Source organism: Lissotriton helveticus, chromosome 1_2 (genome assembly GCF_964261635.1).
Source record: "Lissotriton helveticus chromosome 1_2, aLisHel1.1, whole genome shotgun sequence".
Classification (NCBI taxonomy): Eukaryota; Metazoa; Chordata; class Amphibia; order Caudata; family Salamandridae; genus Lissotriton; species Lissotriton helveticus.
In genome coordinates this window covers 394,267,103-394,411,281 of record NC_136058.1, presented here as the reverse complement: position 1 = coordinate 394,411,281, position 144,179 = coordinate 394,267,103, and the positions used below count along the sequence as shown (strand labels likewise).

Below are 144,179 nucleotides of genomic sequence, written 5' to 3'. Positions count from 1 at the left end.
GAGGGAGCCCCCTTAAAAACAGTTAGGGACCTCCCCCAGATGGATTCTGTTGGGCACAGCCAAACCTGGGACCCAAAGGGCCCAAACCTGAACTGTCCCTCCAGCAAGCCAAACAGAGGGACCCAGCCTCCAGCTTTAGGTAGCCAGAGGTTGACCCTGAGAGCACAGTGCAACTCAGTTAAAGAAAGAAAGGCACACATGGTGGAAGATAATTGGAGGAAGCTAAGCCCTAAATTAGTAGAGCCTCACTTCAATACTCCATATCCAAACCAGCCTTTAACTTTGCATAAACACACCCAAGGTAGTGATTCCCTATGGTGGAGACCCTCTAATACCCAAAGGGTGAGGGACTGCTTAGTGGACCATGAGACAGGGGGTACCCATGCTAGTGCAGGTACTTCCTTATATGGCCACTCAGGCAATATAGGCTTACCTGGCCAAGGATAGCCTTATCTCCTTTCGTTTGGGGGGGGGTTATGTAGGAAGGTGGCTACCTGACTATGGTTACCCCAGATTTTTTGCCTGTGTTTAGCTGGTTTTTTGACTTAGTTGACCTGGTTCCCTGCTAATCAGGGCCCCAGGCCATCTGCTCTCTCTGTAAAATGGATTCCATGTACCCTAGGTACATACCAATTGGAAATGGACTCCTTGTCAGCCCCTGTAGAATGCACTATAGGTGCACAGGGCACAGGAGCCACTAAGGCCTACCAGGGGCTGCAGCATATCTTTTGCCACCCCTGGCTGGTTCTTAAATTGACACAACTGGCTGATCACTCAGCTGGGGTAAGGTGGTGTACACACCCCTTGCTTAGATATAGTATACCTATGTCTAAACCTATATCTGGACACATGTAAACCTGTGAGCCACTCCTATAGACAGGCCTCACCAATCCTGGAGGCTGGGTGCATGGTTTTTATGTGAGATGGAGCTCTAGCATGAGCTGAGCCTGTCTGCAGCCGTCGGGAACAAATCCCTAAGCTGTTTCAGGATAATGCCATACCATATACTATTAAGTGCCTTATAATCCTCGCGGTTATTTAGCAACTCTGGTTTGGCTTTATCAAAACATGTCGTGTAAGGTGTCATACGCTTTGGAATACCATCCCCTCGCCAGTTCTGGCGACGGGGATGGCATTCCACCCCTCTAGAGGGGTAAGACATGTTACTTCACTTTAATGCGGTTGATTTCTCCAAAGGCCTTAAGATCCACAAAATGGATGCCTCTGCCACAGACAAATGTCTGGACCCCTGGAGCTGACCGAAACCCAGTCAAGGGGGTCCTGGACAAAGGGTTTCCTGTCACAGGAGGGTGTCACCGCCCTCCAGACAGGAGATAGTGTATTGTAGCAGGGAGGTTTGAAAGAAACCAGACACTGCCTGGGGCGCACAAGGCTGCCCCTTGCATAATCCGGCCAAACCGGTTCTGGGGCACTCCAGCCCTCGTGCCAGGGCGGCCTGGATCAAAGGAAGGGGGTGTATCCACCCACTTCCTGGGTCCCACCCATAGGAGGGGACCTAGCAGGTAATCACGCCCACCAGATTCGAATAAGAGTGGGAGCAGTGCCAATGCACATCAGATTTCCTGGAAGAAACATTTGAAACGATATTCTGGACCCTTCGCCCTCCATCTCAACGTGGAAGCCCGAAGAATCTCCCTTGTGGTCAAGGAGTGACCACCCTGCAGCAGCAGGCACCATCCAGCCCTCGACGTCTACTTGGTTGCAGTTCCCGCCGGAACTCGAGCGACTGAGATCGACGAGATCAAGCCTGCCCAGCTTCTAACAGCCCGATCCACAGTCCCTGCAAAGCTGAGACCCGTGGAGGCGACCGGAAGCGTGGGGCACGCCATCTTGAAGTGACCACGAGACGCTGACCGTGCAGCCCACGAGTGACCCTCGAAGCTGTACACCGGGGTTTGAGAAGCCCCCACCCTGAGCTACTCCTGAGCCGAAGTTCAGCCCTCCACACTCGACGAGTGCTGCGTGGGGCCCTTTGGCACGATTTGGCTCAACGCGTTGGCCCGGTCACTTGCCAGCTGGCTTGTGGTCCCTGTGCCGACGAACTACAAAAGAAGACTCGTGATTCTGGTTGCTCCAGATCCACACCAGCTCCCCTGAAAGGGAGCCCCGACTCTGACCTTCCTGGTCCGAGTAAGACGCCATCTTCCAATCCCGCGTGGATTGCTCTTACCAAGGCTTGTTTGCTCCAAACCGGAAGCCGACTGCACCGGCGGTGAGAGCCTGCGTGGGACAGATCGTGACCTGCTCCTGGACGTCGCAGATGCCCCAGAGCCCACGTGACAGCGAAGAGAAGCGCCTCGACGACCACCTGATTGCGCCCGACATTGCCTGGTTCCGTCCTGGTTCCACCCTGGTCACTGCTGAGTGACCCAGACTCTGTCCCCTCTGCTTTCAGGTACTCTACAACTTGAGTCCACCCTTGGACTCCACCGGACACTTCGTCTTCACCCTGCCTGCAGCCCTTTCAGCTTCAAGCACCAAGAGCCTGCGTGTCAAAACCCGACGCCACTTCGACCCTCTGCACCCACTTCCTGTGGGTGAGGTAACCTTGCTCCGCCGGTGTTCCCACACTGGTGCACACCTCTAGGGTCTGTGTGTTAAGTTTTGTTCCTCTAGGTTCAGCGGAAGTGTCCTTAAACTTTAACTATTTGACTTTTACGCACCATTGGTTAACATTGGTGCATGCGTGCGCTTTCCGCACATCTCCCGAATCCCGAGGGCCATTCCCGACTTCAGCATTGCTTGTCCTGACTGCTCCCAGCGATTCCCTAGGCCCTAGGCCTAACCACTGTTCGAGTGGCCTCTCTTATACCACTTGTTTAGTATATGGTTTGAGTGGCCCCCTGCCCTCATCCATAATTGTGCAACTTTGTATGTTTAAACAGTGCTTTTGATTTAACGCTTGTGCCCCTTTATTCATAAAGAATACTGGGGATTGTTTTTAGTAATAAACACATATATTTTTATAATATATACTTGTGTGGTGTCCTTTCATTTGGTATTACAGGATTGTATGTGGTAAAACAGCTCGCTTAACACGACCTCTTAAGTTAAGCCTTTAGGCTGCTTAGTCCATGCTACCACTAGGATAGCTTGTCTAATAAGGTTGACTTACAACCAGACACCATAAGGGGATTGTTTGGTCAGGTAGTAGGTGGTTCCAGAATTGGAAACATCCCCTACCAGGCCAACTTCTCACACGTGGGTCCTGTGCTCACTACGCCAGTGGAGTCAAGCTATCCTGGCTGATGACGGCTGATAGCCAGAAACCGGTCCTAGGAAGCTTGTTTCCGGTCCAGGGAAGACATGGCTTGGCAGTTCGGGCTGGACTGTTACCATGAGGCACAGGGTCAAGACTGATTTGCATATGGCCATGTCTGAACAGGGGTGGCGTGGTGAGCAAAATAACGATGGATTAAACCCAGATCTGTGACTGGGGTGAATGTTTTGCCATTGTGCAACATTCCGTCCATCATCTTGTGTGTTTTGCTGAAGAGACAAGCATGGTGTAACATTATGGACACAAGGGTAGTAGGGTGTATGCTGCCCAGGTACGAGAAGACAAAACTGAAATGTGTCTAAAATTACATATCAAACAAAAGTAGGTAGTAGTGTTCCCTCAGAAAGGAAAAGCATCCGCACATAAAGCTAACAATCTTATGTACACATGTAGTATAAACAATAACTGTCACAGTAAAGCAAACGGGGTGCTTGGTTGCCCCTTCATACACCAACTACCCAAGTGTGCACCTAATAAGCACAATAGAAGGGGTTTGACAGTACACCTCACATTATAATATTAGTATCATATTAAACTCAATGTAGTTTCATTTGAACCAGAACACGAAGACAATCATGATATGGTTGTACATGAAGGAATCCCAGACATGCGATGTTCTTGATATTTTTTTAATTAAAAAAAACTTCTTTAAAAGTTCCCAGCACACAGTTTGCCAACACGTGTTTCGTCTACAAAGACTTTTTCAAGGCTGGAAATATTAAAAACGTATACTCATCAATTACATGATACATAAAACATACATAATATAAAACATTCTATACAAGTACATTCCATAAGTCTAATTTAACAGAGTATTTCCAGTCTACCATGTGCATACACGCATATGGGACTTGATAACAACTCCTTGCTGCACCAGTACATCGTTATCTTATCTTTCACTAACAGTGGGAGAACTATAGTGAAGAAATAAAGAAGATTTGTGTGTAGTCTATAAAGGAAGAGCCATGCTAAAAAATATGGAAGAGATACAAAGATGAAGAAAGAGAAGACCACGTGAGTGAGAAGACAGGAAACCAGATGTAACCCTATACACCGATGTCTGTGAGGGTAAGATGTCAATTAAATGGTTAACCTACCCACGAAAATAACTGTCATACGCGTCAAAGACGGACAATTCATTCTGATGAATCCACACGCTCTCAGGTGTTGAGACAATCTACGATAGAGGTATATGAGGTTAGGACTATAGAATCATAATCACAATCATACTACCCACGAAGGTCCAAATATACGAACATTAATAACAAACACAAATGAGTGTTCCAGATTAGAACGAACACAAAATGATATGCAGAAATCAGCATTCCCAGAAAATGCACCTCCAGTGTTCAAAATATTTCTGAAGTATAATAACCTACATTAGATTATTGTAGGGTATTAAAACACTTTCCTGATAGTGAGAGATGGCCATAAAAAGTGATATGCACAATGAGATTTGAGGGGCAAATACTAACACCCCATCCAAAGGCATAGACCAGGTAATACTGTGTGTTGTCTCTGTCCTAGATTAAACAAACGCGTGGTTGTTTATACAATGAACTCACACTGTGGATTCTTTCTGTAATATCAAAGTGATAGCATATCATTCATGGTATTACAATGCCTGTCCACCCAATAGATAGTACATAGGTTGTAGTTGTAAACACCATATGTTTCACTGATGCATGTAGGCCGATTAGACATGACTGCTCTAAGTAAATTGGCACCCACGGATTATATATCAGTGTAATAGCGCATAAGGCCAGATAATACAAAAGAACGGAAAGTGTAACTGAAGTCTGGCTCACCTTGTAATAAGTTATAGAGGTCCATAAATTAATATAACCTCCGTTATCAACTGGCACAATTAGTAGACTGTAGAGGCCAGTGTTCGTTCAATTCCTATTGGGTGAAATAGAGGTATTGATTTAACATTATGTATAGGCCATATATTCGAACTAAAAAGAGTGACTGATAACAGATAATCACCTATAATATGTCCTCGAATAGGACGCCAGATGCACGTGGTCACCCAAGGTAAGTGTTATACCCCACAGCATATGGAGAGTTGTTGGGGGTACATCATAGACCTGATTATACAATAACGTAAAACCGTTACAAAGCTTAATGCAATTATAAGCATTAATATACATAGGCATTTGTGGTAGCCAATGCTTAACACAAACCTAATATGCCCAGCCAGATAAGTGCTAAATTCCCACATAGGTAATATGATGTATCCCCTGTCAAGTAACTTATAAACGGGTCCCCAAACGTGAGGAGCCACACAGAGTAAAAGAAATGCTCCAAACCGCACGTGAGGTCCTGACCACAGTACGTCTTAACCTATAAGTGCAATGAACCAAAAACGTTACAACCATGAATCTCATATTCAGCGTCGAATTACACGAGGCTTCAGCAAAGTTTACAAACCTTAATTAACATTACGCACTAAGTATAGACAAAGTATGCCATTACCTAGCCTGTTTCCCAACCAAAGACGACTAATAGATATCCGAAAATCCATGGATGCGAACAATGCGAGAGGAAGAGTATTATGCTCCACCCAATATAAAGAATTTCAACCGGCACAAGTCAAACTGCCCGAAGATTAGACGATCCCAAAGACAGTTAACTTACCTAGTGAGCTCGCTCGGAGAAGTGTGATAACCCTCCACACAGCATAGGACGCCGAAATAGTCATGCTGCGGACGCCAATTTAAATAATCCTCTCACTCTTCATGTCAGGTCGAGACAGTGGTAAAAACAAAAGAGGGCGCATTAGAGAGGAGGCGTTCTCCACACAGGAGCGGCCATCGTAACCTTTCCTGATAGTAAGGCACAGAATAATACACTTCCTCTTCCATCAAACGCATTCATGGTTGTAACCTGTGAGTTCAGGGCCTCCATTTGTACAAACCGTGCCGTCTATCACCGCCGGACTTGGGAGGGCGCTGGGCTCAGAGCCCTGCATAGTTGCGTGCCGCTCAGGGGCACACATTCACCGGTGATGGCCCCCACAAGCTATATCAGAGGTCTGCACAAAGCTGTCTTTTGTTTTTTTATACACATTTATACTGCTGACAGGCTGGTCAGAGGTTGGCGTGTACACGGCTGTCTTCTGACATCTGTCAGACCTGTCTCCGCGGGCGTACGGCGGAGGGTTCCAGAGGGGGCGCTGCACTTGTGAGTGATTTATGGCCGGGAAGGTTTGTTTCACGCAGCGTGCGCTGTACTTTCCTCCCTGCCCTAAACCGAGTCAACAGCCACCGGGGAACCGACTTCCCTGGTTTTGTCATATACCAGATTTTCTACATTATGTTATTGTTCTAAATAATGGACCTATACCTCCCTACACACAGTCAGCTCACTGCCTCCTGGTTTAAAGTACATATTAAAGAGCAGAGACTCATGAAACAAGTGGCAGGGAAAGCGTTTGCTTTCACTTCTGCTTGGAAAACAAAGAAGCCCGCGAGTGGTGTGTGCGCGCGCCACTGCGAGACGTGCTTTCAGTTATCGTGGGCACGATAATTGAAACCACATGTCCTATTGGTGTCTATTACACGCACCAAGCGTGTAATAGACACCAATAGGCCATGGGCGGAGTAATGCGCCCGCCTTTGGCCAATTGTGTGCAGTCTTTTATAAAAAAGCAAACGCAAAGGTCAATGGGGTAGCACAAAAGGAATCACACACACACACAAGCGTGTGCGATTCCTAGGTCAGTGCGAAATCCACGATTTTCACCTACAAAATATCTTGCGCTGCGCAGTGCAACGCTAGTCGCGAGACCTAAATAGGTATGACAAATGTACTTTAGTGCAGGAATGTGATGAGATGCACTACAATGTGTTACACTAACCCCTGATGTGTGGCACTTGGCATGGCTGATACTTGAAAATGCCTCCTCCCAGGTGGAACATCATGAAAACTCTTGCACCTAATTCAAAACGAAAGTGAAAAACAAAATCAACAAAGAACATCTTTCACCTAGTCTGAATACAGAAAGGCAGACTCTCTGATCCCTAGCAGATAAGTGGAAGAAGCCATCAGCACCCACTCCCTATAACGTACAACAGCCGAGGAAAACGAAACACCAGTAACATTAAATACAGAAGCTGTTTCCATCAAGACGAAATAAAAGCACCTAAAAGTTATTGAATTCAGCAAATTCCTCTTTTACTCAAGCATGTCCCTAAATTGCAGATTTGTAAAGTGTGACTTATCACCCCTAAGGGTATCCAGGCGCTGGGGCCGTCGGGGAGATTAAGTGAGCTGTTGCCCAGAGTCACATGATGATGAACTGCGGCCAATGCTGGCGTTCGAGCAGTGAGCCCTGTGTGCCGGTCAGCTGCTCTGGCCGCTGCACCACACCTGTCCCTGGAGCCGTGTGCTCCGGAGTCAGCTGCTCTGGCTGCTGCGCCACACCTGTCCCCGGAGCCCTGTGTGCCGGAGTCAGCTGTCCCCGGAGCCCTGTGCTCCAGAGTCAGCTGTCCCCGTAGCCCTGTGCTCCGGAGTCGGCTGCTCTGGCCGCTGCACCACACCTGTCCCCTGAGCCCTGTACGCCGGAGTCAGCTGCTCTGGCTGCTACGCCACACCTGTCCCTGGAGCCCTGTGCTCCGGAGTCAGCTGCTCTGGCCGCTGCGCCACACCTGATACTCAATACTGAGGCTGACTTGGGAAACTGACAGGTTTATTATGTGGGATGGAAAGTTGGATCCTTTCTTACAACTGTGGCTGTCACTCCTCATTTTACATTTATAAATAAACTGACGCTCTTTGGTTTCTCTTTCATATTTACATTTATAAATGGAACTGACACTCTTTACTTTCTCCTGTTCTTTTTCTTGTCTGGGGTGAAATGTTTAAACATTTAATACAAAGATACATTTAAAAGACTCTGCTTTTTTAGTCAGTGGAGCCTGGGACTGGCAGGACTCACTGCTGGTGCTGACGCCACCAATGACCCGGAGACTCTTCACACTCACAGGAAGAGAAGAGCTCCGCAGCCTCCGCTGCTTGTGCTGACTCTGCCTCCAATGACCCGGAGACTCTTCACACTCACAGGAAGAGAAGAGCTCTGCAGCCTTCGCTGCTTGTGCTGTCGCTGCCGTCGCTGACCCGGACGTTATCACCTACAAAGGCCAGGGAGAAGCTGTCTGCTTTTGGTGCTGACTCTGACACAGGTGACCCGGAAGTGAAGCCGGGGAAGCGGAGAAGCAGAGAGGGCGAGACTGAGGGGGGCAGAGGAGGGGGGCAGACGAGGGGGGGCAGAAGAGGGGGGGCAGAAGAGGGGGGGCAGAGGAGGAGGAGGGGGTGGAGAGGAGGGGAGGGCGGAGGGCAGATGAGGGGGGGTGTGGTGTTGTGTGTCATACATGGAATCAGGAACACTGCTGTGCTCCGGATTCCATGGGATGACAGTTACGACCCAGGTTGCCTGATAAGATGTGATTTACTTTACTCTACAATAAATCACTTATTCACAACTTTCCAGTATCCTGAACCATCATTATTTCACTGGCGACGATTGGGCAACGTCCCTAATTCAACCTGGAGTCCCTACCTGCATCAATACACCTCGTCTGATGCGGAGGATCACGAACTGGCAAGTAAACTTCAAGGCGATGTCTGCGCTGTGTTCCCGACTGTATTAGCGTCTGGAAGGTGAAACCGCCGCAATTTGAGGCTTTTCTGGGAGGAAGCTGACGAATTTTGAACTGATTTCTATTTCCCCGGTGAGTCGCGCTGCTCGAGCCTGTGCGCATGCGCATGCGTGTGACAGCGTCTACGCGAGCCTGCATGCATACGAGCCGACGTCTACGCGAGCCTAAGACCAGTTGCTCGAGCTAATGCGCATGCGTGTGACGTCATAACGTCATCTCACGCACGGCGGCCATCTTTTGGGAAGAAATCCCACACAAAGCATTGAGAATCAGCGGACATCGCGCAAATAAGTGATTTTCTCGAGCCAAAACGAATTCATACACCGATCTTCGACATAAACTGAGTTTATGCACCAATCTTTGACAATTATTCAAAGAAATTTTTTTTTTATAATGTCCTTTAATATATAAATTCATTTTAAATTCGTCTAAATTTAAAAAAAACAAAAAAAAAAACAACAACATTTATTTTGAAAGAAGGTGCAGAGGAGGGGGGGCGGAGGGTAGACGAGGGGGGTGCGGGGGGCAGAGGAGGGGGGGCAGAGGGGGGCAGAGGAGGGGCAGAGGAGGGGGGGCAGAGGGGGGCAGAGGATGGGCAGAGGAGGGGGGGCAGAGGAGGGGGGCAGAAGGGGGAGCAGAGGAGGGGAGACCGAGGAGGGGGCAGAGGAGGGGGGCAGGGGAGGGGGCAGAGAAGGGGGACAGAGGAGGGGGCAGAGAAGGGGGACAGAGGAGGGGCAGAGGAGGGGGGGCAGAGGAGGGGGGCAGAAGGGGGAGCAGAGGAGGGGAGGCAGAGGAGGGAGAGCAGAGGAGGGGAGGCAGAGGAGGGGGGCAGAGGAGGGGGGCAGGAGAGGGGGCAGAGAAGGGGGACAGAGGAGGGGAGGCAGAGAAGGGGGACAGAGGAGGGGGGGCAGAGGAGGGGGGCAGAGGAGGGGGCCAGGGGAGGGGGCAGAGGAGGGGGGGTGGAGCAGGAGGAGGAGTGGGTCAGAGGGAGAAGGGCAGAGGAGGGGGGCAGAAGGGGGAGCAGAGGAGGGGGGGCAGAGGGAGGGGGCGAGGAGGGGGGCAGAGGAGGGGGCAGAAGGGGGAGGCAGAGGAGGGGAGGCAGAGGAGGGGGGGTGAGGAGGGGGGGCAGAAGGGGGAGCAGAAGAGGGGTGGCAGAGCAGGGGGGGCAGAGGGAGGGGGCAGAGGAGGGGGGGCTGGGGCAGAGCCGATGCATGGAGATCCCCCTGCCTGGGTGGCAGATTCGAAGTGAGAACGAGAGTGGAAGCAGACGCCAAGCATGGCAAGAGTGGGTGTGGCTCCGTCTCCTGCTGGGGTTAGGTGGATCCAGTGGGGTCGCGGCAGCAGGGAGGGAGGGCCTCGGGCGCAGGACACAAGGACACCGCGGCCCCTGAGGTCTCACCTGTAAGGCCTGCTGGGGGGTGACCCAGAGCTCCTCTGCCTCAGGGAGGGGCAAGGCTAAAGAATAAGAACAGGCTTTGGAGCCCACAAAAGTGAGATTGTTACCGGAGCCAAAATCCGCAGCTAACAGCCTCTGAGCGATACTCAATAGCAATCTTTAAATCTTTATTTTCAGTCTCATAGTCAAGAAAGGCAATTTATACATGAGGCAGTCAGGCATAATCCCCCGTTAATCAACGAATACAGCAAAGGTCAACTGACCCACCAGCGCCAATCCGTCCTATCAGCACTGATATAGAATGGGCAAACCTTGAAGCCGAACCTTTAAATCACCTCCCCCACTCCCCACCCCCTGAGCTTCCATAGCAGGTGAAATATCTTTCATAATCGTTTGATCTTGTTCACAGAGTCCGTCTGAACATGGCAGTCCCCTGTGGGTCATCATCTGCCCCGCTGTAAGAGTTTCTCTCCCCTCCCCTGGGCGTCATTCGCTCACCCCCATTCTTTCCGGCATGCCCCCTCTAGAGAACATGTGTAAGTGAGTAGGCCCTGAGTTGTCTCCTCCCAGGCGGCGAGGGCCTCCTGTGCATTGGGGTCTCTTATCGTCCTTCTCAAGTGGAAATGTAAACCTATGCAAACGCCAGACCCACTCCACTGGATCAACCTCCCAAGCCCCCCTCATCGGAGCCCGGGGACTCATTCAGTGCATTGCAGCTCGCCTCTTAGCTATAAGGAGCCTCGCATAGTGTACTGGCTACTGAGCTTCCTTTTTGGGTTCTATGGAAGAAGGTCCAGCAGACATGCACATATAGTCTGAGGAATATCCCAGCCAATGGCCTCCTGTAATTCAACTAAAACCTCAGCCCAAAAGCCCTGTATCCTTGAGCAGTGCCAAAAGCCCTGTCTCATTGGGCAGTGCCAAAAGCCCTGTATCCTTGGGCAGTGCCAAAAGCCCTGTCTCAATAGGCAGTGCCAAAAACCCTCTATCCTTCGGCAGTGCCAAAAGCCCTGTATCCTTGGGTAGTGTGAAAATGCCCTGTATCCTTGGGCAGTGCCAAAAGCACTGTATCCTTGGGCAGGGCCAAAAGCCCCGTATCATTGGGCACTGCCAAAAGCCCCGTATCATTGGGCACTGCCAAAAGCCCTGTATCATTGGGCAGTGCCAGATCACGTGTACAAAGTCTGCGATCTCTGAGTGGTAGTTCTGGTCTTTAGTGAGCGACCCTTGACCTTGTTAGGTTAGTCGCTCCCCCTCCGCACAGCACCGCCTGTGCGTCCTGTCCCTGCCCCAGCTGCTGCTGCTGAGGTAAGTTCTGTGCCACTTGCTCTGTGCCCCATTTTTCTCTGTGCCACTTGCTCCGTGCCCCGTTTTTCCTCTGTGCCACTTGCTCTGTGCCCCTTTTTTCCTCTGTGCCACTTGCTCTGTGCCCCGTTTTTCCACTGTGCCACTTGCTCTGTGCCCCATTTTCCTCTGTGCCACCAGCTCTGTACCCCTTTTTTCCTGTGCCTCGTTTTGTTCCTCCGTGCCACTTTCTCTGTGCCCCGTTTTACTCTGTGCCCCTTGCTCTGTACCCCGTTTTTCTGGTGCCCCATTTTTTTCTTTGCCCCATTTCTCCCCTGTGCCCCATTTCTCCCCTGTGCCCCGTTTCTCCCCTGTGCCCCCGTGGTTCTGTGTCCCATCCCCCACGCCGTCCACCGCTCCCGTCGCTGCATCCCCTGTGGCCCGCCCCCCTGACTGCCCATTCGCTGCCCCTACCTCCCGCCTCCCAGCTGCTCCTCCCTCCCTCCTCCCCATATATGGTGGTCGCTGCACTGTTTTCACTGAGCTGACCATGTGATGCAACCTCAACTGTGACAAAGCGTCACACACCAATAAGACAACCTAAACAGCGACTACAAAATTCCAAACGAATATGGAGTAATGAGGCTATTGCCTCGGTATCCAAAAACTCACCACTGTCAGAAGGTATCTGACAGGAGAAGACAAGAAACAGGCTGGGAGGTGAGGTGAGCGACCCTTGACCTTGTTAGGTAGGTCGCTCCCCCTCCACACAGCACCGCCTGTGCGTCCTGTCCCTGCCCCAGCTGCTGCTCCGAGGTAAGTTTTGCGCCACTTGTTCTATGCCCCATTTTTCCTGTGCCCCGTTTATTCCTCTGTGCCACTTGTTCTGTGCCCCATTTTTCCTGTGCCTCGTTTTTTCCTCTGTGCCACTTGCTCTGTGCCCCGTTTTTTTCCTGTGCCTCGTTTTTTCCTCTGTGCCACTTGCTCTGTGCCCCGTTTTTTTCCTGTGCCTCGTTTTTTCCTCTGTGCCACTTGCTCTGTGCCCCGTTTTTTTCCTGTGCCTTCTTTTTTTCATCTGTGCCACTTGCTCTGTGCCCCGTTTTTCCTGTGCCTCATTTTTTCCTCTGTGCCACTTGCTCTGTACCCTGTTTTCCTCTGTGCCACTTGCTCTGTGCCTTGTTTTCCTCTGTGCCACTTGCTCTGTACCCTGTTTTCCTCTGTGCCACTGGCTCTGTGCCCTGTTTTCCTCTGTGCCACTTGCTCTGTATCCTGTTTTCCTCTGTGCCACTGGCTTTGTGCCCTGTTTTCCTCTGTGCCACTTGCTCTATGCCCTGTTTTTTCCTGTGCCCCGTTTTCTCCCCTGTGCCCCTGCAATTCTGTGTCCTTGCCCCTGCGCCGTCCACCGCTCCCGCCGCTGCAACCCCTCCGGCCTGCCCCCCCCTGACTGCCCATTCGCTGCCCCTACCTCCCGCCTCCCAGCTGCTCCTCCCTCCCTCCTCCCCATATATGGCGGCCACTGTGCGGCTGCGCCGCAAGCCCATCAGCACCTGTCCACGCCTGGACCGCTCCCAGCGCCAGGACCCCTGGCCCCCGCGAAAGCCACAACGCCCGCCTCTGCTACAACTCCAGCACCCTCCACGCACTCAAAGCCGGACGATCACGCACCAGCTGCCCGGCCACCCCAAAGCGCACCCAAGGACCCTTCTCCTGCCGAAACTGCAGCTTCACCAGCATCTGGCCCGCCAACCCACCTACCAAAGATCTCAACCACCTCAGATGCATCCTTCTCAACATCCGCTCCGCACGCAAACACGCAGTGGAACTCTGGGACCTACTGGACTCCAGCACTTCAGACGGCCCCTTCCTGGCGGAGACCTAACTGAACCCCTCCTCGGCACCCGACATTGCCATAGCCATCCCGGAAGGCTATAAGATCACCAGCAAGGACCGCACCAATGGAGTAGGTGGAGAAATCTCTATCGTCCACAAGAACACCTTCAGGGTCATGACCAGCACCGGCGACACCCTCAGCACTGCCGAACTCCTACACTTTCAGATCCACACCGATCCCAACACCACCCTCAGAGGAACTCTCATCTACAGACCCCGCGGACCACGAGCACAGTTCAGCGGCTCCATTACCGTCCTCGTCGGCACACACGCCCTCGCCTCCATGGACTACATCCTCCTCAGTGACCTGAACTTCCACCTAGAGAACAACAATGACACCAACTCCTCCACCCTGATCGACAACCTCACCAACTTCAGACTCAGACAACTGGTCACTACACCAACCCACTCCGTCGGCCACACGATTGACCCCATCTTCTCCACAAGCTCCCACGTCTCCTTCAACCACACCACCGAGCTCCACTAGACCAATCACCACTGCATCCACTTCACCTTCCGGAAATCCACCACGCACCACCGCACCCAACAAATGATGCACCACTTCTGGAGCAAAATCATCGAAGACCAGCTTTCCTCCTCCCTCGCCCGGAACCCACCCACAGATCCGACCGACCCCGACACCACCACCTACAAACTCAAACAGTGGATCAACGACTGCGCCAACACCCTCGTCCCCCCCCAAGAAGCCCTCCAACACCCACACTAGCAAGAAAGCCAGCTGGTTCACCAACGACCTCCAGGCCTCCAAACGAACATGCTGAAAACAAAAAAAAACCTGGATCCGTGAACGAACATCGGAAAGCTACACCACCCATAAGAATGCCACTCGCAGACACCACCACCTCATCAGATCCGCCAAAAGGACCTCATTCAAAGACCGCCTAGACAACAAAGCACACAACAGAAAGAGCTCTTTAACAGCGTGAAGGAACTCTCCAACCCCAGCTCCAACACCAACGACATCCCACCTTCACATGACCTGTGCGACTCACTGGCCACCTTCTTCCATCGCAAGATCACAGACATTCATGACAGTGCTAACGCCACCACCACCCCGCCAACCACTGAGACCCCCGCTCCCACGACCTCCACCAGCACCAACCGCCTGATCTCCTGGACCAACATCCACGACGACTACACCATCAAGACCATTAACACCGTCCCCTGCCCACACCACATCTTCAACAGCCAGCAGCATCATCACACCCCATCGCTGGAAAACCATCAACATTTCCTTCGAGACAGCGACCTTCCCGGAGAGCTGATAGCACGCAGAGATCAACTCCTTACTCAAGAAACCCAAGGCAGACCCAAGGACCTCAAGAACTTCCGACCCATCTCGCTGCTTCCGTTCCCGGCGAAGATTATCAAAAAGGCCGTCAATAAACAACTGACCAGCTTCCTCGAGGAAAACAGCATCCTGGACCAGTCCCAGTCCGGGTTCCGCAGCAACCACAGCACCAAAACTGCCCTCCTCGCCGCCAACGATGACATCTGGTCCCTGCTAGGCTACGGAAAAACCGCGGCCCTCATCTTCCTGGACCTGTCAGCTGTCTTCGACGCGGTCTGCCACCGCACAATATGAACACGCCTCTACGACGCCGGAATCCAAGAGAAGGCCCTGGACTGGACTACTTCCTTCCTCTCCGGCAGAACACAGAGCGTCCGCAAGCCCCCCCTTCCGCTCCAAACCCACTGAGAACATCTGCGGCGTACCCCAAGACTCATCCCACAGCCCAACGCTGTTCAACATCTACATGGCACCACTCGCCCACGTCGCACGACCTCAACATAATCTCCTACGCTGACAACACCCAGCTGATCCTCTCCCTTACCAAGGACCCCCACACTGCCAAAACCAACCTCCACAAAGGAATGAAGGCCGTCGCCGACTGGATGAGGATCAGCCGACTGAAGCTGAACTCGGACTAGACAGAGGTCCTCATTCTCGGATCCACCCCCTCGGCTTGGGACGACTCCTGGTGGCCGACTCCACTAGGAACACCCCCAACACCCACCGACCACGCATGAAACCTAGGGGTCATTCTCGACTCTACCCTCTCCATGGCAAAGCAGGTCAACGCTGTCTCCTCCTCCTGCTTCAACACCCTCCGCATGCTTCGCAGGATCTTCAAGTGGCTCCACACCGAAACAAGGACGGTCACCCCGGCCCTCGTCAGCAGTAGACTGGACTACGGAAACGCACTCTACGCAGGAGCCCCGGCCAAACTCCTGAAATGGCTTCAAAGCATTCAGAACGCCTCTGCACGCCTGATCCTCGACATCCCTTGCCGCAGCCACATCACACCCCACCTGAGAGACCTACACTGGCTCCCTATCAACAAGAGAATAACCTTCAAACTCCTCACCCACGCACACCAGGCACTCCACAACACCGGACCTATGTAGATCAACAGCCAACTCAGCCTCTACACCCCCACCCTCCAGCTCCGCTCAGCAGACTGCGCCCTCGCCACCGCCCCCCGCATCCGAAGAGTGACCGCTGGCGACAGATCATTCTCTCACGTCGCCGCCAAGACATGGAACACCCTCCCCACCTCGCCGCCAAGACTTGGAACACCCTCCCCATCCGCCTGCTGCAGACGGAAGACCTTTTGACCTTCAGAAGACTTCTCAAGACCTGGCTCTTCGAACAGTAGTAGCTTCCCCCCCCCCCTTCCCCCCAGTGCCTTGATACCCTCACGGGTGTGTAGTGCGCTTTACAAATGCCATGATTGATTGATAGTGGGATATATACTGTGCAGGCGTTTGGGGGAGAGCTAGGTCATGTGTATAATATTTTATTGTTTTAGCTTAAAACGGGCGGACACCACCACCCTTTTTACTCGCGAATGTATCCTGAGCCGCTCCAGCTGAGCCACTGGGTCTTTAATATGCCGCTGCCAAGCCATTTCGATTGGAAGGGGCTTTAGTAATTTATCGGAGCCTAATGCCCAATATAAGTGTGTAAATAGTTTACGACCCCGCCATCAACAACAATGTATAGATTGTTAGTGAGTTCTTGAAACGAGGGCCATAGTTGTCGTGCCATCGCCGCTAGCTTTGCATATTGCAGGAATTGCCCTGTCCCTGGGGCAAACGTTTCCTGGGCTTCTTGCAAAGAGATGAACCTGTCTCCAGGGTAGAGATCAGATAGCAATATACAGCCACCCTCCTGCCGCCGGCTAACCGCCATAGTGTGTGCAGTTTGTGCGAAGGGAACCAGAAGCCTTATATCAGTGTTCGGGGCATAGGGCGCTCTTCTAAGGACACGCCTGAACACTCTTTCCCATATTTTCCCCATGCGGCGGATCACATGGGGGAGTTCCGGGGTATACTAGCCCCTTTCATCAAAAGTTCTCCCAGCTGATACCCAGTATGGGAAACCTCCAGCAATCGATAATCTTAACAACAAACAGCAGTAGGATCTAAATGTATACTTATACTGAAACTACTTAAGAAAATAACGCCACTGCTCCTACTTTCAGCAAGAAAAGCAATAGCGGTGGCCGTAGTTATATCTAGATCGCATTATGCCTACCAAGTAAATGTAAGAATACCCAATATCACATTCATAGATTTCGAGTAATTCACAGCGATGCAGCTTGTTTACTATAGCATTGTTAGAAAGGCGATCCCCGGGGAGGCAGAAGCTGTCTGACTGACCACCCCGAGATCCACCTCCCCTTCTGGAGTTGGCCGAGCGCCGTCGAGAGGCCCCCTTTGGCGAGGCTCCTCTCCTAGAATCGTAACAGTCGAGAAATACCACCACTACAAAGGGACACCACACAAGAGGTTAGATTCTTAGAGTCTTTATCAGCATTAAAGGTAGGTTCTCTCAGCAATATGTACAAACGGATCGAGGGATCCTTAATGTCTCGGTACTGTGGGAAGGGGGTAGCGGGACAGTCTTAGTACCAGTCTGGCACGGGGATACCCGGCGCACAGCTCTCAATCCTCGAGCTGGGGGGGTTCCGCAAGGTCGAGCCGCGACGTCGTCAGCAGGGTTCCGAAGATGGTTCAGCGAGGTCGAGCCGCGACAGCGTCAGCAGGGCTCCGAGGATGGTTCAGCGAGGTCGGGCCGCAACAGCGTCAGCAGGGCTCCGAAGATGGTTCAGCGAGGTCGGGCCACGACAGCGTCAGCAGGGCTCCGAAGATGGTTCAGCGAGGTCGGGCCGCGACAGCGTCAGCAGGGCTCCGAAGATGGTTTAGCGAGGTCTGGCCGCGACAGCGTCAGCAGGGCTCCGAGGATGGCTTCAGCGAGGTCGAGTCGCGACAGCGCCAGCAGGGCTCTGCGGATGGTTCAGCGAGGGCGGGCCGCGACCGCGTCAGCAGGGCTCCGATGTTCTAGGGTTCAAAGTAGCGAGTTCTTCTCAGGATCAGCCGCGATTCAATCAGCAGGGCTCTCGACTCCAAGATACAACTACTGTCCCATTCCAGAGCTGCCCCAGATATAGGTCTGGAGTCCTTGGATGTCCGGACCCTCGCGCCTGGGGGTCAGATGAGAGTGTCCAGACACCCAGCAGGGGAGTGGAGCCAGCGCCCATGGAGGCCGGAGGGCGATCGAAACCAGGCGTCCGGGGGCGGCAGGAGGGCCATCGAAACTCCCCTCCTCCTTGATCCGTCAAGTGGCCACTTTACCACCTGGTCGGATCTTGGTGCCTCGATGTTGGGGCTTCGCTGGGGCTGCGGCCGAGGTCGGGCCGAGGCCACGTGGCCCTGACGTGGAGGGGCCAAGATGGAGTTGGGCCAGAGATGGCAGCCCGGGGTCGGGGTCGGACCCGCAGAGTAGGGCGAGTAGGGGTCGCCGTGTTCCTGAGGGGGAGAGCCGGGGGTCGCCCGGAGTGGCGGCTCTCGTTGAAGTCTGGAGAGGGTAGCTTCAGGGAGGAGATCAGAGGTCGATGCTGTCCAGGGCCCGCCATGCGGGAGGAGTGGGACCACGCCACGAGGCCGGGTCCAACAAGCATCTTCTGAGGTGGGCACACGTCATACCTATATGAAAATAACAAATCCGCTCTAAGACCCTATGCCTCAGAGGTCTAGCCCCTCACTTCATTGCAAACCAGGCAAAGACTCAAACACCCTACAAATCTTACAATCACAATTGAATTTACATGCTATTGCAAAATTATAGAAGATCAGATCAGGTGGACGCAGCTTTGTGGTACAAGCTCCTTTCATTCGGAGCTCTTTCCCGGTTAAATCAATTTTGAATCTAACTTCAAGTGTTGTCTCAGAAATCTAACAGCCCACAAGCCTATTCATTATATAATTACAAGCTTTCGGGCGGTAATGTTCCCCAGATGGAGAAATGTCCGCAAATTCGTTCAATTTCTCTAAGGTATACTATACACGTAAGATAAGTATATTATGAAATTAATTGACCACAAAACAAGGGTGCTCAAGTAGCCCTATTGACACCCACCACGCCAAGGTGTTGCCTAGCACACAAAGTGTGCAACAAATCAATACAAAAAAAGGGCTCGGCCAACACACCAATAGTGGTCTCAAATATACTAATTCTAGACAGTACTAGATCTCCAGGTGACTCAGGATTTCACCTATTAAGTAAGGAGGTAAAGACCAGCTATTACAATGTCCATTCCAACAGTTGCGCTTTATGTAGATATAAAGATCCAATGCAGAGAGTAGTCTTCAAATTCTTTATTCCAAAAGTTCATAATACATAAAAACTTCTCAGCTCACAATGCCGACACGTGGTTCGTCTCAATCCTGAGACTTTTTCAAGGCATATAATGTGTTAGGATTCTTCTGTATATAAGTTGTACAAGATTAGTCAACCTATCCGTTGACACGAGACTGGGCAGGCATGGCCATGGTAATCCTCCCAAGGTAATGGGCTATCTATGACATAGTAGTCACACAAACTGCCTCTTGAGATAAGACCAAGCATAATCCGTCGATTGTATAACGATTGCCAAAACCTAAAACTGCAGTAAATTAAGTATCAAGTAGGCCAAATTCCTCTGTGGTTGTCATTTGTTCAGTTTTCATTAGCCCAACATGACTATGGGTCTTTAACCGTGTAGTAACACGGTGTCGCTATTGATGAACACCTTCTTCTCCTGCAGTCTGGGTAGCTGTCCTCGAGCCTTCAACAGTTTAAATGATTCTGGGTCTATTGCTGTGTAATGACACAGTGTCAATATTTGTGCACACCGTCTCCTCCTGCTGTTGGAGTAGCTGTCCTTCCACCTCTAGCAGTTTCAATTCAAGACCATAGTAAGTCAAAGAGCTTCACGTAACAACACGAGGACGACAACCGTATAGAGAAATTTGGCCTACTTGATACTTAATTTACTGCAGTTTTAGGTGTTGGCAATCGTTATACAATCAACGGATTATGCCTGGTCTTATCTCATGAGGCAGTTTGTGTGACTACTATGTCATAGATAGCCCATTACCTTGGGAGGATTACCATGGCCACACCTGCCCAGTCTCGTGTCAACGGATAGGTTGACTAATCTTGTACAACTTATATACAGAAGAATCCTAACACATTATATGCCTTGAAAAAGTCTCAGGATTGAGACGAAACACATGTCAGCATTGTGAGCTGAGAAGTTTTTATGTATTATGAACTTTTGGAATAAAGAATTTGAAGACTACTCTCTGCATTGGATCTTTATATCTACATAAAGCGCAACTGTTGGAATGGACATTATAATAGCTGGTCTTTACCTCCTTACTTAATAGGTGAAATCCTGAGTCACCTGGAGATCTAGTACTGTCTAGAATTAGTATATTTGAGACCACTATTGGTGTGCTGGCCGAGCCCTTTTCTTGTATTCACAAGCCTACTCATACTAGATCCTTCCCTGGTCTGATTGGTTGTCTCCTATTTTAGGTATTTCTGATTCAGTGCCAAGAAACCACAGGTTGAACATGCTCTCTATATATGCAATGACATAACAGGCATTTTGTAGATCCTGTAGAGGTTTGGTATGTTGGCACGTGCTTCAGTCACTGAACCGAATATTGCAAAAGAGAGCTGTACAGTGCAAGTGAGGATGATAGCGCAGTCTTGTCTGCCAGGGTATTATAAACCTTCGATTGCTGCAGTTCTCTTTTTTTTGGTAGCTCAGTGTGTAATTTGGACAGAGCAAGGAACAGACATAGTGCCTGATTTATATCTTGGAGGTATTCCCTCAGTCACTCCACGGCAGCAGTTTCAAGTACTTCGTTGAGTTGCCGGTATCCCGCCTGCTGTATTTAGATGTGTGCTGGCTGAACCATTTTTCCACACCTACAGACTGTTTTCCGTCGCATAAGCGGCACACCACCCTGACTCGGCGGTCTCCTCTGCTGGCTAACATAACTCTATCTCCATTAGGCCAGCCCTATTGTGCCAAGCCTGTTTAGATATCCCTGTTGTGCTGGGGTTGTCCTAGGTGCAGTTTGCTGACGGAGTGAGTCCCTGGTGGAGTGGAGACTGATAAGTACTACTTATTAATGTGTCCATACACATATGTGTTGTGTGCCTCTAAATACATATGTACGTAGTGTCATGCCCCTTTTTGTTACATAATGCATGCCACACAAACAACATTAACACACTTTTGAATGCACACCCACAGGCACCACAGCCACAATATATTTTTCCAAGTGTCAATACAGATGTATTCATTTGACCTTGTTAAATTGTGAAATGAGCACTACTGCATTACACAGGAGAAAAAAATTGATTGTAAGAGCAATGCAAAAATACGTAAGGCAACAGTAATTGTCCACACATGATTCATAGTAAGACAAATGTAAAAGTAGCTTATCTCAGATCCTGGCGACAACGGAGTCATTTGGCATCGTGGTGCTGTCGAAGCAGCAAAGGTGGAACCTGGATGAAGGGATTAAAGACAGAAGCAGAAGTGGAAAACACAAAAAAGTTACGTTTTCATTCCTCATTTCCTTTGATTCCAACTCAAATTAGGAGGGATTCCAGCCATAGTTGGCTCGACGGAAAGCTACAGCGTGATCAGCTCGCCGATCATCTTGGCTGGAGTGCCTCCAACAGCTGCTTCTGCCTCTTACACCGCCAATTCAGTTGAAAATTCCTGGCAGAGTCGGTGGAACTCTGGCGTTCTTTTGTGTATGGACCCGCCAACATCTAAATAGAGTTATTGGAGCGCCAAGAAGGCATATAGTTAATCAAGTCGAAAAAGTGATGGCTAAATCATACTGCCAAGATCGAAATCAAGCTTATTGTGCTGGAAACACGTTTCAAATCAGTTTCTTTCATAATATATGGACTAGGTTATAGGCATTGTGACATTTTAATGATTGAATTTTTGGGTGGCTTTAGAAATGAGCGATGTTCTCTGATCACACAGGCTTGGTGAGACAGAAAGTAATATTTTGACCTAACTGCCCTGTGATAACGTGTTGTCTTTTCTCTTTTCCTTTCCTCTGCAGACACTTGAGACTTGAAAATAAAAGTACCAGAATGGGCAGAAGACGGGCTCCAGGAAAGAAAGTGACAGTGCGGTGTTCATGTGAATCCGTAAGAGCCACAGTCCCATCTTTACCTCTCCATGACGTCTCAACTTCAAGATCCCGAAATGATGATCAGAGGGACCAGGACCTGGAACCGCTTTCGGAGAACCTGCCCCACATTATCCTTCTATCCATGCTGGAGGAGTTGGAAGCCAAACTGGATAACTTGCTGAATACTGTGGAGGACGTACCTTCTAGAGTCGCTGTGCTGATTAAGAAAATCTGGATAGAAAAGGATCAAGGTTACCTAGATAATTGTACGGTGTCGTTGGAGATGGTCTGTCCGGCGAGCATTAGAGATTGTGCTGTTAGCCGGTCTCCTGTGACACCTCAACTGGACAGGCCAGGGGAACCGAGCTTGTGTCTTCAGACAGTGTGTTATGATGGGCATGCACTAAAGCAGGAGTGTACGCTCTCTTCTCCGACCGATGTTCAAGTGCGTCCAGAGGAGCCAAACCTTTGTCTACAGACAATGTTTCCAGATCGACGTGACCCACGGGAGTACCAGTGCTTGCAACCTGGGTTTCCAGATGTACACGAGTCGAAGCGAGACCAGCGCATGCAGCCTGGGTTTCCAGATGTACACGAGTCGCAGCAGGAAGAGTGCTTGCAGCCTGGGTTTCCAGATGTACACGAGTCGCAGCAGGAAGAGTACTTGCAGCCTGGGTTTCCAGATAGAAATGGAGTACAGCAGGATTGTCCTCTATCCCGGTGCCCTCAGACAGATCCTGCAGGTAGATCACTGGAGGCAAACCTGGGTCTTCCCTCAGAATTGTTGTTGGCCAGGCACCAGCGCAAAACCAGAGCGTACAGTCAGCGTTCGCAGAAGAGAGGGAGCCAGATGAGCCCCTGAAGCAAGAACCATCCCCATTGTCTACTAATAGCTGGGACCAGCAACAGAACCTCTGCCCACACCCGCTATTTCCTGAAGGACACGAACCACAGCAAAACCACCGTATACAACCCCCGCTACCAGATGGGAATGGACCTGATGATCACTTGGAAGAAGAACTGATGTGTTTTCATTTCCAAGATCCCCAGGAGAACCAGTGCCTACAACCCGTGTCACCTGATGGGAAGTTATCAGACGAACACTTAGAGTCTTGGCTATTGTCCTTTGATGAGTTGAGGTCACAACAAACCCAGTGCCTACAGCAACACCTATGCTTGAAGCAGGAATTCCCTAATGCACCATTATTGCTGTTCGAAGCTACCCCAGGTATGTGTTTCACTATAAATGGACTCTCGGAGTGCATACTAACACATGTAACCTCTTCAAAATTCGTATGGGCAGATTTTAGAAAGTCTCTGAGGGGAGAATTATGGTTTGGATGGAACCCACTGAGCGATACTGACCCCCAGAGTACGAGTACACAGGTTGTAGATGTTTCCCTGCAATCTCCTCCTTTGTTTCCACACAGGACTGCATCCTTCCTGTGCAGAAACAGGCCTGGTAATGGGACTGTGCATGAGACAAATAGGCCAGTAGCTCTTGACGTTCCATGATCGTCCTCATTCCAGGCTGAGGAACTGGAAATAGCGCTATTCATGAAAGGAATTACTGGCCAGAATCACAAGTAATAGTCGGACGCAAGTGATTTGGTGTTCATTGAGAATAGCAGACATGCTCAGTCTGGAGAGGGAACTGTGTTTCCAGTTTCACAGTTGCATTGGGTAAGACGCAGCCGTCTCCAGTTCCTGATATAAAAATCCTAGTCTGTATTTGACCTCAACAGCAGGGCTGACCAGGGATGTTGTTGTCACTGCAGGGTTCTCCAGGAGTGCACACCACCTCATGATAGACAGATACACAAAGGTTTTGGAACTCTGAGGTGACTTGCAATAATCTTATTATATGCACCAGGTGGTACTTTATCCCATATAATACATGGTCACACCATCACATATGCAGCAGCTAACATGTTTGCAAACATGAAGAATGAATTTAAAACATCTTGTGCAAAAGTAAACATCAAAACTGTTAGATATTTCTTCCAAAAAGATGTTAGAAACTGTTCAATAAAAGTCCACTGAAAAAAAAAAGCTGCAGTAGCTCGAAACGTGTAGAAACATGCAGAAATATTTCACCCTTCCTTTATCTAAGGAAACTAATAAAGATATTACCTCTGCTTCTCATAGTAAGCTAGTAACATACAGCAGAAGTAATAAAAGCAAAGTTCTGTTTGTTGCTGTAAACAGCTGCTTCAATTATGCTTCGTGACTTGACCTTCTTTTCACATCAGCTGCTGGCGCTGGCAGCAGGCATTGTGCCCTCAGGACTCGACTGTAATAACGTATAAAAGCCGAGTTCTGACGTCTTTTCTTCATAATCACTGACTTGGTACGTCACAAATCACTGATTATAAAGAAATTAGAGACTGCCATTTATACAGGGATTACAGAATCCCATGTAATATAATTATATATATATATACATATAATAACTTAGGTACCGTTCAATGAATCCGCACGAAACTATTTGGGATTGGCATGGCTAGTTTCATATGCAGTGTTTTTTTGTGGTCCTCAAATTAAGCCACTAGTCATTTAAGATAGAGCTAGCGGGACCTTTAGCCCATGAATGGTCCGTGCATCTGGACTCGTGGACCCAAATGTAAAAATCTATTGGATCCAATTGGATGAGAGAGCTTTTTCTCCCGTCATCCATTTCGGATACGTAAACCCAAAGTTGGGTCTGCAGACCTGAAGCTCCCTGATTGGCTGGCTTCATCTTGAACCATTACATGATGAAGAGACTTGTTCCCCGCATCCTGTACAAATACTAAAGAAGCCATAAAGAGCTGTGGTGCCGTCCTGTCTCTCCCTGGCACAGGTGCTGCCTAATGATAAAATGTAGAAAGAAATTGCTGATTTTGAACAGAGGTTGGATTCCACATCATGACCCTTGAGGTCCGCAAACCTTAGGCAGGCGTCTGCGCAGGCACAGTAATTGGCCCTGTACCCTGGTGGACATTTGTGATGTTCGGAGACCTGCTGCTCGGTCTGAAACCCTATCAATGTCCAATAAGGATACCCAAGTTTGCAGGGTCTGGGAACCCCAAGAAAGTATGCGGGAACCCTTAAAAAGAATAAAGAAAAAAACATAAGCCAGGCCCTTCATGGAATTCCCTGCTGTGCCCAGGCACCGTTGAACACCTGTGCCTGCTCGGAGTTGGCTGCAGGGAACTGTTGCGTGTGTATATGATTAAGAAAAAAACAAAACACTGAAAACAAGCATTGGCAAAACAAATAGGTGTCTTCTATCCGAAAGCTATTGGCTTTGGCAACGTGTTTTAGCCATTATGTACCCCAGTGTGACTGCTGTTCGGCATGGCTAAAAGTTAGTGGCATGACGTTGGGTGGGGTAGATAGAAGGGGGATAAGTTGGGGTAGAGTGCAATGGGGTAGATTGGAGTAAAATGGGATAGATTGAATTGAGGTAGATTTGGGTGAAGTGGAGTAGATTGAGGTGGAGTGGAGTGGATTGGAGTGGGATAGATTGGGAAAGAGTGGGGTGGAATGAGGTAGATTGGAGTAGAGTGGGGAAGACTGGAGTGGAGTAGATTAGAGTGCAGTATATTGGGGTAGTTTGGATTGCGGTACATTGGGCTGGAGTAGAATAGAGTGGAGTTATATAGAGTGGTGTAGGGTAGATTGGGTTGGGGTGGGGTAGAGTGTGGTGGAATTGATTGGAGTAGATTTGAGTGGGGTAGATTGGGATAGGTAAGTTTGGCGTGGAGTGGGGTAGGGTAGATTGGAGTAGCGTGGAGTGGATTCGATTCGACTGGAATGAGGTAGGTTTGGGTAGAGTGGGGTGGAGTGGAATTGGATAGATTGGAGTGGAGTGTTGTGGGGTAGATTAGGGTGGAGTGGAATGGGGTAGATTGGGTGGATTGTAGTGGGGTGGATTGGATGGAGTGGGGTGGATTGGATGGAGTGCGGTAGATTGGATGGAGTGGGGTAGATTGGATGAAGTGGGGAGGGATAGATTGGGTGGAGTGGGGTAGATTGGATGAAGTGGGGAGGAATAGATTGGGTGGAGTGGGGTAGATTACAGTGGAGTGTAGTAGATTATGGTAGATTGGAGTGGGGTAGATTGTGGTAGTTTGGTGTGGGTAGATTGTGGTATGAGTGTAGATGAGTTGGATAGATCGCAGTGGGGTAAATTGAAATGGAGTTGGGTAAATTGGACTGAAGTAGAGCGAGGTAGATTGGGGTGAAGTCAGTTAGATTGGAGTAGATTAGAGTTGGGGTAAATTGAAGTGGAGTGGGGTAGACTGGGGTATATTGGAGCAGGGTGGGGTAAATCTGAGTGGAGTGCAGTAGATTGGGGTGGAGTGGGGTAGATTGGAGTGTGGTGGGGTTGATTGGGTTAGATTGAGTGTAGTAGGGTAGATTGGAGTGGGGTAGTTTGGAGTGGGATGGGTTGAAGTGGAGTGAGGTAGACTGGGTTATATTGGAGCAGAGTGGGGTAAATCTGAGATGAGTGTGGTAGATTGGGGTGGACTGGGGTAGTTTGGAGCGGGATGGGGTAGATTGAGTTAGAGTGGGGTAGATTGTAGTGGGTAATTTGGGAATGGATAGATTGGAATAGGGTGAATTGTAGTGGGATGGTTTGGGGTATTTGGAGTGGAGTGGGATAGATTCGAGTGGGGTGGATTGGAGTGGGATAAGTGGTGTGGAGTAGAGGGGTGTGGAGTGTTGTTTCATGGGGTGAGTGGCATAGATTGGAGTGGAGTGGTGCGGAGTTGAGTGGTGTAGTATGAATATACTTAGGGCCAGATGTAGGTAGCCAAATACCGGTCGGTAACGGCCGAATTCGGCTGTTACCGACCGGTATTTGGCTTTTGAGATGTAGGGGGCAGGAAACAGGCCATTTCGGTAATTTTACCGAATCGGTAAATATACCGGTCGGTAAATTTACCGACCGGTATTTTTACAGAATCGGTAAAATCGAGATGTAGGTGGGACTCTTCTGAGTCCCACAAGCCCTACAAATTCGGTATTTTACCATCAAATTCAATTTGATGGTACAATACCGATTCAGGTGTGCATGCACATGTGTGCATGCACACCTATGCCATGTGACAGGCAGACCTGCCCTTAGGGGAGGTATGCCTGCCACATGGCCCCCGAACCTTTTTTGGGGGTGCTAGAGGGTGTCAAAGTGACACCCCCTGCACCCTTGTCAAATTCGGTATTTACCGATTCGGTAAATACCGACCGGTAATGCCCCATTCATTCCTATGGGCTTCAAAGCCCATAGGAATGAATGGGGCATTACCGGTCGGTATTTACCGAATCGGTAAATACCGACTTTTAAAGATTCGGTAAATCCACATCTGGATTTACCTACATCTCGGTACTTCTATTTTACCGATTCATAAATACCGAATCGGTAAAATTCGGTATTTATGAGTCGGTAAAATAGAATTACCTACATCTGGCCCTTAGTGTGGTAGCGCACTGCCATTACAAACAACACATTTTCAATTGAAATGATCATTACATTTACTTCGAAATATGGTTTTACTGCACATAAATGATAATGTTTGCAAATGTCATCCCCTAGTGTATTAATGTGTTTCAATCATATTCAAATATTTTTCTCCACACTTCAGTAATACAAAACAAATGTGCTTCATTTGCACTAATTCTGATATATTCTGAAACATCAGCCCAGTTCTTTTTTTTAGGTCTTGCCGCAACAGCTCTTAACTTTGTAGGCTTACTGCCCACTCATTGCTTTATATTTGTTTCTTCGAATCTCCTTTAAACAGCCTTGCTTCCAAATGGCTAATCTTTCCTACTTGTCCCTCCTTTTCGTAAATTGTTCCCTCCCACGGAGCACCGTCCCGTTACTTGTAACTTTGCAATGATCCCATATTATCAACTGCTTTAGCACTTTTTCTTTTTTCTTTGTCTAAGAGCACTTCATATGAGCACTTTTTTCACTCACTCCAAACTTTTTTGTAAACAACTGTAATTCTTGTTCTTATCTTGTCACATTTGCTGTTCAATCATAGACCGAGATCAAATGTCAAATGCTGTTTCCCCTAAAAAGCCTGTTCTTTCTCTGACTTCAAAGAGAGCCAGTTCCTCACCGTCTCACTCATCGCTGCTTGCCTCTCCTTGCTTGTTATTTATAAAAGTGAATTACTTCATTTTCTTTTCTTCACCACCTCCCCTTCGCATAATGGTAGCAGCCGTTTCAACTAAAGTGCTCATGTCTACTGCTGCCGACCAGAAGCTTCACTGTCGACTGTAAAGTTGGCAGCTAAGGTAATGGAAGGACGGCTTGGGGTGGAGGGGACATTGGCATGTACAGAGGGCCGTGCCATTGAAGCATCTTCTGGCAGCTCTCGCCAGCAGCATCATGACGCGACCCTGCCACATCTGTACGACGTTTCCCGGCCGAAAGCAGTATTGGATAATAGCTATATATTCTGTAACCAAGAATATTGAATAAAGAAGAAACATAAAATGATTTAACAATTTATGGACACTCTTTATTGAAATTTGTATTACTTGGTTTCTGGTGGTGCAATCCACAGTGGGTGGAATTTTCATTGTTTTCTTGAACAAAATTGCCTCTTGGGAGCAACAGGGGCGGTGGTAGTGCACACCACAAGAGCTAATAGCTCTGTATCAATCATACTATTGAGACGGGTGGGCCTAATGCCAGTAGAGAGGTGCGGCACACGCAAAATCCTTTTTGTGTGTTGAGTTGAGTTGTTCAAGAATCGGGTTACTTTCTTTTTATATTCTGTAACCAGTCTGTTTGCTATGTACAATCCACTGTACTAAATGATATGAGGCATTCTTGGTACATGTATTTCTAAAATGTCACATGTTGTAATATTTAGGACACATACTATTGTAATGCAAGTGGATGTATGACGATACATCGTGCACATTATCATCTCGTGCCTTTACCACGCGTCTTTTACCTCGCACAGAACATTACTTCGTCTACCTTTACATCGATGGCTGTTGCAACGCGAATGCGTTGCTTTCTATTGGGTAGAACATCACTCCGCAGAACATGACCTCGCACGCCATAACAACGAGTTTTGTTGGTGTCCTACAACAGTGTTTGCTATCTGTTGCTTGAACCCCTGGCCCCCACTGCCCACCCCACCCCGTACCCCGACGTAAATGCTTCTATTTTTATTATGTGTAATGTTTTTTTTGTGTGTGTAAATTCATTCTGTAAATGTAATAATCGAATTGCCTGTATTTTTCGAATGCTTACCTTGCCATGTTTTAAACAAACAGAGACAGGTGCACAATATATGATGTGTTAAAACCTGCATGACAAATTCACAATTTGTTTTATCGTTTTGAAAGTCAGTTTCAATTTCATGCCCATGGCATATAGCCCTACTTCACCCGTTCAATGAAAGGAAGCTATCGTGTATATTATTTTCTACAATTTATCAATATTAAATTTGGGGATTTGATGAATGAAAACATTGCAGGCGCAAAGGATGGCAACATGTTCAGTTGGCATAAAAAGAGTACAACGTTTTGGATGCGCTTGGAAATCCATCTTTTAAATCGTGTTCTAAGGTCCAATATTTTATGGTTTGATGCTCATTCAGCCTTAGTGTTACCTATAAGTAAATTCTGTAGCACTTCCAGGAAGGACGGCATCTCTGCGCCTTCGGTGGAGTTGCTAGTGTGGCATTTCCAAGACGCTGAACTTTGCAAAGAGGGTCCCACCAGGGGCCCAGATGATGTCAATGGCTGAGTCGCATTGCAGTGCATCTATAATGTCAATAGGCACGTCGTTGCAGTGCACTGGATTCATCCAGGACAGTGCAAAGAGTACTGCCTAATTAATATTTATGGGGTGTGATTCCAGACTGGCCAGGCATTTCCTCAGTTGGCTGTAACTACTGGAGGCCAGGTTGAAGAGCCCAGGGTGGCGACTGGTAGCTGTCACTCTCCCCAAATCACCCAGAATAATTGCTACAGGTACAGGGGACTTCAAGCAAGAGGGAAAGAGTGGGAGAGGCATGGAGAGTCAGAGAACAGAGAGAAAGAAGAGAGAGCGAAAGGGAGTGAGAACGGATGGGTGAAAAGAGATATACAGAGGAAATGAGGGAACAGGGATGGTGTGAGCATTTTGTCAGGGCTCCTTCCCCCCCCCCCCCCCCAGTCCAGCCGTGAACCGTTTTGTGAACTGATTGTTAATGCAGAGGTGGAGGCCTGCAAGGAAGTGCAAACCTCCGTGCTTGCACTTGTTTTCACAAAGTGCTGGCATTGCTACCGCACTGTCAAAACTGTGCCACAGCATGAAATGTACCTTTGAAAGAGCAGCTCCCGATGCTTTATCGTCTTTCCACTCATCCATCATGCATCCATCCGCCCATCCACCCACCCATCCACCCACCCATCCACCCACCCATCCATGCATCCATCCATCCATCCACCCACCCATCCATCCACCAATAACCCATACACCCACCCATCCACGCATCCATCCATCCATCCATCCACCCATCCATCCACCATCCACCCATCCATCCACCCACCCACCCACGCATCCACCCACCCACCCACCCACCCATCCACGCATCCACCCACCCATCCATCCACCAATAACCCACGCACCCACCCACCCATCCACCCACCCATCCGCCCACGAACCCACCCATCCATCCATCCATCCACCCACCCATCCACTCACCCATCCCCGCATCCATCCACCCATGCATCCACCCACCCCCGCATCCATCCACCCATCCACCCGCCCATCCACGCCTCCATCCACCGACCCATCCACAGTAAGTGTTACAAAAACACGTAAAATTTAGTAAGTGTATATTTGGGATTCTCGCACGCAGTTTACCAAAAATGTATATATTGTATGAGTGTTCCCCCAAAAACAAAATATATATGGTGAGCGTTTGTTTTGGGAGACGTGACAGGAGGCTCGAACCTTAGTTCCCAGCACCAAAGTTGGCAGCGTTGGCCTCAGACCACATCGTTTCCCGTTATGTGCTCGTGAATCATTTGTAGTATTTGGGGGCCTCGCACGCATTGTAGAGTTTGTGATTGTTCGTAGTGTCAACAAAGCACATTAAAATTTGTAAGTGTATATATATTTGGGGGCCTCGCACGCAGCTCAATTAAGATATTTTGTGAGCGTTTTTGTTTACATTTCATTTTGTTGAATATTGTATCGTGCATTTTTCCGTGTGGTGAAACATCACTTTTGCACTGGCGATATTACATCACTTTTGCAGTTTCTGGCCCTCGCAGGGTTGAGAGGAATTTTTGTTTACTTTATATTACATCGTTTATCATTGATGCGATGTCATCACTGGTCCCCATCATGATGCGATGTCGATGTAATGGCCCACATCATCGCTCGCGATGTAATGACTAGCGATGCAGAAGCCATTGCGACGTCTTAGCATGCGGCGCGGTAGCATGCGGTGTGCAGCCATCCGCGATGTAATACTCGCGTTGCGATAGCAAAGTGATGCAGTGCTTCCGCTCTAACGGGTGTTTCCCAATGCAAGTTGATCTCTAGTAATCTTTAGGACATGTATTATTTGGAAAGTAGAAATGCTTTCCACTTAAAATTGAATATATGTACTTGGTAGTTTGTTTAAAGGACTGATCAAACCAAATGTCAGAAGTCAATGCTATAAAATTGTGAAGCACTCTGATACCCATTTTGGTCATGTTAGATCTATATAAAACACTGAATTAATAAATGGATAACACACCTGAGTGCGGGGAGACCCCCATACACACACACCTGGTGCCTGCTGAGAAGAAGTTGTGTGAGGGCTGAAAAATTACCTTCATGCCCTGCAAGGCCAGCGCCCTCGATGCTGCCTGCGTGGTGGCCATATTGAAGCAGAAAATCATCAGGACATCTCAGGCATTTACACCCAATACCATAAAAGACGGCAAGCCCGTGGGCGGATTTGGAAATTATTGGGCGCTTTGCTAGTGGTATCTTGAGGAAAATAGGCAAATAAAGTATGACAAAGTGGCCAAGCTACTTTTCAAAAATAACATCCTCACACTGGGGAGAGACGTCTCAGGCTCTGATTGTGGGCTGGGATTCCCTGCAACAGAGAGCAACCATATCTAGTTTCTTATCAGACTAATAGTCCCCTTTCCCTGCATTCAGAAAAAAATTTAATATCAGCATTTTTAGGTGCAGCACCTAAGGAGCTTATTGATGGCACAGTAATAACTCTCTGTTCCCGGCATTCTATTTTCATTAATCATATCCACCACATTTGATTGAAATTCAAAGGGTAGGCCTCAGTAACTACGTGTCAATCTTTGTAACCCCGCAAAATGCAGTAGGATATTTCTTCTTTGAATGATGGTGTGGGACACTGCTAAAAGTCATTTGCAAAGTCGGTAGGTTTGCAAGGCAAGACCAATTGGCTTTGCCTGTGCTTATTTTTTTGTTGTGTGCTAGGAAAACAATCTTACACCTTCTCCTCTTGTATGGATACTCCGCAGAATTGTCACATAAATTCTCTCATTTTGAAAGTCATAGGAAGAAAAGTAAACACCAAGCTCCCTCAAAGACAGAGCTTGACATTTGACCTCTGTCTTTGAATGCACAGCAAATGTAAAAAAAGATTTAAAGGCCTTTTTACAGAAAGCGTGTTTGTGGAAGAATACAGTAAACAAGGTTTGGGCAGCTGGAGGGACAGATGTGAGTTACAAACCACAAATCCAATGGTAAGGAATGGGTGGAATGTATTCCTACTGATGCTTCCTGAATATCCCCACGATGTCTTTAGCGCTGTCTGGCAGTCTTGGATCTAAAGTACAATGGTTACAATGAAGTTATTATTGGGATTGTTTTTAACATCTTAATTTATGTTTAAAAAGTATTTGAAACTCACTTAAACCATAGCCTCTCTCTCTCTCTCTCTCTCTCTCTCTCTCTCTCTCTCTCTGTCTCTGTCTCTGTCTCTCTGTCTCTCTGTCTCTGTCTCTCTCTCTCTCTCTCTCTCTCTCTTTTTCTCTATCTTTTCCTTTCTCTCTTTCTTTCTATGTCTCTCTTTCTCTCTCCTTCTCTTACTCTTTCTATTTCTTACTCTTTCACTCTCTCTCTCTCTCTCTTCTGCTCTTCCTTCCTTCCCTCCCACGTAGTTTGTGGTTATAAGAGTTTCTATTGAAAAGCAATTATTTCTTTGCTGATAACTTTTAAATCTTTTGACAAATCTGCACAAACTTTTCAAAAAGATTTTTTTTCTGGTTTCTCTTTATTATACCAAATGCGTTTATTTTTGTGGTTTTATATAGTACAATCTTGACTGAAGGGCATTGAAGCACTTTTCTAAAGAAGAAAGACCAAAATGCAGATTAGATGTGCCATAAAATAACAGATAAGCAATAGACTAATCCCACAGATCACGTCAGGGGAGAAAGTTCAAACAGTTAATATCTGAATACATTGGAAAAGTAGATGCAGAAAAGTGACCACACATTTATTATTCAGAGCGTCTCTCAAATAGGAGGATTTTGAGTTAATTTTTAATTGTGGCAAGACTTGTGGTTGTTCAAGGTGGTTGTGGGAGGGAGTTCCAGATCCTTGTAGCGCTGGCAGAGAAGTCGAGCTTTATAAGGCGTTCTTGCTTGAATGTCGCTTGTTCCAGCAGGAGGACTTTACGAATTCTCGATCCTTGTTCAAATCCAGGGATTTTGAGTTTTTCTACCAAGTAGGAGGGTGTGGAGTTGTGGAGGGCTTTGTGGGTGATGCATTCAGTGTTACATTGGTCTGTTGCTTCAATTGGAAGCCATTGTAGGATGCGAAGTATAGAAGAAATGTGATTTAAAAACTTTGTGACCTGTCACAAAGTGGATAACTGTATGAAGCATTTCTCCCGGTGATGCTAATTTTCTCGGGGAAGGCCAGACAGGAAAGAGTTCCAATAATCAAGTCTGAAAAGAACCAGCGTATGGACTACTAAGTTCGTCAGGCACTCTTATGCTTTGATGAGACTTGCTTCCGAAGGTAAATGTTTATAAATATAGGTCTGTAATTGTTTTACGGTTGTTCTAGTCGGCGTCTGTGTTGTTTGATGAGGGGGCGACTTGGCCGAGTTTGAGGGAGGTTGGCATGGAGCTGCTCGAAAAGGAGGAGTTGATGATTTTGGTTCATACAGGCGAGATATGATGTGACTGAGATTCTTGACACGCTCAGGAGGGAGTGGATCGGAAATGTGCGAAGTTGGTTTCATGCAAGCGAGTAATTTGAGCACTTCTTCTTAAAGGACATTGTCAAATTCAGTCCAACTGGCATAGGGTGAGTTTGGTGAGATGACTATTAGTTGGAGGTAGGGCCATGGGTAGACACTCTTTGCTAAGGGGGACATCTTTGGTGGAGGACGGAGAGATGGGTGAGTCCAGAGAGATTTCAATGTTAGATATTTTTTCAGAGAAGAATGTTGCAAACTCTTTTATTGAGTGTTGAGGGAAAGAGGAGGTTTGCTGTTTGATGACGTTGAGAAGGTCTTTAGGTCTGTTCCTAGAACGGTCAAGTTGGGCTCAAAAGAAGGGGGATTCTTCTCTGAAAATGTGTGTTTTGTATTTTATGCGTTTAGCTCCCGGTAGCGCAAGATGTGTTAACAAGGGTTGTTGTCTCCAGTTTCTTTCAGCTAATCGGCGTTGTTGCCTCTTTGTTAAGGTCGTTGTTAAACCATGATCTGGAAGGGATACTTCTTGATTTCTTGAGTTTCAAAGTGGCGACTATGTCAAGAAGTTCTCCCATTTTTAGGTCGAGCAGACCTACCCTCAATGCGTGAGCATTGATGGTGTCTGCTTCAGACCTAATGTTACCCATATTTAGGAATGTGGACAGCAATGTGCCACGCGCTTTTCGTTTCCAGTTTTCACCGCGGGAGCGCGCTCCTAGCTACTTGCTGTGTGTGCGTCGTCAGTTTCGCTTTCGAGCCAGTGCCCCTGGGGAGCCTCGTGGGCTCTGGAGCGATGCCGGCACTATCGTTGGGAGTCCCACACTGGGGACTCCAAATACCATGGCCCCCGCAGCCCTCAACATGCCCCGAGTACCTCCTGTCCCCAGAAACGCAAGCACGGAGCCCCACTCACCGGGACTTCTCCTCCGCAGGACTCTTCCCGGGAGACAATGTGCCCAGCCAGGTCCCGCTCCGGGGCTGCTCCCTACGGCGTCAATGAGCACAGGGACACTGGCACTCCGCTCCTTGGCTTCCCGGGCAGACGCCGGCTGCACGCAGGGCTCTCCTCTCTCTGCCCCGGAGCCTTGCGCCAGCCATTGCAGCCTGCCTCCTGGGAAGCTCCGGTCGCGCTCGACTTCCTGCTTCTGGTCAGGCCCCGCCTCTGTCTCGAGGAGGGCTGCCTGACTTCCGCCCAGCCTGTGGGTGAGAGGCTGCAGGGGCGAGCCGAGAGCCCTGGCGAGCGGACCATGGGCACGAAAGTCTCCTAAGAACCAGCCTGCCCAACTTTTCCAATGAGCAGGACGGGGGCTCTGTGCTTTCGCAGGCGGATCGATGCCCTCTTCCTGCCGGTCTGTGCCAGGACGAGATATAATGAAGAGCAGCAACTCGAGCAGTAAAAGCGGCGGAGGCAGCAGCAGCAACCACAAGGAACATGCCCCGCACCACCACCACCAGCAGCGGCACCAGCAGCACGGGGCAGCCAGGAAGGGCTGGCTCTCCGCGGCGTGCCTGCAGTTCTCGCTCCGGGATTATGGCTTCTGCATGGGAACCCTACTGCTCTTCTGCCTGGGCTCGCTTTTCTTCCAGCTCAACGGTGGACCGCCGCAGCTCCTCCTAGACATGCGACGCTATCTGGGTAAGGAGGCGCTAAGCTCCTGTCTTGTACCTTTAAGCAGAAATGTGAAGAGAGAGTGTGTAGAGGAGGAGGGGTGATAGATGGAAAAGAATTGTGGAAGGTTTGTGACGAAAACTTTAAAAAAACGTGCTCTTTGGATAGCACAACTTGTATTTAATGTGCAAAATTGGTGATTTGTTACACATTTGCTCTGCTTTGCTCCGTTATTTGAAACCCTAGTTGCTCAAAGCCTCTGCAAACGGCGAATGCAACAATTATACATTAATTTTGCAAGACACAGATTGTTGGTTTTAATTCTGGCTCCAAAGCCCCATTTGTTGGTGGGATTTGCGTGCAGTGCTGCAGTGTTTTTGGTTGCCCTGTCTGGGCCACGGGTGCCTGACATTTAACTCGTGCTTGCTTTCCTACTTCCGTCGGCCTTCCTGGGCGTGCTCTGCTGTATGAGGGTATTTCAGGCGCTACCCTTGGGGTTAGCCTACATCTGTGCAGTGCCTGGCACATCCACGCTGCCATGCACGCCTTGACGGCTCCTCCCCCCTGTAACTTGTAGACGTGTGAATTTTGTGGGGTTTCACCTTTCTGTGGCTTCGGCATGCTTAAAGGGCTCCGGGGCTGATGTGTAAAGCGGCTGTTTGTGAGTTTGGCACATTCCATAGGAAATTGTTTGGCACGGGTGCGTGCCTTAGGAATTCAAACGGCGAACAGGGCGCATGTAGCGCCGATATGGCCACGTGAAAGCGCAGCTTATTTTCTTTCTTATACCAGAAAGAGAACACCGATAACGTACGTATAGTTCCTGTTTCAGATGAGCTCGTGACAAACATGGCCAACAGGCATATCTCAGCAGTCTTTGTAAAGAACAAGTGATGGGAACAGACAGGCGGAAGCAGGCACACGTGGGCAGCAGCAGCGATACAAACCTGCCCCGGGAAAAACGCGGGTCATGTCTGCTCAAAACAAGACCAGCATTTTATCAACACTCGGGTTGAACAGTACCCACTGTGTGGTGTCTATTTAAAAAAAAAACCAATTCAGAATTAGTAACTACTTCCGTTTTTAAATGCATAGCACGGCAAACCTCCTGCCCCAGCTTTTACGCATTTTTCACCTTTTGTGATTTTTGTATGTGTACTCTGCGCATGCAGTTGTAGTTGTGCAGATATGCTTTTCGAAATATGCTGTGAACTCTTTAAAAATTAGAGAGATGGGATCGCTTGAATGGAATCATGCTTAGCTGTCATCTGTCACTTATCTCGAGAGGAGAAAAGTGCTTTTAATCCTGGTTGAATCTTGGTATGGTATAACTGCTTCCAGGCACAGCAGCGTCCGCTCTGTGGGGTACGCGAGGTCCCGGGGTGCCGGTGCTCTCCCCGAGGGAGGCGGCTTCCGATTAGGCACCACGATGTAGTGCCCCTGGCCTCTCCTCCATTTCACTAGCAGTTCTTGCATTTTACAATGTCCTCTGTGGAACCCGTGCATGAAGAAGAAAGCTTTGAATATGACTCTGAACATGAAGGCAGGGCAGTGCACGGCGATACCCCTGAACAACTGGACTTTGTGGAAGAAGGTAACTTTGTTATTTGTAATATCAATACATCTAAGTCACGTAAATACAACACATATTGCATGAAAAAATCCTAAAGGTGTCACATTTGCGAAAGTTAAAACTATTGGCATTGTAAATGACAAAGCTATTAATTTCGCTATTTTCAAAACCAACACATAAATAAAATATTTGTCATTTACAATACCAATAGCTCAAACTTTCCTAATGCGAGACCTATTGCATTGCAAATGCTTGTTCTGTTGTAGTGGGCGGTGAGATCCTCACCTTGGAATTTGGGAACTGACTGCTTCTAACTCTGCCTGGGAGATTCAATGTATGTTCCTCGGCCAGTGCTTGTGCCGGGTACTTTGGGGGTGGGCCTTTGGTTGGATGGCATTGAGATTGAAAAGAATTAGGTGGTGGTGAGTCCAGTCGGTGGGTAGGATAGAATGGAGGGATAAGGTGTTCTGCTTAGAGATGATTGCATCAAGGGTAGAGCCCTTGGTATGAGTTTGTTTATTGCAGTGTTGGGTGAGATCGTTCGCTTCCAGGAGGGTGGATAGGGCTTGTACTGTTGGATCATCGGCATTGTTCAAGTGCAGGTTCAGGTCTCCTAGTAGAACATCTGCGCTGCCTTTAAGGGAGTTTTGCGTTAATAGGTTTGTTTAGTCCTCAAAGATTTGTCATTTTTCACCAGGAGGGTGATAGGTGACATGAATTTTGATAGAGTTGTGGCCTTATGACAAGAGTTGAACTCCTACATATTCAAAGGTAAGGTGTTTTGTGTTGAGGAATGGAGTAGAGCACATATAGTTTTTGTGTAAAATGGTTAATCCTCCGCCAATACGATCCTAGCGGTCGTACGGATGATTGAGAAGCCCTGTGGGAGGAAATTGATAAAAGAGGATGAGTGGTCATTCAGCCAGGTTTCAGTTGGAAAGCTGAAGTCAATTTTGTGTCCTAGGATGGTTTTAGCTATTTGAATGGCATGCTTGACTGCTGACTGACAGTTTAGTAGCATGCAGGTAGTGATCTTGGACCAGGCTGACAGGGTTGGATGGTTGTTATTTGGGTAGGCCGCCTGGGAGGGCGAGTGGTGTTCAGGGTTCTACTCGTGCCAAGGATGACCGGGATCTTGCGGCGGCAAGGCTTGCTCGGGGCATTGTCATACGTGTTGCTCAGCTTTCAGCTTCCCGTTGAGTGATTTCAGTCGTGGTGCATCTATGATTGAGTTGGTGATGGATATAGGGGATAGTTTGTCTAGGTGTAAAGGATAGGGGATCAGAGTGTATGTTTGTGGCAGGATCAGTGTTCGCTATAGATGCGTGAAGCTGGGGCAGGAAGTAGGTAATCTTTCCGTTCTTACGTAGTGACGAGATTTAATCCAGAATAGTGCTGATTGTGAGTTCAAGCTGGGCTGTTGTAGGGATCAGTTGAGTGGCGGTTGGGTCAGTGGTAGGAAGTGGAGTGTCATGGAGCTCGGCAGAGTTTGGGGCGAAGGCTAATGCAGGAGCGGCCGGTGCAGGTAAAAGCGAAGGGGCCGGGTGGGGGGGGGGATTCAATAGACAACAACAAGGGGGAAATTATTTATTTAATTTTCACTTGTCGTCGTCTGTCGCTTTCCCCGGCCCCCCTCCGCTCTTACCTGCAAAGGCCGCTCCTGGGCTAATGTAGTATCCAGCCTGCTGTGGTTGGAGGACTGAGAGGATTCCGGTGGGATAGATAAGTCAAGCTGGGCAGTGGAAGTGTGCCATGCAGAGGGGGCAAGTCGTTTTGATATCGAAACAGAAGCTTCAGTGCGTCTGGGGATCAGAGAGGCTGTAGGGGAGGTAGAGGGGGGGGGCAGTGCAAGGGGGTTTGGGAGTAGAAGGTTCAGCTAGTAGATGAGGGCATGCATGGGAGAGGGTGGAGGGGTGGTGGTGGGAGAGAATGGCATGGCGGCGCAGAGAGCCGGAGAGTGGAAAATAGATCATTTTGTTCAGTGGCTTGGATTAGGATGTTCCCATTTCTGTATATAGCGATGGACAGATCTCCGCTAAAGTTCTGGGATAGGGATATAGTTTGTTTAGATTCATAAGGGACATTGGTAGCATTAGTTACATGAAGGTGTTGAATGACTTTTTCTCTCCTTTTGGTGGGTTTCGTAGTGTAGAAGATGAAGTCCATTTTAAGACTTCCGTGTGTTGGATTGTAGAAATGTCTGGTATTAGTGTCTCTGGGTGTTCTTTAAGGATTTTGTGTTTGTACTTTTTAGCAGCGTGTTTGGAGAGGTTTTGCAGAAATGAGTTGGGGAGTGTATCTTTCCAGTTGAAGTTATACTCAGAAGTTGTTTCTGGGGATAACCAAAGTTAGACTTCAGGAGAAGCATTCAGAGGTGTGCATAGTGGTCAAGAGGCAGCCTCCAACAGCTAAGATGGCTGCCTGATTGTAACATTGGGCCCTTTCAATGGACGGTTGGTGGGCACTTCTTTGGAAGAGTGGAATGCAAGTGTCAGAGGCGTGTGAAAAAGGTCACCAAGGCGATCTGGTAGGATCCCTTTGAAGAAAAGGGGGCATTGAATGCCGAAAAGCGCCTAGGGCTTGTTGATGTCACTGGGTTCTTAGTGGCCACAGTATCTAGGTGCTAGTGGTTGTGATGGAGTTTATTGGTCAGTCTGCAGAAACGTCCTTTATATTCGACGGCATATATACAAGTTATACACCCACATCATAGGTAGTATATCAATATCAGCATAGACTAGTAGACATCACAAAGGATGGGTCACTGCTATAGGCACATGGTAGGATAGGACGCAGCATCAACTTGAGATGACAGTATATGCACGAGATAATATTTGAATAAGATGGGCAAAACAATCCCCATGTAGGCTTAGAATAACAGTGTCAATATAAAGACACAGTATACTCGCAAGAGAACATCTTGCACTTTAGCATTGTGGAACTTCGTTGAGAGCTCATTTTAATGGTGAGATATGTTCGGAGGGGTCACTAGGTGTCATTGATGTAAATTGTCTGACACTATAATTTTGTGGGACTTTGTTGAGAGTTGTTTTTACTGGCATGAAGTATTAGAAGGGACAGTGGGTGGCACTGGGACTTCATTTATTCTTTTGCGGTCTGGAGTCCAATATTTATACCTGGTGCCCACTAGTAGGAGTTTCTAGAGGCTTCCACCGCCATGACATGTCAGGCATCCCCTTCCTCCTTGCCCTGGGTCCAGTTTGTCTGGAGTCACAAAAGACCAGTGATGACTCCTTTGTGAGAGTGCTCATGCAGAGCCTTTGTGATGTGCAACTGTGATAAGTGACAGCTGCTCCCCCTTGTTAAGTCAAAGAGGCCTATCCTGCCAACACCTCGCTTCCAAATGAGCAGAGGAATATTGAAGCACTCAGCGTAGTCCAATGGCCATGCCTTGTGGCCCGTAAAGAAGTACTGCAAGATCAGAGATGTTTGTTGTGATTTATTGTTTCCACAATTATTCACCTTTCTTGCGTTGGAGACGTAAAATCCATTACAGACAGGCAGCCGTCACGTGTTTCGCCATAGAGACTTTTTCAAGGCTGCAAGAGGATATAGAAAGTATCTTACACAATTTTAACAATGACATAGGGATAAGAAATGCAGCTGTTCAGTCACCACCACCAAATAGAACAAGAAGAACACCGTTGTGATCCTGAAGGATACCCTGTGAAGAGCCAAGTGCATCGGGTGAAATCCTAAAACAGATTGTGCCTGATAATCTGACCATGCTAAATTATTGCAACTTGCTGTAAAATCATACTACTCCCGTGTGAAGAGGAAGTGGACACCAAGGTAGACGGGGAGCACGAACCCGGAAGACGCCGCTGAGTTGGATGAAAAGGATCTACGGGCCGAGAAGAAGCTCCAAAGGACGACGACGGAGGAAGACGTTGACGGGGAGGACGTGGAGTGTTGGTCGGAGGACTGGTGGACGCCACCGGAGGTTGCTGGAAGGCCGCCGTAACTCCGGAGAGTTACGGCAGACGCGGTGAGTGTCTGTGGGAGAAAGGGATGGGAGGGGGAGAGGCACGGGTAGCCTTAGCCTGGGGCACCGTATCGTGTGGTACTTAGCGAATCCCTTTCCTTGCACATCCGTACTCCTGAGCAACCCCGCCCAAAGCCCTTGCCCACAGCACACTCCTACCCTCTAAACTGGATTTTGTTAAAAGCATTTGAGACCGCAAACCCTTGATGTTTTGACACTCCGGGTGTGGTGAAGGTGATACACTTTTCAAACCCTAAAACTGTCCACTGACCGCTCTTTCTTTTTCCTTTGACCCTGAGCCTTCCGGGACGGCGGACTCTATACCAGAACCCAGACCCCAGAAGAAGGAAGCAACAACAGGACCAGACATCTACCGGAACATCCATACATCCATCTGACCAACCGCTATACTCATCACCCATCTTATTCTTTGTACTGTATACCCAATAAATCTCACAATTCAAACCCCAATCCGGCCTCCTAGTTTCCATTTCCGCCCATCCCTCCGACATCCCGATAAAGTCATTGTTAGCCAAAACAACAGTAATCAAATCTATTAGCATTCCCGAATGCTCAAGTAGAATGGCGTCTCCGATTTAAAAAAAATGCTGTATGGCAGCAATCCCCCCAGATTTGGGGATACTAGTATATAATGCACAGAAGTCCAAGGTAACCAGTATGTTGCTGTCAGTCTACTCACATTTTTTTCTTATTGCATCATCAACCCTACCCCCCTTCTGCTGCATACACCAGAAGCAACACTACAAACAACCCCCTCTCCTTTCGCCGCTTCAGCCGTGCCGTTTAAGGTTTATTTCGTAACTTTAGTGCATCACTCGCTCTTCCCTAGACTCCACCCACTTTTCATCTGTGTTGGACTTGGCCCTTTTGGCAGGTTCACCCCTGAACTTTTTGCCTTAAGCTCTGACATGGTGGTATTGATCTTAGACCTATGTGCACTTTAGCACTGTGGCCCAGTGTAGAGTGCTGTGGTGAGATTGGCCTGCCCTCCCACAGGAATGCATGGGGGATATGTGTGTCCATGGTAATTCCTGGTATGAAAGGAGTGCAGGGTCGAGTTTAGTATGTATGTAAATGTAAATGTAAATGTAGTAGTATTTGTATAGCGCACCGAATCGACCCCCGAAGGGGTATCTCAGGCGCTTGTACGCATACCGCTGTGGAATCCTTCCTGGCTTTTCTCTGTGAGGTGCCCACTCCTGGGCACCCCCAAGGTGAAGCCAGGCATCCTAGCGTTGTTGGGGCCGTTGTGGAGTTAAAGCAAGCTATTGCCCAGAGTTGCAGAGTGGGACCCATGATTAGAATCGGCACCGAGGCAAGAATTATCAGGTCCGCGGAAATTGAGCTCAAGACCCGCCGAGGCGAGAATTGAACCCTGGTCCCGGGCTAGACCTCTGCATCAGGGTCTGCCGCTCTAACCATTGAGCCACACTTCTCCACATGAATGAACTCGTAAGAATAAATGCTGCGCGATGGTGTGCACAGATTTATGGTGAGTGGTGGAGAAATGGCTCTTTTAGAAGTTGGCATTGCTGTGTGTCTGCCTGCCTGATGTGAATTGCATTTCTGGCTTGTGAGTGACAGGGGCTGGATGGTGTGAGTGGCTCCAGGAGACAGGGTGATTCAGCCCAGTAATGAATAGAGAGATCTGCATGCAGATGGGAGGGAGGAGTTGCACCTGGGACCTGAATAGGGCTGTGCCTTCCCTCCACAATGCTGGCTCCGCCCCGTGTGGTGTGTCTGATCACTGAACCCCCACCTAACAATAGGGAAGAGGAGCCTGGTAAACCGAGTGCTCCAAAACCAATTGCATCTGGTTTCCCAAGCCCAATCCTGTAACACAAAGGAAATTGTCCTATAAATGTAGGGGCTGTGACCCCATGAAGTGTTACGCTTGTTCTGGGAGGAATCTCTGCCAGGAGGAACCGCCGCTGCGTGCTGGCCTGCCTCGCTGCACTTTGCTGGGGTCTCCTCAACACCAAGGACTCTCTTATTTCTGCCTTTTTGAGGACTTTTGTGGCCTAGCGCCTCGTGAGCGCTGTATTTGTGTTGCCTCAGGGAAGAGGAGCAGGCCCTGCTGCAGTACGAGGCTATGAGGGAATCCCGGCGTGTGGGATTCCCCCCTGAGCCCCTTATTGAAGCAGGAGCCCACCTTGCATTTGTGTGTGCTGCCGGCAGGTGCCCACCCCGCAATCATCTTTATTGAAAGAGTGGGTGCCAACCTCGCACTTCCGCTGTTTCCACGGATTAGTACTATTTAAAAAAACTACGCAGGAGCCCACGCCGCCGGGTCTGGCCCCCCACATGAGGCTGCCGCCAAGAACACAGAGGATCTACAAGAGTGGCCGTGCCAGTGCCCATCTTTTGGGATTTCACAACTGTCCAGCAAGTAGAGGGCAGCTGCCACGTTTAGGCCAGCATTCCTTTGGGGGTATCTCTGATTGAGGTAGCAGTGAGATGCACTCCTCTGCCCAGCGCAATTGCACACTGCGTATTCTGCTGCATTGGCAGCAGCCCTGATATTTGGAACATAGGGCATTAGAGCCCCTGAGAAGGCCAGTTGGCCAGGGGGACTAATAGGTTTGAAGGGCGCCAGGCCCTAAGGTGATTTATGAGTATGCGGTCTATCCTAATGTGTTTATGCCTAAGTAGATAGTGTAATGTGTGTATGCCCAAAGTGATGCAGACATAATATCCCTACCCTTAACCCCACTTCATTAGGTAGGACTGACAGTGGCAGTGTCGGTCGACCCCGCTTGCTCTTTGATGCCAGGTACATACTGCATACTCGCTTACCCTAATGCCCGGCTGGTTGTGTGAATTGTGAACAGCAACTGAGATTTTAAAACGGATTTTAGATCAATTGAAATTCGAATGTAATTATTTTTAAATGTATTATAATTGATAGCTAATTGTAATACACCTTCCTTTGTGCTGCACGCTCACCTACGGCGCTGCCAAAGGCTTCAGGACCCTCAAGAACTCAGTGCTCTGTGGTACAGCCTGCCCGCCCCGGTCCGACTCGGTATCCAATACCGTTGAGCGGAGGGCGGGACAGGTACGAGCCTGAGAGACTCACTTCCTGCTCTACAGTCGAGCGGTTAGCGCTCTAGCATTTTTGCAAGAGGGGCTATTAAGGCGGCGAGGAGGCGAGGCATTTTGCGGTAGGACTGACAGTGGCAGTGTCGGTCGACCCCGCTTGCTCTTTGATGCCAGGTACACACTGCATACTCGCTTACCCTAATGCCCGGCTGGTTGTGTGAATTGTGAACAGCAACTGAGATTTTAAAACGGATTTTAGATCAATTGAAATTCGAATGTAATTATTTTTAAATGTATTATAATTGATAGCTAATTGTAATACACCTTCCTTCGTGCTGCACGCTCACCTACGGCGCTGCCAAGAGCTTCAGGACCCTCAAGAACTCAGTGCTCTGTGGTACAGCCTGCCCGCCCCGGTCCGACTCGGTATCCAATACCGTTGAGCGGAGGGCGGGACAGGTACGAGCCTGAGAGACTCACTTCCTGCTCTACAGTCGAGCGGTTAGCGCTCTAGCATTTTTGCAAGAGGGGCTATTAAGGCGGCGAGGAGGCGAGGCATTTTGCGGTAGGACTGACAGTGGCAGTGTCGGTCGACCCCGCTTGCTCTTTGATGCCAGGTACACACTGCATACTCGCTTACCCTAATGCCCGGCTGGTTGTGTGAATTGTGAACAGCAACTGAGATTTTAAAACGGATTTTAGATCAATTGAAATTCGAATGTAATTATTTTTAAATGTATTATAATTGATAGCTAATTGTAATACACCTTCCTTTGTGCTGCACGCTCACCTACGGCGCTGCCAAGGGCTTCAGGACCCTCAAGAACTCAGTGCTCTGTGGTACAGCCTGCCCGCCCCGGTCCGACTCGGTATCCAATACCGTTGAGCGGAGGGCGGGACAGGTACGAGCCTGAGAGACTCACTTCCTGCTCTACAGTCGAGCGGTTAGCGCTCTAGCATTTTTGCAAGAGGGGCTATTAAGGCGGCGAGGAGGCGAGGCATTTTGCGGTAGGACTGACAGTGGCAGTGTCGGTCGACCCCGCTTGCTCTTTGATGCCAGGTACACACTGCATACTCGCTTACCCTAATGCCCGGCTGGTTGTGTGAATTGTGAACAGCAACTGAGATTTTAAAACGGATTTTAGATCAATTGAAATTCGAATGTAATTATTTTTAAATGTATTATAATTGATAGCTAATTGTAATACACCTTCCTTTGTGCTGCACGCTCACCTACGGCGCTGCCAAGGGCTTCAGGACCCTCAAGAACTCAGTGCTCTGTGGTACAGCCTGCCCGCCCCGGTCCGACTCGGTATCCAATACCGTTGAGCGGAGGGCGGGACAGGTACGAGCCTGAGAGACTCACTTCCTGCTCTACAGTCGAGCGGTTAGCGCTCTAGCATTTTTGCAAGAGGGGCTATTTAGCCACTCGTCGGGACAAGCGCGCAGCGGTTGCGCGCAGGGGGCGCCTCATACACGCCGAAGACCAGCCAAAGACCTGTCCGTCTGCGCCCGTCCGCGACAGGCCGGGGCGTAGGGGCTAGGGCCCTGGGGCATGGCCCACGCAACTGTTGGTACTCACCTTATTTCGTATTCTGCCAGGTCTCTGCGCCAGTGTCAACTTACACGCACCTGTGCTATACGACTATCTGGCGAGCAACTTGAAGGCTGCTTTTCTTGTCAACAATGTCGCTATCAATCAATGGTGCTAACTGGCAGCTCTCATGCCAATGCTCCCACATCCACTTCCCCCACAGAACTTAAGTGTTTTCTCCTTAATGTTCGGTCCCTTCCAAAACACCAACTCCAGATTTGGGATCTGATTTATTCTAAGCAACCTGATATATGTTTCTTCACGGAAACATGGATGAAACCCCATAATATCACTGCTATAACATTAGGGGTTCCAGTGGGTTATAAAATCATACACGTGGATAGGCCTATTAAAACTGGCGGAGGATTAGCTATCATTTTTAAAGACACTGTTAAGATAGCAATTATAGAACAAAGCTTTACCCCTCTTCTGGAAATCATGATATTTAAAATTAATCTGACTAGTAATGTCTCATGGAAGGGCGCACTAGTATATCGCCCACCGGGACAGAATCCAGACCTTGCTCTGTCTCTTCTAGAATTACTGGCCCCCCATGTTAGAGCTAAGGAGGATTTTCTTCTCCTTGGAGATTTTAATATACACGTGGACAATCCTGAAGATCACGAATCCATACAGTTAATAGCAGACCTGTCCAATCTCGGATTAGAGATAAAAAATAGGGGGGCAACTCATACAGCTGGTCATACCCTTGACTGTATTTTCTCCAACTGCACCAAAATAAGGTGCCTCCCTGCTACAGAAATCCTTTGGACCGATCACTTTTTGATTGAGTTCTATCTGGCAAGACCTATTAAACAACAATCTAGAACACCACCTCCTCCTATTTTCCGTCGCCAATGGTATAAAATATCAGCTGAAAATCTGCGCGAACACTGGCAACAACCCCAATTTACCGAAGGTGATTCAGCTGAAGAAGCACTAGAAAAGTATAACGATTCTCTTAAATCAGCTATTGACTCTCTTGCCCCGTTAAAACTTCATAGACAGTTCCCTCCCACCAAACAAGAAAAGTGGTATACTCTTGACCTCAGGAAGGAAAAACAGAAATGTAGGAGGCTAGAAAAAACTTGGAGGAAATCGAAAAATGAGCAAGAAAGGAAAATGTTTTTAGAGACCCAGGCAAAGTATTATAAAAATATAAAGCTTGCAAGAAAAAATAATTTATCCCTACAACTGGAAGAGGCGGGTAATTGCCCAAGGGAATTATTTAAAATCTTGCTAAGTTTTGTAAAACCATCAGCTAGCGAGAGCCCTGATGATGCCTCACAGACATTGTGTGAGGAGATCTCCATGTTCTTTGAGGACAAAATAAACCTGATTTATAATAAAATCTTGGCCTCACAAGGCACAGTAACGGGGACCCCCCCCCCCCATGTGTACCTCCTGCACTGACCAAAAACACCTTTCTTGCTATCCCACCAGTTAGTGACTCAGATCTTCCTCTTCTCATTAACCATATGAAAACTGGCTCCCCAAGTGATCACCTTCCTGCTAAAATGGTGGCCCCTCTAATTTCCATCTTGGGGCCTTCCATTCAGTCAGTTATGAACACCTCGCTGACGAAAGGACAAGTCCCGAGAGAATGGAAGATAGCGGTGGTAAACCCTATCAGGAAGAAGGCGGCCTCCCCTTGGACAGATCTGTCCAACCTTCGGCCCATCTTTCTCCTATGTAAAGCACACAAAAGAGCAGAACAGGTCTGGAAATAGTGTATAACCATACGTGTGACTCTGAAACAGTAGGATGTGTATGTAAGCAAAAGCATGGTGGAGTTAAAGTCACGTGGGAATTACTGTACAATCCATACCTCATCCGACCAAGTAGTGCCGGTGTGGAGAATGGATGTCAGAAATCTAGCCATGATGTTTACCATGAAGTGGACTAGATAATGTGCAGTGCTCAAGTGGTGGTGATAATTAAAATTGACTACACTGATTCTATGAGAGCATACATAGAGGAATCTGTGTGTCAAGAGTAAAAACACGCCGGTAGAGGGACTACCCACTGGCGCTATGTAGAACGGTCGACATGTTTCAGCCAACGGGGATTTGCCCCGGCTTTCTTCAGGACCTTGAGTATAAACTAGCTACTGCAACCATAACTACAGGTAATGTGTGAAAAAAATATTATAAAAATAATAATAAGTTTACTAATAGACAATTATATATCTACCAGGAACTTCAACGCTTTAGACGTCCACTGGCGTGGGAGAAGCTTATCTTCTTCCTATCAACAAATAAAAATTATTGTACAACAACACTAAATTACACAACCACAACCATCTGTATACAGAGAGACTGTGTAGAAAACACCCATGCATGAAAAATTTACATTCTGCATATAAAGAGAAGCATAATAGCTTAAACACCTAGAGGCATTTCCTCCAAGTGATACTCACCCAGCCTTGTGTGGGTGAAGGCCTCACCTCACCCGGCAACCGCTCGGGAGTATGAGGCCCCGCTCTGTGGTGTAGAAAAAGGGACACCGTTAGCACACTGCTCTATAGTGCCCCAGCCAATTGCTCTACCCATCTAACCCAACGAACGTGTGATAGGTGCCCAACTGACACACCAGAGTTCCCACACAACCTACCCTATGACACAATTAATGCGATATATCTCATTTCGCAAGACTTAGTCTAAACCTTTGAGGGTGTCTCTAGGCTGTCTGTTGACAAAACCTTATCTCCTCATTTGGTTATTTAAGCTGGAAGATTAGTCCAAAGACCAGTCACATAACATTAGTAGGAGTAACTGAAAAAAGGCCCGAAAGTGATCAATAGGGCTGCCCACCATTCAAGGCTCCTGCATTATCCCCTTACAGCATCCCACTCTTACAGAGAATAAGGACCAAACCACTGATCTTGTTAGATCAATGAAGACTCTAATCTGCAGGAGATCGCTGAAAAAAAGGGAGAGCCCAATGGGACGCTCACCTGTCCGTCGGTGCCTCCGTCCATAAGTAGAGCGGAAGTGGAGGTGGTTGAGGGGCCGCCCGTCACCCTTAAGTAACCGCCGAATGGTTGATAACAAGGCTTGAAGCCTACGCCCTAACTGTGAATGCAAGCGTGAGGAGAAAACACTAATCCCTCGCGCATGCGCAAATGATTTAAAAGCAAAGGCAATGTTTTTATTTAGCACACATTCGTTCGTTCGTTAGCAAGATTACCATGCCGGTCTCTTATATATCTATAGCGTTATCTGCCTCCTATCTGGGTATTTATTTTGTTTTTGGGTTGACGGCTGACCCTGAATTCTCGCGCAAGAATAAGCCGGGAGACACTGTTCCCTTAGGCATGCGCCTAGCGTGTAGCGCTAGACAAGGATGGAAATATTATGTAGACAGATGCTGCTAGCATATATCTCTCGATTGGAAAACCATCGGTGCACCATGTAACATTCGAACTCACTGGGAACAACCGCCAAGATAAAGGTGATGTATGCTATCACCGTATATAGGGTCCCAGTGAGTACATAGCATGGTGTATGATGGAAAGTGTATATTTACTATACTCTGGGTTTACAGTCTGTCAAGGGCATTGTGTCCGCATGAAGATGTTCACCGAAGGGACAGCACAAAAAAGCGCCATTGGCAATTTACAAAAAGGGGGGGGACAATGGTGGTTTGAAAAGCATGTTTAAACGAGCAGGAATCACTTAATAGCAGTGCAAAACTCTACCCCATAAGGATAGTTATATATACACAGTTAAGTATCCAATAGTGTCTTCGCATGTTGAATAAGGGAAGAAATTGTTGTTATAGTAAACTGCGTCATATGGGAAGGGCCGTGATAGTGACCAGGCGGACAGAAGGGTAACACACACAATTTGGTTGGGTGAGCTTAAGGATGCAAATAAGCGGTGTTCGCATCCGTTTCAAATAGACCCGCAACTGAAAAGTTGCTCTAACTACTAAATACAAAACATGTGTGGGGGGGTCAAGGGGAATATTTTACGACCTGACTGCTCGCTCCCCTATTGTCAATGTAAAGCACACAAAAGAGCAGAACAGGTCTGGAAATAGTGTATAACCATACATGTGACTCTGAAACAGTAGGATGTGTATGTAAGCAAAAGTTGTTGAGAGTTGTAGGTAACCCAAAGCTAGAATGATTCCCATCAGACCACCCTCATGGTGGAGTTAACGTCACGTGGGAATTACTGTACAATCCATACCTCATCCGACCAAGTAGTGCCGGTGTGGAGAATGGATGTCAGAAAACTAGCCATGATGTTTACCATGAAGTGGACTAGATAATGTGCAGTGCTCAATTGGTGGTGATAATTAAAATTGACTACACTGATTCTATGAGAGCATACATAGAGGAATCTGTGTGTCAAGAGTAAAAACACGCCGGTAGAGGGACTACCCACTGGCGCTATGTAGAACGGTCGACATGTTTCAGCCAACGGGGATTTGCCCCGGCTTTCTTCAGGACCTTGAGTATAAACTAGCTACTGCAACCATAACTACAGGTAATGTGTGAAAAAAATATTATAAAAATAATAATAAGTTTACTAATAGACAATTATATATCTACCAGGAACTTCAACGCTTTAGACGTCCACTGGCGTGGGAGAAGCTTATCTTCTTCCTATCAACAAATAAAAATTATTGTACAACAACACTAAATTACACAACCACAACCATCTGTATACAGAGAGACTGTGTAGAAAACACCCATGCATGAAAAATTTACATTCTGCATATAAAGAGAAGCATAATAGCTTAAACACCTAGAGGCATTTCCTCCAAGTGATACTCACCCAGCCTTGTGTGGGTGAAGGCCTCACCTCACCCGGCAACTGCTCGGGAGTATGAGGCCCCGCTCTGTGGTGTAGAAAAAGGGACACCGTTAGCACACTGCTCTATAGTGCCCCAGCCAATTGCTCTACCCATCTAACCCAACGAACGTGTGATAGGTGCCCAACTGACACACCAGAGTTCCCACACAACCTACCCTATGACACAATTAATGCGATATATCTCATTTCGCAAGACTTAGTCTAAACCTTTGAGGGTGTCTCTAGGCTGTCTGTTGACAAAACCTTAACTCCTCATTTGGTTATTTAAGCTGGAAGATTAGTCCAAAGACCAGTCACATAACATTAGTAGGAGTAACTGAAAAAAGGCCCGAAAGTGATCAATAGGGCTGCCCACCATTCAAGGCTCCTGCATTATCCCCTTACAGCATCCCACTCTTACAGAGAATAAGGACCAAACCACTGATCTTGTTAGATCAATGAAGACTCTAATCTGCAGGAGATCGCTGAAAAAAAGGGAGAGCCCAATGGGACGCTCACCTGTCCGTCGGTGCCTCCGTCCATAAGTAGAGCGGAAGTGGAGGTGGTTGAGGGGCCGCCCGTCACCCTTAAGTAACCGCCTACCCTACATCGGAAAGATGACGGAGAAGCACGTAAACATCCACCTATCGAATCATCTTGAAGCAGTAGAAGGCCTGGACCCTTCCCAATCTGGGTTCAGACCAAACCACAGCACCGAATCAGCCCTACTGGAAGTTACCAATAACATCAGGTTGACACTAGATAGTGGGGGCTCCATGATTCTGGTGCTGTTGGATTTGTCTGCTGCTTTCGATACGGTGTCCCATGAAGTGCTTCTCGGTCGTCTGAGGGGTGTAGGGATGGGAGGGACGGCCCTGTCTTGGGTAGAAAGCTTCCTTTCCTGTCGCTCCCAAGAAGTCAGGCTGGGCTCCCACAAATCCATCTCCAGGGAGCTCACCAGGGGTGTGCCACAGGGCTCATGTCTTAGCCCCACATTATTCAATGTGTATGTGGCCCCCCTGGCCGACTTAGTGAGGCCATATGGGTTTACCCCGATATCCTACGCTGATGACACCCAGCTGATGTTCCCCTTTAAAACTTTCTCACCTGCCCTGCAAAAATCCTTTGCTGAAGGCATGAGGGCTGTGTCATGTTGGATGGCTGAGAATTGCCTGCAATGCAATGTGGGCAAAACAGAGGTGTTATTGTTTGGGGAGGCAGCAACACTCTGGTCCGGGGAGTGGTGGCCCACAGAATTAGGACCAGTTCCGGTCCCAAAGCAGACTGTCAAAAACTTGGGGGTGTTATTCGATCAAGCCTTGACTTTCAAACATCATGTCGACCAAGTTGCGGGCACCTGTTTTAGAGCCATTGGACTTTTGAAAAGGGTGTTTCCTTACATACCCGATGGTCACAGGAAAACCCTAGTCCAGGCACTAGTGATTAGTAGATTGGACTACTGTAATGGCCTTCTTTTGTCAACCAATGAAGGCCAATTAAAAAAACTACAAGTAGTCCAAAATACGGCGGCGAGGCTAGTTCTCAATCTTCCATCTAGAACCCCCTCCCGCCCTTTACTAGCTAAACTTCACTGGCTGCCAGTGCGGCAACGCACGAAGTTCAAAATTCTGTGCACCATTCATAGGTCTCTGATAGGAAAGGGTCCTAAATATTTGACCAAAGCTTTTTTACCCTATGTGCCAGGCCGATCACTTCGATCGAGTAATCTGTACCTACTACAGGTCCCTAAAATAAAAAAATCCCGTCAGGGAGGCCGCGCTCTGGCATACACAGGACCCACCCTTTGGAATGCCCTTCCCCTTCAACTCAAACTCATCACCAACCACTTATCCTTTCGTAAAAACCTCAAAACCCACCTTTTTACCACCATCTAATCAGCTTGTGATTAATTTTTTCTGTTTATGACCAGCCCGGGGTAAAGCATTCTTGTTCCATCTTAAGCGCAGAGATATCCCTTCGGGGATCTATTCAGGCGCTATAGAAGCACATAAAATAAATAAATAATAAATAAATTAGCGAAGCTCGCGACCCGGGTAAAATCAGGCTCTCCGAACGACTGTTGCCCCCCTCGGTCCTACGGAACGTCTGTCACAATCTACCCGACTGCATTTTACCTCTGCTGAATGGTTCCCTCAGCACGGGTATCGTCCCCAGCACCTTCAAAGAGGCCATCTTAGTGCCTCTCCTGAAGAAACCTGGCGCTGACTGGGCAGAACTCTCCAACTACCGCCCCATTTCGCTCCTGCCATACTTCTCCAAACTAATGGAGGCCCACGTCACCCGGTGCCTCTCCAACTTTGTCGAGACCTCATGCTACCTGGAGCCTAACCAAGCCGGCTTCAGGCCAGCCCACTCCACCGAGGCCGTCATTCTAGCAGTCATCGACACGTTGAGGAGGAACGCTGACACAGGGATCCCCCAGGCCCTCGTACTCCTGGATCTATCGGCCGCGTTCGACACGGTTGACCACAACATCCTTCTTCACCGTGTCAAATAGGCTGGTATTCAGGGCTCTGCCCTCCAATGGATCCAGTCCTTTCTGACTGGCAGAACACAAGCCATCCGCTTGGGCCCCTACACAGCGCCCAAAACCCCCACGACCTGTGGAGTCCCTCAGCGCTCCTCCCTGTCACCCCTACTATTCAACCTTTAGCTTCGGCCCCTGATCCACTCGCTCCAAAACTGGGACATCACAGTGTATAACTACGCTGACGATCTGCAGATCATCTTTCCACTTAACTCCCCGAACGCTGTGGACAACTTCCATTCCGTCATGTTACACATCCAGGAGTGGATGAACTGCAATCAACTGAAATTAAACCCTGGAAAAACCAAGCTTCTTCTCCCTGGATCCAGCCCCTCTTACTGGGGCGCTCAGTTCTGGCCCATCAAACTAGGCCTCCCCCCGACCCCTGCGAAATCAGTAAAGAGTCTCGGTGTGACCATCGATGCCGAACTATCCCTCAGATCTCAAGTTGGCACCGTGATTTCATCTTGCACGTTCCAACTCCGAAAAATCCGCAAAGTCGGTCACTTACTACCACCAGCCGCTCTGATCCAGGTAATCATCTCTTTGGTACTATCCCGCCTGGACTTCTCCAATTCCCTCTATCACGGACTCCCTAAATCACTATTCCACCGCCTCCAGGTCGTGCAGAACCAAGCAGCCCGTCTTATCTACAATACCCCCAAATGGCAATCGGCCAAACCCCTGCTGCACAAGTTGCACTGGCTGCCTATAGAACAAAGGGCGGCCTTCAAGCTGGGCTGCCTCACGTTCAAATCCCTCCACTGCACCAACCCCGCTTTCCTGTCTTCACTCGTCAACCCATACCGCCCAACTCGCAATCTCCGCTCAGCTCATCTCAACACGCTCGCTGTGCCCAAAACCAGAACCAACAAATTCGGTGGCCGTCGGTTTGCCCTCCTGGCCCCGAAATTCTGGTATCCTCTTCCCCTGACCATCAAATCCAGTAGCTCCCTCCTTCACTTCAGGAAGCTGCTCAAAACCTTCCTCTTTCCCCCACCCTGCTAATCCCGCATCTTCCAGCCTCTGTCCCACACCTGTCCTACTGCCCCAGGAAACCCATGGTGTCAGCGCGCTTTACAAATACCACTTAACATAACATAACATAACATAATGTGTTTATTACAGGTGATAATGCTGAGATCATTATGGTACCAGTAGTTACTGGTTGTTTCATTACTTGTGTTTTTCTTACCTGTTCTGATGGTTATGACCAGGGCCTGATTGGCCTGGTCCTGTATATAATCCCCTGTGAATATTGCCTGGTGCCAGTTGGCACAGTGTATATTATGTGACTATGTTTTGAATGTGTTTATGACAACACAAAGGCTATTTTTTATATAACCGTGTTTGGAGTTCCTTTTGTGGTGTGCCTAGGGTGTTGCTGCTGTGTATTTGTGTGTTGCGCAAACGCTTCACAGATTGCCTCGGGATAAGCCTGACTGCTCGTGCCAAGCTACCAAGGGGGTGAGCAGGGGTTATCTTTGGCGTGTAACTCCCTTGCCCTGACTAGAGTAGTGGTCTCTGCCTGGCTTTGGCGCAAGCCTTATCCAACCAGAGATCCCATTTCTAACATTGGTGGTCAGCGGTGAGGATAGGACTTGCGTTTGGCAAGTACAACAGCGACAACTGGTTGCTCTACAACCCTGCATTTAGATAATCACGTGTTTGGGGATTATTGTTTCCAAGTTTTATTTTATGTTTTTCTCCTAAAAGGGTCATTTTTGAATTACGTACCCCTGTTGCAGCTCGTGCACCTAGGTCTCCTGTGTTGCTCGTGTCTCTGAGCATCCAGCCAAAATAGAGTCTGCCTTTAATTTCTATGGTCTGTTTAGATACAGTATGTGGGAGTTGGTGGGGTTCTGTGAGGAGAGAGACACAGCAGGGAGTGGGTCAGACACCCGTCAAAACTTCGGGAAAACCTGATCCAATGGCAGAAGGATGAATGAGATCGTGAGTGCAATCAGGAGATGAGGGCCCTGGCCGCAAGCCAAGAGGGTGGTGGGTCTGAGGGGGGGCCTGTGGAGTTTGAAGGGGAGGAATAAAATTACAGGACCGAGACGCTAGTAGATAGTGAGGACCCCATAGATAGGGAGTCTCTATCTGGGTCCAGTGTCGGGGGCAGTGCCCCATCCCTTTCCCTATCCCCAGAGTAGTGAGTAGATAGGAGGGAAGAAAGGGAGCATCAGCTGGCTGTGGAGAAGCTCAGGTTAGAGCATGCCAAGGAGATAGCACAGCTGAGGGTGGAGGAGGAAAAGCTAGTGACCGAAAGGGTCTTAGTGCAGGAGAAGATGGCAGAGGCTGAGAGGGCCTTCGCCAGGGAGAAATTAACTCTGGAGGGTAGATTATCCTCTGAGTGCAGTTGTGGTTTTCTGGATTCACCAGTGAGGGTGGGGTCCAGTGGTGGCAGCAATATGGAGTCCAGTGCAGGAAGTTCCATTCCCAGTTCCCAAAGTATGGTACCTTGTTCCCAAGAAGAGAAGTATAGGTTGCAGTTCAGGGACAGTAAGAAACTGTCTCACCAGTCTTGGGGGGAGTTTGCGGATGAATATTATGATGCACTGGTTCATTGGGTGACGTTTAACCCGGAGCATGATTTTGAGGGACTGATCAATATGATTATCAAAGAGCACATGCACAGTTGTTGTTTGCCGGGGTTGTGCCAACACCTGTTGGAGTGTGAGTCCTTTAATCCTTAGGATCTTGCACAGGAGGCTGACTTCTGGGTAAGGGCCCGAAGTTCTGCCAAAGCATTGGAGAGTGATTCCAAAAGTAGCGGCTTGGGTATCTTCCCGTCCTGTGTGGGGGAAGAGGTTCAGTGTAGCCCGGCTAGGTCCCAGTGTAATGGGAGGGGTGTAGGGGCTCACGTCCTGTCTCATTGGAGTAGGAGTGAGTGTGGGACTGTGTGTCCCCAGGTGCCTGAAACCCAGTCTCAGGGCCTGGAGGTTTCCTTAAGGGAACACCAGGTTGAAGGCCTAGGCTGTACTAGGAATCCATTTGAGGGGGATCTCCTAGTGTTAGGAGACCCTGGAGCATCTGTAAACGGAGCTACAGTGGTTCTGGTGTTTGGTAGTTTCGCTCCAGTTGGGAGGGTGCAGAAGTCCGGATTGAGGGGTGAGAAGGGGATGTGTTCCCCAGTGAAAGAACCAGTGGGTCAGGGGCCAGCCAGAAGGACTGAGTCACCATTGAATGGCAATGGTGCCACCACTTCTGTCCTGGGGGATCGTGTCAGGCAGACTTTCACACGGCACATGAGCCATGTGTTACCCTCATGGGGTTGAGGCTGTGTGCTCCCCCAGAAGTCCTGGCGTACCAGGCAAGTGTTCAACCGCAGGGGTTGGTCCCTGGGTTGGGAGGACAGATTCAGGATCTGCCTGACCTGGAGGGAGGGTGTAATGACCGGATTTCCTGACCAAGTTATCAGCTCACCTAAACACTACAAACCCAGTCATCACGTAACTTCATCCCTTTCCAGACCCTATTTACAACAGTACCTGGGTACTTACCTGGAAATGGGGAACTCGCAATATGCAAGCTTATACAACCAAAATACTACTAATAACTACGGAATTCCATGGCATATCCTATGATCTCACCTAATAGCCCCATGACGATCTGGCCTGGGCTAACCTACTCTCACTCATGTCGTAGAGCATATTTTTCCACCTGTAGTCCCACGACAATCCGGCCTGGACTACTCTACCCCCTTGCTCCTCGGGGAGCAGCTCCAATATATAACGCCCTATCCTGAACGATCTCTCTTTATAGTGTCCCCACTTGTAGTCCCACGACAATCCGGCCCGGACTACTCTACCCCCTCGCTCCTCGGGGAGCAGCTCCAATGTATAACGCGCTATCCTGAGCGATCTCTCTTTATAGTGTTCCCACTATCCTATTAATACCTCCTGCTCTCTCTCTCTCTCTTTGGGGATTTCCTAAATACCTAACACCTACTGGAAAGATACTCTATCTCATATGAATTATTATCCCTCATGTAATGGATAGGAGATCCGATCCTCTCACACAAGAACTGCCAGATTATTACATTCAAGAATTATTCCTGGATATGAAACCCACATTACTCTCCGTCATCAGTTACCTGTAGGAAGGGAATAGCCCATCCTTCCATACGACAGTACCTGGCTAAAAAGAAAGGTTAGCTCCACCACGGAAATAATACTCAAATATTTTTATTAAGAACTGGGGTCCTTTTATTAAACAATAAAAATAAACATTGCATTATAAAGTTATGTTAACACCTAGTAATCTAAGCATAGCCTGAAAAGTAAAGGAAAGAGTTAATATATTTGTGCACTATAATAGCAGTACAGACTTCACCTTATAATTACGTAGTCCGACTCTGGCTGTCGTCTGGGTCCCTCTCTCATCTGTGCCTCGGCTCATCTCAGACTCTGCTCTGCACCCACGGATACACGTCTGCACCGCTATGCTCCTTCACCTCCGTCACCCCTCCAAAGCACGGGAACCCTTCTCTGGTCTTCGTCTCTCTGTCTCTCAGCTATGCACCGATAAATCTGCACTGACTTTTTCCTCTCCCACGAACCGTCTTCACTTCCAAGCTTCAATCTAATGATACAGTTTCCACTATTCTGAGAACCATCCGTTCAACTAACTTCTTCACTCTGACTATTCCAATTCTGGTCACAAACTAACTCCAACTGCTCTAACAGATCAATTCATGACGTAGCTTCGGTCTCTCCAAAGGATCGTCTGCCTTCTCTCCAAAAGATCATCTGCCTGCCCAAGAATCGTCTGCGTGGTCTACCTTTCTGCATTTCGATAATATAGAGAGCTTTTCGCTCGTGGAAATTTCCAGACAGTAACCTGCCGCCCACCAGACTCTTGTACCAGGCCCCGGGCTCTCGACGCTCCCACAGTGGCCACCTGTTGTTGCGTCTTAAACCCGAGCTCCGTTTACATTCCTCCGATAAGGGCCAGCTCTGACCGGTTCCTCTCCAGCGAACAACAGCTCATAACTAAAACATTACTCTTGATCTACAAGCGCCTCGGGCAGCCGAGGCAGAAAGGAAAATGGAGTCTCTCTCGTTTGGGCCTTGTAGGCCCGAAAAAGATGAAAGAGACGCACAGCTCTGTCAAAGTACATAGGCAAGCCCTACCAATAGGTGATATAAGGTAATCTACCTCCTAATATAAGCCTTCAGACCCGAAAATGATGAAAAGGGCACGGAATTATGTCAAAATCGATAGGTAAACTTTAAGAATAGGCTAGGAATAGGGATCTATCCACTATACTAAGATGGTAGTAGACCACAGTCACCACCACTCAGAAAATAGAACTAATTATCCGGTCACTACATTCCACCCTTGACTGTCGTCTACTAACAACTTAAACTAAAGTCAAAATATAATTCAAGCAGAACGAACATCTGATGGAGAATAATAAGAGACATAACTAACAGATCTAGACATAGCATGTGGTCTAAAAATCTGGACAAAGGAAGGGACACATTGAATACAACAACAAATAGTAACTAAAATGCAAATAGTGATCAAGACACCCCCCAACACTTGTCGTAGGGAGTGTAAATCAGGCAACCAATTGAAAAGCCAATCAAACCACCCTTGATCTATATGTTGCCTAGCTTCTTCAGTTAATTCATGAAGCTTATCAATATGGGATTGAATGGATCTGGAATGGTCCGATAAATTAAAACAGCAAAGGCCCTCAAAGTCTGAACAGCCATAACCATGTTTGAGTAAGAGATAATCTATTGCAGCTCTATTCTGTAAAATGGCATTGCGCTCACCTTGAGCATCTAATAAAAGTTCAGATAATACAGCAGAAGTATGGTTAATAGACTTAACCATCCAGCAAGCAAGTTTTCCGATTGATTTAGCATTATATACAGACAATGCAGGAACACTTACAACAGAGATAGCCAAGCTAAGATATTCAGATGCAGAGAATAAATGTAATGAGGAGTCACAATTTGCTGTTAAAGATGGGGCATCACGTGTAGTTCGAAAAATTACAGTAGGATGTGAAGAAAACATTAATAAACTCAATCTAGTAATAGCACAAGGACCTCCAGTAATATTTGCAAGAATATAGGGCCAAGTTGTATTGCCACATGAAAATAACCATCCAGGGGGTAATAATACAATGCGATAATGACTAGCTGTAACTACAAGACGCCTACAAGTCATATTATTTGTAACAGAAGTACATGATGTATGTGTTCTAGTAAAGCACAGAGTCCTTTCATGGACAGAAAATGAAGTAGCATTATTGAGTCGTAATTGAACACACTTGCCTATGATCCTAGGATCACATGTCATGAAGAAGCAAAGATCACCTTCAGTGATATTGTAAGTTGTGATTTGAGAATTTAAAGGGGGCCGTGAAACAATCAGAACCGTACATAAAGCACAGTAATCATAGGCCGCAAAGTCACTGAAAATTACGTTGGGATGAGCATCAGTTAAATTGAAAATATGGGTAAGTGTTTCCATAGAAGCTGGGACAGCAACCAAACAGGTCGCTAGAATTTCAGTCACTAAATGCATAGGGGTTAGACAAAAATGGTTTGAATCAGTGAGTTTGTTCGCCAATACGATCCAAAAGTTCGATGAGGAATCCCACGATGCAGAAGAACGGCGTCTTCGGTCCAAGGAATTACTCCAGTCCTGGGGTCCCTCCCGTCTCCCAACGCACCAAACCAAAAGGAGTCCAGCGACGACACCTCCGGCAACAGCAATCCATGCGATGGTCGAGGAGAACGGAATCAAATACAGGTATTATTCATTCTGGCAAATAACATTTGGTAGCTGGAACTACATCCCAGCTATCTTGCCCTGGCCTCATCACTAGGACAGTATTGTCCTGACCTGTTGCAATAATTTCGGCCTGTTCAGGGGGATTTTTAGGCGACTGAACCCACACTCTCGCTCCGGGATTATCAGTGGAGCCAAAACCCTTTTTTCCACGAACAGTTAATAGAGTTGGGGCAGTACCTTTTTGAATCTCACCACTGAAGACAGGCATAATTATCAATTGATCAACTCGGTCTGTTTTGTGCATCAATAAATCAGAGTCACCACTGTTTAACAGGATCACTTTAATCTCTCCTTGGTAATCACTGTCAATGACACCTCCGAGCACCTGGACACCTTTTAAAGCTAAACCAGATCTCGGGGCAATTAATCCAAAACTTCCAACAGGTATTTGAACACCAATTCCGGTTTCCACAATAGTAATGTCTCCTTTCTTTAAAGCGGTGGTGTTCATAGAATGCAGGTCTAAGCCTGCAGAACCTGGGGTTGCTCTGCATGGAGCTAGAGCTCCAGGGGAAATCTCCCAATACATCACTGTACTCTCAATAGTATTTGGTTTAACATCAATAACTTGAGGAAATAAACGCATTAATGGGGAATCAGAATTCAAATAAGGGCGGTTATTCAGAATCAATAATGCATCAAACAAAGGATCTCTCCAGTTCTTAAAAGTTCCATCTGATAGCTTACGCAATTGGTCTTTTAATAAGCCATTCATTCTCTCCACAAGGCCTGCGCCTGCGGGTAATATGGTATATGGAACACCCATTCAATATTGTTTTCCACACAGAAATCCTGCACAAGTTTACCTTTAAAGTGAGATGCGTTGTCAGACTGTATATGAAGTGGAACCATATTACAACATGATTAACTCCCAACGTTTTAATAGTGTTTAATTGGGTAGCTCTTTTACAGGGAAATGCTACTAAAAGACCACTAAAAGTATCTACAACTGTGCACACATACTGACAGTTTTTACTCATGGGAAGAGGACCTATATAATCTATTTGCCAAATTTGTACAGGGGATTTCCTCGATGTAATTGACCTTTTACAATTTGGGGCACTTCTTGCTGAGTGCTGACATATGGGACAATGAAGTATGGTACTTTAATCAAATTGAGAGGAATATAAATTCCTCTGTCAGCAGCCCACCTGCTAGTGATTCTTTCTCCAAAATGTCCTGACTTCTGGTGGGCCCATTTCGCCAATCCCGCCAAATCAAAATCTTGTTTGTCCACCATTGCCTCAGAAATTTTAGATTTCTCATCTGCAATTTGGTGAAAAAGTTTGTCAAGGGAGTCTATGTGTGTATGAGCATCAACATGAAAAACTGTCACATTACTCTGAGGAAGTAGCTCCCAAATCTCTTGCCACAAGTGCTTACCCCAAAGCTCTTTCGAATGAAGTTTCCAGTCATGGGAATGCCACGTTGGTAACCAAACCGCTAAACCATTAGCAGTGGACAAAGAATCAGTAAAAATGTGACATGTTCCAGGCAATTCTTGTTTTAAAACTTGATAGCATATAGCTGAGCGAATTGACTACTTTTCCCTTCACCTGTGGTACTTAGCAGTTTTTGTGTGACCGGATTGTAGGATACTGCCTTCCAATGCCTCTTCTCTCCTATGCACCTCGCTGAACCATCCGTAAACCATACATGTTTTCTGTCCTCCACGGACAAATCATCAAACGGCTTACCCCACTTAACAGGGGATTCCTGTACCATAGGTACGGAGTAATCACTTTCTGCTTCTGATGGCGCCAGTGCCACTTGCTCATGTAACATCGCAACACCCTTCGGTCCTACACGTGCTCTGTCTTGTATATACCATTTCCATTTAATCACACTCGCTTCTTGAGCATGTCCAATTCTGTGAGTTTTTGGTGAACTCAAAACCCATTGCATAATAGGAATTTCAGGTCTCAAAATCACAATTTGTCCTAAAGTCAACTGCTAGGTATCCACCAGAGCCCAATAGCATGCAAGTAACTGTTTTTCAAATGGGGTATAACACTCACCAGCATCGGGTAACTTTTTAGTCCAGAAACCTAACGGTACTTTTGTCTTACCTTGTTTTTGCCACAAACTCCAATTCGCATAAGGGCCTTGCACAGACACATTCAAATCCACATCACCATCACGCACTGGCCACAAATCCAAAGCATGCTGAATTGCTTCTTTTGCCAAATCAAACGCATCTTGCTGCGGTTTATTCCATTCAAACACATTCTTTTTACGGGTAACTTTGTACAAAGGGGCTAATATCTGACTCAAATGTGGGATGTGCTGACGCCAAAAGCCAAATAAACCAATAAACCTCTGTGCTTCCTTTCTATTTTTCGGGACTGCAAATTCTGCAATTTTCTGTTTTACCTGCGGAATTACTTCTCGATTTCCTTCATGCCAATTAATACCTAGAAATTTTACATTTTGTGCTGGGCCTTGTAATTTGTCTGGATTAATCTCCCAACCTCTATTTTGTAAATGGGTTACGATTTGGTCTAATTGGGTCTGAACCATCTCCTGTGTTTCCCCTTGAATTAAAATGTCATCAATGTAATGACACACCTGTATTTGTGGATTCACTAGAACCTCAGTTAAATGTTCTGCCACCAGCCGAAGACAGATCGTAGGACTATGCACATAGCCCTGGGGAAGACATCTGAACGTCATTTGACGTCCATTCCATGTAAAACTGAATTGTTCCTGGCACTCAGGGGCAATCGGAATGAAAAAGAAAGCATTAGCAATGTTGATAGAGGCATACCAAGTTCCTGAATGTTTATGAATTCTCTCAATCAAAGTGATAATGTCAGGCACTGCAACAGTCAAAGGAAGTGTATGTTTATTCAATTCATGATAATCAACTGTCATGCGCCAAGAATTATCACTCTTGCGCACCGGCCATACGGGATTATTCCAGGCAGAAGTAACTGGGGTTATAACTCCTGCATCCACTAAATCCTGAATTGTGGCACTAATCTCTTCATGCCCGCCTGGAATGCGATACTGTTTCTGAGAAATTGCTTTTGTAGCTTGAGGAATTTTCACAGGGGGAATTCTCAAACGTCCAACTCTCACGGACTTTGATGATATGTAGTTCCTGTCTCCCAAACGATAACATCCGTCATCTAAATATAATGTCATACCTTTTAAAATGTCAATTCCAATTATGTATTCACAAAGGGGTACTACCAATACAGAATATTCTTTTCGGGGAATTCTACCTATTTTCATTTGAACATCAGTTTGTACTGCGGGAGTTTCTTTACCACCTAGGCCAGTAATTGTGAAAAATTGTCCTTTAAATCTCTTCGGGTTTCCATAGATTAGAGTGGCCTCCGCTCCTGTATCTACTAAGGCTCGGGTCCTTTGTATGTTACGGTGTCTCCAAAAAATTTCAATATCTACATAGGGTCTATGATCTCTGTGAGCCCAATTGCGTACCGGAGCTTGGCCTATTTCCTAGTCATTTTTATTTCGTTCTAACGCCCAAGACAAATCAGGGTAAAGACTCTCATATTTATTAGGTAATGTCACCTCTTGTTCATACTTGTTTCCCTCATGAAATGGATTCTTGTCATCCATAAGATATTGTGAATTTTGCTCAGAAAACCTGTGTCGTCTGTCTTACGTTCTGAATTCAGGAGAATCATCCCTCTCCACTCTGTGTCTATATTCAAAACGCTCATCTCTCCCCCTTTCTCTTTCCCCCTCTCTCTCTCTCACACGGTCACGACAGGGAAACACATCCCTCTCACATCGACCTCTGTCATTCCTGTCACATCTGCTCCTGCATCCGTCATCATCACTATCACTAGAATTATAACGAGCACGATCTTGTTTACTCACTCGCCTAGCACCTTCCTTTCTGTCCAAACCACGTTTGCGAAACAAGGACCACAATTTATTATTCGGCTCACCATCAATATCCTCCTTCTTCACACCATCAGCCAATAAGGCGAGATACATGTCACGTCTAGTAAATTGATAACGACCAGTTTGACCCTCAGGTCTAGATTGTCTGTCCGGTTTAAGCCATTCGCCCAATTCGCCAAGCTGACGCACATCTTCAAGCACATCGGACAAAGGAGCACCAGTCTGATTAATCAATAATGTCATCATAACTTGCTTTTAAGCAACAGGGGCAGAACGAATAATCCTATTCCGCACCGAAGAAGTCAACAAACCATCCATCAACCTGTCAGACGTATTCAGGAAAATCGCGATCTTCATCACTTCCTCTTTCAGTCTCTGTGAGGCATCTCTCAAAGTATACCACGGCTTGTCATTCAAAGGCCAATCAGATTCAGTAGGGTACTTATGATTACAAGAAACCACCGCAATGGAGCGCACACCGCTAGCCCCTCCTCCGGATCGCCCCTCGGGACTCTGGTACTTGTAGTTCAATAGTGGATCACCCAGGTGGGTGCAAGTCGGTACTTGTTGGACTGATGAATCTCTAGACCCGATACATGTCCCGGGTTTTTAGGTATCGCCCGAGACATGGCTCGGGTTTCGGGATAACTTCCCTCATCAGTAGAGAAATGGTTAGGGGTGGAGGAGAAGGCCGCCAAACAACCGTCAATGGCCTCGATGCCCGAACAGGCACGCAGGGCAGCATCCAGGAGCCCGTCAGCTCAAAGCTCAAGGGAGCCAATTAATAGAAACCACCGCAATGGAGCGCACACCGCTAGCCCCTCCTCCGGATCGCCCCTCGGGACTCTGGTACTTGTAGTTCAATAGTGGATCACCCAGGTGGGTGCAAGTCGGTACTTGTTGGACTGATGAATCTCTAGACCCGATACATGTCCCGGGTTTTTAGGTATCGCCCGAGACATGGCTCGGGTTTCGGGATAACTTCCCTCATCAGTAGAGAAATGGTTAGGGGTGGAGGAGAAGGCCGCCAAACAACCGTCAATGGCCTCGATGCCCGAACAGGCACGCAGGGCAGCATCCAGGAGCCCGTCAGCTCAAAGCTCAAGGGAGCCAATTAATAGAAACCACCGCAATGGAGCGCACACCGCTAGCCCCTCCTCCGGATCGCCCCTCGGGACTCTGGTACTTGTAGTTCAATAGTGGATCACCCAGGTGGGTGCAAGTCGGTACTTGTTGGACTGATGAATCTATAGACCCGATACATGTCCCGGGTTTTTAGGTATCGCCCGAGACATGGCTCGGGTTTCGGGATAACTTCCCTCATCAGTAGAGAAATGGTTAGGGGTGGAGGAGAAGGCCGCCAAACAACCGTCAATGGCCTCGATGCCCGAACAGGCAGGCAGTGCAGCATCCAGGAGCCCGTCAGCTCAAAGCTCAAGGGAGCCAATTAATAGAAACCACCGCAATGGAGCGCACACCGCTAGCCCCTCCTCCGGATCGCCCCTCGGGACTCTGGTACTTGTAGTTCAATAGTGGATCACCCAGGTGGGTGCAAGTCGGTACTTGTTGGACTGATGAATCTCTAGACCCGATACATGTCCCGGGTTTTTAGGTATCGCCCGAGACATGGCTCGGGTTTCGGGATAACTTCCCTCATCAGTAGAGAAATGGTTAGGGGTGGAGGAGAAGGCCGCCAAACAACCGTCAATGGCCTCGATGCCCGAACAGGCACGCAGGGCAGCATCCAGGAGCCCGTCAGCTCAAAGCTCAAGGGAGCCAATTAATAGAAACCACCGCAATGGAGCGCACACCGCTAGCCCCTCCTCCGGATCGCCCCTCGGGACTCTGGTACTTGTAGTTCAATAGTGGATCACCCAGGTGGGTGCAAGTCGGTACTTGTTGGACTGATGAATCTCTAGACCCGATACATGTCCCGGGTTTTTAGGTATCGCCCGAGACATGGCTCGGGTTTCGGGATAACTTCCCTCATCAGTAGAGAAATGGTTAGGGGTGGAGGAGAAGGCTGCCAAACAACCGTCAATGGCCTCGATGCCCGAACAGGCACGCAGGGCAGCATCCAGGAGCCCGTCAGCTCAAAGCTCAAGGGAGCCAATTAATAGAAACCACCGCAATGGAGCGCACACCGCTAGCCCCTCCTCCGGATCGCCCCTCGGGACTCTGGTACTTGTAGTTCAATAGTGGATCACCCAGGTGGGTGCAAGTCGGTACTTGTTGGACTGATGAATCTCTAGACCCGATACATGTCCCGGGTTTTTAGGTATCGCCCGAGACATGGCTCGGGTTTCGGGATAACTTCCCTCATCAGTAGAGAAATGGTTAGGGGTGGAGGAGAAGGCCGCCAAACAACCGTCAATGGCCTCGATGCCCGAACAGGCACGCAGGGCAGCATCCAGGAGCCCGTCAGCTCAAAGCTCAAGGGAGCCATTTAATAGAAACCACCGCAATGGAGCGCACACCGCTAGCCCCTCCTCCGGATCGCCCCTCGGGACTCTGGTACTTGTAGTTCAATAGTGGATCACCCAGGTGGGTGCAAGTCGGTACTTGTTGGACTGATGAATCTCTAGATCCGATACATGTCCCGGGTTTTTAGGTATCGCCCGAGACATGGCTCGGGGTTCGGGATAACTTCCCTCATCAGTAGAGAAATGGTTAGGGGTGGAGGAGAAGGCCGCCAAACAACCGTCAATGGCCTCGATGCCCGAACAGGCACGCAGGGCAGCATCCAGGAGCCCGTCAGCTCAAAGCTCAAGGGAGCCAATTAATAGAAACCACCGCAATGGAGCGCACACCGCTAGCCCCTCCTCCGGATCGCCCCTCGGGACTCTGGTACTTGTAGTTCAATAGTGGATCACCCAGGTGGGTGCAAGTCGGTACTTGTTGGACTGATGAATCTCTAGACCCGATACATGTCCCGGGTTTTTAGGTATCGCCCGAGACATGGCTCGGGTTTCGGGATAACTTCCCTCATCAGTAGAGAAATGGTTAGGGGTGGAGGAGAAGGCCGCCAAACAACCGTCAATGGCCTCGATGCCCGAACAGGCACGCAGGGCAGCATCCAGGAGCCCGTCAGCTCAAAGCTCAAGGGAGCCAATTAATAGAAACCACCGCAATGGAGCGCACACCGCTAGCCCCTCCTCCGGATCGCCCCTCGGGACTCTGGTACTTGTAGTTCAATAGTGGATCACCCAGGTGGGTGCAAGTCGGTACTTGTTGGACTGATGAATCTCTAGACCCGATACATGTCCCGGGTTTTTAGGTATCGCCCGAGACATGGCTCGGGTTTCGGGATAACTTCCCTCATCAGTAGAGAAATGGTTAGGGGTGGAGGAGAAGGCCGCCAAACAACCGTCAATGGCCTCGATGCCCGAACAGGCACGCAGGGCAGCATCCAGGAGCCCGTCAGCTCAAAGCTCAAGGGAGCCAATTAATAGAAACCACCGCAATGGAGCGCACACCGCTAGCCCCTCCTCCGGATCGCCCCTCGGGACTCTGGTACTTGTAGTTCAATAGTGGATCACCCAGGTGGGTGCAAGTCGGTACTTGTTGGACTGATGAATCTCTAGACCCGATACATGTCCCGGGTTTTTAGGTATCGCCCGAGACATGGCTCGGGTTTCGGGATAACTTCCCTCATCAGTAGAGAAATGGTTAGGGGTGGAGGAGAAGGCCGCCAAACAACCGTCAATGGCCTCGATGCCCGAACAGGCACGCAGGGCAGCATCCAGGAGCCCGTCAGCTCAAAGCTCAAGGGAGCCAATTAATAGAAACCACCGCAATGGAGCGCACACCGCTAGCCCCTCCTCCGGATCGCCCCTCGGGACTCTGGTACTTGTAGTTCAATAGTGGATCACCCAGGTGGGTGCAAGTCGGTACTTGTTGGACTGATGAATCTCTAGACCCGATACATGTCCCGGGTTTTTAGGTATCGCCCGAGACATGGCTCGGGTTTCGGGATAACTTCCCTCATCAGTAGAGAAATGGTTAGGGGTGGAGGAGAAGGCCGCCAAACAACCGTCAATGGCCTCGATGCCCGAACAGGCACGCAGGGCAGCATCCAGGAGCCCGTCAGCTCAAAGCTCAAGGGAGCCATTTAATAGAAACCACCGCAATGGAGCGCACACCGCTAGCCCCTCCTCCGGATCGCCCCTCGGGACTCTGGTACTTGTAGTTCAATAGTGGATCACCCAGGTGGGTGCAAGTCGGTACTTGTTGGACTGATGAATCTCTAGACCCGATACATGTCCCGGGTTTTTAGGTATCGCCCGAGACATGGCTCGGGGTTCGGGATAACTTCCCTCATCAGTAGAGAAATGGTTAGGGGTGGAGGAGAAGGCCGCCAAACAACCGTCAATGGCCTCGATGCCCGAACAGGCACGCAGGGCAGCATCCAGGAGCCCGTCAGCTCAAAGCTCAAGGGAGCCAATTAATAGAAACCACCGCAATGGAGCGCACACCGCTAGCCCCTCCTCCGGATCGCCCCTCGGGACTCTGGTACTTGTAGTTCAATAGTGGATCACCCAGGTGGGTGCAAGTCGGTACTTGTTGGACTGATGAATCTCTAGACCCGATACATGTCCCGGGTTTTTAGGTATCGCCCGAGACATGGCTCGGGTTTCGGGATAACTTCCCTCATCAGTAGAGAAATGGTTAGGGGTGGAGGAGAAGGCCGCCAAACAACCGTCAATGGCCTCGATGCCCGAACAGGCACGCAGGGCAGCATCCAGGAGCCCGTCAGCTCAAAGCTCAAGGGAGCCAATTAATAGAAACCACCGCAATGGAGCGCACACCGCTAGCCCCTCCTCCGGATCGCCCCTCGGGACTCTGGTACTTGTAGTTCAATAGTGGATCACCCAGGTGGGTGCAAGTCGGTACTTGTTGGACTGATGAATCTCTAGACCCGATACATGTCCCGGGTTTTTAGGTATCGCCCGAGACATGGCTCGGGTTTCGGGATAACTTCCCTCATCAGTAGAGAAATGGTTAGGGGTGGAGGAGAAGGCCGCCAAACAACCGTCAATGGCCTCGATGCCCGAACAGGCACGCAGGGCAGCATCCAGGAGCCCGTCAGCTCAAAGCTCAAGGGAGCCAATTAATAGAAACCACCGCAATGGAGCGCACACCGCTAGCCCCTCCTCCGGATCGCCCCTCGGGACTCTGGTACTTGTAGTTCAATAGTGGATCACCCAGGTGGGTGCAAGTCGGTACTTGTTGGACTGATGAAGCTCTAGACCCGATACATGTCCCGGGTTTTTAGGTATCGCCCGAGACATGGCTCGGGTTTCGGGATAACTTCCCTCATCAGTAGAGAAATGGTTAGGGGTGGAGGAGAAGGCCGCCAAACAACCGTCAATGGCCTCGATGCCCGAACAGGCACGCAGGGCAGCATCCAGGAGCCCGTCAGCTCAAAGCTCAAGGGAGCCAATTAATAGAAACCACCGCAATGGAGCGCACACCGCTAGCCCCTCCTCCGGATCGCCCCTCGGGACTCTGGTACTTGTAGTTCAATAGTGGATCACCCAGGTGGGTGCAAGTCGGTACTTGTTGGACTGATGAATCTCTAGACCCGATACATGTCCCGGGTTTTTAGGTATCGCCCGAGACATGGCTCGGGTTTCGGGATAACTTCCCTCATCAGTAGAGAAATGGTTAGGGGTGGAGGAGAAGGCCGCAAAACAACCGTCAATGGCCTCGATGCCCGAACCGGCACGCAGGGCAGCATCCAGGAGCCCGTCAGCTCAAAGCTCAAGGGAGCCAATTAATAGAAACCACCGCAATGGAGCGCACACCGCTAGCCCCTCCTCCGGATCGCCCCTCGGGACTCTGGTACTTGTAGTTCAATAGTGGATCACCCAGGTGGGTGCAAGTCGGTACTTGTTGGACTGATGAATCTCTAGACCCGATACATGTCCCGGGCATCGAGGCCATCCGGAGGCGATCCGGAGGAGGGGCTAGCGGTGTGCGCTCCATTGCGGTGGTTTTTACTAATTGGCTCCCTTGAGCTTTGAGCCGACGGGCTCCTGGATGCTGCCCTGCGTGCCGGTTCGGGCATCGAGGCCATTGACTGTTGTTTGGCGGCCTTCTCCTCCACCCCTAAAACATTTTCTCTACTGATGAGGGAAGTTATCCCGAAACCCGAGCCATGTCTCGGGCGATACCCAAAAACCCGGGACATGTATCGGGTCTAGAGATTCATCAGTCCAACAAGTACCGACTTGCACCCACCTGGGTGATCCACTACTGAACTACAAGTACCAGAATCCCGAGGGGCGATCCGGAGGAGGGGCTAGCGGTGTGCGCTCCATTGCGGTGGTTTTTACTAATTGGCTCCCTTGAGCTTTGAGCCGACGGGCTCCTGGATGCTGCCCTGCGTGCCGGTTCGGGCATCGAGGCCATTGACTGTTGTTTGGCGGCCTTCTCCTCCACCCCTAAACCATTTTCTCTACTGATGAGGGAAGTTATCCCGAAACCCGAGCCATGTCTCGGGCGATACCCAAAAACCCGGGACATGTATCGGGTCTAGAGATTCATCAGTCCAACAAGTACCGACTTTCACCCACCTGGGTGATCCACTACTGAACTACAAGTACCAGAATCCCGAGGGGCGATCCGGAGGAGGGGCTAGCGGTGTGCGCTCCATTGCGGTGGTTTTTACTAATTGGCTCCCTTGAGCTTTGAGCCGACGGGCTCCTGGATGCTGCCCTGCGTGCCGGTTCGGGCATCGAGGCCATTGACTGTTGTTTGGCGGCCTTCTCCTCCACCCCTAAACCATTTTCTCTACTGATGAGGGAAGTTATCCCGAAACCCGAGCCATGTCTCGGGCGATACCCAAAAACCCGGGACATGTATCGGGTCTAGAGATTCATCAGTCCAACAAGTACCGACTTGCACCCACCTGGGTGATCCACTACTGAACTACAAGTACCAGAATCCCGAGGGGCGATCCGGAGGAGGGGCTAGCGGTGTGCGCTCCATTGCGGTGGTTTTTACTAATTGGCTCCCTTGAGCTTTGAGCCGACGGGCTCCTGGATGCTGCCCTGCGTGCCGGTTCGGGCATCGAGGCCATTGACTGTTGTTTGGCGGCCTTCTCCTCCACCCCTAAACCATTTTCTCTACTGATGAGGGAAGTTATCCCGAAACCCGAGCCATGTCTCGGGCGATACCCAAAAACCCAGGACATGTATCGGGTCTAGAGATTCATTAGTCCAACAAGTACCGACTTGCACCCACCTGGGTGATCCACTACTGAACTACAAGTACCAGAATCCCGAGGGGCGATCCGGAGGAGGGGCTAGCGGTGTGCGCTCCATTGCGGTGGTTTTTACTAATTGGCTCCCTTGAGCTTTGAGCCGACGGGCTCCTGGATGCTGCCCTGCGTGCCGGTTCGGGCATCGAGGCCATTGACTGTTGTTTGGCGGCCTTCTCCTCCACCCCTAAACCATTTTCTCTACTGATGAGGGAAGTTATCCCGAAACCCGAGCCATGTCTCGGGCGATACCCAAAAACCCGGGACATGTATTGGGTCTAGAGATTCATCAGTCCAACAAGTACCGACTTGCACCCACCTGGGTGATCCACTACTGAACTACAAGTACCAGAATCCCGAGGGGCGATCCGGAGGAGGGGCTAGCGGTGTGCGCTCCATTGCGGTGGTTTTTACTAATTGGCTCCCTTGAGCTTTGAGCCGACGGGCTCCTGGATGCTGCCCTGCGTGCCGGTTCGGGCATCGAGGCCATTGACTGTTGTTTGGCGGCCTTCTCCTCCACCCCTAAACCATTTTCTCTACTGATGAGGGAAGTTATCCCGAAACCCGAGCCATGTCTCGGGCGATACCCAAAAACCCGGGACATGTATCGGGTCTAGAGATTCATCAGTCCAACAAGTACCGACTTGCACCCACCTGGGTGATCCACTACTGAACTACAAGTACCAGAATCCCGAGGGGCGATCCGGAGGAGGGGCTAGCGGTGTGCGCTCCATTGCGGTGGTTTTTACTTATGATTACAACCCTCCGTCGCCAATTGAAGCAAACTAACCTGACCATTATTAGCACAGTTCCGAAAATGATCTTGTACAGTAGAATCGGAACTCAAAGAACAAAATTTCAGCAAATCTCCCATATCCAACATGATGCCAGCAGCACCCTGTTCAAAAAGACGCACCATCCATGTAAGCAAGGCCTCGCCAGGCCTTTGTCAAAATCGTTTCAAAATGTCACTAACTTCTTGTTGCGTAAAATCTTCCAAACTATCCAAAGGAATCCCATTGGGATTACCAGGAGCCTGCTGCAATTTTCTTCGAAAGACCGGATGCGCAGAAACCTCTGCACGATCAGTACAGTCATAGGGAACGTCAGATTTACAGCGATCGTCAGATTTACAGCGATCGTCAGATTTACAAGAAGCACTTGATCTACAGTCACGTCCAGTATGAGAAGAGTCACGATTTACATTCTCCTCAGCCGAGGAGCCAGATTCAATTGAGTCCCAGATGTCACCATCCCACTCGTCTGGGTTCCAATCGAGCCCTGCTTTTGCCACAACCAAACGCACTTTCCTTTTACTGACTCGACCACGTCGATTCTTGTATTTGTATTTAGCAATCCGAACTGCAGCTCTTTCCGCAATAGTCTGATATGTATCCAATTTGTCGGCAAGCAACTTATTTTGACATCTCAAAACAGTATAAGCATTCTGCACTTCAACAAACTGGTCTTCAGATTCCTTGCATTGACGCTGCAAAGCCACAAGTTTTTCATGTACAAGCCTGTACGCATACAACAAAATCCAACCTCTACGTCCTAATATAGGAAGTTCTTCACCCTTCACAATCGGCACTTTCTGTAAACAAGCAATCACATGAGCTGGATCTGCCGATTCCAAACAAGAAATCCAATTTTCACTCAAACCTGGACAATTAGCCCATTCATGAGCTAGCGCCTCATAAGGCGTAGATTCCCAACAAGGAATCTCAATAGGCAATTGAAAAGTAGATCTCGACCTTCTCAAAAACATCGTTACAAAAGTAGAAAATATATACACATATAAACAAAAAATATACAAAAAGAGCTTCCGCACACGCCGAGCGCAAACAAACAAGATAACAAGAAAACGCGCTACAAGGCTTTCGAAAGCTGTTCGTGACGCCAAATGTAATGACCGGATTTCCTGACCAAGTTATCAGCTCACCTAAACCTCACAAACCCAGTCATCACGTAACTTCATCCCTTCCCAGACCCTATTTACAACAGTACATGGGTACTTACCTGGGAATGGGGAACTCGCAATATTCAAGCTTATACAACCAAAATACCACTAATAACTACGTAATTCCATGGCATATCCTATGATCTCACCTAATAGCCCCACGACGATCTGGCCCGGGCTAACCTACTCTCACTCATGTCGGAGAGCAGCTTTTTCCACCTGTAGTCCCAAGACAATCCGGCCTGGACTACTCTACCCCCTCGCTCCTCGGGGAGCAGCTCCAATATATAACGCCCTATCCTGAGCGATCTCTCTTTATAGTGTCCCCACTTGTAGTCCCACGACAATCCGGCCCGGACTACTCGACCCCCTCGCTCCTCGGGGAGCAGCTCCAATGTATAACGCCCTATCCTGAGCGATCGCTCTTTATAGTGTTCCCACTATCCTATTAATACCTCCTGCTCTCTCTCTCTCTCTTTGGGGATTTCCTAAATACCTAACACCTACTGGAAAGTTACTCTATCTCATATGAATTATTATCCCTCATGTAATGGATAGGAGATCCGATCCTCTCACACAAGAACTGCCAGATTATTACATTCAAGATTTATTCCTCGATATGAAACCCACATTACTCTCCGTCATCACTTACCTGTAGGAAGGGAATAGCCCATCCTTCCATACGACAGTACCTGGCTAAAAAGAAAGGTTAGCTCCACCACGGAAATAATACTCAAATATATTTATTAGGAACTGGGGTCCCTTTATTAAACAATAAAAATAAACATTGCATTATAAAGTCATATTAGCACCTAGCAATCTAAGCATAGCCTGAAAAGTAAAGGAAAGAGTTAATATATTTGTGCACTATAATAGCAGTACAGACTTCACCTTATAATTACGTAGTCCGACTCTGGCTGTCGTCTGGGTCCCTCTCTCATCTGTGCCTCGGCTCATCTCAGACTCTGCTCTGCACCCACGGATACACGTCTGCACCGCTATGCTCCTTCACCTCCGTCACCCCTCCAAAGCACGGGAACCCTTCTCTGGTCTTCGTCTCTCTGTCTCTCAGCTCTGCACCGATAAATCTGCACTGACTTCTCCTCTCCCACGAACCGTCTTCACTTCCAAGCTTCAATCTAATGATACAGTTTCCACTATTCTGAGAACCATCCTTTCAACTAACTTCTTCACTCTGACTATTCCAATTCTGGTCACAAACTAACTCCAACTGCTCTAACAGATCAATTCATGATGTAGCTTCGGTCTCTCCAAAGGATCGTCTCCCTTCTCTCCAAAAGATCATCTGCCTGTCCAAGAATCGTCTGCGTGCTCTACCTTTCTGCATTTCGATAATATAGAGAGCTCTTCGCTCGTGGAAATTTCCAGACAGTAACCTGCCGCCCACCAGACTCTTGTACCAGGCCCCGGGCTCTCGACGCTTCCACAGTGGCCACCTGTTGTTGCGTCTTAAACCCGAGCTCCGTTTACATTCCTCCGATAAGGGCCAGCTCTGACCGGTTCCTCTCCAGCGAACAACAGCTCATAACTAAAACATTACTCTTGACCTGCAAGCGCCTCGGGCAGCCAAGGCAGAAAGGAAAATGGAGTCCCTCTCGTTTGGGCCTTGTAGGCCTGAAAAAGATGAAAGAGACGCACAGCTCTGTCAAAGTACATAGGCAAGCCCTACTAATAGGTTATATAAGGTAATCTACCTCCTAATATAAGCCTTCAGGCCTGAAACGAGGAAAAGGGCACGGAATTATGTCAAAACCGATAGGTAAACTCTAAGAATAGGCTAGGAATAGGGATCTATCCACTATACTAAGATGGTAGTAGACCACAGTCCCCACCACTCAGAAAATAGAACTAATTATCCGGTCACTACAGAGGGACATCTGTAACCAGTGTCTTGACCAGTTTGTCTTTCAGGGGTACCGCTCCAGTTGGGAGGGTGCAGAACTCTGGAAGTGGGTTCAGAGGCAGGGAGCCCTTGCCTCTGACCCCGGTGCAACCTGAGGGTTTAGACCCTAGGCTTGGAGACCAGTTGCTGGAGAGAGGTCCTGAACTGGTGGGAGAGTTGTGTTCTGGGGGGGCCTCTCAAAGGAGGAGAGTGCTGAACCCTTAGAGGAGAGGTAGGTGGAGAAAAGCCTCGCCCATGACTTCTGGTCAGCCTGAGGGTGCAGACCCTAGGCTGGAGGATCAGTGGCTGTCTAGAACTGCCCTTATGAGGGGAAGAGTGGAGAATGGCTACTATGTACCAGGGGCAACTACCCCCACTCTGTGGATAGGCAAGGACCAGTGGCATCTGGGTAGCCTAGGGCCTGGTCCTGGCTGCGGACAGCTAGGGAGTACCAGTGGGGTAGCCTAGTTGCTCCTGAGAGCTTTTACAAAGGGTACCACATGGGTTCACAGTGGCGTAGAACCGGAGGGTGTCCTTAGGGCAACGGAAACAAATTCAGCAGTAATAGAAAGGGTGACCCTGTAGTGAGGGCCATGTCTACCAAATTCAATAGCTATTTTCTTCAGTGCAACTAACAAGCTTATTCTTGCAGTAGTAGCATTGATCCTTCATAAGTGACTTCCAAGGTATATCATCGGTAAGGAGGTAAGCGCTGGAGAGATGAGTTAATGGCCGGTGTAGAATGTTGAGTTCTGACGTACACGCAGTGTAATCAAGATGTGTTCAACTACTCTCCATGTGTGGCTTGGTTATTGGTGAGTACCTGGGCTGTAAGGAAGCTATAACTGGTGACAACATAGGGGATACGAAGCCCGTACACTAAAAGCGCTCTTCCAGAGAGTTTGCCGTGGTCAAGCACACTGCTCATGCGTTCCACATGTGCCTCAGTTGAAGTGCAGAATCGATGCTGGCACTGGTGGAGTCTCAGCACAGTGCCAGCCTGCATAAAATGCTTAAAGATAAAGACAGCGACACTGAAAGTCTACATGTCGCTGGACAGGGACTGAACGAAACAGCTTCTAATAGAATATATGGCGCCATTACGCAAATTAATACGATTATGCTATGTGGAGTAAGAAAACTAAAGGTGGACAAGGAAAGCACACAGAAATAGTTCAGTTCACATTACACTGAAATTCATATGCTATGAAGCAGAGATTAACCAGGTGTTTGTGAAGAAACATTTCAGCACAAAATCGACCAGTGTTATCTGCTTTCATGTACTTGTAGTGTACAAAGATTTATCTCCTTCTCTAAACCATCAACAAATCATTGTCTCACAACATGCTGGAGAGCAGTCCCAGAAAGAGGGTCGGGTTGGGTTTGCCTAGTTTCCCCAGACGAAGCGGCCCACCACCAAAGCTGCTGCCTAAGAGGCCCCGAACAACTCCTTAGACAGCAATAACATACAGTGCTCCGATGGAGAGCCAGGGCGAGATCCAAGCTCCAAAAGTCATTAAGGCTGACCCCGAAGCCAGCACATCACGAGGCGCTAGAGAAGCTCTGTCTGATCAAGTTCCACAGGGAGTGCCTGAGAGACCACTACTGTTCTCCAATGTATATACGGCTGCTGCATTCTTAAAACCGCCAACTGTGTTTGATATTGCAAAAAAACGGAATATTGGCGATAGATGGATGGATAGAGACTTTTGAAGAGTTCATAGATGCAATAGATGAAAAAGAGTATAAAGTATCTTGAGAAACATATCCGGTGAAGGAGGAAAGAAGCCATGAAAAAGAATTTACAAGAAGGTGAAAAGACATATGATCAAATCGAAAAGGCCTTTAATGTCAAGTTTAAGCCAGTGCCAAATGTGAATTATAAAAGATATATCTTCATCCAGAGACCAGGTAAGACCATTGATGAGTTTGTTGAAAGACTGGATGTTTGGTAAAGCACTGTAAATTCAATTAATTTATAATGAGGAGGCTACCCTCCTCAGAGTGATCAATGGATGTCTGTCGTAAGCATTTCAACGACGAATTCTGATGGAAACTGAGCTTGTATCAAGTCCTCAAGGCTGCTTGCGCTGAGAAGCGTACTTATCGCCAAGTGACTGACATGGAGGCCGTAGGTGCCCAAAGTGCGTCGGTCAATGAGCACGAAAAGTAAGCCAAGGTACAAGGCCGAGGGACACAAGGTCCTGTCTCCACAGAAGAACAAAACGTGTTACAGATACGGACTGTCATTTCCACACGAAGGTAAATGTCCCGCCATTGGATAGATATGCATAGACTGTGGTAAAGCGAATCATTTCGTGACGACTTGCAACGCGAAGATAAAAGTAAGTGTGTTGCAGCGTGAAGACAAAATGGCCGACCAAACGCTACATCAGTGACATTCGACATACTCCCACAAGGTTAAGCGGTCACACCAATTGAGGCAAATCGACGCAAAATTAAGTTGATAATCATGTCTAAATCATCGAGAAAGAATTCCTCCGTGTATGTTTACAATGAAAGGGACCATGACAATTGTGCAATATTGATGTTTACTTCAAAAAGGCATGCACATATAGGGCTAGTCGAATGTGAGAAAAAATCCAAAATGAAGACAATTCAACATGAAGACAGCTGTGCGTCGATAAATATTATGCCGCTGGAGATTTATCGCAAATTATCTCCGGTACCACAATTTATGAATTCAAAGACTAAAGTATACTCATGGGCTGCCTCAACGCCCTTCAAAAGTCAAATAAAAAATTGTAGCGACGATGAAACTTAAGAAAACTGTGGTGAATGCGCCGATTCATGTACTTCAAGGAACAGCTTCAAGTGTTTGCTGAGTTTCCATAGTGCTGCTGATATGGGATTGATATCAGTGAACTACACTATGAATGCTCATCGTGAAATTGTAAGTCAATTTCCTTCATTATTTCATGGTTCGGGAAAAGTCAAACAATGAAAGTAAGGTTACACATAAATGAGAATTTTCATCAAAAACATAGACGAGTTGCGTTTCACTTGCAAGAAGCTGTTGAAAAGGAACTTCATTTTTTACTTATACATGGCATCATTGAATGCTCCATTGGTCCGACACCATGGCTTTCTCCCATTGTAACAGTGCCTAAAAGAGACCGGGAAGGAGCTTTACGCATAAGTGTTGACATGCGTCAGGCCAACAAGACAAATGAGCGAGAGAAGCCTCATAGTACGCACATTGCTGATATAATAACTCAATTAAATGGCACAGAGTTCTTCACTCGACTCAACCTAAATAAAGGATCTTACCAATTGGAACTTGAAGAAAAATCCAGATACGTTGCAACCTTTTCTACGCATATTGGTTTGTTTTGCTACAAGCGATTGAGTTTTGGTATATCCTCTGCTGCAGAACTTTTTCAAGTCGTCATTTGACTTATCATATAGCATGTAGTAAATGCATTTAACTGTAGTGATATATTGGTATTGTGGGGCTGCACAGAAAGAGCATTACAAAACACTCATGCAAGTATGTCGTTTGCTGAATGATGCAGCCTTAACTCTGAATGCTGACAAATGTGAATTCCACAAGAAAAGCTTGACGTTCTTCAGCCATGTCTTTTGTGATGGGGGTATGAAACCTGATCCAGCTAGCGTGCAAGCATTGTCTACTGCAAATCCCCTACAAGGCATTTATATGATACAGTCATTTCTTGGAACGGTCAATTACTGTTCTAGATGCATACAAGACTTTGCTACGGTCATTGCACCAGAACTAACCAAAAAGTATGTGTCTTTTTATTGGTCACATGAGTGTGAGAAGAGCGTCCAAAAAATCAAACAAACCATTGAGAGCGCCATTGAAATGCCCGATTTTGATCCCAAACGCCATACAGAGGTTGTAGTTGATGCTAGCCCTGTCGGGTTAGGCACAAGTCTTGCACAGCACAAGGGACCGCAAAATGCCTAGAGACATATCGTGGTACATGCCAATAAGAGCCAGTCACAAACTGAACGTGTTTACTCGCACCCTGGGAAAGAAAGTGTGGCACTGGTTTGGGCTTGTGAATAATTTCCATGTGTTTGTGTATGGAAAGCCCTTCACATTAGTGGCTGATCCCCAAGCATTGTTGATGGTATTTGGCAATGGACAGTGGAGGATTACATCCAATTTATTGTGAAATCGAGTACACCAACTGCCATGTCTTTAGAGCAAATTGCGGCATGTCAAGATTAAAAGTTGTGGAACCAGTATTCTAGACCTCTCACTAATGACAGCGAGTATATGAAGTTCAGAAATGTGAGATGAACTTTCAGTAACGCAGGCAGGCCTCATTCTACAAGGTACACGGATTGTTATTCACCAAAGTCTCTGACAACAAGTAGTTGAATTTGCCCAGGAAGGAGATCAAGGAATAGTTGCCACTAAGAGAGCTCTCCGTGATCGAGTCGTGTTTCCGTATCTTGACAAAGGGGTCAAAAAAGAATTGAAGACTTGTCACATATGCAACTGTCTTTCATCTCAAGTTAAAGAATCAAAAAGGGTCTTGACTCCTTACTCAGCGAGGCTGAGTCCAACCAATATTATCAAACAAAACAAAAGCCAATGCTGGAGCTACCTATTTACCAAACAATATCCTTAAGAATGAGTTGTTTTGAATTAAGCAAAAACAACCTGTTTTTGATTTAACACCATGCGGTATTTATTTTCTTTTAGTAGAATTCTTTTTCTTTTTTGAGCACACTATTTTTCGTGCATGGAAAATACAAAATACAAAATGCAGCAAAAATGTATATACATTATATACATACAAATTAATACACAATTTCATACACACTTGGCCATACAATCATACACAAACCATTCAAACAACTGAAAATAGGAAAAGAAAGCAATGCGTCCACGTATCGGTAAATGATTGGATGGAAAATAATTCTTTTCGTGGTTTTGTAATCCTTAAAGTCTGTTTTAGTCGTAGTTTTATCAAAGTCACTCATGTGACCACATTAATGCAAGGACTATTCCAAAGCACTAGTAGTGACCAGATACGGGACAGGACTGGTCGACGCGTTTCAAACCCCTTCACCTTGGCGGGGTTCTCCTCAGGACCGGATAGGTTCTGTAACAATAGAAATGACTAGCTTAGGATGGCTTATTCAAAATAAAGAAAACGGACGTCCTCCAGTGAACCCAAGCGGCTCCCTACCTTTATCAGATAATCAATAATCGCAAGCAGTGGTGGGCTGGTGAATTCCCAAAGTCGAATCTAATTTGTATTTCCCCAAAGGAGTGATCACAGGGACTGTGTGGGGGAAAAGACACAAAAAACGACATTCAGTAATATATCAAACATCCCCGTTCATTCATTCCGATCATATTCAGCGGAAGGGAGGGGGGCGTCCTACTCACCCGCTGGTGAACAGCTTCTGACTCACTGTTCGATCCTTCTTTGCTCGGGAGCGGCCGCTCCTTTGCTGGAATGAGAAGGAAATTGTTGTAAACACCATTGGGTCAAATGCGCGGTGGCGGTGGTATTCAAACTAGCGCGGTAACATACCGATTCAGGAACAAGGCATCCGTCCTTCTCCTCGGTTGAAACGAATGATTCACACGACTGGTTCCTCGAATGGAGGCGTTATGTTGGGACTTCCTGGTTCAGGGTAAACACCGGAGGTTCTGGGACTTGTAGTTCAGTGACCCAGTGGCACAGCAATTGAGAAAGGTTGAACTGGACTCTGCGGATCCATATGACTAGCGCGGCTTATGCATTAGGCTTATAGATTTCGGATATTTCATTTAATCCACGTATCGCGGTATTAAACTTCATTATAAGCATTGCTTCGCGTTGGGATAGTTTGGCATCAAGGTCGCCGCCCCTAGGGTCTTTTTCAATTTTTGACAACACTGTCCAGCGCAATTCAGTATTCTCATGTTTACACTTAGTCCAGTGGTTGACTAGTGGGGCATTCTCCACTCCTCTGCGGATACGCGATTTATGTTGCGTTATCCTATTTCTGATTTCTTGCGTGGTTTTCCCAATGTAGACTAGAGGGCATGGGCAGACGATGGCATATACGACATTTTTGGATTTACAATTCGTAAAAGTATCGTGCTTCCAATGGATGTTTTCAAATGTAGATACTGAGTCCTCAATGGTTTCGTTACAACAAGTGCAAGTGCCGCACTTATGGTGTCCTTTGGGCGGAGGTAATCCGAAGAGACTCTGTAATGTCGGTGCCTTCACAATTGGTAATGCCGCCCTTACAACGTGATTGGCCACACTTTTGTCCTTTTTATATGCAAACAGTGGAGGTACTGAGAAATCCTCATGCAGATTTTTTAATAAATGCCAGTTGGACATAATGAGCTTCCTGTGTAGGTTTGCGGCTGGACAGAAGGTGGTGACACACACCATCCTTCTTATATCTTGTTTTGTTCTTTTCTCCAGTAAAGTCTCTCGTGGAGTCCACCAGGCTCGTTTGAGGGAATTTTTTAATAGTTTTTTAGGGTAACCTCTCTGAATGAGTCTGTTTTTCAAGTGTTCGGCATGTTTGAAATATTCTTCTTTGCTCGAACAGTTTCGGTGAATTCTTAAAAATTGCCCATATGGTAAATTTTGTTTCAAGCTGCGAGGGTGATTACTGTTAAAATGCAAGGCTTTATTCCTATCTGAGGGTTTCCGGAATAAGGTTGTGCTTAAGCCTCCCTCAAAAGGTTCCACTTTAACATCCAAGTAGTTGATCGATTCATTGGATGCTGTGACGGAGAACTGGATGTCAATCGTTCTCGAATTCAGCCAACACACGAATTGGTCCAGGTCTTCATTTCCTCCTGTCCAGACCAGAAATATGTCGTCAATGTACCGCATGTAATGAGAGATGCAGCTGCCAAAAGGGTTAGCGTGATATATAAATTTTTCTTCAAATAGCCCCATGAACATTATGGCTAGCTCTGGAGCAAAGGGGCAACCCATCGCCACCCCTTTTATTTGATAAAAAAATTCTGCATCAAACGTAAAAAAGTTTTTTTGCAATGCAAAACGTGCAAGATCAAGGATGAAATTGGTGGGAACTCTTACTGGTCTTTCTCTTTTGTCCAAGAATACAGTCAGAGTTTCCAGTGCTTGTTCTTGAGGGATTTGGGTGTATAGAGACACCACATCCAATGTCACTAGGAGCTGTTTGTTATGGTCGAATTTGATGGTGGAAATTCGATTTAGGAAAGCAGTTGTGTCTTGGAGATGAGCAGGGATAGTCTGAATAAAGGGTTTCAAAAAGAAATCAATATATTTTGCAATGGGTTCGAACAGAGACTCGCACCCTGAAATTATGGGTCGTCCTGGAGGGTTCCTTTCATCCTTGTGCAATTTTGGGAGCACATAGAATACAGGCGTCCTGGGATTTTTGTTTTGTAGGAAAACTAATTCCTTTGGTCCTACAAACCCTTCGTCAAAGCCTCTTTGGATAACGTCGAATAATTGGTTCCGTATTTTAGTTGTAGGGTCTTTCCCGATGCGTCTGTAGCAATTCTGATCGTTAAGCTGACGGTGTACTTCTTGTTTATATTTATTGATGTCCCAAATTACCACTGCTCCGCCTTTATCGGCCTGTTTGACCACAATGGTATTATCATTCTTCACCGTTATTAATGCATCTTTTTCAGCTTTGGAAAGGTTGAATTTTACAAATGTTTTCTTTTTTTCTATTGAGGAAATCCCAGATAAAACAGTACGTTCAAATGTTATGACTTCCTTCGGGACTTTGGGTCCTTTTGGGCAGAATGTCGATTTTCTCTTAAGACCTGTAGTTTCCTCACGATTATTTTCAATTGAGTCCTGAAAGAATGTTTTTAAGCGAATCTTTCGGCAGAATTCCAATGTCTCAAGTTTCATTTTGATATAATCTGTAGGTCTTGATGGTACAAAATTGAGTCCTTTGGTAAGAATGGATGTTTCTGCTACTGAGAGCGCCCTGTCTGATAAATTATAAATGGGTGAAGTTTCAAATTTTTGTAAGATTTCTGGCGCGTCCTCATTTCCCATGGTTGGGTGTAGCGTACTCGGCCTCTGGGTTTCTGTTAGCCCCGTCCTAAAAAAGGCTGTTGATTTTGAGGTTGTTGTTGGTACTGATTTGATCGATTTCCTACCCTATTTTGAGGAGGTCGATTACTGTTATCTGGTTCACTCCCAGACGATGATGTAGTATCCGAAAAAGTTAGGAATTTTCGACGTGATCGTCCTTGGTTATCCTGTAAGAAGCGTCGTGAGTCGGAATATGTATAAAAATCCTTATTGAGATACGGATAAATTGATTCTAAAGAAAAGTTTTTTTTGTGCAATTCAAATTTGTTATTTTTTTGAGTCACTGTAAAATCCTTGAATTCCAAGATTTCCTTATCGATTTTATCCAAAAGAGTTTTGGAATCTGTAATTAATTGATTGGTCTCAATTTCCCTTTTTAAAGTCTCTATCTCTTCCAATTCCTTAAGTGAAGTCCTATGTGCGGTCTCGATGGTAAGGACCATGAGATCCCTGCTGCACTTTGTTTCGATTCCACTGAAACCTTTTTTGTACACTGGGTCGTCAGTGAACACGACTGGTATATTGCGGATCACAAGTCCCGCCGGGATAGTACCTGACCGGAGGTGCTGGAGTAGAAAATGACCATGTAGGTCTGTCCGGATTTGTTTTTTACGTAGACGAGTTAGTTTATCCGACTCGTTCTGAGTGTTGGCAGTAAGGCTGAGGGCTGCAGAGGCAAACACTGGAGGGTCCCTAATCAAATTTTGTATATGCTCTTCACTAAAAGCAAGTGTATCTCTTTCAGCCATAACATACAAGTGAAACAATTAGACAAAACACAAATAAACCATGTGAGTGGGATAAGTGAAAGAAGTGAAAAGCTCGAGAACTAGATGTGGGGAAGAATAATCCCCTACTATGTCACCATGCACAATCGCCCCTAAACTGGGCAAACCATACTATTCAACAAAACACAAATACCACCCTGCGGTAGAATTTCCTACCTACCAGGACCTTGCGAGCAACCGCCCGCTCAAAAGTCTAAGAATCAAAAAGGGTCTTGACTCCTTACTCAGCGAGGCTGAGTCCAACCAATATTATCAAACAAAACAAAAGCCAATGCTGGAGCTACCTATTTACCAAACAATATCCTTAAGAATGAGTTGTTTTGAATTAAGCAAAAACAACCTGTTTTTGATTTAACACCATGCGGTATTTATTTTCTTTTAGTAGAATTCTTTTTCTTTTTTGAGCACACTATTTTTCGTGCATGGAAAATACAAAATACAAAATGCAGCAAAAATTTATATACATTATATACATACAAATTAATACACAATTTCATACACACTTGGCCATACAATCATACACAAACCATTCAAACAACTTAAAATAGGAAAAGAAAGCAATGCGTCCACGTATCGGTAAATGATTGGATGGAAAATAATTCTTTTCGTGGTTTTGTAATCCTTAAAGTCTGTTTTAGTCGTAGTTTTATCAAAGTAACTCATGTGACCACATTAATGCAAGGACTATTCCAAAGCACTAGTAGTGACCAGATACGGGACAGGACTGGTCGACGCGTTTCAAACCCCTTCACCTTGGCGGGGTTCTCCTCAGGACCGGATAGGTTCTGTAACAATAGAAATGACTAGCTTAGGATGGCTTATTCAAAATAAAGAAAACGGACGTGCCTTGTTCCTGAATCGGTATGTTACCGCGCTAGTTTGAATACCACCGCCACCGCGCCTTTGACCCAATGGTGTTTACAACAATTTCCTTCTCATTCCCGCAAAGGAGCGGCCGCTCCCGAGCAAAGAAGGATCGAACAGTGAGTCAGAAGCTGTTCACCAGCGGGTGAGTAGGACGCCCCCCTCCCTTCCGCTGAATATGATCGGAATGAATGAACGGGGATGTTTGATATATTACTGAATGTCGTTTTTTGTGTCTTTTCCCCCACACAGTCCCTGTGATCACTCCTTTGGGGAAATACAAATCAGATTCGACTTTGGGAATTCACCAGCCCACCACTGCTTGCGATTATTGATTATATGATAAAGGTAGGGAGCCGCTTGGGTTCACTGGAGGACGTCCGTTTTCTTTATTTTGAATAAGCCATCCTAAGCTAGTCATTTCTATTGTTACAGAACCTATCCGGTCCTGAGGAGAACCCCGCCAAGGTGAAGGGGTTTGAAACGCGTCGACCAGTCCTGTCCCGTATCTGGTCACTACTAGTGCTTTGGAATAGTCCTTGCATTAATGTGGTCACATGAGTGACTTTGATAAAACTACGACTAAAACAGACTTTAAGGATTACAAAACCACGAAAAGAATTATTTTCCATCCAATCATTTACCGATACGTGGACGCATTGCTTTCTTTTCCTATTTTCAGTTGTTTGAATGGTTTGTGTATGATTGTATGGCCAAGTGTGTATGAAATTGTGTATTAATTTGTATGTATATAATGTATATACATTTTTGCTGCATTTTGTATTTTGTATTTTCCATGCACGAAAAATAGTGTGCTCAAAAAAGAAAAAGAATTCTACTAAAAGAAAATAAATACCGCATGGTGTTAAATCAAAAACAGGTTGTTTTTGCTTAATTCAAAACAACTCATTCTTAAGGATATTGTTTGGTAAATAGGTAGCTCCAGCATTGGCTTTTGTTTTGTTTGATTTCATCTCAAGTTAGTCAGCAACCTTTGATTATGACAGAATTGCCCCATCATGCTTGGGAGAGAATTGCTATTGATTCTTTTATGGCCCTCTGGATAATGGACATTATCTTCTAGTTATTGTTGATCAATAATCCCAATTTCCATTGGTAGAAGACCTTTCATCCACTACACATGAGCAGGGTTATTCAAAACCTAGATGGCATCTTTGCGACATGACTTGTCCCTGCAATCTTAAAATCTGACAACGACCCACCTTTTAATCGTCGAGAATTCAAAAACGTTCTAAATCACCTCAATATAAAGCATCAAAAAAGCACTCCCCTTTGACCCCAGGCCAACGATCTGGTAGAACGCCTCATGCGTACTCCAAAGAAAGCTGTTCAGCATTCTACATTGGGGAAGTTCGACCTCGAAGGTGTTTGACCACTATTCTTTGAGGTTACTGTTTGACCCCCTCACTCAACCACAGAGGAAACCCCTGCAACTATCATGTTTGGAAGAGTCATGACAACCAAGCTTTCCCAATGGACGGGGCTGGGTGTGACAGGGGATACATCTGCATTCATCTGCATGCTGATAGTCTTCTTGGGCTGGGAGAGAAGTGATTCACACTTACATTTGAATAGGTTGTGTCCTGCCCTCACTCAAAGGGCTGATTTACCCCCTAGTGATCGTCTGGAGCCAGGAATGGGCTGCAAGGGACTGTTGCACACTTCTGAGGGTTCATTTGAAGTCACCCGTTCATCAAAGACATTTTTTTGTATATGTACTGGAGCTCTGATCCCATGTTTTTAGACGCTGCTTGGGACTTGTAGCCAGACACTGTTGGCTCTACAAACTGATCATTGCCATGACGACTGCTGTGCTGTCAGGAGCAACAACCATTTCAACTAACTGCCTTGTTGTGTTGACCTGCTGCAGCTGGGCTGCAGGACGGACTACCAATTTGCAACCTAACTGTATGTGCGGTCTGCTGCCTGCCACCTCCTTTTGTGCCCGAAGTGCTGTCCAAGGGCTTGTTTGCTTGCCCCCTGTTCTCTCGAGATCCCAGGGCCATCAAAGACCTTGTTGCCTCTTTTCTCCAAGACTTCTGCTGGGTGAGCCCATTTTACAAGGGCTAGCATGTCGCCAGTGCTCCTTTCTGCACCAAGGTAAAACTTTGTGCATTACAGGACAGTGCACCATGGGACTACAGTGCAGCGCTCTGACCAGGGGAGTGCCTTTGTGCATTCTAGGGAAGTGCTCCATGTTTTACAAACCAGCATGTGGTAATCGTTTTTTCTCTAGCGTGAACAGCGTTGTTTCGCCTGGAGGCATTACCAGAAAAACGAACACGTCCTTGAGCCAGCGTGCTCACTAAAGCTGAATTGTAGTGTGAACCTCACCCCCGGAGTCTGGCAAGATATCGCCACCATCAGATGCCACGAAGAATAAACTAGTGCGGCCCCTCTGGTCGTGAGACTCGAGGAACAGCCCCCTGAAGACTTGTACTGCTCTAAGATGGTACAGTGCAGCGTCTAAGGCTGCAGACCTACAGGAGCTGCACAAAGCCTTCAAGGCATGCGTTTTGACAACACGTTGTTCTGTAACATGCGGCGGGCCAGCATTTTGAGGCTCATTCTAGCCAGACTCACCCTCTGGTTGTAACACGTATACTGCACAAATCTCTCAACGTCGGGTCCCACTCCCGAGACATGACAACATTGTTAGCAAGTTACAGATGCCCTGAGGAGCTGAGGTACTGGGTTTTTCAGAACCGGTAACCCAGCGGTGTCAGGGTACACCCTAAGACCTCGAGTACTTTCCTGATTCAGACACAGAAACTCAGAGTCTTCTAGGTGAAGTCAAAGATCGAATTTATTGGCTGCAACCAAGTAACAGGCGCCCTGGAAGTACAACAACACGGTGTGGATATTCTCAGGAGACTGCTCAATCTTACAAAGCCAGTCTTCTCTTTTTATACAAAATATTATGCTTCAGGCAAACATTCTTAGATTTACAGTAGACCATTCACATATTTTCACTACAAAGAAAAAGCATAGTCATGATGACAAACCCACATTTCAATTTGTTCAGCCCACAAAAAATTACCCGGCAAGGCCCAACATTTTCATCAGATATCGGTGTACCCCCAATAAAAACGGGCACCTCCTCCTCGTAAAGCAAGTTGTAGAGAAAGAAACAGGGACAGGTGTGAGCAAGATTAGGCAGGGTGTGTGTGCGATGAAAAGGTTTATGGCATGTTGTGCCTTGATGCTATCTCGCTCGGCCACTGGGAAAGGAACTGGCCGGGCAGGTTCGGCCTGGGCAATGGTTTCAGCTTGCCCAGGTCAGAGAGAAGTCAATTAAGGTGTGCGTGTCCTTTGGAATTGAATTTAGCTGTATTATAAGCCTATGTGAGGGCAACTCACAAAATGGCTGCCGTACGCAAAATGGAAGCCAAGGGTTCAGGACGAAAATGACGATTTCGAGGTGAAATCGTTACTGGAATATGATGAAAATGCTTGTACATAGTGTACTAGCCATTCTCAGTCTTTTGATACCAAAATCGTCATACTACGACAAAGTTTATTACACGAGTCCAGAATTTTCAGAACCACAAACCCTCCTTCGGCCCTTACATAGGCAATTTAACCTATCCTCATGCTAATCTGAGTCCAGGTCTATATTCCTAAAGTCATTGAGATGTTGCTGTAACATCATCCTAGTACTTAGCTCGTCTCTTGATACAGGCTTCCTTACACATGATGTAGCACAGAGGCCACATATTGCAGGAGCACACTGCACGCACAGACAGAACAGGAAAAGAATGGCTAAGACCATCCCAATGACCATCAGAATTTTCCATCCCCAGGCGGATATCAGTTCCCAGAACCATCCCATTAACGACCAATCTCCTTTATCCACATGAATAGATTCGGAAATCTTATGTAGTTTGGAGATGGCCTGGTACACTGTTGGAGCGTTATCTGGAATGAAAACACAGCAACTCGATTGGATCAATTTACATACCCCACCTCGGTCTGCAAGTATGACATCTAATGCGACCCTGTTCTGAAGGGTCATGAGACGATCCGACTGGAGCTCAGCAGTCAAATTACTAAGGGCACCGGCAGTTTCAACTACAGTGGATTCAACCACCCTTGTCAATTGTCTTATGTTCCTGCTGTTAGCCATGGGTCCCCAGAACGGCAGAAAACCCTTTACGAAGTCCCCAAATTCTTGTCCTGTAGTGTCTTCTTTACTCAAGACACCTCTAACTATCCTTGTCTTGTGGTAGTCTGCCGCTGCTGTGTAGGTGGGAGGCAACAGGAACAAAACAAAACATGTGCCCGAAAAGTCAGGGGGGCAACCATGTATAGGCTCTATCATGGCAGAAGAAATAGGTACCCTTAGCTGCTAAAAACGAAGGGGAAGTCTGAGATGCAAAAACATACGTTTCAGTACAGATACTCTTCCCTAACTGAGCTCTGGGATTCTTGCCAGTACCTTGCAGACATAGGTGACCCTGATGGGTAACAATCCAAATCGGGGAAGATCTTTTAGCTTTCTGTTTGTCGCTCAGAGTAGCTCCATATCCGGTTACGTTCCATCCTATGTATACTAGTGTCTCATCTCTCGGGATAGTCTCGTAGGAAATATCTTCCTTAATCATGTCTACTATACCCTTAACTAGAGCACTATTCTTAGGATTGTCTGTTACAGAACGTAGGGGGTAGACTTCATGTGCATAGATGAACATTGTTCTGTATGCCCACGCAGAACCATTGTGGCTGAATGGCAGAACCAGATAAGGGATACCTTTATCCGTTGTGTGAGGCATAAGACCACACACCCAACAGTTAGTCGTGTTCATTACTAGTTGGTGTTGGTGCAAAAGCTGAACGAAGGAGTTATTAATAAACTCTAATCTCCTAGTGGATTCATGTTCAGGAAGGGGTTGAAAAGAGTGTAGGGAAACAGTAGAATGAGGAGGTATAGGCGGTGTAGTGGGTGCAAATGTCACTCGAAAAGAGAATAAAACATATCCTATTAAAAATATCACTCTAAATAACATGAAAATGCACAATATCAAAAAGCTTTTCTTGGTCATCATTTTACATATTCTGCTTTTAAAGTTCATTTCTTTGGCAGGTCTCTCCACCTCGAAAAACTCCATCCTCTCTAATATGCTGCTCGCGATGGTTGGGTGTTCTATGCTAAGGAATGCTTCTGTCAGTCCAGGGCAACTCCCTTAGACCAACCAGAACTGTCGACCTAACGTCTTCAGCTGCACCCCAAAGACTTTGGGCAACCGCGACCCTACAGGCTCAGTAGTGTTCAATCGAATTGACGGTGATACAGCTGGTTGCAAAATATTGTCACTCTCTTTTTCAGTAAGTGTTCCTTTTATACGTGCATCACTGAAAGGCAGAAAACGAGGCACGGTTTCAGTCTCTGAGTCGGCGACACCCTCCTGGACCCACCGGTCGTACGGCAGAGGCAAAGGCACCCTCTTACAATGTACACCGTGGATCCAGTGCTTCTTTCCTTCCACTCGAACAGCTGATCTCGTTGAAAGAAGGACGAGGTGTGGGCGGGTCCACCTGGGCTGGTCGTTCTTTGCTCGCTGGAAGTTCTTGACCAGCACCCAGGATCCAGGAACGATCTGCTTTCCTGGAGCTTCAGAGACCTGAGGCAGTGTATCATGCACCTGTTGGTGTAAAACACGCATTTTAGCCGTCAATTCGTACAAATAGTCAAGCAAAACAGGGTATTCGATTTCACTGAACTTTGTAGGCCTTGGCACTCCCCATATGTTGGCCGAAAACTATTTCATAGGGACTAAGTCCCACTCGCGAATGCACAGTCATTCTGGTTGATAGGAGTGCTAAGGGCAGAGCGTCAGGCCATTTAAGACCAGAGCTCGCTTGAATTTTGGCCAATTTAAGTTTTAACGTGCCATTGTAGCATTCTACTAGTCCAGCTGATTGGGGGTGATTTGCAGCGTGGAATTTCTGCTGGATGCCTAGCCCTTCACATACTTTCTTCATCACACGACCCACAAATTCACTCCCATTTTCACTCCAGACCATTCTCGGCATTCCAAATCTAGGGAAGAACTCTTTCACAAGGGCTTTAGCTGTGGATAAGGCATTGTTGTCCTTTAGGGGGTAGGCTTCCACCCATCTTGAAAAGGCACAAACAACAACGAGTACGTATTTTAAATTGTTGCACCTCTCCATGTGGATGAAATCCTCGAACTACGTAGGAGGTGCCAAATGACCAGCTGGAGTTGGGGTTCCCCTACCAGGATTGTATTTTAGACACACCATGCAATTCTTGACCACATTCTCTGCACACTTAGGAATTCCAGCATTTTGCCATACTGGAGCCAACAACTTACAAATCCCTTTCACACTGATGTGAGCCATTCCATGGGCCATTGTAACCACTGCAAGCACGTACGCATCGGGTAACAACCATCTCTGATGCTCTGACAATTCAATCCAGCAACCATTGGCATCCATTTTACCCATACTTTCTCTCCACACACTCAACTCTTTCTCTGTAGCTTCAGCTTGGATCGATTTCACACTCTCTATCGTGTCTTCACACATTCCAACGTCACCAATCCATCTTGCAGGGCCTGCAACATACATTCGGCTCATCACATTCCTCGCTGTTTCTTTTGCGATTTCGTCAGCAAATGCATTTCCACGACCAACATCATCAGTCACCTTCTTGTGTGCACTGCATTTCACAATCGCAACTTGCAACGGCAAAGTAAGTGACTCGAGAAGCTCATTCACCAACTGACCATGCTGTATCTTTGCTCCATGCGAAGTCAGGAACCCACGTTCTTTCCACAATCGTCCAAAACTGTGAGCCACACCAAAAGCATACTGGCTGTCGGTATAGATGGTCACTTTCATTCCTTTCGACAACACACATGCTCTCGTAAGTGCAATCAATTCTGCTGCTTGAGCTGAATTATGTGGGATACGTGCAGCTTCAACAATTGTATGCAAAGTCGTGACAGCATATGCTGCAGTCGTATCACCATTCGGAAGCTTGAAGCATGAACCATCCACCCATAAGGTACCATCACACTTTACAAGGGGAGTGTCCTGGAGGTCTATTCTCCCTTTCGTTTCTTCTTCTGTTCTAAGAAAACAATCATGCTGTTCAGAAGTATCTAACTCTATTACAATTGGCAACAATGTAGCTGGGTTCAGTGTGTTGATTCTTTTTATATGCACATGGCTCGCTAACAATGTTAACTCGTAACCTGACAATCGAGCACTAGTTAAGTGCTGTGTCTTGGTTCTGTTTAACAAAGTGTCCACTGCATGTGGAACCATCACAATTAACGTGTTATTCATCACTAAACCAGCAGACTGTCGAATAGAAACAGCTGCTGCCGCTGTTGCTCTTAAAGAACTCGGCAATGCTTTAGCTACCGGATCCAAAGTCGACGAAAAATACACACACGGACGCTGCGTGTCTCCAAACAACTGTGTCAATACTGATAATGCACAACCCTCTTTCTCATGGACATACAATGTAAAGGGCTTACTGTAGTCGGGGGTACCCAACACAGGAGCCGAACATAATGCTGTGCGCAATTCAGAAAAACTTTTCTGACACTCTTCAGACCATGGAAGGGGATTCGGTGTATCTTTACAGGTTAATGCCACCAAAGGTTTGGCCAGCAAGGAAAAATTTGGTATCCACTGTCTACAGTACGATGTAATACCCAAGAAAGCACGCACTTCTCTCTGTGTTCTTGGCACACTCAATTTCGCTATTGCCTGAATTCTTTCTGGGGTCAGTTTCCTTCCCTCCTTCGATAAGAGATGACCTAAGTAGGTCACTTCTTGTCGACAATATTGCAATTTTGAGAGAGACACTTTTTGATGCAAATCACACAGATGACGCAACAAAGACAACGTGACTTCTTTACAGATTTCCTCAGTATCTGCAGCAACAAGCAAATCATCAACATACTGAATGAGGGTAGCGCCATCAGGTAAAACAATCGTATCAAGCTGTGTTTTTAAAGCTTGACTATATATCGATGGGCTTTCACAGTAGCCCTGGGGAGCGCGTTTAAAGCGGAAGCTTCAACCTCCTAAACTGAAGCCAAAAATATCCCTACTCTCCTCAGCAATCGGGATGCTGAAGAAAGCATTCTTCAAGTCAATCACCGAAAACCAGGTGGCAGAAGCTGGAATCATAGACAATAGGGCAGTGATGTCAGGAACAACTGGAAATTGTGGCACAACTATTTTATTAATCTCTCTAAGATCAATCACAAATCTGTAAACAGGTGGCTGGGAAGGGTTAGTTCGTTTCAAAACAGGCAGAACAGGACTATTGCAAACGTTGCCTCTTGTCTCTTCAATTACATCTTTTTCAATCAGATCATAAATGATCGCTAGTAAAGCTTTTTCACCTTCACTAGAAATTTTATATTGGGGAATGCGTGGCATTTTAACATTGGCTTTCAATGTCACAACATATGGTGGTATTTCCAAAAGACCCACATCATTAGGACCAGTAGCCCAAAGAATATCAGGAAGAAACGACAACTCTGTTGGAAGTTTGTCCCTTGACAAATACATTGGAGAAATCACTTTCTTACCCAGTGTAAGTTGTACTCCAGAAGGAGAACAGTACAAAGTCGCATACAATCTTTTTAACAGATCTAATCCCAACAAGTTTTCACCACAACCTGTCGTTAGAATAAGGGGTGCTTCGAATTCACAAGGACCAACAGAAAGAGACAAAGGGTTAGAAATCGGATTTCTAACCGGGGCGCCGGAAAAACCTACGGAAACATTCATTTCGCCAGACAAAGGTGCGCCAGGGAGTTTGGAGTGCATAATAGAACTCTTTGTAGCACCAGTATCCAACAGAAAAGGTTCTGACACACCTGATGTGATCACCTCAACATAAGGTCCACTCTGATCTACTGGAACTGAAACAACTCCCTCTCTTTGTCTATGGCTGTCCTAGCAATCATTACCTTCCATATGCTCATCTTCTGCATAGTAATCATCAGCATAGTACTGAGCTGTCCTACCAGACGCGTTATTCTGCTGGTCAAAACTATTCATTGAATATTGAGGCGGAAAGGAACGTGCGTTCTGGGGGACGTTTCCACGTCCTCTACCTCTGGAAGCCTGCTGAACACCTCGACCTCTTGCACCAGAAACACCATTTGCGCAAAATAGGGCAACTATACTTGAAATGACCCTCTTCCTTACAATATGAACACTGATTGGGACCTACAGGGACACGTGGTTGAGTATACTCGACTCCTTGCGAGTTCCTCTGAAACTGTTGAGGTTGCGGATAGTTATTCTGACCACCACTATTTTGACCACCACGTGGCGGATATGCTTGCTGTAACAGAACCTTCGTTTTCAACTCTTTAGTTTTCTTCTCTGCTCTATCTTTCTCATCTTTGTCCCTATTTTCGTAGTACTGTGCAGTAGCTAGTATTTGTGCTGAAGAGGAAACGGCCCAAGAACTCTCTGAATCCTTCAACTTTTTACACAACTCGGGAAGCAAATTATGCACAAATTTATCAACGAACAACCGTTGGCCACCTTCTGTGCTCATATCTTGACCACTGTGGTCGACAAACGTTTCTTCAAACCTGGTGAAGAAATCTGACACCGTTTCATCTTTCTTCTGCTTACACGCAGACAACTTGTCCCAATTCACACGCATCGCGGGCATTAAAGTTTTCATGTAATTAATGATTCTACCAGGGAGATCTGCTACTAAAGGCTCTGGTTTAGCACCACCAACTTGTCGGGCATCTGCAGCAGTAATATTGGCCCATGAGTCACCTAACTCCTGATCATGGTCTGCATGACGAATCTTTCCCCATAAAGGCTGTGGAACAACATTCCCAAACAACATGTCTATATCGGCCAAATTCATAATGCAAGAGCCTGCAGTCTGTGACAGTTCCTTGTAATACCCTGCAGGATTCTTACGGGGATCAGGCAATGTCTGCTTAAGGGCCAAAACTTCAGCGCGCTTCCATGGAACATGTACCCAAACACGCTGAAAATGTGCTGGTATAGCTGGGGGAATATTATTATGACCAGCTGCTACTTCTTCCTTCCATACCGGAGGAACTTCTCTCATGGGATATTGTCTTCCCTTCTTCTTAACAGAGGAATCAGAATCAAACAACGACCTAGAAACACCTTCAGTCCTAAGCGACAACAACATCGCAACTGCTTTCTTAACATCTGAACCTACAATTGCGCCTTTTGAAAACTCGAACCGTACATGGCTCAACTCGGGCGGATTAGATTCCAAATCATTGTCCTCTAAATCTTCACATAGAAAACCACACATTTTCTCAAAAACGTATCTCTGCTTCGATGCTTCCCACTGATAGAAGACATCCATAACAGATTCTAGCCCGTACCTCGTCGGGTCGGTAACCCATTTATGTGCTAAATAATTCAACGTTCCCTTCTCCCTAGAATCAGGCAGTTGACTACGCAACTGCTTACGCTCAGAGGCAGGGGTTGCACTTGTTGCTCCAAAGAGAGGATATAGGAGACTAGTAACAGTACTAGCCACTCTTTGTCGGACAGAAGGAGAAGTCGATGAAAAGACAAGCGGAAAAGCAGGGTGAGGCAAGGCAGACGCAGAGGCAGTGTCAGGAGGAGTACCAGGAGTGGTAGTCGTTATAGTAGTTAAAGTTGTAGGAAGAAAAGGCAGAGCAGATGTCAAAGCCGGTGGCCCTTGAGGAGGATGCACCGGAGGAGCAGTAGCCAACTGAAGAGCAGCTGGTGGTTGTGGAGGAACAGGAGGCAAAACAACTAAAGGTTGCGCAACTAAAGGTTGCGGGGGTGCCGTAGCATTCTGCGCATAAGGGGGTGGCGAACTTAACAAATGCGACATTAGGGGATCTTTTTCAAGGTCTTTTGCTGCATCTTGCTGAAGAGGCGGCAAAACTGGATAACATTTATCTATTACCATTTTACGTTGCCTGTGCAACTGCTCACTCATCTGTTCTTCTTCGTTATCTTTAAACTGCATAGCAGCTTGCATTATCGAAATGCCCCTTTCTCTCTAATTTTTCTTTGCTAATTTAATTTCCTTCTGTTTGGCTTCCTTACGCCATCGCGTAGAGTCAAGCATCGCGGACCGGGCTTTCTTCTTAAAAAGTTTAACTTCGAGGTTATCTAAAATTTCTGTGTCAAAGCTACCATATTGGGGCCATTTTAAAACACCATCTTTTCTGGTGTATCGGATCCATACTTCATTATATGTGATGGGGCCTACTCCATGTTTCACATACAATTCATAAGTTGGAGTTCCAATCGGAGGAACCGGACACGAGTCCTCCAATCGTGAATCCCTATTATTACAACCAAGACAAAACAAATTTCCAAGTCTGCTAAGACCAGGCATCTTCGCTCTCTAGTCTAGCTTCAAACTTCAAAGGATTATCGATTACGATATTCTCGTGAATACACGAGTCCTTCGGCTTTGGTACTTGCAAGTTCCAAATCAAAGATCCCAAGGGGATACCCAAACTAATACCAACTAAGGACTGGGAGACGCTCCACTTATACTTAACTGAGATATCGATGACGTCACCAGAAGACTCGTCTAACGTTTCGCTCTACCAAACATAAAGGGTCCAAATCAGGGCGATAGCCAGGGCAGCAGTCCTTCGTAGCCGTCGGGAAGCGGGGAACCTCGCAGCAAAGACTTTCGGACCACGTCGACATGCAGGGGTCGATGAAGTGGCGGCCTTCCTCCAGAATTTTCACACGAAGCTCCTCACAAACCTCTGGCTTGGACCGGTACCGTTGGTATCTCCCCACGTTGGGCGCCAGCTGAGGTACTGGGTTTTTCAGAACCTGTACCGAACCGGTAACCCAGCGGTGTCAGGGTACACCCTAAGACCTCGAGTGCTTTCCTGATTCAGACACAGAAACTCAGAGTCTTCTAGGTGAAGTCAAAGATCGAATTTATTGGCTGCAACCAAGTAACAGGCGTCCTAGAAGTGTGTATATATGGTGTGTATATTCTCAGGAGACTGCTCAATCTTGCAAAGCCAGTCTTCTCTTTTTATACAAAATATTATGCTTCAGGCAAACATTCTTAGATTTACAGTAGACCATTCACATATTTTCACTACAAAGAAAAAGCAGAGTCATGATGACAAACCCACATTTCAATTTGTTCAGCCCACCTGGCAAGGCCCAACGTTTTCATCAGATATCGGTGTACCCCGAATAAAAACGGGCACCTCCTCCTCGTAAAGCAAGTTGTAGAGAAAGAAACAGGGACAGGTGTGAGCAAGATTAGGCAGGGTGTGTGTGTGATGAAAAGGTTTATGGCATGTTGTGCCTTGATGCTATCTCGCTCGGCCACTGGGAAAGGAACTGGCCGGGCAGGTTCGGCCTGGGGCAATGGTTTCAGCTTGCCCAGGTCAGAGAGAAGTCAATTAAGGTGTACGTGTCCTTTGGAATCGAATTTAGCTGTATTATAAGCCTATGTGAGGGCAACTCACAAAATGGCTGCCGTACACAAAATGGAAGCCAAGGGTTCATGACGAAAATGACGATTTCGAGGTGAAATCGTTACTGGAATATGACGAAAATGCTTGTACATAGTGTACTAGCCATTCTCGGTCTTTTGATACCAAAATCGTCATACTACGACAAAGTTTATTACACGAGTCCAGAATTTTCAGAACCACAGACAGTGACCCTGCACCCACAAAGGTACTGTGAGGTGGGTTGGGTCCAGAAGAGTGGTAAAGCCGCCCTGCTCTCCTTCACGGGTGGCTTGGTTTCCCTTGGGCAAAGAAATGCGATTCAAGCGGCCCCAGAGGGCTCTGGACTCGCAAGAGCGCAAGGGGTATTTCTTGTTCAGCATTGTCTCTGCTCTAGAGATGACCTCAAGAATGGTGCATGGCCGTCCATAGAGGAGAACTGCTGGGAGACTCAAGCTCAATTACTGTTTAGCGTTTAGTAGGTGCTCCTGCGCCCTACGTTTGGTTTCTAAATGCAATCACGTCAACCATGTTCACTACAGTTACCATATGAAGTGTAATAGGAGCGCAGGTGCGCTGTGACCTATGTTTTCATAGTAATGTGTGTTTTTCTCTGTCAAACCTGCATTATTTGCACGAACTGTGTGATTTAAGTCATTTTGGTCTTGTTTGGTTTACAATATAGAATTTATTTTTACATAATCCTGCGTGGATTCCATTTTGTGGTTTACTCACTGTGTTGCTGCGCGAGTGTGTGGCACAAATGCTCTGCACATTGCCTCTTTAAACTAGCCTGACTGCTCTGCGCCAAGCTACCAGAGGGTGAGCGCAGATTATCTCAGGTGTGTATCTGGCTTACCCTGGCTAGAGTGGTAGATTCTGCCTGCCTTAGGTGCCTACCCTAGCCAACCAGAACCCCCATGTCCAACAGTGGTTCTTGTGAATCACTTGATTTCCCAGCATGCTCCTGCTGCAGGACTCGGTCAACGTACTTTATGTAGGAGGACTAGCCACCATTTGTGTCTCAAAGGGAAGTGTGACTTTTTTTCTTGAACATAATTTTTTTTCCCTGAATTGTAACTGTTCACTTCTCCATATTATACCAATGCAGCTTTTTAAAGAAATATTTTCTTCATGTAATTTTCAATGTTTTTTATATTTTGCAGAACAACAATCACATCTAGGAAGTATGAATGGGAAAGAAAGCCATAAAGGTTCCGGAGGCAAGATGAATATAACTCAAAAGATCTACTTAAGGAAACGGCGCAGAATGCACATGAGGGAGAGACGCTTTGCTTGTAATGTGTGTGACAAAGGATTTATCAATGAGACACTTCTTGTGATGCACAAAAAAGTACACACCAGCCTCGGGCCATATCCCTGCGAAACGTGTAAAAAGTGTTTCACTCAAAAGGGACATTTTTTACAGCATCAAAGAACACACACTGGAGAGCGGCCGTATCACTGTACAGAGTGTTCCAAGCTCTTTGCTCATAAGAATAGCCTTGTACGACATCAAAGTGTACACACAGGAGAGAGGCCTCATCACTGCACCATGTGTGAGAAGAGCTTCAGTCAAAAGGCAAATCTACTAAAGCACCAACTAATACACACCGGAGAGAGACCTTATCACTGCACTGTGTGTTCAAAGCGCTTTTCTCATAAGTCGACCCTTGTACAGCATCAAAGCGTACACACAGGAGAGAGGCCTCATCATTGCACTGTGTGTTCCAAAACCTTTTCTCAGAAGACAAACCTTGTACTGCATCAAAGAACACACACCGGAGAGAGACCTTATCACTGCACTCTGTGTTCCAAGCGCTTTTCTGATAAGTCGACCCTTGTACGGCATCAAATTGTACACACAGGAGAGAAGCTTTATCACTGTACCTTGTGTTGCAAGCGCTTCGCTTTTCAGGGATCCCTTGTACGGCATCAAAGCGTACACACAGGAGAGCGGCCTTATCACTGCACAGTGTGTTCCAAGTGCTTTGGTGATAAGGGATCCCTTGTACGGCATCAAAGCATACACACATGAGAGAAGGCTTTTCACTGCACTGTGTGCGAGAAGAGCTTAAATCAAAAATCAAGTCTCGTAACACCAAACACACTGGAGAGAAACCTTATCACTGCAAAGTGTCTTCCAAGCTCTTTTCTCAGAAAGAAAGGCCATGTATGGCATCAAAGGGCACACACAGGAAAGAGGCCTTATCGCTGCACTGGGTGTGAGAAGAGCTTTACTGGTAACGCACATCTTCTACGGCTCCGAAGTTTACACTCCAGTGAGAGGCCTCATCACTGCACTGGGTGTGAGAAGAGCTTCATATGCAACGGCACCAAATAATACACACTAAACTGAACCCTATCACTGCACAGTTTATGCCAGGAACTTCACTCAAAATGAACGTTTCTACAACACCAATAAAGACAAACTAGATCCATTTTCACTGTAACAATCTTATGTCCTGCTTACCCCAAAGTAAGTTTTACTGGAATGTTGCAACTTAGCGAGGGCTTATAGTCATAAATTCCTAATGGCCATTGTTCCCTGTAGGGAGCATGCATTTAGTGTAATAACCCTGAGTGCGCAAACTCCGTTGCGAAGAGCATACACTTCACACATCACTGAGGCACCATTTGCAGCTCTCGCTTTTAAAAAGCGAGCAGCGTGGAAAAAAAGATCTCTTGCGTGAAGGAGCACAGAGAGCAGATCTTGGGCCTAGCAGCATACCACCGTGGAAGAGGGGAGAACGTTGCAGCGTGCCTCTTAAACTGCAGTGTATCGGATTGCCGAGGGTCACAAGTTGTGCAGCATGTTTCTTCTTCGCATGCTGTTTGCTGCACTAGTTTCTGAGAGAGGTTGCAGGGCTTTACAGGCAGCAGTGGCTGTCCGGGCATGATCCGCGCCTGCAGATTAATTTATTTTAAAAGTCCATGCACTAATTAGCATTGTTCGGTATTTAAGGGCACGATGTACGGCATACTGATGTTTAAGTCCCAGCTAAAAGTGTTCAAAAGGCAAGCACTCCGTGCATAATGGTATGCCTGTGCTAAAATTATTTAGAGAAGTCATTTCTGACCCTGCCGCAAGCATGCTAAGGCCTATGTGCCCCCAGTGAGGCAGCATCATTAAGATGAGTCATTTTCCTGGCCTAGACCTGGGCTCTGCAATTGCAGCTCTGGTCACCTGTGAAGCGTGATTGCGAGCCGCCGTACAAGAATGTAAGGAGATATGATCGGTAACCAATCACATCCTTGTGTTATTTCTTTATAAATGTTCTGAGTCCTTCTCACTGCTAGTTGATTCTATTGTACCAACCGATTATAGGATTCATTCACCACCTCTCTCACGCCATTACATGAGGACACAGCCGCAACGCTATCACACCGTCTTACAAAACACAAACTAAACTACTACTTACACGTTACAACAACTTTTAGCTCACAGCTAGGGCTTTCAGCGAAGCCCCCTATTCACAGATGCCAAAGTGCCAACAAATCGAAGCCCGTAGCCCCTCTGCCATGCACAGAGGTACTCGCCTCGTGGAAGGGACTTGCTTCCATCTTCAGCCCAGGCGCTGCTCGCTCTTTGTGGTGTGTGATTACCGTTGGAGCTGCAGAAAGAAACATGGGCTCTTTTCTCTTCCCATCATACCTTTTATCACATTTGTTTAAGAGTTAGTAGTTGAACTGTGGTTATTGCAGATGTATGTAGACCTCTTTTCCTCAATAAATCCTGCTGTATCTTGCATTGCAATGGGTTCGAGTCAGCATTCTGTTAATTTAAGATCCCCTCCTATAGGGCTCACCTTTACTTTTTTTGTCACTCTGTAAGCTCTACAGCGCTCAGCCTTCGGTAGTGAAGAGTGCTGCCGCAACCAACTGGAAAGCAGCTAACCCACTGAGCAGCCCCTTATCTATGAGTGCCGCCAGGTATAACTGATTTACCTCTTGTAAGGAGTAAGTACTGTGTCCAGACTGATTTTTTTTTTAATTTCTTTTTTTCATCCCAGCCCTTTTTTGCTTTCCTCATTCGAAGAATGCAAAATACAACAAGACTTAGGGCAGGATGTACTAGCATCAGGAATACCGATTTCCTATTTGCGATTCTCTGAGTCGGAATTTGGAAATTAGAATTCCTAATGTATGAAACTCTTTTGAGTTTCATTAGCGATTGCTAGCGAGATTCAAAAAGACCTACCTCATGCATATTAGTGAGGTAGGTCGCAATTTGAGACCCATTAGGAATCACAACCATCACAGAGATGGCAGCCTGCTGAGGTCAGCTGGTCACAATGTCTATGATTGGGTTTTAATAAAGCAGTCTGTTTATTTTTTTTTAATGCAGCCCAATTTCCTTAAAGGATAATGGGATGCATTTAAAAAGAAAAAAATAAGCTTTGAATTTTTTAAGAGTAGACAGAGGGGTCCATGGGACAGTAGCCACCTGCTCTTAAAAATATTTGTTTTCCATTCTTCAAAGGACCCCTACCTATTTGCAAATGGGTTACCACCTCCTTCAGGGAGTCAGTAAAACTTGACCTTAATTCGGTCGCAAAACTTTCATACAGTCCATTCAGATTCAGTAATTGGAAGAAATGCCGTAAACACACCCCTTTTAAATACCAAATCGCAAACACTAATTGCAAGTAGGCAGCGTGTTACCGAATCACAATTTGTATTTGGTACATTTGTAAAAGCATTTTTGTGGTTGGGCGTTTCCGACTGCAAAAATGCTTTGTACAAGGGGCCCCTAATGATTTACTCCCCTAGCTGGAGAACTAGCCAATAGGGCACTAAACTAATGGTGCAGCACCAGCTTTGCACGTGTGCAGCAACAGCGATGGCATGAGCACAGGCACTTAGGTTTTTTTCTTAAAACAAATGAATCACTGCAAGCATTCATTTATTTGCGCTCCTCATGGTTGAAGATATCTCTTTCAGTCTTAGGCTTGGAGATAATATTTTGTTTGAAGTCCATGTTCGTGTTTTCCCAGCGGATGGCAGATGCTCCTGCTGTTCTTGGCCCATTCATCACACACTCCTGCTGGTGCTTGCTGACTCCTCATGCTTCTGTGCACTATATCAATGGTGCAGCAGGTGCAGTGGCATGGGGACCAGGGCTGTGAGGGGCCAGTTGAACCTGGTAAATTACTGTATATTAGCAGCCCAACAACAGTCAAATTGGTGATTTCCTTTGCTTGCACCTGAGCTCATGGCATCCTGGTCTTTCCACAAGTATGCATAAACCCGAGCTGGGCGTCACTGCTAGCACTGATGGAGAGGGGGGCTGTACGCTTTGGATGGAGAGTCGATCTCTCAGGACCATGCTCAGATAAAATGATCATTATTACGAGTCTCTGCACTGCCGACGCCTGAGCAGCAGGAACCCTACGTCTACCTCTTCTTGGTTCATGCAGGACTTCATTCTACCTAAAATTAGGTTCCCGTAGGTTTCATTTAACAACACAGTTTGCTTCCGAAATGCAACGGCAAGGTTAGATTTTAGTGTAATGAACAGCACATAGGATTATACCTGCCAGCGTTTTGGGAATACAAACAGACACACACACGCATCAATCCTTTTAAGAATATCCACACCTTATGTCCATTATACTCCACTCCACATGTTGTATAGCATTCCCCATCATAGGGAGGGGACTTCTTCACAAAAGAAGGGTCGAGGACGTGTTGCATCTTAAAAGGCTTCAAGCCTGTGCTCTGCGTGCTGCAGATGTCCGCAGTGGATGCGTTAACCATCTGCACTACATTACATGCTTACTACGACACAGGAACAACAGTGTATGTATGTCAATTGTAACTGAGGATCAACAAACGTTTTGGTTTAGAGGATCGCCTAAACCTTTTTGTTTAGTAGCTACAAGCACTTTCTTTCTGTGGCACTTTGCATTTCATGTTCACTGTGCTGCGGCTCACTATTACCAACCCAACAAATACAAAATGCAATTGAGAATTGGTTGCAGGTTGCAGGCTCCACTCATCCTCCACCGTTCCACAAGCAGGTAGTTTGGATCTTCCATTCATTTAAGGCAATTCCTGAAATATCCGAAATAGCTGTATAGTCCAGAAAAATGTTTCACACTCTCAGGGGATTCCTTGCTTTTCGTGTCCAACTCCTCTCTGCTGTTTTTTTTTAAATTCTTTTTTATTAACATTTTAAAGATCACACATGCACATTTGACCACCTTGTAGTCCCACTGCACAACTTAGTTCTTGTATGATACAGAAAGTAGTACAAAGCATTCAGTGGAAAGTGGCGCTCTTCAGTATACCTTTCTGCTGCTGACAATCATTCGATAGACCTCTCCCCACACATCTGCCCCAGAGGACCTGTCGTCCGTACATTCTTCAACTGCATACATTCGTTTGTCTTTTGCAGGGGTCTGGTGTTACCGCAGCCCCATTCCATAGCCCACCACTCTGCAGCCTGCAACCCTCTATTAGTATCCTGTGTCCAGCATCGCCCCTCTGCGTGCCCTTCCTCCTCGGCATTTTCGCAATTTTCCACTAAGTATTCCTTATAAAGGGTCCAGTAGTCCCTAGGGTGGTTCTGCACATACTGAAGCTCATTAGAAGTGTCCAACTATACATTACAGTATGCCATGTCCGAGTGCCGATCCCTCAATTTTGGGGCAGGGCCCCTTGCCCAGCGCATCGCTACTCTGTGCTTAGCTAATAGTAGTCCAATAACTACTAGCTTCCTGACCGATTTTCCTAGGTCCTTATCGTATCACAATAAAGCTAGCATTGGTTCCATCTGTATAGTGAGGCTGTTCTAGCCGTCAATGCCTGGAAAACTCCTTCCCAGAATTGAAATATCGCTGGACAGTACCAAGCAGCATGTATAAACCCGTCTTCCTGCTCACTGCATCGCAGGCAGTTTGCAGATTCCCGTAGGCCATATCAGTACAATTTTTCCAGCGTATAATACACCTGGTTTATGTACTTAAAGTGTATCAACTGGTGTCCCCATTTACAGATCCCTCCTTCGTTCTAGCGCAGCAGGACTGCCGTACCTTATCTTCCATGGGCCTACCCAAGTCTCTCGGCTAGGCCGATCTTGCTTTAGTCACACGCTCGCAATTGCAGAAGGCTCTAGCTGGGAACAGCGAGGCCCAGAAGGCAGTGGGCGCACCGTAGGACTGCTTGTTTCTCCCCCTAGCCACCGGGGCTACATAGACCTCTCGCGTCTCTCGCTCTGCGGGAGACGCTCGCGACTGCAGAAGGCTCCAGCTGGGAACTGCGAGGCCCAGAAGGCAGTGGGCACACCGGAGGACAGCTTGCCCCTCCCCCTAGCCACCAGGGGCTACATAGACCTCTCGCCTCTCCCGCTCCACGGGAGACGCTCGCGACTGCAGAAGGCTCCAGCTGGGAACTGCGAGGCCCAGAAGGCAGTGGGCGCGCCGGAGGACAGCTTGCCCCTCCCCCTAGCCACCGGGGGATGCATAGACCTCTCGCGTCTCCAGCTCTGCGGGAGACGCTCGCGACTGCAGAAGGCTCCAGCTGGGAACTGCGAGGCCCAGAAGGCAGTGGGTACACCGGAGGACAGCTTGCCCCTCCCCCTAGCCACCGGGGGCTATATAGACCTCTCGCGGCTTCCGCTCTGCCGAAGACGCTCGTGACTGCAGAAGGCTCCAGCTGGGAACTGCGAGGCGCAGAAAGCAGTGGGCACACCGGTGGACAGCTTTCCCCTCCCCCTAGCCATCGGAAGGACATAAGCGTCTGGACCCTCCCGATGCGCGGGACGTGCGCGGGCGGGTGCCGGGCTAAGCCCGGGCAAAGGGCGGGCCGTCGGGGGCCAGAGGAGGCTGGGCTGGGCCACCCCCCTTGTTATCGCCTCAAGAAGGTACTGTTGACATTGTACGAGTGCCTTAATAGCACGAGAACCTAAGTAATGGGGAAGAGAAAATGTATGGAGGGAGGGGGTGAGGGACCAAGTGTACTGATAAAGGGGAAGAAGTAAAAAAAGTCTAAGAAAGTAGCAACGCATGCAGGGGCGAACTGTGTTATGGACCGTATTGACAAGCTAATCGAGGAATGTGGAGCACTACTTACAACCAACCACCTCCCTAATCAGAAGCCAGAAAGTGGATGTAAGAGCCCCGTGGATGTACTAAGGGGGGAATTAAGCAAGGCCCAATAGTGGTCCCTGACATGTTCCTAGGGAGAAAACAAGGTGACAGAGTTATAGATCAAGGGAATGCTGAGGGGGGAAATGAGATTAGTAATTCTGGTATAGAACATAGAGCAATATGCCCCCTTGTGGTTGATCCAATTAATATTTGTAAAAATAGGTTTTCAGCCCTAGCAAATACTGATAGCTGTAGTTCTACGATTGATGGTGAAGGAGCCCAACCTAGTACATGTGAGATTGTTGTTCCCCAAGGAGCTAGTGAATCAACACTGGGGGGACTTCTTGACTTTCTCGTTCCCACTGAGGAAGACCGCACTGCTCTGACCATTGTGGTAAAACAATTATGTAAACTGGTTGAGGGCATGCAGGTTAAGATCGAAAGCCTTACCGCTTCAGTAAATAAAACCATATTAGGCCGAGGTCCCTGTTCTACTTGCATAGCAAATAAGAAAACAAATGGTATGCCTATAGATCAGGGCAATGTGGCAACCCAACGCATTGTGTCTCGCCCAAGCAGAGATAGTGTTTTGATCCAGGCTGGTGCTTTGTATAGCGAAGCGGCTAGGGCAAGGAAAGGGTTGTCGCAAGTCTCTTATACTAATGTCGGCAAACAACCAATTGCAACGTTAGGGGAAACACAGCTAAGGGAAAGAAGTGGTGATTCCAAACTGAGCGGTAGACATCGTTACCAAGCTAGCGTGTCCAAACAAATTAACAATAAAATTCCTACAATGGACAGAGGTAAACTACAACACCATGCCGATATGAATGAAACACCGAAAGTTTATTTGGTGAATGTTCCAAAATTGGGCCCTGGGAGGGATCGAGAATCAAGTGAATCTCTAACTAATAAGGCTATTCATTGGATTAGGCACACCAGGTGTTGTCAATCAGTGATAAGAGATGATATTGTTAGGGCACAAAGGCTTTCTACCCAAGGGGGCAAAACCGACTGTATTGAACTAGTTTTTAAACAGGCAAATATGGCAGAGAATTTAATACTGTTGGAATTTAGAAGTTGCTCCCCAGATTATTCTGCCATACAAATGAGATCTTCTCCCCCCAACATTGTCTGGCTGAAACAGGAAAGCGAGCACTCAAAAGTGAACAAGGCTGTTCGGGCTTAGAGTCTAATGATTGACTACCAGATAAAGGTGACCAATCAGGCCTCTCAGTCTCTATCATAGCGGAAAGTCCGAGCCTGCATGTAGATCTTAATCCAGGCATTCTTTGCACACCAGTAACCTCGTGGTTGTTGGAAGATCACGATAACCCCTTGTCAGGTTGCGTCCTAGAAGGCCCAAATTTAAATATGAGCCCTAACCTCCCTGATGGCCTGGAGAAATTTGGTTCAATCTTATCTTGGAACGTCGCAGGACTGAACACGAAGATTCAAACCCCGGAATGGGCCTTGTTTATTAATCTGTATAATATCTGTCTATTCCAAGAAACCTGGCTACTTAAAGCACAGTATTTCCCGGGTGTTTTAAATTTTATCGTACCCGCAGAAAAGGGCGAAAGAGGGTGACCTTCAGCGGGTTTAGGTATCTGGATTAGGCAGGATTTAGAAGTTAGTGTAAAGGTGCTCCCCTCAAACCACAGGGATATACAGATTGTTACCCTTAAGTATAGACAGGCTAAACCTGTAGATATCTACAATGTATATGCGAGGAGTACAGGGGACAAAAAATCAGAGACTATTGCCGCCCAAGAAGAACTACATTTTAGTGAGTCTTGGAATGTGGGAATACATAGAGGATATGATGGTTGTTGATCGGTTGGAGAGCGATCACAATCCTCTATGTATGTTCTTGTCTTATTGGAAGGTGCCTACGGCTGCCAGGGGATCGAATGAAGTGTCTCCCCCAAATATAGTTCTTACGAATGATATGCGCCACATAAAATGGGCAAAATTGCTAGAATGCCAGGAGCATATAGATTTTATTTCAAGCAAGCTAGAGCAAGCAACGAGGGAGTTGGGGGTACATGCCAGTAGTGGTGGTACGGACTTAGATTTAGAATCTGGTACTAGGACACACGAAACATTGTTTAACCAATTAAAGGGTTTGTTTGTTAGACCCTGCAAGGTGAATAAGGCACAAACTAACCGCTCTCCACGCTGGTATTCCAAAGAATGTAGGCAAGCACGTCATGATTTGGGTCAGGCTATAAAGTTTGGATCTAGTATCGCTGTACGCCTTGCAAGGGCAGCCTATAAAAGTGTAATATCCAAATCAAAGCGAGCCTGGGATGAGGAGTGGTGGCAAGAGCACAAGGAAGCTAGCGCCCCAAAGAATTCCAAATATTTTTGGAATATACTTAAGTGGGGTTGTGAGGACCAACCTGAAAAGCCACAAAACTGGGTAGCCCAAGAAGAGTGGGTGGCTTATTTTAAGCCGCAATATGCAAAAAGTGTGGAACCAAGTACAAGTGTAGAGGTTATACGCACACCCTTTTCAGAAGATCCATTCAATATTGGGGATATAAATTGCGCCTTAGATTCTGTGGTGCCTGGTAGGGCGCCAGGTATAGACGGAGTACCAGCTGATACCTTTTTGCATGATAGAGAATCTTGGGGGAGGTATATATTATTTTTGGCAAATCTAATAGCAAAGGGAGCACCTATACCCGAATCGTGGAATGGTGCGGAAATTATGCCAGTTTTTAAGAAGGGGGATAAGTCACTCCCCGGTAATTACCGCCCAATCAGTCTGATTGATACCATGCAAAAGATCTTTGGTAGACTGATTTTGAACAAAGTGCAGGAATGGGAGCGCGAGCAGAATATTTTATCCCACCTCCAAGCAGGATTTAGAGCCTGCATTAGCACAGTCGACCAAATATTGCATTTTGCAATGCTTCATTGGAAGACTGTGCAATTATGTGGGGGTAGTTTATATGCTGCCTTCATTGATCTAAGGTCAGCCTTTGATCTTGTTCCACGCTCGATCCTGTGGTCTGTTCTACATGATATGGGTATGCCTCGTGGCCTTCTTTCGCTAATTATGAGACTCCATGAGCATATTTATGCGCAGATAAGATGGGGTTCTCCTGGAAGCGTTACCAGCCAGTTTCCAGTAGAAAGAGGGGTGCGACAAGGCTGTGTGCTAGCGCCAACCCTGTTTTCTCTATACATTAATGATGGGGCCAAACTACTGATTGAAGCTAATGTTGATGCCCCAACTCTAGCAGGTGCGAAAGTACCCATTTTAATGTTTGCTGACGATTGTCTAATTATTGGTAAGACCCCGAGTGGATTGCAAAAAGTTCTAGGTATTTTTGAAAATTGTTGCACCAACCGAGGTCTAGAAGTAAATGTTTTAAAATCCAAATTTATGTCTTTTAATCAACATAAATCCTATAAGGGTAATATATTCATGAATGAATTACCCCTTGAGCAAGTCAAGGCTTTGAACTATTTGGGTGTTAGTATTCAACATGATTTGCGATGGAACCAACAGGTTGAGTTGGCAAGGCTCAAGCATCGCCAACTGGCTGGAGCCTTGAGCTTAAAGCATGCTAAGTCATTAACAAAACCAGTTGCCCCTGCTCTACGTGTTTACGACGCAAAGCTGGTTAGCTCAGCCCTTTACGGCGCAGAGATCTGGGGCTTTGAGAATTTAGGTAAAATGACTGTATCTGAAAATAGGTTCCAATGCAATCTTATTAATTTACCCCAGAGTACCCCTATGTGTCCTCGTTTTTATGATTTAGGAATGTGACCAATAGAACTTATTGCTAACTTGCGACCAATATTGTACTGGAGGTGCTTATGGTCAACCCCTGAACTAAGAATATTTGCTGCAGGACTCATGGATATAATTGAAAGTGATACCTTTCACAAAATCAAGTGGTTATCGGGCGTTGGTGGGATCCTTGTCGAGTTAGGAATGCAAGAGCTATGAGAGGATCCACTCAGTGCTAGGTTTCCACAGAAGAAGGTCCTAAAGGGTTTGTACTTGGGGATGGTGGCCTCAAAAGCTTTTAGGACTACTGCTCCACTTTCGCTCACAGGGATCTTCTGGGATTTCAAAGATGAGAATATTTTAGAAACATTCTGGGATAAAACCAAACCACTGGATAGAAAGCTCTATTTCCAGCTTAGAATTGGTAGTTTACCAATCAGAGCATTCACATCTAGGTGGTCAAATGGTGGAAAGGCCTCTTGTCCCTGTTGTCCGGCCCCCTTGGAGTCAATCGGCCACATGCTATTTGGGTGCCCTGCGTATTCTGCCCCACGGAGGGCATGGCTGCGCCCAATGTGTAAACTATTGGGTACCAGGAGTGGTATGGCAGCTACTAGAATTATTTGCACAAGTACTAACCCTCCTGTATATATAGCAGTGGCAAAGTTCCTAGGGTGGTCTTGGACTATTAGGAGTAAAATGTTGAAGGGGTAATTTGGCCATATTATGCTTATGTTGTATTTTATGGTATATTGTATATTTTAGCTATTATGAATTTTATGCTGAATTTTAAGATGAATTGCACTTTAGATATTATGTATTTTAAGCTTTTTAACATTTGAGATGAATTTTATGTATCTTATGCTTTTATGACATTTGTCGAATAAAGCTTGCTTGAATGAATGCTTTAGTTACACTGGGTCTGCGCCTGTCTGTGCGTAAGCATAGAGCACTCTTACTAGCTTGTCTGGGGCTTCTTCTGTATCGCGGCAGAACGTGCCGGCATGACTGGTGGCTCTTGCAAGTCTTGTCCTAATAGTTCTCTCAATTCATGGCAGTGATATCGAGTCAGGGCTGATGGCGGGTACCTTGCTCAGGGATATTCCTCCAATTCCCAACCTTTAGTTTGTGAAAAAGATCTCCCATCTTTGTTACCCCTTACGTTTGCAGGCCAGTTCTCATATTTGTTACCAGTACTAACGAGAGCCAGGTGCACCGCTCCAGGTTAACATGCGGGAATACAAGAGTGTGCCCCTTGTTTATCTCACAAGCTCCACCATGCATGTGAGGTAGTGTTCAGTAGATCAAAGACTCCAAATTGGCAGGTTGGAGCCTTGAAAGTTTCTGTGGGAGTGTGTGGGGGTGTGCGGCGTCTCTCTCCAAGCACTGATTAGGCAGATCGTGTGGGCCATGAATCCAGTAGTAGGCGAAAGAGCTTTGCACCACTTTATAGTACAATTCTAGGTCTGGCGCATTAAGATCCCCATGTCATAAGGTAGAGTGAGGACCTCCCACCGAACCTTTGGCTGCTTTCCCGACCATGCTAATTTTGTCAGAAAACTGCATAATGTCACAAAAATTGCTTTAGACAGGAGAATAGGTATGTTCGGAAACAGAAACCTAGGGAGGACTACAATTTTCCTAAGAGCTCTGCCCCCAATGAGAGAGAGAGTGGTGGTTTGACCCAGCGGTTCACATCTTCTAACATTTGTATTGCCTTACCGTAGTTCTCAAGTATGACTATTGCTGGATCTGTATGAATCTGTATTCCCAAATATCGTTCTGCTTCTGTCGTCTATCGTAAGGGGAATTCCAATACTGGTGGCGTTGTGGATGGGGTAAGTGGAAAAATGATGGACTTATCCCAGTTAACTTTCAGCCCTGAAAGACCCCCAAATCGTACCACTTCTCCTAGCATAGGCATAAGATTCTTGCCTGGTTCTCGAACATACAGTCTTTCTTTTTTAAGGGACTATTTTTAATAGGAAGAGACTTCCTCTGCATAGTACTCAATATCAAGATTTTAGTACTTTCAAACTAGGAGATTGGTTTGGCTCTCTTGTTGGTTTGCTCATCCGACAGGAACTCAATTATCCTATTAATTTCTTTGTTAATTTGTTTCAAATTCTCGCTGCTCCAAAATATTCAGGCTGGCTTTAACTAATACCTCTCCTTTACCATGTGTTAGAGATCATGTAGAAACTGGCTGAAGACGGAGGTCTATTTCCAGACAAAGTATTGCGTGGAGGCTGCTTTGGACAAATCGTATTGATAAACTGAAAAATGTATTGAAAAAGTCGTAACTGCTTATAATATACTCCAGTCTAGATAGCCCTGATGGACCCTTCCGCATATATGAACCTGGCACATCTCCTCTCGTTCTTCCGTTTAAAATTATCCTGTTGATTTCATTGATTCGTTCCAATATGATTTTCCTTCTTTTATTAGTTTTGATATGGTCTGGGAAAACTGCCGCTGGGATAGAGCAGGACGGAATTCCAATATTCATGCAGTAAAGAATTAGATATTTTTGCATTAAAATCACCCGTTAGGAGTATCTGTGCATTCTCTTTTGAACCTAGGGTGACATTTATTTGGTTGAATATGTTTAAGAGTATTGTATCGTGTCCAAACCCAGGAGGAACAAAAATGTTAAACAGAAATATTGACTTAGTACGAGCATTTTTATCTAAGTGCTTTAGGTTAAGTCATTGTACATTAGGGCTAGTTAGGTGAATTATTTCTTGGTCCCAGCTTAATTCTTCTGATAACAGGATAGCAAGGCCTCCCTTTGCATGTCCTCGTCTGAAGACGAAGTAGTTTTTTTTTGGTCAAAATTATCGACTAACCAAGTTTCCTGTAGGCATACTATTGAAGGTTGGATACCTAGCAACCAAGATATTTTATCAAATTTTAAACTGGTTATGTTCCACGAGGCAATAGTGGAGCTGTTGCTAAAAAGGAAGCTTGGGGGGGTTGTGGCTTGGCCGAGCAGCGGAATGGCCGCAGAGAGTGGCTCCGCCGGCCGAGTCAATTAATGTGCTACACCATCCGTAAGAACACATGCAAATGAGGTCCACCAGCTGTGAACCGTCTCGGGACCTGCCCAGCAGTAATTGGTGACCCGACTGCCGGGAGATACGGCCGAACGAAGACTGGCTGACTCGCGCGTCGCCGTGGGGCCTGGACGTGCTGTTCTTGCTTGAGGCCGGGCACTGGATTCCTACACCGCCCGTGTGGAGACGAGACGGCGCATCTGTGAGAGGGCGCATCGGAGCATTGGAAGGTGGGGGCTGGTTGCGCTGCTGGAGAGAGACGCCGGAGACCAGGAGACTGGATTGGCTCCTAGTGAGACTCTCTAATTGAAGGCATATCGGAGGCAGCACTGACTGGAGAGACCGCCGCTGGAGCTGTGAGATTGTGATCGGAGCTGCCCAGGCGGTCCCGGCTGAGTAGAGGTGAGCTGCCGGGATATGCGGGAGAGGGGGAAGTGCTCCGGGAGACAGTGGAGTTGTGCGGAGCCCCCCATGGCGCGGCGGTCTGTGGGAGAGATTCAAGGCAATTAAGGAGAGGGGGCCGCCATTTTGAGTTATTTTGGGTGCTGGCGGTGTGCGGGGCCCCCTACCGGCAGTCTGGACACAGAACACCCACACTTGAGTGTTTGGGACGGCAGAAGGAGACCGGGGGTATTAGTTTTGATATGGTCTGGGAAACCTGCCGCTGGGATAGAGCAGGACGGAATTCCAAAATGCATGCAGTAAAGAATTTGATATTTTTGCATTAAAATCACCCGTTAGGAGTATCTGTGCATTCTCTTTTGAACCTAGGGTGACATTTATTTGGTTGAATATGTTTAAGAGCATTGTATCGTGTTCAAACCCAGGAGGAACAAAAATGTTAAACAGAAATATTGACTTAGTACGAGCATTTTTATCTAAGTGCTTTAGGTTAAGTCATTGTACATTAGGGCTAGTTAGGTGAATTATTTCTTGGTCCCAGCTTAATTCTTCTGATAACAGGATAGCAAGGCCTCCCTTTGCATGTCCTCGTCTGAAGACGAAGTAGTTTTTTTTTGGTCAAAATTATCAACTAACCAAGTTTCCTGTAGGCATACTATTGAAGGTTGGATACCTAGCAACCAAGATATTTTATCAAATTTTAAACTGGTTATGTTCCACGAGACGATAGTGGAGCTGTTGCTAAAAAGGAAGCTAGGGGGGGTCGTGGCTTGGCGCAGCAGCAGAATGGCCGCATTGTAGAGCGGCTCCGCCGGCCGAGTCAATTAATGTGCTACACCATCCGTAAGAACACATGCAAATGAGGTCCACCAGCTGTGAACCGTCTCGGGACCTGCCCAGCAGTAATTGGTGACCTGACTGCCGGGAGATACGGCCGAACGAAGACTGGCTGACTCGCGCGTCGCTGTGGGGCCTGGACGCGCTGTGCTTGCTTGAGGCCGGTGACTGGATTCCTACGCCGCCCGTGTGGAGACGAGACGGCGCATCTGTGAGAGGGCGCATCGGAGCATTGGAAGGTGTGGGCTGGTTGCGCTGCTGGAGAGAGACGCTGGAGACCAGGAGACTGGATCGGCTCCTAGTGAGACTCTCTAATTGAAGGCATATATCGGAGGCAGCGCTGACTGGAGAGACCGCCGCTGGAGCCGCGAGATTGTGATCGGAGCTGCCCAGGCGGTCCCGGCTGAGTAGAGGTGAGCTGCCGGGATACGCGGGAGAGGGGGAAGTGCTCCGGGAGACAGTGGAGTTGTGCGGAACCCCCCCGTGGCGCGGCGGTCTGTGGGAGAGAGACGAGGCAATTAAGGAGTGGAGGCCGCCATTTTTAGTTATTTTGGGCGCTGGCGGTGTGCGCCGCCCCCTACCGGCAGTCTGGACACAGAACACCCCCGCTTGAGTGTTTGGGACAGCAGAAGGAGACCGGGGGTAAAATATTGGCTGTGGGAAACACCCTCCTGAGCATTTGGTACAACAGACGGTCACCAGAGATAGAACATTTGATGTTGGTGATACCCCCATAAGTGTTTTGAACGATAGATGGCCACCGGGGGTAGAATATTGGCTATTGGTGGCAGCACCCTTGGACCAAACGCGGTGGTCGAGGAGGAGTACAGCGGGGAGCACTGGAGGGCGATCTGCAACCTGGGAGGCACGGAGCTGTGAAGGCAGGACTAGGAAGCCTCCGCGCAGAGAGAAGTGGGTGACTCCAGCGGAAGGTGAGGGAGTGCGTGAGCCATTCCTGTAACTTTGAGGCATTGAGAAGTGGCCAGAGAGGGCTGTTACGCACTCGCCCTGCGGTTGTGACAGGGAGGCGGAGGCGATTAAAAAGAAAAATGGTTCTGTTGGGTAGCAGAATGCATTGCTTCAATGAAAGGCAGTATTAGATCATGCCACAATGAACAAATTATATTCAATCAAATTCAATGAAACCTCTCTGAAAACAACCGAAATTCACAGTTTTTAGGTCGAGCAGACGGAGTGTCTGCTCGACTACTATTGTTGCCCATTAATGGGAATGTGGACACCGATGTGGACGAGCGTTTCCTTCGCGGTTTTCACCGCGGGAGCGCGCGTCTCACCCGCGCATGCGCAGAGTAACTCAGCCATTTTTTTTTTTCCCAGCCCCGCACCGAATCAGGTATCAGAGCGCTTCACATATAGGCAGCCCCCACCCCCCACCCCTCTGCATGCGCACACACAGGCGAGCGCATGCACACGCAGGCACACGGCAGACACTCGCTCACACACACCCCCCTCCCCCACAGTCACACACACGCACTCCAGACACATACACACACGCACGCACACACACATACACAGCCCGCCCCCCCCCGCACTCGCGCGCGCGCACACATGCTCTCCCCCCCGCCCCCCCGCCCCCCCGCTCCGCAACCCACTCACCGGCTTCATTCCTGCGGCTGCTCTCCTCAGCTGCAGGGCAGCAGGACTCTTCTTCCCTCCTTCGGCACCGGGGCGCAGGGTAGGCTCCTGCCAGCTCCGGTGCTTGAAACGCGGCTCCGGCTCCTGCCAGCTCCGGTGCTTGAAACGCGGCTCCCATCGCGGCTCTTCCGTTGGAGGCGGGGTAGGCTCCCGCCCTCCTACTTCCTGTTTCCTGTTGTCGCGCCGGCCTGCCTGACTTCCTGGTCGCAGGCCGGCACAGTGACGGCGGTGATTTGTGGTACTAATTAATTTAGTTATTTATGCATTTTTATATAGCGCGGACTTTATCCGAAAGCGGGATTTATTTTTTGAGATCGTTGGTCGTTTTCTTCTGTTTTATTGCATTTAATTATATTGCAAGTCAGTGTGCTTATTACATGGCCATCACGTTTCACTCTTTGATTGGATATTTACCCTGGATTTTTATCAAGGCCACACATTAAAACAATTCTGTTAAAATGGTTTTATCTCTTTGCAATTGTTTGGGAAATGTTATGGTGGAGGGATGGGCCAGGTCAGACACTCGCAGAGGATAGACTCGTACTGGGTTCAACTGTGCATTCGTTCTGATGTTTGGCCTGCTTCTGGTAATTCGTGTCTCCTTCGCTCCTTTTGGAGCTTATTCTCAAATCAGCCTGAGGCATTTGCACTTGGTATTGTGGCACTCTAACTTGTGATTTTGCTCTTGAAGTCCTTCCTACATGTCTGCGGTTTGTACATAGTGATGCATGCCACATTCTAGCCCTGGGGTATTTCCTATATTTATGTTTGGAATTCCCCATGTGTTTAGGTCTGTGGATCGAAAGCAAGAAAACTCGTTTGCCACTCAAAATATCACCTGCCTGTTTATACCGTTTTTTTTCGATAACTGTGATTCGAGCATATAATAGAATTGTTCATGTTTTAAAAAAGGTTGTAATGCTACATTGAAAGGATGTCCTATTGATCTGACTTGTTCTACTCAGGGTGACCTGTTCGGCATGCCACAGGCAGTGCTTACGTGCCCAGAATTCATACCCCATTTAATCCGCGGCTACATGCGGATGTGTCGCCCTGCTCCAGCTGCGCCTGGGCTGCCTTCAGCTGGCAGCCTTTCAGCGTCAGTCTCCAGGGTCAGCCACCTGCGATGCTCCAACACTCCGCAGCGTGTGGGCCAGGGACAGGGGGGCTCGGAGTCAATGAGGCCTCATAATCAGAGCCGGCTCGCCTCTTTGGAAAACCCAGAGTTCAGCAAAGCAACAACATTATCACGTTACTGAAAGGAAAATAATTGTTCGTCTAGCAGCGTTATTATACTGCAAACATGTGCTATCCTTGATGATGCGGCACTTAAGCTCTTCGTGGAGTTGGGTACCCGGAAGTGCTCTTACATCCACATTAGAAAAAAAAATGCACTGCTGCAGCAAAAAGGCAAATTCATTTTAACCTTTTCTTCAGCAAATGTAAGGTGGAGAGTTGAACTGGGGCAAACATAGACCAAAATAATGTTTCCCTTTTTTGTTGTTTGTACATGTTTGGAAAGACAGATAATACATGTTGTAATTTTTTCAAAGATGATTCTCAATTTGAGGGACTGCCAAGTTTGTTCCATATTTAGTTCGTAAGCAGCAAGCAGTGTGAAGTCAGTTTCCTCTATTTTTAAAGGAATTAAAGAATTATGCTTTCTGTATTAAAATCACTTTTACACATGTAAAATGTTTTATGAGCTTACTGTGTATAGTTAGTGATATGGTTTGGCAATCCACTTACTCACCTCTAGCCCTAGTACAATAATCTTACATCACTTGATGTTCGCTCTGCCTGCCCTAATACAACACATATTGCATTACAAATGCTATAGGTGTCACATTTGCGAAAGTTAAAAATATTGGCATTGTAAATGCCAAAGCTATTAATTTCGCTATTTTTAAAACCAACACATAAAAAAAATATTTGTCATTTACAATACCAATAGCTCAAACTTTCCTAATGCGAGACCTATTGCATTGCAAATGCTTGTTTATATAGTAAAAGTCACAATTACAACATAGCGGAATTACTTCATTCCGTATGCATTTCAATAAATGCTAAAAACAGGTGAGGAGTGATTGTTGGTGAACACAAGTGAATAGTGCAATGTTATTCAGTGACACATTATATACAACTTTATACAGTATTGTACACACGGGGCGGGGGAAAAGGATTCTTAATTTAGGGGTCAGAGTTCCGAGTTAATGCTCCAAGGAAACAGATGGTTACTGTGCCCGTTCCTGGAGGTTACTTGACCAAAATTGTTCGTCGACGTTTCGACCCTAATGTGCCCCAGTTGGTGGTCACGGCGTGTCTTTTTCAAGACAGTGGTAAGTGGGGGCGGGTGGGGGGGACCTAGAAGAGCAAGGGAAAAAGGTTTCAGAGAGGTGTGGAGCTAGGTTTAATTTAGATTCATTGGTGTGAGTACCTCATACTCACAGGTGGATCTGGACTCGCAGGCTGAATTTATCACACCCTGGAGGAATGCCGGAAGGTCGATCTGGGGAAAAGGTATGCGTAATGAATACCAGTATCAATTGTAAAATCATAGATAGGCAATTCATGCACGTGACTAGGTGGGTTCTGAGTAGAATAAAGCATGCACGACCCCCAATCGTTTTGTGGAGCCTAAAGAATGAGTGGAATGCACCATTAAAGTTAATCTGTGGATTCAATCACAAGTGAAGTGGGTTGAGCACCATTAGACCCAATGTAGTTATGCAATCTGGGAGGTGAGGTCCGTGAGGTGAGCACAACATGTACTCAACAGGCGCTAGTCTCGGGTGAGTAAAGCACTCGCCGTGAAGTTACAAATAGGCTGTGTGCCGTGTGACTCAGCGCGAAAAGCTCGTACAGATTACGACATCCATCAGTGCCCAAGCGGAATGGCCATCTGCTTGTGACAACGCGGGGTAGAGAGCACTCACGGTGCGTTCTGAGACAGGGGGAAAGGCTTACCCTGAATCAATTGGTATAAGTGCCTTCACTGCAAGAGCCGAGCGCCGTCTGGTCTGTCATGCAGGAACTCAATCGCGGGAGGCACCGAGCTCGAGGACGTTATGCACGTCCGTCACCTAGCAACGCCGTTGTGTTGACTAGGTATGTCATGACAGCAGCAGAGTAGAGGGCATCATAGGCTGGAGGACACGTGCCCCTGGGTTGCTAAGCAACTCAAATGCGTCTAAATAACGAGCAGGGGAATTATCGATTCGAAAGTTGTACGTGAAGATGGGATTTAGTCATGTCTGGTTTGTGACTGTGGTAATAGGAAGTTCAGATGGGCTCGAGTGTAGCAATATTGATTAGAAAGTTGTGCGCGAAGGTGGGATTTGGTCAAGTCAGGTTTATGACTCTGTGGTAATGCGATGTTCAGATGGGCTCAAGGGTAGCATCCATAGCAAGGGCAATGTGGATGCCTATGTAGTGGAGCTCAAAGAATTAGAGGCTCTATGGTAAACAAGTGCTAAGTCTACGCACAGGGCAACGTAATGGCCAAAGGGGGGTGGAACCCAACTACGGGTTACAAACATGTGGAAAACAGCTTATTTGTATAAACAAAAAAAACGTATCCAGTACAATATGTAATGGTAACTTGTGCAATTCATGAATAACAATCCAAACAAGAGGAAGAAAATTGCAAGATTAATACATTCTCTCTCACAATTGTCATTGGTGGGGATAAGAACAAAGGTTTTTCATCAGTGGGCGAGAGGAAGGAAAATGCATTATTCTCTCACAATTGTCAATGAGGATAAAAGAACCCACACAGAGAGACTTTTCATTGATAGGCAAAGGGAAATTACATTATCTCAAGGTTATAGCAGGCCCATTTGTTTAGAGATCTCTTCATGTTCGTTTAATCCCTGACTTACAGAATTCAAAATATGGATCCATTTACACTCCTTTCTATTCAGCACAGAGGTTAAGGAGCCTCCTCGTGGATTTGCATTGATTTTCTCCAATATTCGCCAGCGCATACTGTCCGGATCATGGTTCTGGCTGACAAAATGATCCACCACAGGGGCTCCCTTGGTCTTGCAGCGGATTCTACTCAAGTGTTGTAATATCCGAGCCTTAACCTTCTGTGTTGTTTGGCCCACATATGGTTTTTCACATGGGCACAAAATGACGTATATGACATTAGAGCTGTTGCAATTTGTCAAGGTAGGCAATGTGTATGTTTTGTTGTTGTGAGTGAATGACGGTCCATCAATGCACAGAGTACACGCTTTGCATGTGCTGCATTTGAAGTGTCCTTTCACAGGGGGCAAGCCCAGATGGTCACGAAGAGTCACTGGTTTAGGAGGTTCTAGGAATGCCTTTACCACATTATCCTTTATGTTACGCTCTCTCTTGAACGCAAATAATGGACTTTCGGTCATGTTGAGCTCGGACGCCACCAGGTTCCAGTATTTCTTTACAGTTTTCTTCATGATGTTGCTCCTAGAGTGGAAAATGGTGACGCAAACCAGGTTAGGGGATGCCTCTTTCTTTTCTTTCGTAGCAAGTAGATCCTCTCTAGGGTAGTACCAGGCTCTCTTTTTGGCACGTTTGAGTAACCCCAATGGATAGCCACGTTCACGTAGGCGATTGGTGAGTATCTCGCACTTCTTGAAAAAGTCTGTTTTTTGGTGCAGTTACGTCTCATCCGTAAGTATTGCCCGAAGGGCAGGTTGTCGCGTAGATTACGCGGGTGATGAGAGTCGTATTTCAGGAGGGTGTTTCTCTCCGTTGGCTTTCTGTAGAGGTCACAGAGTATTAGTCCGTCTTCAACTTTAAACAGTAAATTTAGAAATGCAATGCTTTTTTTATCGTAGCTTATGGTGAATGGAATATCATTACACCTTGAGTTCAGCCAGAGGAAGAAGTCTTTCAAGTCAGCTTCTGTACCTGTCCAAATCATGATCACGTCATCAATATATCTTTTCCATATTGATATTGAATTGACATATGGATTTTCTTCCATATAAAAGTGTTGTTCCTCATATTGGTCCATGTATAAATTTGCTAGGCTCGGGGCATAAGTCGCGCCCATAGCCACCCCTTTACATTGCAGGTAGAATTGTTGTTGAAAGACGAAGTAGTTGCGTTTCATCGCAATCTCCAAGAGGTTGATTAGGAAATCAGTAGGTATCCAATGTGGTGCCGGACGTTTATTCAGCATACTCTGTATAACATTGATTGCCTCATCTTGGGGTATGGATGTATAAAGAGAGGCAACATCCAGTGTTACCATGAACTGAGTAGCTTCATCATATGGTTGACCTTCCAGTAGTTGGATGATATGTATTGAATCCCTCACATAAGATTTTGTTTCAGATACCAGTGGTTGGAGAAAGTGATCAACAAATTGGTTCACAGGTTCCAATACAGATCCACAACCTGATATGATCGGTCTTCCTGGTGGATAAGCTAACCCCTTGTGCACTTTGGGCAAGGTGTAGATGGTAGGGATGCGGGGTTCCTTTTTGATTAGAAAATCTCTTTCAGGGTGACTCAAGAAGCCTTTATTGACGCCATCGTCTACTAGGGTCTCAATCAGTATTCTGATGCTTGATGTGGGATCTCTCGCAGTTGGTTGGTAGCTTTCCTTTACATCAAGTTGACGTTTGATTTCAGCTACATAGTCTTCTGTGTTTTGTAACACTACTGCTCCGCCCTTATCGGCAGCCTTGACGATGATAGAGGTGTTACTGCCAAGGTTTTTCAAAGCAAGATTCTCTTCCTTAGTGATATTATATTTGATGTAGTGTCTTCTAGACTCATCATCACCTTGTGCATTACTATTTGTTCGAAAGCCAATATTCTTTGGCTCATACAGTAAGACCCGGGGGTGAAGGTCGAGGGTGGTTTAAATGGAGTGGCTGTTATTTTTGGGGTATAGTCATTTTTGCCGAAGTGGTATTTCAGCCTTATTTTACGGAAAAACTTTTGTAATTCCAGTTTTGTTGTAAAAGCATCAGGTCTGCGGGTGGGAACAAATGAAAGTCCTTTGCTTAGTACACTTCTTTCTGCAACCGAAATATGGTGGTTAGATAGATTGATGATGGGATCTGTAAGGGAAGTAGTTGCCGATGTTCGATCAGAAGATTGCTGTGCCGGGTTGTTCTGGATAGCTTCCCCCATCGTCACATCAGGTAATGCAGCGGCCGCTAGGGTTGATTCTCTTCTGATTCCCTCACGGGTTATCTCCGGGGTATTTAGGTTATCTCTCTCCCCCGTGGGCGACTCTCCCATCAGTGTGTCGGTGGCACCTCTAGTTACGTTTTCTTCTCTGACTTCGGTTACCATCTGTAAGTTTGTTTCCGGGTTGAGATCTCGCCATGCACTTCTGGCTGATAGAATCTCACTCTCGTGTTTCCTCTCTGAGCTCCTCTTGACCTGTTCCATGGTCTTCTGGGCGTCCAACCTTGATTGGCAGTGCCGCCTCGGTTGGGTTGACGGTAGCCCTGGTCTAAAAAATGCTGTGGGGCCTGAGGCTGTTGCCCGCTGGTAGAGGCTGTCTCCTGTTCGGATTCGGAGCCACTCCCTGCCGACGAGTCAGAGAAAGTTGTAAACCTTCTTGGTCCTTGTCTGCTCCTGTTGGTAAAGAAGCCTTGGTCGTCTTGCTGGTAATACTCGTCCGCAAGATAAGGATAAGTGTTTTTTTATCGTAATTGCGGATATCTTTACTGAGTTTGTCCAACTTTCTATTCAATGTCACAGTATTGAAATCAGCCAGTGTCTTTTCGGCTTTTTCCAGTGCCTCTTTTGCGTTTGTGAGTGCCGCGTCTTCAAGTATTTCTTTTTTTAAATCAGCAATTTCTTGTGTTAGTCTTTTTACGTATTCAATGGCCGTCTCCACCACTAGCACCATCCAGTGCCTGGAGCAGTTATTGGCCACAAAACTGAACCCTTCCCTAAATTTGGGCACGTCAATAAAGATCCCAGGTTCGTTTCTGACTTGTAGGCCCTTAGGAATTATGTTAGATGCCAGATATTTGGTGAGGACGTGACCATGAAGATGGGAACGGATCAGTTTCTTTTCTAATCTTTCTATTTTCAGCAATTTTTCATTTAGTGTTACGTCAGCAGTTGTTCTATCGGGGCCTAATAGAAAACTGGATGCACTTTGCTCCTGTATCAGCTTTGCTATATAGTCTTCACTATATGACAAGGTTTCTCTGTCAAACATTATGAGTTCTTACGTATTGTACATTGAAAAGTTATTTTAAAAAGAGTTGAATCAACAAAATAAACCCTCGCAAGTCAGCACTTGCAAAAGATAGTTTAACAAAAAAGGGAGGCGGAGGCGGCAGTGCAGAACACCGTGTACAGAAAGCAGCATAGTGGTAGAGAGCCGGATTGCGGGCTGCTCACCTGTAGAAGCACTCTAGGACGCGACAACTGCCCAGGCTACAACACCTCACGGCGCACGGAAGTACACTGGAAATCTATGTACAGATGCAGAGCGGCCACATTGGACTTCGCAGAAGTGACAAGTGGGCAGCCTACGGAGGCAGCGGAAACATCCAACAGAGGCATACGACAAGATACGGCCCTTGGGAGTCGTGACATGGAGTGAGCTGTGTCCTGCTGCAGATCCGGGTCAGTGCACATAGAAGAGTGCTTCGACTGGGTCATTAAGTGTAAGCTAGTTTTTTGGTGACGTAGATACATCACGGAGCTGAAACAGCAAGATGGGAAAGCCGGACACTAGACAACCAAAGATTTCATTTGCTAAAAGAAACGCTAAGGGAATGGATACGGATATTAGCCATCAAGACCAAGCGGGGGACACCGCGTCACAGCAACCTCCAGACGAAGACATCCGTGAAATGTTTCGGGATCTCAAATCCAACCTCCAGGGCCTCGACACTAAGATGGACTCATTGGCGGACAGGATGGACAGGATCACACAAAGGATGGACAAGCATAAGAGCCGCGGGAGCGTGTTAGAGACAAGGGTCCCTGAAACGGAAGAGGGCCAAACGGAAATGGACAAGAAGATTAGAAGTATGGACGGAGTCTTGTATGCGATACAACAGAAGAATGAGGATTTGGAAGCCAGGTCTAGGTACAACAACATACGAATTACAGGGATTGCGGAATCCACGGACATTCAAAATATGGAGCAATATATAGAGTTGATGATGAAGGACTTATTTGGACAAGATCTATCTCCTATGTTTCTTATAGAACGTGCACATCACACGCTGGGACCACGACCAAGACCAGGAGCGCCAGCATGGCCCATCGTGGCGCGCGTGTTAAACTACAGGGATCGAGACACTATTTTGCAAAAGGCAAGGGAAAGAGGAGAAATACAATACCAAGGCAACAACATCGCGCTTTACCCAGACTTCACATTGTAGGTTCAGGCAGCATGGAGGGAATTTGTACCGGCCCGGATGATCTTCCAACAAATTGGTACTAAATACTCTTTAATTTACCCTGCAGAACTGAGAGTCCAGGGGCCGGGAAAACCCACCTTTTTTACAGATGCAAAAGCAGCGCTACAGTATGCTAAGCAAATGGCAAAAGACCACAAGCAACAGGAAGGGACTAGCTGCCTGCAGACTGTGAACAATATGAGCGATAACGACTGAGAGCGGACAACTGGAGCAGATCACGTAGATAAGTATTGAGTCCTGAACTCTGGGGCAAAGGTTAGGCAGTGGCGGGGTGTTGATAATGAAGGTAGACTTGGAAGATCGGCAGAATGGCTGGGACACTATTGTACAATAAAGGTTTCCTGACGGTCGATAATCATTGTATACAATAGTGTACATATTAGGACCGTAGATGCATGTGCTACACCGGCAACCCTGTCTTGAGTACAGGGGAGTATTGCCGGCACACTCATGCACCCCACTGGGATGATTCCCATGTGTTCACTACTGTGGACCATTTGTTTACAGTTTTGGGGGAAGGGGGAGGGTAGTACACAACCTGTTTGGGGGGTTGGTGTGGGTTGTGGGGGAGTACAGGGGTAACGTTCGACAATTTCTTCCTGCATCGACAACTGTCACTGCTAATGGAACACAAATGTATGATGCATGCCTCCTGTTGGTTAGATATTAATATTAGGGGTTTAATATGTCAGTGTTAAACCTGGAATATGCGGGGTCTGAATGATTGTAGAAAGGTCAGGCTGGTCCACTCATATTTAGTAAGACACGAAAAAGACATATGCCTGCTGCAAGAGACCCATCTGACGACTACAGCAGCTACTGCACTTAAACACACAAGATGTGGGAGGTGGTGGAAGCTGGGTATTCAAATTATTCAAGGGGGGTGGTGATACTGATTCGCAGAGGGCTACAGTGGCGGACACATCACAAATATATTGACAGAGAAGGGAGGTATATATTATTACAAGGCACACTGTATTATTATTATTATTATTATTATTATTATATTTATTTTTATAGAGCGCGCAGCTACCCGGAGGTTTCCCGGCGCTAAAGACACGTTAAGCGAGAATACAGTAGGGGGACAGAAGGGCCTAATAGGAAGTTTATTGGTTAAACAGCCATGTTTTTAAGTTCCTGCGGAATTGGAGGTAGCATGGGTCTGTTCGAAGATAGATAGGGAGGGAGTTCCAAAGGGAAGGGGCAAGGTATGAGAAGGAACGACCACCCATTCTTACTCGGTTAATCCTGGGTACCTGAAACTTATGTTGGCTTGAGGAGCGGAGGGTTCTTGAGGGACAGTATTGGTGGACAAGGGTACTCAGGTAAGATGGAGCTTTACCTGATTTTATTCTGTGCATGAAACACAAGGCTTTAAATTTTGTGCGGCTTTCGATTCGAAGCCAGTGAAGATTACGTAAACCAGAGGAGGTGGAAGGTTTTTTGGGCAGTTTGCACAGCAGCCTAACCGCTTCGTTTTGTAATGTTTGAAGGCTCCTAGGTACAAGATGTTGCCGTAGTCCAGTCTAGATGTGATTAGAGCTTGGACTACGGTTTTTTGTGTGTCCTGGGGGAGCATCCATATTATCTTCCTGAGCCACTTGAGGATGGTAAAACAAGTGGCAGCAACTCTGACCGCTTGTTGTTTCATGGACATTTGGTCATCAAAAATGATACCAAGATTGCGAGCGGTTTTGGAAGGAGAGGGTGTGGGTCCCATCTGAGGTGGCCAATGTTGGGGACCCCACAGGGCAGTGTGTTTACCAAACAGAAGCAATTCCGTATTTCCCCCCATTGAGTTTAAGTTTGTTATCATGCATCCATTTGGCAATGTTGTTAAGGCCGGAGCAGAGGGAAGACGGGTTAGAGTGTGCGTTAGCAGAAAGTGAGTAAATAAGCTGGGTGTCGTCAGCGTATGAGTAAATCGTCAGCCCGGCTTGTTCCGCTAGAGTAGCAAGGGGGCTGATGTACAAATTAAACAATATGGGGCTGAGAATCGAGCCTTGTGGAACCCCAAATTGAGAGTTATGTGAGTTTGAGGAGGATGTGGAAGAGAAGACTTGGAAAGTTCTGTCGTTGAGAAAGCTTTTGAGCCATGCAAGGGCAGATCCAGAGATGCCACAAACTTGCAGGGTGTTAAGGAGGATGGTGTGGGAAACCGTGTCAAATGCAGCACTAAGGTCGAGTAGTGATGATAAATACCTATGGGCCAAACTCAGACGATCCCCGTTTCTTTAACGAGCTGGGACAAAAGATAAGGATTTTAGGCGACACAGCAATCCTATTGGGAGATGACTTTAACCTGGTACTCTCACCGGGTGTGGACAGGCAGGGAGCACTGCAGGAATATCACCCGAAAGCAACTGAAGTTCTGTTTTGACTTATAGAAGAACACTGTTTAGTGGACGTCTAGAGAAGGTTACATCCGACAGATAGGGAAGGCACGTGCATGACGTATCATCGTAATGCCTGGTCTAGACTGTTATGTTATTTTTATTTGTACCGCCCACAGCTGCCACAGCAAAGGGGCGTCCTGGCGCTTTGATAAGGCGAACATAACACAGCACTAAAAGAAAACATAAGGAAAAGGAGATACATCATAAAGGCTTAAACAAATAAAAAGGTATTGATGGCCCGTCTGAACTGAAGGAGCTTATCTATGGCCCGGATTTGCAGAGGAAGAGAGTTCCACCAGCTTGCCGCCAGGACTCGAAAAGAGCGGCCACCAACTCTACTCAATTTGAAACGCGGGACCACTGCTAAGTTCTGACCCAGAGATCTAAGAGTGCGCGAAGGAACATAAGATGTTAACAAATTCTCTAAAATTTGGGGGGCTGTGCCCCTGAGGATTTTGAACGCAAGGCAGAGAACCTTGAATTTAATCCTCTGCTGCACAGGGAGCCAATGGAGAGAGCGCAAGGATTTAGACACCGAGCACTGCCTAGGCAAACCTGTCACCACTCGGGCCGCGGCATTCTGAACTCGCTGCAGCCGAGAGAGTTCTGATTGGTTAATCCCCGCCAGTAGTGAGCTGGCATAGTCCAACCGAGACAACACTGATGCTTGAACCACCAGTTGTCTCGTGGGTGCATCAAAGAATTTGAGGATAGGTCGAAGTCCTCTAATAATGCCATACCAAGAAGCCGCCACCTTCTTGGTATGACAAATAAAACTATGGGATGGGTCAAGCCACACCCCCAAGTTTTTTATCTCCAATACTGGAGAAGGAGTCACACCTAAGTCCGAAGGCCACCACTTGTCACCCCACAATGCCGCCTGTTTACCAACCACCATAATCTCAGTCTTCTTGGTGTCTAACTGGAGACAGTTGGAATTCATCTAGTTAGCCACTGCCCGTAAACCATCACAGAACCTGGGAGCCTCCAAGTCTGAGTCCCCACTCAGTGTGACCGCCAGCTGCGTGTCATCTGCGTAGGAGACCATCGTCAGGCCCCACCGTTTGGCGACCGCAGCCAGTAGTCTCACATAGAGATTAAAAAGAGTGGGACTCAGCGATGACCCCTGAGGGACCCCCAGATCTAACGGGTAAGATGGCGACTTACTGGGCGGGATCGCCACCTGGAATGATCTATCCGTGAGAAAAGATCGAAACCAGCATAGGGTGAGGCCAGAGACGCCCACTTCCTCAAGTCGCTGAAGCAGAATCCTGTGCGAGACCGTATCGAAGGCGGCACTGAGATCTAATAACAATAGTGCCGCCGTCCGACCAGCATCAAGCACGGAACGCAGATGTTCGACCATGGAGAGGAGGGCCGTCTCCGTGCTGTGACCCGCACGGAACCCGTTATGAGTAGGGTCGAGAATGTTAGCCCTAGTCAGATGGTCTGAAAGAGTTGCATTCACGTGGGCCTCCGCAACTTTCGTGGCCCACGGAAGTAAGGAGATAGGGCGGTAGTTTTCAGGTTTAAGGGGGTCAAGGGTCGCCTTCTTCAAAATTGGCGTGACTACAGCCTGCTTCCATTTGACCGGAACCACTCCGGAGGAGAGGGACAGATTGATCAGAGACAGCACCGGGGTGCGACAGACCGGCGCCAAAATCTTAAGTTGGGCCGGTTTCAGCGGATCTGCCGGAGATCCTGACTTAATTTTAAGACTGAGAGAATCAAACACCTCCATAGATAAGGGGGGCAAGATGGAAAGACACTCCCCGTCACCCAAAGTGCAACCAACCCGCTCTAAAGTGGAGGATCCCATAGGAAAAGTGCGATAGATGGCTTGCACTTTATCGCGAAAGAAAGAGGCCAGGCCCTCGCAGTGGGTATCCGAACATATTTCCGCCGCGGTTGCTCTCTTAGCCATCAAGTCCTTTAATACCTTGAAAATGAGTTTCGAAGGGTTAGCAGAATTCTGAAACTCATGGGCATAGAAGGAGGCTTGTGTTTGACACTCTGCCCTGTGGTAGATTTTGATCTTAGCAAGGTAACAAATCTTCAGTTCCGGGTCGAACGACTTCCTCCATAATCTCTCAGCCTGTCTGCAGTCTCTTTTAAGAGATGCCAGGGCACTATCGTACCATGGACTTGGCTCCTTCTGACGACACTTGGACCAACACATCGGGATCAGACAGTCGAGGGCCCCAAAGATCCACTCACAAAAGGAGTCATCTCCACGATCAACCTCAGTGAGAGGGCCTAAAGGAGCATCCTCAAGCAGATGGTAAAAATCCTCCAATCTCAATTTGTTCCAATGTCGTTTAAGGACGGGTCTATCCTGAGATAAAAAAGGAGGTTCAGACAGGGAGCATGCCATTTTCACCAACAGGTGGTCTGTCCAGACCAACTGGGAAGAGCCAAGAGCTATAAATCCTTCTAAGTTTGTAAAGAAGGGGTCAAGAATATGACCGTCTCTATGTGTAGGAGTGGTGATCAACTGAGAGAGCTGTAAAGCCTCAAGATCCGCCAAAAAGCTCCTGATGGAGGGTAAAGAGGGGCAGTCGAAATGGAGATTAAGGTCTCCCATAACATTAAAATTCGCGCATCCTATTGCCTCTATGCTAATAAAATCAGGGAGTGCAGCCCTGAAAACAGAGTCACAGCCCGGAGGGCGGTAAATTAATAAGCCAGAAAGGGTAAAATGGTGGCTAAACGCAATTTTAAAAAGAGCGCTTTCACACCCAGGGAGTTTAGCAGCTTTCCATTCACACGGATAACACCGTTTAATGGCCATAGCAATACCTCCACCTCTAGTCGCCCGATTTAGGGTGAAGATGGCATAATCTGGGGGGAAGGCCATATTAATTATAGAGGAGTCAGAGTCCTGGAGCCAGGTTTCAGTCAGGAAAAGCACATCAGGGGAACCATCAATAAGGAGATCATAAACCTCCTGGTAGTGCTTCACCAATGATCTGACGTTTAGGCTCCAGATACTCAGGTCCCGCAGTCCTACCTTCTTTTTATGTGGAGCTAGAAGCTCTAATGAGCGAATAAGGGAGGAGGGCTCAAGTGACCAAGCACCACAACTACAATGATAGGAGCCACATAGTGGGTCCACGGGCGGAAGATCGCAGCGTATAGTTAAATCCCGAATGGCCAATAAGTCAACCCTTTTGTAAGTGATCGGAGGCAGAGTCATGGTGTCCCGTCCCAGAGTCCTGCCGGGACCCGCGCTTCCTTAGCGCTGACGGGCGCAGACGGGCAGGACTCTGGCACGACTCAGGCACAGCGAAGGCACGGCCGCTGTGGGTTACCGCTGCGCGGGTGAGGGAGCTTTAAGTAGGCGTCCCTGTGGTCGTCCGGAGCGCTAGACCGCTCCCTGAAGACGTTCCCTGGGAGACCACTCCAAAATGGCACCCAAAAATTCCCCACCCGGAACCGGACCCACCGAAAAGCGGTGTTTGCCGATTATAATGCAGGTAAGGGGGCTACAATACTACCCAGCTAAAAACAGGGGCTAAACAACTAAATTAAACTAATATATGAAAAAGGAGCGTTTAAAAATTAGCAGCGCAATAGTAGAAGTGCCAAGCGTAGTGCAGCGTTAAATAATCTCATCAAAGGCTTTCCTGCAATTGGTCGCCTTAAGTAGGCGTCCCTGTGGTCGTCCGGAGCGCTAGACCGCTCACTGAAGATGTTCCCTGGGAGACCACTCCAAAATGGCGCCCAAAAATTCCCCACCCGGAACCGGACCCGCCGAAAAGCGGTGTTCGCCGATTATAATGCAGGTAAGGGGGCTACAATACTTCCCAGCTAAAAACAGGGCCTAAACAACTAAATTAAACTAATATATGAAAAAGGAGCATTTAAAATTAGCAGCCCGATAGTAGAAGTGCCAAGCGTAGTGCAGCGTTAAATAATCTCATCAAAGGCTTTCCTGCAATTGGTCGCCTTAAGTAGGCGTCCCTGTGGTCGTCCGGAGCGCTAGACCGCTCCCTGAAGATGTTCCCTGGGAGACCACTCCAAAATGGCGCCCAAAAATTCCCCACCCGGAACCGGACTGGATTTCTGGCTTGTGTCAAGAGACATACATGCATGGGTACTGGATGCTGTACACTGCCCCCGAACTCTCTCTGATCATACACCCACACTAATAACACTGCAAATACCAACACCATATCGCCAACCCTTCAGCTGGCGTTTCCCTTTCAAAAGCGCTCCTAGATCAGGTTTTTTGTGAAGAGCTAAGAGAGAAAATACACGAATACTTCACACTGAACGAGGGAACAGTAGATTCTCCAGGTACCCTGCGGGAGGCGTTTAAGGTGGTTATCAGAGGGAACTGTATGGCACTTAAAATAGGTGTACTTAGGGACATACGCAACACAATGCATAGGCTAGAGCGCGACATAGGCGAAACTGAGAGATCAATCTGACAAGCCCCGTCTCCCGGCGCCCTTGCTCACCTCAGAACCAAACTAACAGAATATCAGACAGAGGCAGAACGAGAAACCGCGTACATGTGTAAATATACACAAGTGAGACGATATGGTGAGGGAGAAAGGGCAGGCAAAACTTGGCTTGTCTGCTAAGAGGCCCAAGAGGAGTTAACTATATCACTGAGCTGCAGACGGAGAGTGGTGAGGTAGTAAGAACGCCCAGGGACATATTGCACGTAATGACCACATTCTATAAACAACTGTACACTTCACAGACGAATCCCACCCACTCCACCATTGTAGAATATCTAGATACAGTGGCGCTAGCATGGTTTAATAGGGTAGCCCGGGAATATATGGATTTACCGATAACGGTTGAAGATGTGAGGCAGGTGATAAGTGGAATGCCAGCAGATAAATCCCCTGGGGCAGACGGATTGACAGCAGCCTTTTATAAGGAATATGCAGTGGTACTGGTCCCACATCCATTGCGGTATATATGGAGGCAATGGAAACAGGTGTGCTGCCATCCACCCTTAGAGAAGCCAGAATAATTACGATATTGAAACCTGGCAAAGACCCCACTAGACCGGACTCCTACAGGCCACTATCATTGATTAATATAGATGCCAAAATATACGCCAAATTGCTTGCAAACAGACTACAGCCGATCCTGCCACAAATAGCGGTGCCAGATCAATCCGGTTTTATCCCAGGCTGGTCAACGGCGCACAACTTACGTACTATATTTAGTTTATTGCACTACCTGGCCCCCCATGTGAAGGCAGTGGCTGCTTTACTGGACGCAACCAAAGCATTCGACTCACTGGAGTGGAAGTGTCTTTTCACTCTGTTGCCCTGGTTAGGGTTCAGCCCTGCATTTGTAAAGCAGATACAGGTAATTTACTGCAACCCGATGGCAGGCGTAAAGGTGAATGGGTGAATGTCTGGCTCGTTTGATATCACAAGAGGGACACGTCAGGGGTGCCCACTCTCGCCACTATTATTTGCGATCGCCACTGAGCCACTGGCTGCCAGACTCCGCCAACATCACACCCAGCGAAGCATAGGGTTTACGTCTCAGGGCTTACTAATTTCTATGTACGCTGATGATACGACGATATATCTCGTGAACCCAAGTGAAAACCTTAATGTAATTATGAGAGAACTGGTGCGATTTTGAGGCTTAACGGGAATACGGATAAACTGGGAGAAGTTGGTAATGTTACCACTCACTGACGGCACTACCTCCTGTGAGACGGATTTACCCATTCAATGGGCGGAAGGCACTACAAGGTATCTCGGAATATGGATAAGTAGGTCCATACAGGAGATATGGTTGGCTAACTATGGGAAGGTGATGGACTGGATCGAAAGAAGAGTCCGGTGTTGGAAGGGGCTCCTACTGTCATTAACGGGCCGCATAGCTATAACGAAAATGATAATACTCCCCAAACTCCTATACCTCTTTGTAAACATACCGATGCCGCTAAATGTACACTTTTTTAAAAGGCTGCATACCAATAACATTGAGCTAATCTGGGCGGGTAGACAACTCAGGGTATCATGGAACTTGTTGACATTGCCATTTGCTCAGGGGGGTCTGGCGGCATCGGAATTTGAGCTTTATGCATATAGAGCACAGGCACAATACCTCCATTTTTGGCAACGTCCTACCCAATACCAACCACATGTAGCGATAGCACTTGACAGAGATGCGCCTACGGCACGGCGGTATACCAGCCATACAAGAGGCCTCATGATGAAATGAACACGGTAGAAGTAACGAGATGGGCCTGGAGAAACATAGCAAAAAGGGCAGGTTATAGCGAACTGTATCCACCATCAATGCTTCTGGGAGGCAACCCACTATTGGCGCCACTAAGTGACCGAGCCACCACACTAAGTGCAAAGGCACATGACTTGACGAAAGGGGGGGGGGGCTTATATCCAGACAATGCATTTCTTGAGCTACAAAAGATGTGCAAACAACAGACACCATCGGCATCAGACGTGCTGTTATATTATCAACTAAGGGCGGCAAGTAGAGCCAGATATGAAAGCTTTCCGCAGGCGCACCCCACTCTGGCAGCACTAGAAGATGTACTATCAAATGCATCTCCTCACAAATTGATAACCCGTACATATAGTACCACCCAGAATTCATCCCCTATCACTACGAGTACATCTAAAGGGCAGTGGTAGGCTGACACGGAGACCCCTGAAACCGAAAAACAGTGGCAATTTTGTTGCTCGCAACTAGAACATTTATCACCAAATTACACGTAGCGACTTATACACTTCAAGTTTTTAAACAGGATATACAGAACACCGATAGAGCTACACCGAATGGGTTTACAGGCTGCCACGAGATGCTGGAGATGAGGGGTGCAGGAGGCTATGTTCCTCCATCTAGCCTGGATGTGCATGCTGATTGCGAATTATTGGGAGGAGGTTGGCAGGCACATTGGAGAGATAACTGAGACACAATTACACCTCACCCCATTGATTGCATTGTTGGGCTTTATAGCAGAAACACCAAAAAGCTTGCGGTGTTGCTGTTGCTGGCAAAATGCAGGTGGCTATGCACTGGAAGAAGCACCGGCTCCCCACGATAGCGGGATGGCTACATGCAGTTATGTACTGCAGAGATCAGCTGACGAATTATTGGGAACTAACACCAGTAAGATCTAGACTGGTAGATATATGGGAGCCGTTTGCAAGGTGGTTGCAAACCAGGGGTGCAGACCTACAGAACGCTATTTAAAAACAAAGTACACAAATTGGGGGTGGACAGGGTGATTGCGGGGGGAATGGCCAAACTGATCCAGTTGACTGTGAAGGCAGAGGACTATACACGGACATATACAAGAAGTTTACAGTGCACGTATGGAGATTGATAGGTGGGCAGGTAGCATCAGTAGGAAATTTGAAATATCAGGAGGACACGGTAAGGGAGGTTACTATGGGGTTGTTGAGATGATAAGTTAGTTACAGTGGAAGTGACTCAGAGAAACTATTAAATTGCATGTTATGTAGATCCTCAAATGTCAGGAGGGCTGAACCGCCGCTGAGCCTCAGGGATGTCAGCAAAACGGCTGTGTACGACGAGTTTGAAGATGCTTTAAAATGCTGCCGGCCCCAATGGTTGTAGGCACCAAGCTGTGTTCACTGTACTACTGTGAAAATAAATATTTTGAACAAAAAAAAAGGAAGCTTGGCAGTCTTTTCTTGTGTGTGTCCATTTAAATTGTTTGGTAACCACAACAATACATTGTCTTTTTGACTGGTACTTGTGTGATTTTCATCATCTTGGTTCCATAGCCGTCTACCTCCAACCTCAATGTTTATTATTACAGCATCTGCATTCCTAAAGCCACCGCTTCCATTTCATACAGCCAAGAAACAAAATATTGGCGCATTGTGGACTGCCTGCATTGAAACGTTTGATGATTTCATTGATGCGCTGGAAGAAGTAGATAACAAAAAGATAATCAAATACCTCAAGAACCTTGCAGGTGAAGGAGTGAAGCAACTGATAAAGAAAATACTACAAGCTAAAGAGGCTTCTTACCATTAAATCAAAGAGGGGCTCAATATAAAATTCAATCTGATGCCAAATTTTTTATTATGAGCAATATATTTTCAGGCAAGAAAAACAGAACGTCGGTGAAACATTCGGTGAATTAGTAGAAACTTGATATTCAATTCCATTCAAATACTTTATTACGGTCATTAGACCATAAAAACGCAAGTGCATAAAAATGATAATACATACAAGCACCCACCAGGGCCTAAACTCAAGGCCCCAAGGGTCCTATATTACTATTGCAAGTTATCCCGCACCCCAATAAATAAGCACGGTACATAACAACACATACGTAGTGCAGTTTTTTTTTTTAATTCTTTTTATTAACCATAGGAATCAATCACTAGGCAGTATACATAGTACAATGGCTTTGCTTATCTGAATCAAGGTTTTCTGACGTTTACAAATACCCAATGTAGTTATTGGTGATACATGTCATATCTACAACGGTTCATCTTGAGCTGGCACCAGCGGCGGGGTACAGAGATTCCCCCTATATTCATTCCAGCCCTCCCAGATTCTGGACCACTTCCTGGGACATCCCCTGGCCACATAGAGATATTTCTCTCGAAACATGCACCAGTCCATATCCTTTTTCCAATCACCCACAGCCTGTGTCCGCACTGCCCCCCACTTCTGGGCTATGTCACATTTAGCGATCCTAAGGCCCAATGTAACCCAGGTGACACGAGAGTTGTTCAGGTCTGTCGGTTCCCACACGTTCAGGAGAAATCTCTTGGCCTCCACTGTCTGATCTAACACTTCACTCAGAGTCTCCTGTATTGACTTCCAGTACCTCTGGACGTACAGGCAGTCCCATAGTATATGAAGGAACGTACCTTCGCCTCCACAACCCTTTCTGCATTTACCATCAGCTGCCCTACCCATGAGCACCAGCCCAGGTCCCGTGATAGAGATGCGGTGCAATATTTTAAGTTGTACTAGCCTCAACTTTGCTGTGATGGCTACCTCTGGTGGCGAAGACACTGCCGCCACCCAGTCCTCATCATCTACAATTATGCCGCCCCCTTCCCATTTCTCTTGCAATTTCACTAAGGGGTCTCCAGTGTGATTCACAAGCTTTTTGTATGTGAGCGAGATTGCCTTTATCGTTAAGTATCCATCAAGGAGCCTATCTTCGAGGGGTGCCGCGCCAGGAGGGGCATCTCCCCTCTGAAGACAGGAGTACAGGGCATGGCGGACTTGCATGTACCTAAAATGTTCGGTGGAGGCAAGCGCATACTCTCGTTGTAACGTGGAAAATGACTGGACCTCCCCTTTCACCCATAGGTCGTCTACTTTTGAGATGCTTATGAGGTCCCATTTGTCAAAGCCTTTAGTGGGCCATAGGTTCCCCAGTCTTTGGGAGTCCCACAGTGGCGTTGCAAGGGTTACTTTATTGTCCCATCCCATGCTCCTGGAGGCTTCCCTCCACACCTGTACTGATTGTTTAGTCGGCCCGGTTAGAAGGTGCCCCCGGTCTTTGAATAAAGCGCCCGGTTATAGTTCCCTCCCGGTAGTATCCAGTGATCCATTGAATAGCCCAGGTCGCCGGCTTGCCTATATGTGCCATGGTTCATAGCTGCCAGATGGGCAGCCCAATAATACTTTATGAGATCAGGGATAGTGATCCCTCCGTCGTATCAGGTGAGATTGAGTTTGGATAGCGCAATGCGCGGTTTCCCATTCCATAGCAGACGGCGTTGTAGGGATTCGATCTCCTTGAAATAGCTGGTGGGAACCAAATCTAGCGAGTCTTGTAGGACATATAGGAATCGGGGCAGGGACATCATTTTGAACAGGGCTGCTCTACCTAGCAGTGAAAGTGGGAGTTGTAGCCAGCGCTCAGAGTCTCTTTTAAGTCGTAGCAGAGGTGGGAGCAGATTCCTCGTGAATCTTTCCGCAGGGTTGGCGGTGATATAGATGCTAAGGTATTTGAAGCCTTGAGTGATGATTTGTATTGGGCAGCCCCTGGGTAAGCCTGTGAGGGGTCCCTTGAGGACATATATAACTGACTTGAGCTAGTTTATGGTGTACCATGAGTATCTGCCAAAGGTGGCAAAGATGTCAAGTACTGCCGTGAGCGAGACCTTCGGAGAAGTTAGGACAGCAGTATGTCGTCCGCATAGAGGGAGATGCGGTCCTCCCAAGATTCTGCCCATCTGAATCCGCGGATCATTGGATCCTCCCATATCCAGGACGCCAGGGGCTCCAGGCCTAAGGCGAACAGGAGGGAGGAGAGCGGGCAACCCTGCCTTGTGCCTCTGCCTAGTTCAAACACGTCAGATTTTTTTATGTTTACCACTATCTGGGCTAGTGGTTTCGTGTAAAGGAGTCGTACCCACTGGATGAATTGGGGTCCAAAACCCATTTTCTCTAGCACTGCAAATAGGTATTTCCATTCAAGCATGTCGCACGCTATTGAGGCTTCCAGCGAGACCAGAACCGCCCCTTCTTGGATTGTAGTCGCCCTTCCCATTGCTCCGTGTACCCTGCTCAAATTCAGTGCCCTGTTGCGCTGAGGCATGAAGCCCGATTGATCTGGGTGAACGAGGTTATTGATGACCTTAATTAACCTACTTGCAAAAAACACAGCTGATGGACAGAATGTAGAACAATGTCATACATTCACCCCAGTACAAGGATCTGGGCCTAAATCCATCATTTTTTTGCACTCCACACCACCCTGGGTTAGACACTGGCTATATGCAAATCAGGTCTGACCCTGTGCCTCATGGGAACAGTCCAGTCCGAACTACCAAGCCATGTCTTTCCCAGACCGGAATCAAGCATCCGAGGAACGGTTTCTGGCTATCAGCCTTCATGAGCCTGGATAGCTTGACTCCAGTGGTGTGGAGAGCCTGGGACTCATGTCTGAGCATACCCAGCCCACTCGGGGTGAAAATTGCAAAAAACACAGTTGATGGACAGAATGTAGAACAATGTCATACATTCACCCCAGTACAAGGATCTGGGCCTAAATCCATCGTTTTTTTGCACTCCACACCACCCTGGGTTAGACACTGACCCTGTGCACCATGGGAACAGTCCAGTCCGAACTACCAAGCCATGTCTTTCCCAGACCGGAATCAAGCATCCAAGGACCGGTTTCTGGCTATCAGCCTTCATCAGCCTGGATAGCTTGACTCCAGTGGTATGGAGAGCCTGGGACTCACGTCGGAGCATACCCAGCCCACTCGGGGTGAAAATTGCAAAAAACACAGTTGATGGACAGAATGTAGAACAATGTCATACATTCACCCCAGTACAATGATCTGGGCCTAAATCCATAGTTGTTTTGCACTCCACACCACCCTGAGTTAGACACTGACCCTGGGCACCATGGGAACAGTCCAGTCCGAACTACCTAGCCATGTCTTTCCCAGACCGGAATCAAGCATCCAAGGATCGGTTTCTGGCTATCAGCCTTCATCAGCCTGGATAGCTTGACTCCAGTGGTATGGAGAGCCTGGGACTCACGTCTGAGCATACCCAGCCCACTCGGGGTGAAAATTGCAAAAAACACAGTTGATGGACAGAATGTAGAACAATGTCATACATTCACCCCAGTACAATGATCTGGGCCTAAATCCATCGTTTTTTGCACTCCACACCACCCTGGGTTAGACACTGGCTATATGCAAATCAGCTCTGACCCTGTGCCTCATGGGAACAGTCCAGTCCGAACTACCAAGCCATGTCTTTCCCAGACCGGAATCAAGCATCCAAGGACCGGTTTCTGGCTATCAGCCTTCATCAGCCTGGATAGCTTGACTCCAGTGGTGTGGAGAGCCTGGGACTCACGTCTGAGCATACCCAGCCCACTCGGGGTGAAAATTGCAAAAAACACAGTTGATGGACAGAAAGTAGAACAATGTCATACTTTCACCCCAGTACAATGATCTGGGCCTAAATCCATCGTTTTTTTTCACTCCACACCATCCTGGGTTAGACACTGGCTATATGCAAATCAGCTCTGACCCTGTGCCTCATGGGAACAGTCCAGTCCGAACTACCAAGCCATGTCTTTCCCAGACCGGAATCAAGCATCCAAGGACCGGTTTCTGGCTATCAGCCTTCATCAGCCTGGATAGCTTGACTCCAGTGGTGTGGAGAGCCTGGGACTCACGTCTGAGCATACCCAGCCCACTCGGGGTGAAAATTGCAAAAAACACAGTTGATGGACAGAATGTAGAACAATGTCATACATTCACCCCAGTACAAGGATCAGGGCCTAACTCCATCGTTTTTTTGCACTCCACACCACCCTGGGTTAGACACTGGCTATATGCAAATCGGCTCTGACCCTGTGCCTCATGGGAACAGTCCAGTCCGAACTACCAAGCCATGTCTTTCCCAGACCCGAATCAAGCATCCAAGGACCGATTTCTGGCTATCAGCCTTCATCAGCCTGGATAGCTTGACTCCAGTGGTGTGGAGAGCCTGGGACTCACGTCTGAGCATACCCAGCCCACTCGGGGTGAAAATTGCAAAAAACGGACTGGACTGTTCCCATGAGGCACAGGGTCAGAGCTGATTTGCATATAGCCAGTGTCTTACCCAGGGTGGTTTGGAGTGCAAAAAACGATGGATTTAGGCCCAGATCCTTGTACTGGGGTGAATGTATGACATTGTTCTACATTCTGTCCATCAACTGTGTTTTTTGCAATTTTCTTAATTAACCTACTAGCAAGGAGTTTTGCTAGGATCTTTGGTTCGGCGTTCAATAGGGAGATTGGCCTAAAGGAGGAGCAATCTGTCCGGCTTTTACCTTCTTTGTGGATAATCACCAGAGTGGCTAGTCTTTGGTCCCTTGGCCGTTCCCCTATTTCCCTACTCTCCTTGAACATATAGCAGAGGTGGGGGGGCGACAATATCTGTCCTAAGTTTATGGAGTTCCATCGGTAGCCCGTTGGGCCCCAACACTTTCCCTGAGTTGAGACCTCTGGTTGCTAACGCGACCCTCTGGTGTGAGTGCCCCCTCCAGATACTCAAGCTCTGACTCCAAGAGTTTAGGAATTGTTACGTCTCGTAGAAGGGCAATAGAGTCCGGCATTGAGTATGGGTTGTGGGAAGCATATATCTCCTGGAAGTGTAGGGCAAATGTGTTTGCTATGTCTTGGGGGTCTGTAATTATGTGTTCGTCTTTATCAATTAGCTCTTGAATCAGTCTATTTGCCAGTTTTTGTTTGTCGAGCCAAGCAAGCAGTTTCCCGGCTTTGTCTCCTTGATCGTAGATTCTGCCCAACATGTCTCTCCCCAGCTCTTTGGCCTTATCAGTTACCAGGGCCCTGTAGCTATCCTGTTTGAATTGCAAGGTGTGTAAGGTGTCTGGGTTAGGTCGATACGCCTGTTCTTCCTCTAGTCTACAGATTTCCGTCTCTAGTGCTTCCACCTCCTTGACCTTTTCCTTCCTCACCCCGGCTATTAGGAGAGGGCCTGAGCCCTGACCACAGTCTTAAACACCTTCCACAGTGTCTGGTGTAAACGTACCGATCCCTCATTCTCTAGGAAGTAGTGTTTGATGGAGGCATGGACGGTTTTATGAACCACTGGGTTACGGAGCTGCCAGGGGTTGATGGGTGCCACTCTACCCATTCTCTGTTGGCCCACCACTAGTTGCATCCACAATAGGGAATGGTCCGATATGCCTCTCGCCATGTGTTTGACCTCTTGGACATATTGTATCTGGTCAGGGGGGACCAACAAGTAGTCCAATCTGGATTGTGAGTTGTGGGCATCTGAATGAAAATTGTACTGGGTGGTGCTTGGGTGAAGTGAGTGCCATGCATCCTGTAGCCCCAGCGCCCCCAAAAAGTTAGGCAATCAGCTGTTAGATGGGCGAAGTCTTCTAGGCGGGTGTCTGTCTTGTGTGCCATCTACCACTGCGTTCAGGTCCCCTCTCACTATCAACAGTCCCTCTGGGATCGTCATCTGGATAGATCCTAGGTCCTTAAATGCTAGTTTCTGGAGGGCTGGCGGTACGTAGTCCGACATGAGAGTGAGTACTTTCCCCTCCCATTGGCCCGTGATGCCCGCGTATCTCCCCCCGTGTCCACCCATGTCGATTTGATAGTGAGGGTAAAGGATTTTCTCAATAGTATGCCCGTGCCTCTTGATCCGGAGGTGAAGCCCGCGTGTGCTGCCAGGTTATACCCCCACCTGTTGAGGGCCTTGCAGGAATTACCCACCAAATGTGTCTCCTGTAGAAGTTCTATGTCAGTGGCGTGCCTTTTGTGTTGTAGCACCACCGTTCTGTTGACTTGGTCCCCTAAGCCGTTGACATTCCAGCTCATCATTCTGAACCCTTCATCCCATTGCGCCATTCCTGACATTCATGTATCACCTATGTGTTTAAGTCGCCGGATTGCGGTGTCTAGATGATTCCTTAAAAACAAATAACTAAACATGAATCCCGCCCAACTGCCCCCTCCCTGCTTCCCTGCACCCAGGGCTCCAAACTGCCCATGTTACCATCTATGCAGGGTGCCTGTCGCCCTTTAACGAAGACTAACTGAAGAAAATTGGGGGTGCACTCTCTTTCATCTCTCCCCCATTCCCATGGTGATTATGAAATGGATATCCTGTACCATTCGGTTACATTTTTGTCCCTGTTTGTCCCGTTCTACATATGGAGTACAACTGGGAGACACCCCGGACGGAACCCAATGATCCCAAAGTCAATCAGCAGAGCCTCTGTACCTCCTAATCACGTTGGGAGCCCTGTTCCGCCGGATTCCTCCATCTGTCCAGCAGCGTCCTCCGGAGTGCCAAAAAAAAAACGTCGTTCCCCCAGCCTCCACTCGAAGCCGCGCCGGAAACAACATGACATACTTTAGGCCTCTGTCCCCCAGACGCTTCTTGATCTCAAGAAATGATCTATGCTGTCTTTGTACCACTTGGGAAAAGTCCGGAAAGAAGCTGACCTCTGAGTTTTCAAGCTGTATTGGAGGTGCCACCCTGGCCGTCTGCAAAATGAGGTCTCTGTCTCTATAGTTCAGGAGTCTGGCCAGTATGGGGCAGGGGGGGAACGTAGTGCATTATTATTAAAATATACAGTTAATACACAGAAATAGATCTGATACATCTCAGAATAATAAAACATTAAAAAGCACTCTTTAAAAGCACAAATAAAAATTACTTTAAGAAGGATAGAGGGAGCCCGATTTAAAATAGAAAAAGAGAGTCTTGTCAGCTTAATCCTGTGCATTAATTTTCAGAAGTGACTTGTGCATACACCACATAGATAGTAGGAACCGTGACATCGCAAATACAATTGGGGATAGAGTTTTGTATTTCAGCAATCTAAAAGCCTCCACACAGTATTTGGTCCGGAGATTGCTACATATTTGGATCAGCCAATGGCTTCTGGATTTTCTTTAGCCATGGCAGAAAAAGAATACATGCAGCTCTGACTCCACTGCATTGTTACAGGCCGGACAACCTGGAGAGAGTGTACATGACCATTTGTAGAGAAAGCGTGCGGCGAGAAGACCTCATGTCTAAACTGAATACACAGTTTCCTCGGTAGCGCAGGTTGTATCTCATCTAGGGCAGACTCTAAGATGTACTGGTCTTTTATTCTCAGAAATGCAACTGTTAGTGTACCTGTTGCTGCGCACCCCTGTAAACGGGCAAGTTTTTTATTTTTTTGAAAACATATTTTATTTGTCAATTGCACATACGTCGCAGGGCTCTGCACTCCAGAGACATCTGCAGAATCAAAGCATACATTACCACAGGAGCAACCGACTTTTGTGAGTGACATCAAGATACATAATGAAAATAAACAAAGTAATACAACAAAGCCCCCCCCCCCAAACTCCTCCTCCCTCTCCCTTCCCCTGAAGCCTCACAGAGTCCGCATAGTCCTGGCCACAGCCCTTATACACAACAACAGAGTCTTAGCACGATAGCATACACCTCCCCGGATCCCCCCCTGCCCTGCACCACCACATCCCTGTGTACATCAGAAATTATCCCAATGGATGAGCCTCTACAACAGTTGGCGGCTTCGGCCAAAGACCCCGATAATCTGCCCATCTTTTCTATATTTTGTAATGTTTACGTGGACATCCCCTGGCTACCAAAACAGGCAGTTCTATCCCCATGCAAAAGTCCAAGCCGTTCTTCCATTCGGTCATCGATGGGGCCTGCGGCGCCTTCCACACCTTGGCAATATCTCGCTTTGCCAAAGTGACGCCTAGTTTCATGAGATGTCATTTGTAAATGTACGTGGAGCAGAGCTAGTCACGGCGTACGTGGGAGTTCCCACCCCAGGACCTCCAGCAGGCAGGAGAACACCCCCCTCCAGAAACGATCCAGGGAAAGGTACTACCAGATAGTATGTATTAACGTGTCCTCCTCCCGACCAAATCTGAGACACAGTCGAGCCCGGGTCAAATAGACTATGCAAATATTTAATCTGGATGAGGCGAAGGCGTATCGCTATGGCCGCTCCCCGTGGGGCAGCCAGGGCCTCCCTCCAATCCTCCTCCTCTAGTGTGCCCACATCTTTCTCCCAGTCCCCCCGCAGCTTCTAAAGTGTGGTGGAACAATGAGTAACTAGAGATTGATACATCCGGGAGATGTTTTTGGATTCCAGATCCCCCATAAAGACTCTCGCCTCCAGTGGGCTGAATTCAGGGAGAGATTCCAAACCTTGCAGAATAGGGGATAGAGCATGGCAAAACTGGAGGTATCAGTAGAATTGTGACTGGGGTATAAGAAATTCCCTCTGTAGGTCCCGCAAAGACTTGAGTGTCGTGCCCCTCATAACATCCCCCAGAGTGGAAATACCAATATCATCCCATCCCCGGAAGCCCTGCAAGGCCGCCAGCTCAGGCAGGCACCCATTTTCCAAAGGGGGGTCTCCTTAGTCAGGGTATCCCACCAACCCATGAGGCGCAGCGCCTGCCTCCAGATCAGGAATACCACACGCGTGGCTGACGGCATCCCACCTCGCAGTGGCGCCGAGTACAAGATAGTATGCAGTGTATTGGACCCCATGAGTCGTCGTTCCAGCGCATATGCCGGGTCCCTCCTGTCGCCGTACCACCATTCATTGAGGACAAGGAGGTGTGAGGTCTGGTAATATGAGCGAATGTCTGAGGACGCGAGTCCTACACAATAGGTGGATAGGAAGCGTGTTCGTAGAGCCACACGCACTTGGCTCCCCTCTCATAGAAAGTGCCCAAGCACAGAATTCACCAGCCGGAACCATCTGGGCGGGATCGGGTATGGGTGATTCTGTAGCTGGTAAAGCAGCCAAGGAAGCGCCACCATCTTGAAAATTGCTGATATGCTGTATAATGTCAAGGGCATACGCGCCCAGGACTTAAGATCAGCACGGACTCGCTCCCGGGGCCAGTTTCCGCTCCCAGGAATTGGCTGGCACGTCTGAGAGGAACACCCCTAAGTATTTCAGACCCCAAACAGCCAACTGGATCGTGGTCGCGCAGTCGCCCAGAACCCACAGTGTAGATTTGTGGGGGTTCATATATAATCCCGGCATCTCTCCAAAGATCTGCAGGAGTCGCCGCCCCTTCTTGTCCAAAGTAGTGAAGTAGTGTGGCTCACTGGTTAGAGGCGGCAGACCCGAGAGCAGAGGACGGCCCGGGACCAGGGTTCGATTCCAGACGCGGCAGGTTTCTGGAGCAGGGTCAGCGGACTCGATAATTCTCTCGCCTCGGTGCCCACTCTGATCAGCGATCACACTCGGCAACTCTGGGCATTAGCTTGCCTCATCTTCACTAGCGGCCCCACCAGACCGCCGGGGATGCCTGGTCTCACCCTGGAGGTACCCATTAAGGGACCATCTCTCAGGGAAGCCAGGAAGGGTTTCGCAGCGGTCGAAGCGCGGAGATACTCCTCCGGGAGTCGATCCTAGCGCTATATAAACTTGCAATTAATTAATTAATTAAAGCAGTAAGGAAAAATAGGACATCATCTGCATATAGTGCGATCCTGTCGGACAGACCCGGAGTCCACTCGAAACCCCGACCTGTGCATCAATGCGCACCCATGCCGCCAACGGCTCCATGGCTAGGGCGAATAAATATGGAGACAGGGGGCA

General features: G+C 47.4%; 1 protein-coding gene across 1 annotated transcript; it reads left to right on the top strand.

Moving 5' to 3' along the window:
- Positions 1 to 35,467: 35,467 nt before the first annotated feature.
- Positions 35,468 to 101,190, top strand: LOC144807954 (uncharacterized). The gene is made up of 2 exons (XM_078673546.1): positions 35,468 to 35,890; positions 98,656 to 101,190. Exons 1-2 carry the CDS (start codon positions 35,587 to 35,589, stop codon positions 99,525 to 99,527), a joined length of 1,176 nt encoding a protein of 391 aa, XP_078529672.1. The 5' UTR covers positions 35,468 to 35,586; the 3' UTR covers positions 99,528 to 101,190.
- Positions 101,191 to 144,179: the final 42,989 nt, after the last annotated feature.

Coding starts and splice junctions, on each gene's coding strand:
- LOC144807954 (XM_078673546.1), top strand. CDS start 35,587: ATGCCCTCTTCCTGCCGGTCTGTGCCAGGACGAGATATAATGAAGAGC. Junction 35,891..98,655: donor AGACATGCGACGCTATCTGG/GTAAGGAGGCGC, acceptor TATATTTTGCAG/AACAACAATCACATCTAGGA.